Source organism: Grus americana, chromosome 2 (genome assembly GCF_028858705.1).
Source record: "Grus americana isolate bGruAme1 chromosome 2, bGruAme1.mat, whole genome shotgun sequence".
NCBI classification, from domain to species: Eukaryota; Metazoa; Chordata; class Aves; order Gruiformes; family Gruidae; genus Grus; species Grus americana.
The window spans coordinates 50,260,058-50,400,767 of NC_072853.1; the positions used below are offsets into that span (position 1 = coordinate 50,260,058).

The 140,710-nt window shown below is 44.2% G+C and overlaps 1 protein-coding gene across 8 annotated transcripts; it reads left to right on the plus strand.

The window, feature by feature from the left end:
• Window positions 1–14,527: 14,527 nt before the first annotated feature.
• KCTD1 (potassium channel tetramerization domain containing 1) lies at window positions 14,528–118,115 on the plus strand. Of its 8 annotated transcripts, none has more exons than XM_054817443.1 (5): window positions 14,528–14,550; window positions 82,539–82,717; window positions 109,944–110,088; window positions 112,423–112,728; window positions 116,172–118,115. In XM_054817443.1, the coding sequence occupies exons 2-5, from the start codon at window positions 82,554–82,556 to the stop codon at window positions 116,328–116,330; spliced, it is 774 nt and encodes a 257-aa protein (XP_054673418.1). In that variant the 5' UTR covers window positions 14,528–14,550; window positions 82,539–82,553; the 3' UTR covers window positions 116,331–118,115. The 8 variants fall into 8 exon arrangements, with proteins under 8 accessions (XP_054673418.1, XP_054673414.1, XP_054673416.1 ...); XM_054817439.1 differs by lacking the exon at window positions 14,528–14,550 and adding an exon at window positions 14,629–14,651; XM_054817441.1 differs by lacking the exon at window positions 14,528–14,550 and adding an exon at window positions 47,160–47,264.
• Window positions 118,116–140,710: the final 22,595 nt, after the last annotated feature.

Genomic DNA, 140,710 nt, shown 5'->3' on the forward strand with positions numbered 1-140,710 from the left:
AAATCAAGGAAGGTCCATTATTGTTTCTTTAAACCCAGCAGTATGACTTGTCAGGCTCTAGCCAGACACCGAAGCAACTGCAGTTTATTTAAGTGCAAGCAGTCCGCTCGGTGCTGAATGAGATGTGCAAGGAGTCGGGAACCTTGCCCCGAGGAGACTGCAACCCAAGGGCAGTCGTGCAAAGCACCGCTGGTGCCAAGGGTCCAGCACAGCTCCCCTTCGCAGCAACGCTGTGAGGTGCCAAGCAATACAGGATCAGGCCCATGAACTTCAAGCTCTCTGGGGAGAGGAGAGAACTGTCTTGTCTCTCTCTAGTTCATATCTTACACTTAAGGACTAAATAATGCATATTGAATCTTTTTTCATGGGGTTTGTTGTTGTTTGGTTTTTTTTTTTTAATCCCTCACAACTTTCAAGAATAATCAGATTTTAAAATGGGTGTCACGTCTATTATTTTAATGACACCTACAGTGTCCTTTCTGGCTTGCGCCCACCAGACCACCTCTGTCCTAGTGACATAGGTATCTGACAATTTGTCAGGGAGATAGCCATAAGTTAGGCAGAAAACTGGACTCCATTAAAAAAACATAAAAACTGGGAGGAGGCAACTTGATGTGGCATGGCTCCTGGCGATGAGGAAGCATGAGTGCATACTGAAGCTTAGAAATAGAAAGTGATGTCCTCATAAAAATATGGCTTTAGGCTGGTGTGCCACTAGAAATTCTTCTGTCAGTTTAGAATATTTAGCTCTAAGGGATCTCTACTTTCAAATGGATCTTTTGATGCAAAATAGGCTGCACAGACGGAGATAGTGTTGAAGAAGGGAGAGCTGCATTCGCTCCCAGTTATGCTTCGTAAACTTAAGATTTTTAGATAGGCTTTTTGATGCCAAAGTATTGAGTGGGCAGGTGGGTTACCTCACCGGTGCGTTAGCTCTCCGGGACCTTCTAACTGAAAACCATTGCTGCTGCCTGGGCAGCTAAATAATACTGAAAGCTTCAACACTGCTGGTTATCAGGGGAACCTCTTTAGCCTAATTTGAAATCTCAAAGCTCCAGGCAACTGAATTTTTTTGGTTACAGGCTCTTTTGTGTGATGTTCCAATGCAGTATAACCAATCAATGATGCGATATCACGCACGGTACCATCATGTGGATGTTTATTCCCCCTGTGTTTTGTATTTGACTTGTTAAACTGCAAGAAGAGTTCAGGGAACAAACGGGGGGGAAAAAATAAAAAGCAAACTCCTCAGCTCCCCTGCTGCAGAAATTTAAAACTAGCGAATACACAAGCCTCAGTGCTCCAAGAGAAATGAAAAAGAGCAGAAAGTGAAAATATATACATATGTATACACATGAACAAAACATGAGCCACAGTCATGGCAATCTGGGCTCCAATGTGCCAAACAAAAGGGGTTATTCCTCCAAGCAATCTTTGTGCCGTAAAATTTAGGACACAACAAGGCTGGTTTATGATCACACTGCAGATTCCACTATAAAACTATACAATTGTAGTACAGTAAATTCCACTGGACAATTAGGGCAGGCTGGTTTGGGGGATTTGTAATATTGCATCTGTTAAAAGACTTAATGTTAAGGATAGTCTGGAATGGGGGGCAGGGGTGACGGACACACACTAGTAATTATCAAGATATTCATTCTTCCTTTCTTCTATAATTCCTCTCACACATACCCTTCATAATTTAAGTTCATTTGGGGAAATTACAATTGTGAGAATTATTTCCACATTGATTTTTTTAACACAAATAATAATGGGCCAGATCTTCAGTTGAAATAAATCAGCCCAGACCATTTCATTTACAGAATGCCTGTGTAAATGATATTAAATTGATTTTATTTATTAGGATGCCAAAAATAAAAGTAAGAGCAAGCTCCCTGATGAATGATTCATTTACAGAGGATGCCCGATGCCTCCTGAGGTTTTGGCCCAGAAGAGCAGAAGCAGCTCACGGAAACTCCATCATTTTATAACACTTTTGATTTAATTTGTTGTGAGCTACTTCATCCAGTCCAGTGTTAAAAACAAAAAAGATAGTTCAGGACTAAGAATTCAAGCAGAACTAGATTTGAAGATATTAAACTTTGAGAATGGAGCTTTCAGCTCAGCTCAAACCAATGCTCACATTAACTGCATTTTTCTGTGTTTACAAGATTTTGCTTCCAGTCTGGTTTCTCTTGCTGCTCTGTTCTGAAGCGAGCCGTAAGCCTGCATTTCTGATGCTGTAGTCCCTAGTCAGTGAGATAACTGTGACACTGGGAGTTTCTCCTTGTCATTTCACACGGTCACAGTTCCCAAATGAGAACTCATATTTGAACCTTAATACCTGCAACACTGAGGCAAATGGGCAATCAAAAGTGGCAGGCATCTGACAGGGGCAAGCTTCCACAATGCACACTGAGCTGTTTCCTTACACTAGGAGAAGAATCTTTTTTTTTTTTTTTTTGGCTTGATCATGCCGGCGCTGAGTGGCAGCTGATGGTGCCGATAACCTTGTGCTGTCATTGACGTGAGCCAGCCGTGAGGCTAGTCCATCCTGCAGGACTGATCCGGTGCTCGCCATTGCCCTGGGGCATTTACCAGGTAGCTAGATCTTACTTTTATTTTTGGCATCTTGAAAAAATAGAATCATCTTACCACTGTTCACATATTTCCATGGAAGCAAAATGTCTGTGGATGCACGCTGGCCTCGAGTTCAGCTAACGCCGCTGTCCCTTTCAATGTGTTAGCTCTCTGCCGTGTGAATCTTCACAGCGAGCTCACGATGATTTTTTTTTGATTCCTGGAAGATGTCATCAGTGCAGTGCAGTCAGGGAGTGAGGAATGAAGCAACACTTACACATTCACACTGGGTGTATTAATCTCATTTATAAGGGAAACGTTATCCAAAAATAAAGGTATTGTTGACTTAGTAAACAAATCACTGCTGAAGTCAGCTGGACGTGATCAGATGAGACCTCTTCTCTCTCTTAAAGGCTTTGGTGTCAGAGGAACAAAGGCACATCAAAAGATGTTAATCAAATTCACCCAAGACAGGCAAGATTTTCCTTCTCACACCTACCTGTCTTACTCTCTGTATCCACATGGTTCAGATCTTTGTCCACCTTTTAGCTGGTTTCAGCTCATGTCATTTGTAAGCAGGGGGGAAGGTAAATAATATAAGATGGCAACAACTGCTGCTCAGGATACTCAGTTAAATAATGAAAAAACAGCACTCTCCAGATAGGAAGCACAGCAGAAGAGCAAAGAAATAACCCGATTAGGAAAGGAGGTGAGCCAGCTGACATCTCATCCCAGGGAGGTGGAAAGGATGGAAAGGCCTGCCCATATCCACAGGGGATCCGAGGACCCAGGCATCCTGGAAATTGTGCCAACACCTGCCAAAACGTGCCTGGGGCGGCACAGTGTCCCCTACCTTTTGGGTTCCTCTCAATTCTGAAATGAAGCTCAGCAGAACCAAAGCTAAATAAAGCCGGTGGGTTTAGGCAGTCACCCTGTGGATGGACAGGGTGTAACCAGGCACTATGTCACAGGGGAAAAAAACCTCAAGGAAACAGGTAGGGACTGTGTTTATTTAAACACTATAGCTAAGCAACTTATGAATCTAGGTGTGTTAAAAACCCCGTGCTCGAATGATGTAGCAAGTGACATTAGAAGGAATGCTTTCTATACAGTCAAAGGTAATCTGGTACAGAATTACCTACGAAATTCAATACGTCAGCGACAGCAACTCTTTTACCTCCTCCCAGCTTATTTTGCCCGTTCATACATGACTGGTTGGGAGAGACATTTTTCCAAAATCTTGTGATCGAGACATTCCAGAAACACCAGCATGCCCACAAGCAAGAGTTTTCCCTTTTGCTGCTGTTTATTTTCCCTTTGTGCTGGGGGAACGTAACGTGCATTTCTGTCAAGTCATATGGTAGCAAGTATGCTCAAATGAATGCTCATCCTAACAATAATGTCAGAAATAACTCATTTTTCCAAATGGCAAATTTTAATTGCCGGTTTAATCTAGTGTAATAACAATATGGAGGCTTTAGGCCTTAGTTCATCAAAGCATTTAAACATGTGTTTAAGTATCATTGCACTTAATGAGACTTAAGTCTCTGCCTAAGTGTTTAGCTAGTTCAGTGACTTGATACGGGAACTGAGGAGTAAATAAATGTTCGCTGATTAAGTCAGACCACTGATAATATGATTTCAGAGAATAGTGTCTGAATACAAACTTCCGAGTGTAAAGTTTAAGAGTGCAAGGGAATTAGCAGGCTGAAGGGCAAAATAAAACTCTTCAATCCAGTGAATGAACTTGTTGCTATTATGAGTAGTCTCTCAAAGGAGGAGCTGATTGGCACACTCCCATACAAAACAGAAACAGTAAAAAGTAATCAAGCACCATCATACAGCAGAACCCAGCAAGTCAAATTAAGAAAACACTCTTTGAGAAGATGAGATCGTCTCCAAATGTCAGCCAAGAGATAGGTCACCTCCCGTCACTGGAGATGCCATTGCGTACGGGGCTGGCTGCTGGCTGCAGTCCCCCAGAAACACCTGATGGGTGAGCAGGGGGATGGGCACCTGGACCTCGAGAGAGTCTCCAGGTAATCTGGGATCCAACCCAGCCATTTCAGAGTATGGGGCTTAGATATCTTCCTGCAATTCTCTCCACAGTCTGCCCAGCAGTCTTTCATGTTTTCCCATTTTTCTCTAGAAAAGGAATTATTTTAGGAAACTCAGTAGGAGAAAGCCATTCTGAATAGAGCAGTGATTGTATAGCTCATCATTTAAAAACTAGCAAATGCAAAAGTAAGAGGTTTGTGCATAGCTTTGACTCTCTTGCTCACAGATAGATAGAGATATGTATGTGTATATACACACATACAGATATATGCAGAAGAGTATTAAATACTACTACTCCTGTAAAAGAGTTCCTGTAAAACCAGGTAATGTTTAAAACCTAAAAATATGTAACACAACATATTTGTTACCAGTACTAAAAGTACTATTAAATTGCAGTATGCTCGTTTCCACAACCTTACACTTTGGATCTGTGATATGATCCCCACAGTAAAATGAATTTAAAGATCAAAACAGAAATGAGAAGTACAAACCTGAGGTATATAAATCTATAGGAACTTTGCTATTGACTTCAATTTGACAAGCAGTACAGTTGGCATGAAAATGAATTTTTCCTGGGACATACAACTCACTGAAGTGCACCAAGTAACCCTCTGAAAAATCCAGAAGGGCGGTGTGTGGTACACATCTATTTGCAAGTTCCTCATTCCTTGAAGTGCTACGTTTAATAAAGCCAAGCTTTCATTACAAGGAAGTTTGCAACTTAAATCTTCCAGTCAGTAAATTTTTGCAACTAAATTAGTTAAGAATAGAAGATTGAAAACACATATGTAAAAAAAATCCTGCAGCTGTGTAGCTACAGCCATAGAGGGAAGTTGTTGTAATCATTTTACTTGAGAGATTGTGCCTTTGTGATCTTACGACATCATTTCTCACTGAAAGCTGGCAAGCGTGCAAGTTCCTTTCACAAACGTAAGTCATCTACACCAATATAGGCTAGTTAAGATGATTTATTTGGATTTCCTTCAAGTTTTTGACAAGATTCCTTACCAAAAAAACTCCTGTAAAAGCTGTACAGTAGAAAAGTAGTGTTGTTCTCTGTTGTAAACAGCGGACTGGGAGACAGGAACTCCTGAGTTCTCATTGTATTTCCTTTGATCTGTATGCCCTGTTCATAATAAGCCTGACACTTATTCCTTCTGTGGCTTTGGGCAAGTCATATAATCTCTCTGCCTCGTTTTCCTGTCTTGGGGGGTATTGCATGGATTAGCTAGTCAATGTTTGTAAAGCAGCTGAAAGAGTATTGACCCGATTCTCCTGGGGAAGCAGGGACACTCGGCTTCTTGGGAAGTCATGACCAATAAATTATAAGGCACGCTACAGAAAATAAATACCAGAAGAAATATTAACCCAGTCTTGACACAGACTACACCTGGTTTAGTTCAGCTTGTTCCTGAAAAAGGCTGCACACACTAACTCCCCTCCCACAGCTGTCACAGGAGCCCAGGACCCCCCCAGGGGTGTTTGGCATCCTTCAGGTTTGGGGCTGCAGCTGCTGGTGAGAAAGGAGGGTGAATCGAGCGCTCCCGAAGGGCACTCTGAAACCTCTCAACAAGTGTTTGCACTAGTGAGCTGGCAGAGGAAAATAAACAGTGAGTGAGTGACACTTGCTGATGGTACTCATTGTCCCATGCAGTTGAAGAAGATTTTGAGAAGCCTGAGATGAAATAAAAAGCATTGGTGTATCCTGAATTTGAGGATGACTGATGATCAAATGAAATTTATCTTGGACGAGTATAAGATAATAAACGTTGGCAAGGTTCTCTCTGTGACCTCATTGATTTTACTTTGATTTAAGTTTGGCTTGAATTTGCTGCATAGTCACAACCAGTATGTTTCCATGTCTATCTGTATGATAGCACAGAGAAATAACTGAGAGAGGATCGCTCCTGTGCTAGGCATCAGTGTGGGTGGTTTAGCTGACCATTGAGTTAAAAAGGCAAATTCAGAACATCATTCTTTAAAATTAAGAGAAAAATCAAGAGAGACAATATCATGGCCAAGCCACTGATAAGTGGCAGCAAACCCCCAGGCAAAGGTGAAGCAATATTTTCTCACTATTTGTTGCCTTTCCCAATCATTTTGGAAACTGCTTTTCTCTGTTGGCTGATGTCGGGAGGGCAAAGGCAGCTGCTGCTGCATTAGCAAAACTCTTCATTTTCTGCTGGGGAAGAGAAGCGCAGGACACAGAGGGATAAGCCAGTGTTGCCAGTGTGAGTGCATCTGCAGTAGCCATTTTTCACTTTGGAGTAGCTATTTGTGTGCACAGGTAGTGTAGGTGCAGAGAGAGGAGGAGGCAGTCGATTGCCTCAACACAGAGCCCTATTCCTTTCTTTGCACCAGCAACTATGCCAGCTACATCAAGCCACTGACTCTTTGCCAGCACTGTTTGCTATTGTATCTGTCAGGGGAGTGTTCCTAGCATAGACGTGGCCTTGGCAGCAGCGCTCGCTCGACGATGCGTGCTTGTGAGATGTGTCTTTCATGCCACCTTCCTTGAACTGTCTTTGGATTTACATTTGGTGATCATCGTGTCCTTTCTTTTCTAGGGGCTCCGCTGTAGCATGTACGCTCCGTGGTTCAGTCGCTCACAAGAAGACTGAAGACTGGAAGAAATACAACAACAAAACCCAAAGCAGGCTGGCAGGAGGTTGGCTGACAGGACAGGACTTCTCTCAACATCTGTCTTATGCTGGTTGGGATGGAGAAAGGTTGCCTGGAGGTATATATGGAGGTATTGCCTTTGCATGAACTAGAACAGCAATTTTCAGTGACTGTGGCATGAGAAGGAGAGTTTTGCCAGATGGGCGTTTTTCCCTGGCAGACATTTTCAGCCTTTGCCTTAGGAGATGACTGTGTCTGTTTTCATAGGCAGTCAACTAAAATCCTCTTTAAACTTGTAAGTCTCTTCTTGTCCCCCTAGCAGCTGTGGCAGGACCAGCAGGGCACGGATTAAAATATCGATGAGTTTCTGTCAAGCCACTATTTTTGACCAGGAAATGAACAAATTTCATTGTAATTAAATGTGATGAAGGATTGTGATGAAACCGCAAGGTTCGTACCCCTGACTGCTATCACTACCCAAAAACCTTATCACTGCTTAGGCCCTACAAGTTTCTTGTATGAAACAAGGTACTGGGCCATTACTAAAACATGAAAATTACTCTTGTAAGGGCAGCTGTGATATATACGCTACATGTGGAACCAAGAATGAAGCACATAGTAGCTTAACATTTATGCACCTTTCCTCCTTTGCATAAACTCATCCATCAAGCACGGCCAGAGTAGCCCAGCTCCTACAGTTCCTTGCAAACCTGGGAAATGACAATGATATAAAATTGATAAGAGGTGAAAACCTGCTGCTTTTCAGGAAGTCGCTAGGAGAAAAACATAATTGATTTAAAAGTAGATTTCTCCAAATTATTCCAAACAGAAAAGTACAGCTGCTTTCTACAGATTCCTGTTTCTACAGAGAGCAAGGGGATGCTAGCAACATCAGTTTTTCAAAGCTCATACATAGTATTGATTGCATAGGGTAATTTCTGTCACACAGAAATATAACACAAGCTATAATACACTTTTGTTTTAGAAAGGGAATGTTCCAAACAGTTACCGCTTCTTTAGCAGAGGGGTAGTGAGCATCTCTTTCAAATATCCTTTTTAAAAGATACACTTGCTCTACAATGAGTCTAGAAAATTAGGCTGGTTCCAAAATCTGCGAATCACTCATTGCAATCATTATTTGTAGGGCTAAAATGTTGGAATGGACTGTTTCTGAAGGGTGGATGTAATAACAGCCCTGTTCAAATTCTACAATCTGCCCCTTTCTTTGTCCAGGTCAGCTGCTCCATGATCCCAGACCAAAATACGCACTCTCAGACTATGGGCTATTCAAAACACAGGTAAAAATACAGATTTCACAGCTTGAGTTTCTCTTGAAGCTATATTTTGTATCCCTCTGAAATATTTTCTCAGCTGAATAGAACGGTTTATTGGGTAGAAATTCATACTTCAAATAACTATCTCAATGTATTTCCATATCATGCTAGTATCTCACATTTTCTGGAAGAGTGTGTTTAGAAATATAGCTATATTGAAAGAGAGTACTGTACCATCAATGTCAATTTTCTCTCTGAAAACTCATGGTACAGTTGAGTAACGCTTCTGAGAACGGTTGTTTTAATGTTAAAAATCCAGGAGAGAAGGTTGTTGGTGTGTTTTGTTATTTAACGACACCAAATACCTCTGCTTATTGTCTCTATGTATATAGGTGTTCTCAGGGAATAATTTTTATATGTAGGAAAGCTGAGAGATTCTGACACCCAAAGGATGTGCAAAGAGATACACTAACATAAATTTCTATGGTGCCCTGAAGGTACTTCCATTGTATTATAGGGCTTCTTGTAAGCAGTTTTGGCTTAGGCAACAGGACCATGAAGCAAATCTCAGTGGTTCTGGACTAGATGAACTGAGAATGAGGCAGATTATACTACCTCTAGAAACCGTGGTTTTTGTTATAGAGTACTGGAATATAAAATGGCAAAAACAAGTTAATCAAATGCTTATTTTTCTCCTTACTAACCCTCCCCCCCAACATACAGGCTCATACACACACACGTACACTTTACCCTCTTTTCCTCAGTGTAGTCTTTAATTAGAATGAGTTGAGCAGTTAAATTGGAACGATCTTAGAGCAATTTGTACAATCTCATGAGATACATTATCAGTTATGCCCTGAATTCCACACGCTTTATCTGAAGGGTTAGACCAACTGAAGTTTCTTCCATGTTCAGCTCCGCTGGTATTTCACATGATCCAGCCCAGAAAAGCTTACAGTGACCATAAGGGTTCATTAATCTTTTTGCAAAGCATACTGACTAATCCGAATAAAACATCTGGCGTGCAATGACAGGAGAGGTTTCAAGTGTGTATAGAGGAAATCCAGTCAAAGTAGTACGTAGCAGGAGCAGAGGTGAACTCTGATTTGCTTTCTGCCTTCACGGGTTGTACAGAATTGGTCCTTTCCCACCTATTTGCCGTGGACAAGACAGACAGGCTTTTCTATGCAACAAATGTCTGAAGGCAGGAAAGAAAGACAGTGTGGTACTATCCTGTTGTGCCCCTCAGAAAGCCTCTGCAATCACTGAGCAAGCCGACAGGCTGCTTCTCAGGGGAAGGAATAACTGAAGAGGGAAGAGGGAAGCACAGAACATCAGAGAAATGCAGAGAATTTCCCAAAGTTCACTTATAAATAAATGCCTATACACATAGGAGGCGGTGACGTCGGCGTTCACATTTTCAATCCTGCACGCTCAAAGGCAATCTCCTAAACCCTTCTTTTTTTCACCTATCCACAAGTGTCATGATGTGCTGGTGGTCTTAGCATCTCTAGCTCCCATTGCTGGCAGAGGGATTTAGGGGCGCTGAAGGTTTCTGAAAGACACTCATGGAAGAGCCCCAAAAACCTGAACAGAGGCTTACTGTAAATCTACTCTGCTCTCTTGATTGTCCATACAGTCTATAAGCTTATCCATATCTTCACAAGGGACCTGGAAACTCCCAGGAGATTTTGGTACACTAAAAATTAATGTTTCTGGAGAAGAACTTAGTTCAATCTAATACCAATGATAAAATTACATAAATGAACTTCATGTCCCACTCCAGTGATGCTGTTTTTCCTTAAAACAGTTACCCACAGTCTCTGGTCTTACTCTCTGAAGCAGACAACTGAGTGAGCTCAGAATTCAAGAGAATTTGGTACTGTGATGCAGAGAGACATCACCTCCTCTTACAGTGACTGGCAGGCAGAACTACCATATGTGGGCAGAGCTAAGGGATCCACATGGAAATCCATCACTATTTCTGTTTCTGTATGCATTTGCATTGCCTAACACAGAGACAACCTCACAACCAGGAACTGTAGTGGGATATGGAAATACTTTTATTTAGCTACCGGTTTTTAACTAAGAGCGAAAGGGCGTAAGTGGCCTAAGTGCAAGTGGTACATATGGACTACATAGAAACAGTGTAGAGGTTACTTGTTGCTGCATTAGTTCAGCCACTTTCCTGTAGCAGACCTGTGGCTTCATGCCGTGTTATTCTCACAAATGCAGAAGGGATGCAACTGCTTAGGCTACTTCACTGTTTGGTATGGTTTGCACTGTTCAATGCATTTCACAGTTAAATAACAAAATCTATTTCTTCAAAAACTGCATCAAAATGTTACTGGTGTTAAAGAAAAAATATATTTTTTTTAACGCTCCTTGGGGAAAACAAATCTGGAGAAACCGTGTTCATAAATCTCCCCCTTCAAATGCAATGTAAAATCCTTTCTATTTTTCTAAAAAGAAAAAAGAGCCACTGACAAAATACCTAACGCAGGCAACTGTTGCTAGCTTTTATTTCCACACTTAGCTGCTCTTCTTAATATGTTTGAAACAAGATTGCAACACATACAAAACCTATGGAACCGCAGCAGGGGAACTTTCAAGAGAAGGTCAAGCTGGCCTTCCTCAGAAGAGTCCCTGTACTTGTTTCCAGACAGGATTACAGCTAAATCAGAAATAATGCCCTTTAGCGAGCAGACACATATGATCTGCAGTCATTGGAAAACCTGCCTTTTTCAAAAGCTGCAATTTTCCAAACTGTTAACATTGACAACGATACGGCAAAACTACTATAGTTTTCCAGAGGCTAATTATGAACAGGTGATGATTTGAGGAAAAATTCAGAAATCAAATACTGAGCTCAGTTTAGCTCATTAAGGTTGCTATTCAGCATCAGTAAAATATTCATAATGCACAAACACAATGTAGTTTTATGTAACCCTGTTTAAAAAAAGATAATTCCAAGTAAAACAGAACAGAATTTGGTTTAACGTGTTCTCCTTTGTATGCAAATTACCTCCAAGCAGTTAATAAAGGTAAACCTTGCTAACTTATTTAGATATATGTGACAGCCCTTTGGGTTATATTGATCTCTTGTGAACTGTCCCGGTGACAAAAATTCATCCCTAGATCAGAGTACGGCCACGCCAGTAGTAAATTCGGGCCTGAGTTAAGGCAAGGAAGGCTGAGGATACTGAAAGCTGTCAGAAGGAAGAATAAGCGAAGCCAGGGTCTTTCCTTTCCTCTCCTGGGAAAGTACTATGGAAATGTTTCATTTGCAAAAGAGGTGCAGCGAGTACTTCAGTGTAGCAGTTACCACCGACTTCTTTGAGAATGCCTCCTTTTCTTTAATGCATGTTTATATTTTTGACCACCATGTAGAGGGAAGAACCAAGCTGCAGTCCCATTACGATGCGACAGTGGACAAATGGAGGCAACAGTATCTGCCCAAAATGGTTTGCAGTTACCCCAGTGGGCGTTTGCCCTATCCCACGAATGTGATGTGAGACTTAAGCCCGTGATTGTCTGACTCAGAGTTGAAAGTTTTACCAAATGAGCCTTCTTGAGGTAATAAATACATTTTCTTACATCTTAAGAAAATACACCTTTTCTTATCTAGTGCTGACATCATTTGATAAACTCTTTGCTGCAGGTAAAATGACAGCAGAAGGATATTTTTCACATTTTTAAAGGATGCTACATTGCTATTTTTCTTCATCCTTCTCTCCATAATAGCCAATTGCAAGCTTGAAATTAAAATTTGTTCCTTTACTGGTTTTTGGGTTCGGTTTTGTGGGTTTTTTTTTTCTTCTCTCTATTATGCAGGTCGCTAATGAGTGCCAGGCTGCTGGCATTGTTTTATTTATTTACTAGAAAGAGAAGCGCAGTGAAGCATTTAAAGCAGTCACATACAAAGAGCCATAAAAATTTTTGCGGTGACACACTGTAAGACAGAAATAAAGTTAGGTCAAGACACAGGTCTACTGAACTTGTAACTGTTCATTTCATCTGGATGGAAAACTAAAAATGTTCTTTACTGCGTTTTAATTCACAAACCATGAGAATCTTTAAGTTATTAAACCAGCTTTAAGTACTTAAAAATGATTCTGTGTCTAAAGCTACATAACATTAGTAAGGGTTGCAACGACCCTGTTCCACATAAACCGGGCTGGAGAAGGCATAAATGGTTGAGGGGAGTTTTTCCTCTTGTGTGCTACTAGTTTTTGGAAGAAAATAAAATTTGAAGATGAAGCCATGTGGAGTGTTTCTTGAAGCATGTAAGTGTGTGGTTACCTAAAGTTTTTCCTTTTAATTTCTGTCAGCTATTCCTGGTTAATTAACCTAACGTATTTGTGCTGGTTATATCTCAGTGACAAAGCATTTGCAAATAGTGTGATTCCTACGTGAGAAGTCCTACCCGTTATATGCTTATCATTGACAGAGAAGAGGAAGGACAAAAAGAATGTGTTGGGTTGGATGTATTTTTAAGCAAGAGAATTAGTCATTCCTTAGGCTGTCTTAGGAGAGAAAGGCGATTGTTGTATTTTGCATTATTTTCTTTACAATACCAAAAACCTATAATAAAAAAAAGCTAATTGTAGGTATTCGCTGGACATGTCTGGTTCCATTCAGGGGCTTTATTGGGTAGTTTTGGCCTCACAGCCTGGTCTTTTCCACAAGAAATGTCAACAAAGTCTCTGAATTAATGGACTGTGAAGTGCTTAGAAACATACCGTTTCACAAAAGTATACTGCGAAGATGTGACACTAATGGGAGGTGACCCATGGGTTTACAACAAAATAGCTCACTAACAACAACAAAAAATTAATACAGCTTCTATACACAGTAGCTTTGCACAAAGCAATATAGAGTGGGAGGTGAAGAATGGTAGAATAAGGGAAAAGAGATCAAGAATAAGATTTGTAAATTATTTGGTTATCCTCGGGTTTGTTTTCTTCAGAAGGGAGCTGCAAACTCCCAGCTGAAGAAAAGGGAAAAGGCAAGGCTCCATTTCAATCGGATAACTGGAGAAGGAAAGTTAGTAACATTTGCAAGCAATGTCACATGAACCTAAGTAGTAAATTCCTGGATTTGCTTACATGAATTTGTTTTCTTTTAATTTTGCTGCTTTAAAAAAAAATTAAAAAATAAAAATAAAAAATGCAGTGCAACTCCTTCAATCTTTCTGCACTTCTGCATGGCTGAACATTCGAAATGAGTTTGTGTATCACCCCCAGGCATTGATTCAGACTTGATTGGGGCAAAGCAGACTCCATGTGCTTATTTTTATACACGTCATTTGGGAAGTTATATAGCCAAGGGAACAGAAAATGTGTTGCTCCACTGCCAAATTATCACATATCCCTCGATCAAAACGGGAGGTGATCCTAATCAACAAGTTGTGCGACCTTAGTGCAGTGGCAATGTCAGGTCAACTCGGGAAAGTGAAGAGACAGCTCTAAATACAAATAAAAAGAAAGAGAGAGACAGAAAGAAAGAAAGAAACAACCAACAATCCTTATAATTATCATCATCTGCTGCTTTTCCCTCTTCTGGCAAAGAAACACTCCATCCATTTGCAGAAATCGCCCGCGGAAACGTTACATCAAAACTAATCACAACGATTAAAATCAGCTTTTCTGTGCAAGAGGAGAGTAAAAAGCAAGTTGGAGGCTGGAATGAGACTGTTTTTTCCACCAAAAAAATCCGGAAAAAAAATACACGCGAGATATATATATATATCTCTATCTATATGCACGTTTCGAAGGAGATCAATTTTATGCCCGTGTGATCAGTTAATTTAATTTAACTTTTATTTCGGAGATTGATTCAGACTGGAGGTAGAGACATGAGCTAATTGTATCCTGATCCTTGCCTTGAGGGGTTTCAAAGCCCTGGAGCAACTATTCTCTGTATTTTGCTCTGTCTACCTTAGCCAAGCTATTGCATTTCTCTCTGGTGTAGCGAGGAGAGCAGACCGCTGCCGGGAGAGAGAAATATCGGAAGTGTGAGTTTGGGGGGGGGGAAAGGGGAGAAAGAAAAAAAAAAAAAAAAAGGAGGGGAAAAAAAAAAAAAAAGGGGGCCACTTTTGCGGCTCCGATGTTCCAGGTAAGGGCTGCTCGGGATTGTTGTTGTTTGCAGCGGAGGGTGCGGAGGGACTCGGGCGCCGCTCGCTTCCACGCATGTGCCGGGCGCTCGCACCCCGCGCGGGGACGCGGCGCGGCCGCCTCGCCCGCCGCGCTCCCCCGCGCAACCCGCGCCCCCGCGCAGCGCCGCGGGGAGGCGGGGAGGGAGGGAGGGAGAGTGGGGGAGAGGGAGAGGGAGGGGGGGGCCGCGCGGTGGAGGCGGGGGGGGCTCCTCCTCTCCCACCGCCTCTCCAAGGGGGGGACTTTGGAGGTGGTGTGTGCGGGGAGGGGGGGTGTTTAATTTAAATTAGTATACTTTCGCGCGGGGGGTGCGCGGCTGGTATTGTTCTCCGCCGGGCTGCAGGAGGGGGCCGCCATTGTGTGTGTGTGTGAGAGCGATCGAGCGCGGGAGGCACCTTCCCAGCCCACCCCACCCTCGCGCCGCCGTCCCTCCGCGGCGCACCCCCTCCGGAGCCCCCCGCGGCGCCCTTTGTTGCCGGGGCGGCGAAGGGAAAGGGCGGCCCCGCGGCCCTTCCCCCCACACACACGGCCCGCCGGGCGAGGCGGCGGGACCGCGGGGCAGCGGCCGCCCTTCCTCCGCGCCGCCTGTCTGCCCGCTGGCCCCCCGCAGCCGCGGGGGCTGAGGCGCCGCCACCGTTGCTGCCAGCCACGGGGGGGGGCTGAGGCGGCCGAGGCGCCGCCACCGTTGGCGGCGGGACGGCGGTTGCCCTCCGGGTCCGGCCGCCGCTGCCCCGTTCCCCGGTGTCCGACGCCGTCTGGGAAGAGAGGAGCCGCGTCCGCCGTCTCAGCACCCCCTACACCCCCCCCCAAAAAAAAAAAAAAGGGGAAAAGAAAAAAGCCGTTCGCCGCCTGTTTCCAATCAGAGATACAAGTTTATTTGAGCATGCCCTGCGGGCACCGAGCGTGCTCGGATCGTTCGGGCAAATTAAAAATGGGCGAAACGCTTCTACCTTCTCAGCGGCGGGGGCTGCCGAGAGACGGCCGGTTCTTCCCGCCGGCTGGCGAGGGAGGGAAGGGGCAGAGCCGCCCGGTGTGCGGGCGGGGAAGGGGACGGCACCAGGCGGATGCGGGCGCTTTAGGTCTGGTGGCCTGAGTGATTATTTTTGCTCTCTGTCACAAGCGCGGGGGAAAGGCTGCGCCTGAAACGCAACTTTCCATCTTCATCTTCCCCCGAGCGCCGAGGGCGCCTTGGCGGAGGCGGCTGGGGGCTGCGGGCGAGCGCAGCGAGGAAACTCCGGGCTGATCCGAGGAAGTTGGTGCCTTACGCGCACCGAGTCCGGAATAAAAAGCGGCGGTTTAATTGGTGCCGGTCGGGCTCAGCAGCGGCCGTGCGAGGATGCTCGCCCCGCAGGTCGGAGGCACTTGGCGAAACTTCGCCTATTCAAAATGACTGCGGTGATTTTGGTGTATTAATTACGCCCGAAGCACGACACAAAATGTTCTAGCACACACTAGAGGTCCCTCTCAGAGCTGTCAGACGTTAGGGTGTTTTCAGGTTGGGTTGCTCTCTATTATTTTTTTTTTTCCCCCCGGTTTCACTGTTTGAACAGCATTGACTATTGCTGCAAATATCAGCGCAGCGTAACTTATTCAAATCAGAGGGAAGAAGATTTGCGACGTTTCTGTGTGTGCCCTTGTTGTTTGGGCATCAGCGGGTCAGTTAATATCCACATTCCTCTGCGCTCTAAAAAAAAGGAATCTAAAGGGGATTAATTTCATGCTGTGATTTATGAGTTTTGTTTGAAATATCCTCGCAGTTTGTTGTTTTGGGGGCCAAGTGCCAAATTTCGTACTCACTTTTCTCGTGCGAATCCTGCCACGGAAATAAACAGCATAAAACTTGAACAAGGATTCCAGGTTATGGCTCATGGTTTTTAAAAGAGAAATATCCAAGCAAGAAAAAAGCCGAGTATTAAGATTATTAAGAGTCAATGAAGGTGATGGAGGTGACTAAAATGATTGAGTCCCCAAAATTTTCATATCCAGACCGTGTTACGGAACTAACTAGTCCTCCCATTCTTCATGTATTACAAGCGGTATTATCACCATTTTACGGATGGAGAAACTGAGAAATAAAAAGAAGGTCACTGACTTGCCTGAAGCCATATAGCAAATAAAAGATAGATCTGGAATCAGCTAGGACAGATTTAGATCTCTTGCTGATTTGCACTGCTGTAACCATTGATTTCAGTGGAATTCTTCTGGATTTAAGTCAGATTCGGACCTTAGGTGTTGCTCTGACACTTAGAAACACTGCCGCCTTCTACATTCCATTTTGAACATGACAGAATTAGATGCAAGATTTTGGGGGGAATATTTGGTGTATATCTAATTTTTAAAAGACAAATTACTGTGAAACTTTAGGACTATGTTGGCTTTTGATTCTTCCTCTTGTTTTTTTTTTTTTTTCATTGCAATTTCATCTGTCACATCAGCATAGTTTCCTAGTTGGTTTTTGGTATCGGGTTTTTTTAATGAACAATTTCCTCATGTCTACTGCAGCTTTTGTTACTGGTTTCTAAGAAGCGCTTCTTACTAGATGTCTCTGAATGAAGCCTTCAGTTTTAGATCAGAACAACCTGAGAACAAATGATTTTGCATGAGGAAGACTTCCATTCATTGTGGATCTCGTTCAGGCAGAAATGAAAAATTGCATGACCATCATATACAAAAAAAGCCAGCCTCTCCCCTGTATAGAGGAAAGGCTGCATGTAGAAGACTTTCTCACATAGGCTCTTTATTGGATTATGATAAGTTTATGTATGGAGAAAATGCGATGTGAAAGGAAATATTCACTGATCATAACAAATGTGAGTATGTTATTCAAAGTGGGGTCTCTCACAATTAACAAAATATCAAATCTGCCAGTCACAGTCAGACAGCATTTCAGTGAGCCCAGCTGGGAAGGAATGATAATTTCTGCTTTCTGTATTCCAACTACTTTAGAAACATTTTCAGGATACCATAAAACAGTCACAGATGCACAGATTGTGATCCTGGTGCTTTAGTGTTCATTTATTAATGTGTGCTGGTATATACAAACTGCCACTACTAAAGCATAATGCAAAAGTTCCTGCTTTCGTGTAGCTAGTCATCAGCTGGATTTAGGAAGATGCTGATAGACCCTTGGTGTTGCTAACACCCCTGCAAGGAGGGTCCGAACCCCATCATAACATGTGGGAAGCAGACCTAGAACATGGGTGTAATTTAGAATATACACACACACACACACACACATGATCTGGGCTTATATGCCTCTGAAATAGAAAGTGTTTAGGTGGGAATTAGCCCCACGGAGTGTACACGGTTTGTTTAAGACCATGTACTGACTCCCTGGCTAAGCTGAGTTTTAAATGCCAGAGCTTTAGCCCCCTTTCTCATGTTCTGTGCAGTAAACTACTGTGCCTCACTTGCAATATGTGCTCAACTCTTCTCTGGTACCAGAGGAAAAATTATGTCGATCAGAAGGAAATTTTAGCGGAGATGCCTGCTGTTACTTATTTTGGATCCTTTTACACTGCTACAGCAGAGCCAAGTTGGATCTCCTTCCAGGAAACAAATTTAGTTAGTTGTTTTTTTTCTGACAGAAACATAATTCTTACTTTAAATGGAATCTCTTCTGTTGGTCTGCATTGCACTTATGTTTTCTTTTTACAGCCTGGGTAAAATTCGTCTCTGGTATAGTGCCATTGACTTCTGTGTTGTTTCACAAAGAATTAATTTGCCTTCCTGTGTTAAAATACAGATTTCTGTTGTCCTACTTTCCACAGAATACAATGTCTTTTTTTTTTCAGTTAGAAAGAGAAAAATATAAAATGCACATCATAATTTTTACTTTGTCCAACTTTACTACTCGTGCAGGCAGAGGTACCTCTTCTTTCACTGCTTCTCTGTTAAATTAAGTTGAATATGTATATACATTTAGTGAATGTCTATAAGTGGGAGGAGGGAGTAACTACTGTCTTCCTAGCTGATAATACCTTAAAAAAAATTTTGATGTATCGGAAAGCCATTAGCGCATTCCATAGTGATGATGTATGTTGTAGCTTTAATAATCTTGGGTTCTCTAATGTGTACTTTAATCATGCTTTTGATCCAGAAATCAACAACATCCCGTATCCAACTAAACCAAAGCTGATGCTGTTGCACGTTCAGTTGTTGTAAGCCGGTGTTTACGAACTGAACGGCTCACCTGATAACCTTTTCCTGATAGCTGTTCATCTGGCTGGCTACCCCCACTGGCGATGGAAGTTACTGGTTTGATGTGGTTGGCAGGTTAGTGCAAATGCGGCTTTGCAGGTGGTTTGTACATAGCCAAAGCCTATGGGTGAGGGCTACAAACCTTAGAAGTGCTTGTTGGGGCAAAGGACAACTCATCCTGACAAATTGTTTAGTGGCTTTTACTCAACTGGTTTTCCTTGCCCAACGCACTCATGAATAAGGAACAGCCTTTAAAAAAAAAAAAAGTAACACTGCACAGCAGGGTTGCCCCAAGATGATAGGGAAACGTGTTCTGTCTCACCCAGGTTAATGGCTCTTTCTGCTTCTGATTCTCAAATGAGACCTTTACAATTGTGGTCGTTCCTTCTCAGCCAGCATTTATGACTCAGTTCTGCCTCAAACCTCAGGTTCCGTATAGGCATCTATGGGCTTTCATTTTCACTGGCGTAATTCAGGGTGATTTGCAGAATAGCTAACATGCGGGACTATAACTGATAGCATGTAGGCTCAGGCGTGTGCACCCCACTCCTGGCTCTGTGATCGTGGGTGCCTCAAACAGGCAGCTGGTGTGGGGACAAAACTGTCTCCTGCTGCTGTAGTAGGTTTTGCCAGACCTCGCCTGTCACAGTGTCACAGCTTTTAGTTCTCACGGAAGAACTGTGACGCCACATTGTGATTTGGTCAGGCAGAAATGATGGGAGGTTGTCTCAGGTGAGGTATTTCCAGCAGACTTGAGAAAATGTTAATACTTCTGTGTAAAGCACAGGTGAAATTTAATCTAGGGCACAGCGTGCAGCTCTGAGCATCCATCTTTGAGAAAGGTGAACTTAAGCTGGAGCCGTGGCTAGAAGGACGATCGGGGAATCAGCGGGGGGGGGGTGGAACTAGATGATCTTTAAGGTCCCTTCCAACCCAAACCATTCCGTGATTCTGTGATTCTATGATTTGGAATGGAGTGTCTGTCTTATGAAAGGAGATCAGAAGAGGCTTGAACATCCATGTTAACAAAGTGTGGTCTGGAAAGCAATATGACTGTTCCCTATAAATACGCACAGGTAGTGAATCCCAGAGAGACGAGAACTAACTGTTCAAGATAAGCGACAGTAAACCTGGATATAAACTGTCCCTCTTTAGGCAATAGTTTCCAAGAACACTTTCTGATACATTATCTAGAAGATTCAGCATTGAAAGTTAGACCTTGAATTTGGTCACACTCGGTTTTGGGCACGTCTTTAAAACCTGGGCTGCTTGGGGAGTTTTTACAAAAAAAGCACTGCCAAGCCTTTACCTCAGTGACCTTACCTGCACAGTGCCAATAGGCTATGAACGACTAAGATTTTTCATCAACATTTCTGTCAGTGAAGAAAAGGTTTAGGTTTTTTAAAGAAAAAACACATTCTAATATATATAGAAAAAATAATAAAAATAATAAAAACTAAATCCAGACCTTTCTCATACCTGAAAAACTATTTATTTTGAATTTTCATTAGATAGAATTTTGAAAAAGACCACCTGACAGAAAAATGAGAAAAATAACCTGAATTTTTCACAGAAAAAATCCTCAGTCAATGTGTGTTTTTGTGATCAGTGAAAATTTTATGTAAGTGTTTGTCAGTGGGAGGAATTTCTGATTTGCTCTTTAGATAGGATGCTTCATTTCTTCTCAGTTCCAGCTGCAAAACTATTTATCTTTCTATAGTTCTTCATTTTTTCCAAGTTAGACCTTTAACGCTTACAGTTTCCCTCTGATTTATTTAGTGGCATCCACTTTATTTTCATCATACTCCATGACAAAGAGAGGAGAAATTTAATAAAGAAACATGAGCAAAGAGCCCTTTTCTCTTTTCCTCACTTTCCTACAAACATTAACTTAAAAACATGCTCTTCATCATCCAATCACCTGGCAAACTTTCTGTGCGCAGGTATTCAACAAGTAATTAATTAAGCTCCTGCTATCAGTGTTGCCAGAGGAGCAGGGGGAAGAGAAGAGAGGAGTGGGAGACGTTGAGAACGTATGAATAACTGTTGGAAACCAAAGTATCCAGAGGCTGCTAAAGTAGCTCAAAGTTAAGGCAAAGTGCTTTTACGAAATAAAACCAGCTTTATTTCCCTGTGTGAACTGAACCTGGCAGTGGCATTGGATGTAAGAGGTGCTGGGCATATCGCGTCTTACAAAGGGAGTCCAGGCCCATCAGCATGACCCCACAGCCATCAGGGGAGGGAGGTAGGAGTGCCGTCCGTGGTCGCCCAGACCCAGAGGAAGGAATGAAATGGGTATCTCTGACTATAATACCAATATACCAGTCTCCCCAGGGTGTGCTACTTTCTACATAATCCAGGACTCACCTAGAGATTTGGTTAAGATGTCCTAAGAGAGATTGATGGTCCATCCATTCAGCATCAGGGACCAGTGCTGAATAATTCAGAGGATCGTTATCATTTCTGTAGTCATTATGTAGCCATTTACCAAACACTTTTCTACACACTGAAGAGAGATAATCCATGCACTAAGGACCACTCACACGAGGTAAACAGACCCTCTTAGCTTGCCAGTAACAGGCAAAGGTGACACCATTTATCTGTAGCAGGCTGTTTTGCTGTAAGTGGGGTGGCAAAAGGGGAAAGGGGTTAGGTGGGTTTACCGTCTGTGTCGGAGGGGCCCTTACGGGTGATGTCAAGGCAGCTGTTCCAGCTGGTGACTGTAGGTGAAGGCATGAAGATCGTTTGTAGGAGAAAATGAGAAAAGGGCAGACTAGATCAACAGACGATAGTTAACACCCTGATTATCAAAGAGAGCTCACAGTTGAGGGGAAGTTAGGGAGAGCCTTGAAGAGTGGTGAAAATCGGCAGATGCAGCGCCAATGGAGGGATTCAGAGTCAAAAGGGAGAGCTGGACAGTTAGGGCTCCATTCCGTGTAGATAACCAAAAAGCTGACCGATTTACCCTAGACATCCAAGAGATGGTCACTGATGAGATCCAGGTGGGATCTTACATGGATCTGCAGCTTGACTCTAGAGAAAGAGGGAAAGGGAGGGAAAGAAGCAGCGGAGTTTGGACATGGCTGGAGATGTGAGCTGAGGGGAAAAGCATGAGACAGTGCAGCCTTCCTTACCCTCCAGCTTTTCCTTACAGTGGCCTCTCTGGTGCAAAGACAGCTTGGGATTCCTGGAGGCAAATAAGGATGTGATTTTTGCTGTTAGCAGAAAACTGAATTTCTAAGGCTGTTGATGCTGTTCTGAGGAAGAGGCTTCCTGAAAAACGTGTAGGCAGGAGTTGTCCAGGTTTGGGGATGTATGAGAAAGCAGCTGCATTTTTTGCTGGGCCTTCTGCACTCGGGCACGTGAGACTCAATCAGGAATAAAAAGAGTTAGTTCTTTCTCAGGGAAAGAGGTCATTCTTTTAGGGGAAAACTGTAGCTTTGAAGAAGTATTTTCTTTAGCTCAAATATCTTTTGTATTTATTACTGGCTACATACAATCTTTCTTTTTCTCCTTAATCTTCTTGAACTATTTACATCAATGTCCTGCAACTGAGAGTTCCACGGGTTGCTTAGAGATAAGCTGGAGAGTGATATCCTTATCCATTTATAAGCTAATGCCTTTTTAAATTCCATTAGGTGCCCTCTTGTTTTTATGAAGGGCATCTGATTTCTCCTTCACACCATTCATTACTTTATATACCACAATTCTATCATCTTTTACTGTTTTCCTTTCTAAATGAAATAGTTCTGGTCTTAATCTTTTTGTTTAGAAATACCCCCACATGTCTCTAATAATTTTTGTTGCCTCTGGCTTTCTAGTGTAGCTATCTAGCACTCCCATCATTGCATCTCACTGGATCTTTTAAAGCCAGTTCCAAAGTCGTCAGCGTGAAGGAGACTGAAGGATGGTCTCGTGGTTAAAGTACCGCACTGAGAGTCCAAAGTTCTCCTTCCAGATCTCCTGCCCTATGACCTTGGGCTAATCACTCAGCTGCAGACGTCCGCAGTTTCCCTTTTAGTCCCAGGAAATGATATGGGGAAATTTCAAGCAAAATATGTTAAGTGTTTCTCCACGCCTGGATGGAAGTTATTATAGAAGCACAGCCATATTAAATGTAGTAGTTTCGATTGTTTTTCCACAAGGCAGCTGCATGTGTGTTGAAATTTGTAACTTCTCCCTAACTGTTTGATTGTATGGCACTTGGCTGTTTTCTATTTGTTACACTGCTCTGATATTGGGTTCCAAACAAATTCAATTAAGTCATTTCTCTTTGTTATTTTATGGTGAACTTCATATGGAAAGTATGAGTTACGAACAATTTGGGCCAAACAGACACATGGCTTTCACGCGTCCTTGGGGACTTGGAAAGCCAGCGCGGTCCTGCTGGAAGTGAAAACCAGAATCCAACTCCGACCTTTTACATGCAGGACATGGCCTGTTCCTGGGAGGCGCTGGGTACCCCTCACTCCCACTCAAACTTTGCACATGTGGGATCAAGACTGAGGTATTGCTGGCTTGTCTCCAGTCTAAATGAACTAATTATCCACAACCTGTCAAGACCCTCACGAGGAACGTAAGACTCGCCCATCTGGTTCCCTCCTCTGACGTTTTCAGCTAGGCCTGGCTGTTACATATTTCTATCACCTGCGTCACTCTCCAAAAGCCCACGTCAGGTCTGGGGCACCTCCCTGCCTTGGTGTGTCATTCGGTGCCTTGTTGTTTCTGGCACACGGGAGCCTGCAACACTGCAGCCGGGTGTGCGCTGCTGTCACGGCCCCACGCTCCAAGGGATCTCGCAAGCAAACGTGTTCCCAAATGTCATCGCTTGATGCAAAACAGTCATGTCTCAAGCACTGGGATAGGAGATCTTTGAGGTGTCTGAACTATAAAATCTACTTTTTGAAAAACCTCTTGTGCGACAAAAGGTGCTAAAAGAATACACTTCTTTGACAGGATGCTACTCCAGCAGAACAGCAAAAGCAAGCTGCTTCCATATTTGTAGCATAAACCTAAGGATAGCTGAATTCTGGTTTAAATTGCATTGTTTTGGCTGCTTTCTATCCTCCTAGCCCTGTACCTCCTTTTTTGCCTCTTTCCTTATGTAAGCAGATAGTCAGCTCCTGCTCCCGTGAACACCCCAGATGGCACTGCCTGCTCCTTTTGCTGGCTGGCTCAAGCCTCTGCGTACATTCCCGCACGAGCCCTGGGAAATTCAGTGCTCTTCTGGTCTCTTTGAAAAGGGGCCAGTCATATAAGACTCTCCTGATAACCCCAGTCATGTCAATAGGCCTGTTTGTGTGATTAAGGATAGCACATAAGGATGCTCAGGGGTTTAGTGCATCAAGAATCTTTGCAACTTTAAAAGAGGAAAAGGGTGGTTTGCCCTTTGGTGGGGCTTGGAGGGTTTTGTTTCCCTTATGCCTTATAGCTGGCATTTTGTCAGAGCCTTCTGCTCACTAGCATTCCCATGACACATAAACATGCTCAAAGAAAAATTTCCTGTGAGAAATCAGTGGGCTTCATTAAATTTTCAAAGTTTAGAGCTGTGATCCTCTTTGCCCCTCTCCACGGGCAGCTGGCCCTGCCAGATTCTGATTGCTTATGTGAACATTTGATAAATCTCACTGTGGACTACATTTGCTCTTTCACCCAAGCAGTTATCACACACATTTCCCTAACACTTTAAAATTATGCCTGCCAAACATTTTCTGATGTAAAGCTAAAAGTCATCTATTACTGAAGTGATTTTTCAGCCCTTGTGGGCATGTTTTTCTTTCTTTTTTTTTCTTTTTCTTGTGTAGTTCAGATAGTTTCAAGCTCTTTTAAACAGGCTGCCAAGGGTCAGTTTCAATATATATATATTTTTTTAATTTCGCGTGCCCTAAAAATATGTTGGTGCTATTCCTCTCTTTTATTCATCTCCTTTTAAAGCCGAAGTCAAGTGAACGTAATGTTGCCTCACTGCCAAGGCCACAGAGAACTTAATATAAAACTGGAAGTTGCTTCTTCCTCTCCCATGCGGGTCTCAGTCCTGCACTTACATCAGGAAGGACACTTTTCCCATTGACTTCAGTTAGCCACAGCCAAATAGGCCCCATACCACTGTGCTACGTCAATGACGCTCTTTCCGAAGTGACCTTTGCTGTGTGCAGTGGCACTCCTGCCTGCTGTGCTCCCGAGACACCCGAACCGGGGACGTGGCTTGAAGGGTGCACAGCTCCCACCGGGCTGCCCCGCCAGCTCACAGGCAAGGGAAGCGGGTTCTTGCCCAAAGCAGAGCTGGGATGGAACTGGATCAAGCATCCAGGTTTTAAAAACTCCCAGGTCCCCTGCTTTAAGTTGGACCTGTGTGGATTTGGTTGCAGCTTTGCAGTCCAGTGATTTGGTGTCGTTTATGGCCAGCCCCTGTATGCTAACCATTTGTTGGTACGTAGAGTCTTGCCTGACCCTTTCCCCATCTTTTCTCCTTCTCACCTCCTGTATGAGTCATACTCCTGCTTTCAGTGTGTGAGCAGAAGGTAAGACGTCACTTCTTTCCTCCCTGATCCTCTCGTTCCCCCTTCTCAGGGGGGAAAAATCCTCCTGGCATTTTTCTTTAAATGCCTCTTTTCTTCCTCTAGGTTCCAGAGCTGTGCATGGTTTTTGAAACTGATTAAAGCGGTTTGTCCTTCCGTGGCAGGGAGACGCTAAAACAAAGCACGTGCGTCTCTTGGTTTTAAACCAGGATTTTTCTTACTCTTTTCCCAGTTCCTTGTTTAGCAAACAGGGTTAAACACGATCATGGTGTGAAACAGCAAAGCGACTCCTCCCTTCCTGGAGAGCGCCAGCCTGATAACACATCCAGCTTTTTTCCAAAACCCTGCTAGTGCCCTTGAACTTACTGAAGCATGCTACAGCATCAAATGGTCCGACCAATCTGAATTTGTCATTTCCTTTCAAAGTGCCTTGGCATGACTTTATTTGAAATTGCATTGGCCGCTTGTTTGTGTCACAACTGCGTTTCATGCAGTATCTAGAAGTGTAGACACTTGGGTCTGGGCCAGCCTTAAATAAAGAAGCTAATGCAAATACCCCTCCCACCCCGGTAAAAGACAAGAAACCCAAAACATCATACAAAGCTCTCTAGGGTGGAGGAAGAAATCTAATAACTAGCTAAGACTTAAACTGCACTGCAATTAAAATATAATCCTTTACATTTCTTGGATTTGGAGGGAGGAGAGGGTTGGAAAGAGGTACAGAGAAGGAAACGAGTCAGAAGTGAAGACATTACAATCCTTAGCCTCAACATGGAACTACTTAAGCATACCGTAATTGCATCACAGAAGGTATGCATACCCCGAAACCAAAAAGGAAGCAGGAAGGCAAGAAAAAACAAACACAGTATGATGAACCGAACAGGTAACCTTCGGGAAAAGGAAATCTAGCCTTGGCTAACCCAAAAGAAAGGAACGTAAACTGCCAAGGAAAAATGAAAGATGGGAAGCAGGACTGAAAAGAAATTTCAAGTGCAGACAGACACATTTCTGCAAACAAATGAGAATATCTGAAAGAGAATTAGTGGATTTGCTGGATCAGAGGGGCAATTAGAAAATGACAAGGGTGTTGCAGAGACTACGTTATATCCTCCCGTCAGTCTTTACTGATTGGAAATACATTCACTCTCTACATATTTTATTTAATTACTAAAGATGGAAGGCTGTCAAACATTGAGGTATCAGAAGAGAAACTGCAGGATTGACATGCTAAAGTAACAAACCTCCCAGAGCAGATGGCATCAATCAAGGCTGATAGCTGTTAACAAAATCATGCAAGTTCCCCTTAAAAATAGACTATTCTGCTAGACGAAATCAGTGGAACATGGCATGTATTCTACTTTAAAGTCAAGATCATCTCAGCCGCATGAAAAAGAAAGAAGGGTTGAAATGCAAGTTAGTGAGTTATAAAACCGGCACACGAGCTTAATGCTAAGCATGACTGATCCAGTAACAGAAAAGCATGCCTTTTTTAACTTCCTAAAAAAAGCCTTGAAGTATCTCAATGAAGCCATGGATTATGCAGAACCATTTAATATAAATTTTAGGGGAAATTTCAGAAAGTCTTTGATAACTTTTCTCACAAGATGCTGTTGAGAAAATCTAGCAGTTGTGAGGTGAGATGCAAAATTCTGCCCTAGCATCTCTTTTACAAAAGAAAGCAAGTGTTGCAGGAACAAAGAGTGAAAGGTTGGCAAGGAAGGCAGTAGAATGCCCACAGATAGACCTTAGGGGTGATCTTTAAAACTTTCATGAATTAGCAAAACAATAAACTGGGACATTTGGAGGTAACAACATTGTCAACATTGCCTGGTCACCCAGGGTGAGACAAGACTCTGAAAAACTTGGGGACTCAGATACAGTTACGTGAAGAGGAAGACGACGTTCATTTTTTCACTTCGATACCACAGAAAGTGACAAATGTGAGAATAAATATTTTGAGTTCCCTGCGTACACAATCAGGGTATGAAAAACCTCTTAAAGCCTTATTTTACGCGTCACGTGAGAGCGGAGCGCCGGTGGAAGGGGCAGACTGTGGTGCCCGGTTGCTGAAGGCAGAGCCAGCTGCAGGGGCCCCAAGCGGCACCGGGACCCCGAGGGCAGCGAGAGGGGGGTCCCGTAAGGCAGCCTGGCTCCTCGCCCTGTGCTGGGGGGGCTGCCCAGGGCCTGGGGGGGCGGGGTACAAAGCCTGGCCTGCAACGAGAGGGCCTCCGACCCGAGGGACCAGGTGTGGTCACTCTGTTGTACAAAAGTTAAACACGGAAGGGACCTAAAATGGACAAAAGTAGAGAGGCATGGAAAGTCGCCACCTGGCTGTGCCAGAGCTGGTTTGTTTAGAGAATATGATAAAAGTAGACAGTACAACAAATACAGTCGAGAAAAGAAATTTTGTGTTTCCTTTTACTCTTTCATAATATTAAGAAAAGGTTTGTGTGACAGCGTTAGTTTGCAAAAAAGAAACTGGTGTTATTCCTGGAAGACTCTGCTTTTCTAAATTTCTGCCTGGAACTGGCTGCAGCATCACTCCTGCCTTTTTCCGTGTGTGTTTCCCTATCTTTGCAAACTGAACCAGCCAGGGCAACGTTCTCACAGAGATCAGAAATACAATAAAACTTAAAGCCAGCAAGTCTAAAGCTGATGAAAGGAATTATATTTTGATACCAAATGGAAACTCTCTGATGCAGTATATAACTGCCAGCAAATACAGTTCAGCTCAGCATGGGCTGGCACAGCAGCGTTCACCCAGGCTGGTCCCTGGGAGAGAGACAGGAGAGAAGGCTGCGCAACAACTGGACTTAGTGCCCTACAACAAAGCTGTGATCCATTTTTAAGGAGAACTATACTGGACCTTGCAGATTAAATTACTAAATTTTGTAATCCAAAAATTTCTTTCACCGTTCTTGTGTATTTTCCTTCCTTTACTCCTGCAGCGGTCATGTTCTGCTGCAAAATTGCTAGCAAAAAATGTTCAGTTCGGTATGGGTTATTTGAAATGTTGTCAGTCCTGGGGCGGGCAAGAAAGAAATGGAGAGATGCTTGAATGAGGAGAAATTCTAGTTTATGGAAATGAATAGGACATGATTAAAGCACAGAATAAGCTCCTTTCATCTCACAGCAAATACAATATTTGTGGGATGTCATGATTACGAGTTTCTTGAATGACTAGAGTTCAAAATACTCCTATTTGTAATTTTGCAGCTAGTGGCACTTCAGGGTCCAAGAGTCACCAGAGGAAATCACAGAGAGGGAAATAATTTAGAGAAGAAACTAAAAGTTTATTATGACAGAAATCACAGTGGAGAAACGCAAGATGAATTTTGTTCGTACATACAGTACATGCTTTAGTCTGCAAGCTAAGAAATAATAATACAAAGCCTCTTTGCCTAACCTGATCTACAAATAAAATCAATTTAATTCCTCCACCTTTCCCTGGTAGTAAAGAGTGACAGTATAAGTAAAATGTAGGTGACTTCAGGGTGATATTGCCAACACTGTTTTTTTTTTTTTTTTTAGCTAAAAAAAAAAAAAAAGGAAGGTCACATTTTGTCCTTTTTAATCAGTGTCCCCAGTGGATGCTTCTGTTCTTGCTTTTACGGAGTATTTTATAAGAAACTGCATTTGAAAGCCCAGTGTTTGACTTCTGGTTTTTGTCTAACAGGACTGATAATCTCAGATGCAAAATTGCTAACCTGTGAGAGCGCCGAGATGCCAGGCCTTACAGGGGCCACCAGAAAATAGGAAGCTTTCAATATCTGATGAACTTCCCACAAACCCTTTTAGAGAGATTCCTGGGGTAACGCCTATTGCTATGTGTACGTGAGAAGGGGAGGGGAGGAAAGAGAACAGCCAGATCACAGTTTTCTCTTCTCAAGGGCAGATCGTGTAATCTCCGTAGGTAGGTGTACATCTTTAAATATATTGTGAGTATTAATGAATTTGGCATTCATGTCTGCCAGCCACAAAATAGCAAGCTGCGAGCTGCTCTGAGCATCCCTTGCTGTGCCAGGGTTTCCATGGAGGTGGTCAGAACCTCACTAGATGAGACCCTCTGGACGAAACCTGCTATATTTAGCTGTGCATAGGGACTTCCCCCGTTTCCTCGGTTATCTATTACATTTGCAAATAAATGTTCAGCTGAAGTCATTAATAAGTGCTAACTCACATCATTTTACGGATTGAAGAAGTTATTGTTAGCACTTATTAATTCACAGAGCAGGGTAAAATGAATTGCTAGATACTAAGTGCAACTGTGTCCTGGTAGTAGAACAGAACACTGTCCCAAGGCAAAGGGCTGAATACCAGGGTCTGTCCAGAAGTTAAAACTGAGCAGGTGGAGCATTCCCTAGTCACACACGGAGGAGGAAAGGGTTGCTTGGTACACCATGCATTTATGAAAGGTTATGGGTAAGCAGTTGGAGAGAAGTGCTTTTGTGCTCTGTTCTGAGAGAAGTGAGAGAAACAGGTTCCCCAAAGACACAGATTTACCTGGAGAGGCAGCCATGGAAGTTGTGGACATGATTCCATTGTGCTCAGGACACCTCTCTTTTGTTTTGAGCAGATGACACCAAAGGTTAATTTAAAACAATTATTTGAATAGAATAACCACAAAACAAGATAATGATAGTAACGATAATGGCCACCTCTTCCATTGCATTTTTTATCAGCAGATTTCAAAGTTTATAATGAAAGATGTGTTTAACTTTGGATGCATTTTACAGAGAGGGAAACTGCTGCACAAAAGATGGAATGACCTACCCAAATTCAGCCAGGAGGCATTTGGCTGAGTCAGGAACAGAAACCAGAGTGCCAGCCCAATGGGGAAGGCTTCCTAAAACAACATGGAACCAAGGAGAAATGGGACCAAAGTCTTTGCATTTCAGTACTGAGAAGCACCAGCTGCCTCATTCACTATTTCTTTAGAATATTAGTACACACTTTTTTTTTTTTTTTAAGATGAGTATTTAATTAATTAGTGAGCTGGCTCTGCAGTTCCTCTACAGGATGAAAACAAACACTTAAACAAGCCTCTTCTGCCAACCCCACCCAACACCTACTCAGTTACAACAGATGGATGAGTGCCACAGACCAGATGTCAAAATGATACCAAATTTGACACTGCACAAGAAACTGTAACACACTGCAGAAAAGAACGGCTCCCACGGTAACATTATTTAAATGCCAGATTGCACTGATCCCTGTTAGAAGTGATGTGCACGGAACCCAGATAGCAAAGCCTGTAGTTGCTGCCACAGCCTCCTGAAATCTTTCCATCTCTTTCCATAGTCTTGTCTAAATTTTGTTGTCCTCCAAGGGTGGGAAGAATTGCTGGAAAAGGATATAGAAGTACCTGGCTGCAATCCAAAAGGGATGCAGTGACCATCTCCTCTCCTCAGAACAGCTTTGATTACACCTGCTCTTGTAGTGCCTAATAAATAGGGCCACTCAAGGTGCTCCTTGCCACTCTTGGACACTGGCCTTGAAGCACAGGTGAGCTCTTTTCTGAGAGACTGTCTGTTCCTGAAAGATGAAGAGATTCAGATGTAGCATGGACAGGGACATATGTATGTGAAGAAGGTATAAACCTTTGACATTTACATAGGTTGCGGCTTCCTTCAAATAGTTTATATAATGTTGTACCAATTGACTACTTGAAATCTGAAGCAGGGTACCCTTCTGAGCAAATCTGAAGGCCTTGCAGGTTGGATGGCCCAGGGTTACTGGGCTTTCCAAGGAGATTGGTCACCCTTGGTAGCCCAGGATGGTGACCTGAGCCAGGTGAGCTCCCCTGGAGCATCTGTAGTTGGTACCACAGAGTTCAGGTGAAGGAGGTGCCTTTGCAAGCCTAGTTTGACTTCAGCCAAAGCAACAACCTTTGGAAACAGAAGCTTGTACGGTGGGACTGGAACACTCTTCCCAGAGAGTCTCAGTAATCCAGATGGGAAATGTGTACAAAGCATTTGTCTGACCAGAAAAGTTCTGTCAAAAATGAAGGTTTTTTTACTGGAATGTATCTGTTTTGATGAAATCCTAACTAGGAAAGGTTTCTCAGTTAAACTGAGTGTGCAAATGACCTAGAGATGCCAAAAGTCTGCTGATTCAAGCAACTCCATGGGACAACCTGAACACCTGGAAGCTGTCTGACAGATGCCCCCCCCGCCCCCAGAACTGTGACTGGTTTTCTTTTTGTCCTAATGGGGATTTGAAACCTTAATGTCTTACAGAAAGGAAATACGTTCCCCAAAGACATAGTTGTAACTGTCACACTGTCTCCATGCTGGAGGAAGCATTTTGCACAAAGGAAAGAAAATCCAAGGAGATCATGGCTAAACCTGTCTACTAATTTTAAGTTTGAGCTGCTGAGTGTCTGTCTTTTTTCAGAATATTTAGTATTTTTGCAGCATTCTGCTCCAGTTGCGTGCAATGAGTGCTTAGCTCTTTCACAAATGAGATCTCAAGTGATTTGAGTCAGGCACCCGCAGCATGAAAACGAGGCTCTTGGTGCCCACTTTGGTTTGGTTTAAGTGACTAGTCCAGTATCTTAACACAGGAACTTTGTGGCAGAGCCAGGGATAGAATCAAAGGATGTATCTTCAGCTCCAGGCAAATCTGCAGACAAACTGTCAGACTACAGATGCCTATTCAATGAGTCCCATCCATCCTGGGCACTGAATGAGGCAAAGGCCCTGTAGAAAAAAGAGGATGTGATTAGATCCTTAAGTGTAAAAGAAAATGTGGCAGTAGGAGAAGAAGCACAGCCATGCTGGCTTTAATCTAACTAGCAGGGAAACGGTTTTATTGTAGATGTGGCTGTATGGAAGACTCCAGTGTTGGGTGCCTTGCATTAATGTCACACCCTTAGTTTGCTGAGCAAATTTACCATATTCTTTTTGGTGCCCACAAACTCTCAGCAACATAAGAGAATCAGGATCCATCCTCAGATCAAAGCTTAATCACGTTTCTGCTGCCTTATCACCTTCTCTTTATTTGCAGCGTGCACGTGGGATCAAGGCAGGCATGACCTGAAATACCAAGGCACTACATGTGAAATAATGGCTGGTCCTTGGCAGCAAAGTCAGGAACTATCCACATTTTTAACATTTTGTAAGGTGTTTAGTTTTTACCACTACACAGTCTTAAAGAATATACTCTATTTAAAAATCCTTACAGTATATCTGTGTATCCCTGCATTTTAGAGAAACCCTGATATTATGTCCCTAAGTCACTGGAGTTAATCCGTGTTAATCATTAACTGGCTCCAGAACAATGGCATGTGAATACAAATTCTTTGTGGATATTGGACCTCATTGCTGTGTTCCCATTGGAGCAGTGACCTCACCATTTTGGCTTGTATTGTGTTAGCGCTGTCTGACACTGTGAAAATGGAGGTACCAAAGGTTTTTAAACATGGTTACTGAATTCCGTGTGCTTTAGTAGAGGTTTTCTATGTCACACAATTTTGTAAGACAAAAGTTTGTAGCGTGTCATTCTAATTCCTAAGATGGAAGGCAGGCTCCATGATGTATCCAAGATCAAAGAAGTGATACCCATTTGTAGCTGCACAGCACTTGAGTGGTGGTGTTCTCATCAGAAAGGTGGCTTGCATAGGTCTTCTTCACAGCAATGCAGCTGTGATAATGGCAATGAGACTCTTGTCAGTACAACTGTTGGTCAAAGTAAAATGCAAACTCTTCCATTAATCAGTCACATCATTACTAAAACTGTCAAGGGTAGACAAGTCCTGAAATGGTACAGGAAGCCTAGTAACAGAATGGAAGGGACCTGGGAGGTCTTTTGGAGGTCTGTAGTTGGTCATTTTGTACTAGTTGATTAGCAGATCGCTGTAATTTCTTGTAGTAAATATTTGTTTCATGATAATTATGTTTAATGAAGTGTTGGAGAGAACAAGGGAAAGTAAAGAAATGCAGCAGGCAGTGCATATCAGTTCTCCGGGTCATGGTGATAAAAGTTGAAAGAAGGATCAGAGAAGAAGGGATGGTCTGACAATAAACAGGAGGAAGAAAAAATAGTGGAAGTATGAGGCAGAGGAGAACAAATCAAGGAGTTACTTGACGGCTGAGGTAGGTGAGAAGTGCAAAATATGTGTCTCTGGACTGCCCCGAGTTCCTGGTGGAGCCCTCAAATAAGGGTGCAAATCAAAGTTTCAAATGTTTTCCGTCAATGCACTTTCCATCCCATGGTCTGTCCCCAGAGCCAGTTATCTACCTCCAGTCATCCAACAGCCCTTCAGGAGCCCTGGTAGGTGGCAAGGGGAAGGAGCATCTGAGGCCACGGTTTCTGTGGCTGAGAAGACTAATTTCCCTTCATTTAAGGATTTATCTTTTTTGCAGTTCTAAGGATGACTGCTCAAATGTTCTTAATCGTGTGTGTGCTTGCCTGATGGGAAACGTGCAAGAGCATTTGGGGACTGTGGCTTTGGTACATGGCAAATGGCAATTAACAGAACAAAATCTGCCTCTGGCAAATTAACCTTGCATAGAATTCTAGAGGCTTTTTCTCATTGTTTTTGTTTTGAAGTGACTTTATTTGCTGAAATGCAGAAAATTGAGGTTATAATTTCAAAATGTTTGTGGGGATGGATTCCTTCTTCCCTGCCATATGCACTTATTTTTCAGTCCTTCTTTCCCACTTCTATTTGCCTGGGCATTGGCCTGCATCCTTTCGTGTGTATTGCCTCTGATGTCTGACTCATTATGGCAACAGAAGTGTTGATGCCAGGCCCAGAAGCAGTACTTAAAAACCTGCTATTCTCTCTCCTTCAAGCTCAAAGCTAACCCAGTTTGTGGCAAATGAAAGAAATGCAATCGTTTGGCACCTTGTCCATGCATCAGTTTTGAAACATAGGACCTTTCTCCTCTGCTTTTCTGAGTCTTTTTCTATTTGACTAGGCTGTCATAAAGACCACTAACTCTAGGGTGTGGAGTTTAATGCTTTGGAAGGAAATGACCGGTTTATTGCATTCTTTCTTGGGTTGCCAAGCCTCTTCCCTCACCTCACCTCCCAGTATATTTCCCAGTGCCTCATATCCAGAAATCAAGAGATTCTCAGATTTCAGAGGGAGAAACAATCATCCTTAGCCCTTACAATTGGGATGGAGAGCGAATGGATAGGGCCGCGGGAGAAGAGGAAGGCGGAATAGGATTTGAAAACAAGAGAAATGTAATCTGAAAACTTAAACCTAGAAGTTAAGTGAATACTCCCAAATACAGTTTAAAAAATAATCAAGGCTTTTTCTCTTTCTTCATGCTTTCTTTGGGAACATCTGGTGGTCACGAATACTTGAGATTAGCAACTGTTGTACCCAAACACTTGCAAGGACACGTGGCCGAAAGCACTCGGATTCCCCTGCGCATGGTGAGGGAGATCAGTACCGGCAGGCTGCTGCAGCGCTTGGTGCCACCTTGAGTAGAGCATCACAGTTGTTTTGCACCATGTGCCCAGGTGAAGAGTTGGAACCTCTTGAGGAGGCAGGCAGGGTTATACAAAAATGGAGGAACTTGAAGAAGGAGGGAGAGGATCATCCTGTCTTTCCCACAGATATTAGCGCTGTCTGTTCAGCTGTTTATATGCCTCCATAGGAACAACGGAGCAGACAGCGATTCTCCCAGAGAAGTGTGGGAAGTCATCCACCCTGAGATACAATCACAGCTCACAGAGGAAGGGGTTTTCGTCTTTTGCTTTGAAGCTGACAGGCATGCAGTTTTTTCATGCCAGTTTGCAGGGGATTGCAAAGGAGAAGAGATAAAGCAGAAGGAGGAGATAGTAGAAAAGGTGTTCAAGGTAGTTTTGCATATCAGCTCAGCGTATTTTCCACCCCACCTTACCCTGTCTTTCATCTTCCTGATCCCCACCAACGGAAATCTAGGAAACAGTTCAAGCAGCTGGGCACGTACCTCTGCTCATTCCTGAAGGAAGAGTAGGTGGTGAAGGAGAGGGTATGGGAGGAAGAACAAGGTGATTTGGAGAGAGTGGAGGACAGATGAGGAGAGGAAGTGTCGTCAGAGCTGGGACTGATGTGCGGCATTTCCGTTACCTGGGTGTGATGCACAAGGGAGAGGGGAAAAAAATAGGAGTTTATCATAGAATAATAGCAGCAGAAAGAAGAGCGCCAGGACCAGGACATTTGTCAGCCAATTGTACCAGCATGAGACTGGACTGCTGAGAGTGGCATCAAAGGAGGAAAAGCAGAGAAGGGGTCTAAGATAAGTTTCTCCACAGTTGCTTTTAAATGGAGTGAAAAGAGAGAAACTAGTAGGTTTTGTACCCCTTTGGAGGTTGAAAAAAGGCAAGCGCAAGAAGACTTTGTGTGCCTCAAAACCAGACTTCTCGTTTGCTTTCAGCCGCCTTCGGGGCAATGTGACGCTGTCTGCCAATGGCAACACTTGCATGACCTCTGCAAGATGTGTGCTGCTTGGTACCACTGTCTGGAGTCCTTATCAGTGTCCCAGGAAAAATCCTCCCTCGCCTCTGCAGGCACAGCAAATTTACTTAGGCTTTTCTTGCGACTCCAGCAATTTGACTTGAGAGAAGGTTGCTGGAGGTTTCAAGCAGAACTGACCTGAGACTCTAGCAATGCAGAAGCTGCTCAGGGCAGCAGATTACCTTGAGGAATAAATCAGCTCTGGTCCCAATTCTGTGTTGCCTGTGCCAGCACCCTAGAAAACGAGACTTGCTCCTGCTGCTGCCTTCACCAAGGGAGAGTCACTGCTGGGAGAGAAAAGAGTCAGAACCCACATCTTGTCGTCTGTGGGATGAAGGAAGTCTGGCTCTACAGCACCTTTTTTCTGGCTCTGTCAAATCTGTCCCCTCCCTTTTTCTGTGTCAAATGTGCTGTGGCCCTGAACCCTGTCCACCGCTGCTCCTTCACGGTGACAGCAGAGTTCGAATTTAGTTGCTCTACTGAGAAGCGTTCACCTGTTCTGGGTTTGGAGCTCATGAATATGCCTGTACGTGCCCAAGGATCGCAGATGGATCAGGGCTATAGGAATGCTCCTGCGGTGACTCTATCCACTGGGACAGCCGATGGGAAGAAACTGCCGGCAGCCAGACCACATCTTTCTCTATTAAATGCTCCTCTCAGCAAAGTATAGGATGAATTGCACACAGTTTGACAACAGGATGGCTTTAGGGCTGTAAAGGTTCGGATAATTGCCAATAGACTTAGGGGGGACGCAAGGGTTGTTGGAGGAAAGTGCAACCTGAGTGGGAGTAATTTCAGAACCACTATTCTTTTGTAGTCCAACTCCAGCTCCCCCCCCCACACCTTTTCCTGTCATTCACCGTTGTTCCAGCTTATTTTTCTTGGTTAACCCAGCCCAGCCCTGACATCCTGGTATCAGATCGTCTCTGATACAGCTGTGGCAGTGGTTCAAAAGGAGCAAGACAGGATGCTAATGGAGGAAATAGCCATCTGTTTGGTCTGGATTTCTGGTGGGGTTTTTTTGAGGAGGGTTATTCAAGAGGAATGTTCATGGTGAAATTTTACTTCTATCTGTTATGACTTTGCCAGTCATCATATGTCAGACTGGTTGTCATGAGCCCAAGATGAGCTCTCCCTGATATTGCTGGTTTTGCAAAAATGGTGGGAGATTTTCTGGAGTTCCTGCGCTCTCCTAGAAAATCTCCATGACTGAGCTCTGTATTAACAGGGGAGCATTAAGGTCTCGTGTATATCATTAGGGCACAGCAGCAGGCTTGGCATCCTTGCTGTTAACTGAGAATGTCCTTTAAAAATAAAATAGTAAGTTGAATGATGGTTGACTACACAGAGCAAGGGGGCTTCCTGTTTCTTCCATGAGGAAACTAAGCCAAATATGTGATGCAGATTATTCTACCGGAAAGTCTTTAGCTCTTGTGCCCAGATTACTAACATTTTCCCCCAAGGTGTATACATTTTGCAGCAAGCACAAACAGTGGGGCATGGATCACCACGAGCTCTCAGATGACTGCAAACAGCTGAGACTCAATTCTCCTTTCCCCAGTCTATTTGCTAAGCCATACTCTGTTGGCAGATTCAACAGAGTCAACCCAGACTGTGTCAGCTGAGGACACAAGGATACTCTTCATGGTAGAATGCAAAAGAAGAGGTGCAACCAGAGGCCTTAGATTTGGGGTTTTCCCTTTTCTTGCTTTTGGGGTGCTTCTTGAAGTACTTTGCTTTGCAGTAATAGGTACTTTATAGTAATGCATAATTTCCACATGACAAAAGTGTCTTCTTCATTATTCAACTGATTCAAACTGATCATGCCAATACAATTACTGCCTATTTCTGCATACTGTTCTTTTGACTCAGTGACATTTTAGATACAGTTGAAGAAAAAGATCCTCTTTTAGTTTGTGTAAAACTTTCATGTCATCCAAGCCAGAAGTTTTATTACCTGGTTGGTTTTTTGTTTGTTTGTTTCCTTATTTACATTAGTCTATTTTCAGTTTAGGTGTTTCTTTGTTTTGGTTTGGGTTTTTATTCTATTTTAAAACATATCCAAAGTTGTAGATCATTCACAACATTTTTTTTTGGTTGTTTCATGTCCTTGTTGCAAAGCAGAAGAAGTTGAGAGGAATGATTCTCTCTGTGAGGTTAAAATGAAGGGTAAACCTTTCATACAAGCAAGTGCTAGCTTGCCTACTGCCTATTAAAGTAACCGTTTATGCATAGGACTTTGAGAAACTACTGTAGGGCCAGTATTTACCACCTTTCATTAAAAAATGTGTTATTACTGATGTGCTATGTGGAGGAGCCTTGCCTAATGCAAATATCACAGAGCTTATGTTCAAATTACAATGAAAAATGTTGTTTGACTTTTCTGAAGCTTTCAGAGGGTGAAAATTCTTCTTGCTTATTTATTTCAAAATTCTCCTATTGACCAGCAGATGAAAAAGTAAAAATACTGTAAGCTTGCAGAAACAGGCATTACTCCACTAAAATGTCCGAAAGTACTGGAAAAGTATCAGGTTTGCTATATTTGCTATTTTAACAATGGTGCCCCAGCAATAACTAAAGTCTAAGAGATTGGACAGCCCCTCAGAGAACGTCCACAAAACCAGAATTCAGCAGTCTGTCCATCGGGTGGGCTTCTGAGCAGGACGGTGAAGGGGGGGTAGCGGTGTTTGTCCATGGCATTAGGGAGACCCCGCAGGAAAGTTTGTGGTCAGAGAGCATGAAGAAATTAAGACCCGACAACCTTCCCCAATGTAGAGGTTGTTGTGTAGCTTCTGCACGTTATTGGTGCTACTGTTGGGAGCTGAAGCTCTCACCATGACTTGCTGAAACACTACTAGGCTTCTTGGACCTCACAGAGCTCAAGAGGCAGGCAGAGAGTTATCCCTGCAAGGGGCAAACTTCTTGTTCCGTCAGGTGGCCACAAAGCCTCTGGGCTTGTACCATCCATACAACAATATTTCAGCAACCCCCACTAGGTCAGAATGATTATAAAAATCTTTGGTGGACAGGTTAGCCCATGAGCGACCTGCCTTATGTTTCTGCCATGATATAGCATCAGAATAATTTTCCCATAAGATTTTGGATGTGGCCAAAGCCAGGAAGCACAGCAGGCAGGTTCAAGCAGATTTCCTGTCTGTGAGTACTAATTAGTGCTGCTGACCTCAGTGGGACATCAGGGTTTTTCTAATTTATTCAGCAGCATGTGGGGTTCTCTCTACCTGGCCCTAATTAGCCCTTGCACTAGTGGCCAAACTGGAATTCAGAAGACAAAATCCTCTTCCTCCCTGTTTGGGATCTGAGAAGTTCATTTGAAGTGATGGGTTAACAAATTGAATCTAGCACTTCATTTCAAATAAAATGCCCATCCCCAAAACATTACAAATTAATCCAGATACTTTGATCCCTTTAATGTCACAGACAAAGCTCCTGTAATTCTGCCTCTCCACTCTATGTATGACTGAGATTCCTAAGTACTCCAGTGTTTTCTGATGGAATAAAACTAGCTCTTAGAAAATATTACTAAACATTTTCCTGTAAGCAAAGCCCAATATATCTTTCTGAACAAAAGAAAAGCTTTAAAACTTGGGAACTCCAGCGCAAATAGAAGAACTTCATTGATTAAATGCTGCATCTAGAATTGGGCAGAACAATCCAGCTGTAACTGCTAAAAATGCAGTTGAATAGCAGGAGAATTTGGTAGATGTATCCTGAAAGTCACATCCAGCTTGTTTTAGAGGGGAAAAAAGAAACAACCTGGTACAGAATATGTAAAGCACAGAAAGGATGTGTTTCTCTTCACTCTTCTACCAATGTGCCAGAAAGAACGAAGGTCAGGTTTTCAGAACACTGTGTTCACTAACTCTAATTATCTAAATGAGCAGCCATGTTTGCAAATGGCTGAGCACCAAGCAGCTCCCATGGAAACCATATCAGGTGCAAGCCTGTTTTAAAGTACAGCTGGCTTAAATACCTATGCAACAGTTTTTGAATGCAGAGACCTTCTAATAATCAGAACAAAGTTATTGGTTCTGAGATCTCGAAGAAATCTGGATATGAATGTCTTGAAGAAGTTCCTTGTGATTTTATGACTCTTCTAAACGTATTGCCAAAGAGGTGTCACAAATGGATTGCGTAGGATTTGGATGGTGATTTTTTGATAAAGAAATCTTGAGAGAAAAAGAAGTCACTAATTTAGAGACTTGTCCAGAAAACTAAGTCAAGTTACCTGCTCGGTTCTCATAGGCAAGCTTATCTGGGAAATCCCAGCAGTGCCAGCCACCAGTCTTCAGAATAAGAAGTCTATCTTAAAAATCACAGGGATTTCTTCTTCCTAAAATTACAAACCTGTGGTTTTCCACCTGATTTCCAAGTTTTTACAAAGCAGTCATTCAAGGTTTCAAGCTTGTCTTCCAAACACTAATTTTCAACCCCTCCATTCCAGCATATGGAGGAGGAAACTCCAAAACTACTAAGTATCATGAGGCTGTGAGATCTGGCAACCCTGTTATCAAGATGTTCCTGTCAAGGCCAAATCCGTAGGAATGACCTTGAAATAAAGGCCCTATTATCTCTCACCAGCTCTTCAAACTATCCATCCCCCAAGAAACTTTGAATTGGAATAGGATGCCAGGCTGTTTGGAAAGAGATTAAATTGTTCACAGCTGCCTGGGAATTAACAAACTTCCTCCTCTTTACGGTGGAATGCAGCATATTTCTGAGCCAGGTGGAGGATACCATGTGAGGTTCTTGTAGGACCTGGAGTTGGCACAAAGAACAACATTTTCAAGTCTGCACATATATCTGAGTTACCAGGGCTCAATAATAATTTTCTGGCAGATTAGTCTTGCCCTACAGCAGGTTTCTATGATCACTAAAGCCAGAATGAAAGCAATGGGTCTGGATTTCACACTTTATATCCTTCCACACCAAAGCTTTGATTTTAAAAACTGCTTTTTTTCCCTTTGACACCAATCAGCAAGAACGAGTCTGACAATACGCAAGTAAACAGCAGAGTAAACTGCAGGGACAGGTCTGTAACAGGCCAAGTGACACACTCATAACTCGGAGGAAATTATTCAGAATAACTTGATAAAGCTTTGCCAACATTGCTAATGGAGAGATCATGCACTGCGAATTGCAAATGTGACCTTGTTTTGTCCAAGGCAAAAGAAGAGCTTACAATTTTTTTCTTGCTTATTTTAACAATGCTCATTGATCCTAAAAACCAGGGTCTTTACTAGCAAATAACTATCTGCTTGTAACTACATAATTCAGTCCATGAATGTGCAAAGTGTTGGCTCTGAGGGTTTTTTAAAATTATTTTTATTTATTTGATGACACCTTTAGTTGTGTGAAAAGAAACTGAATTTTAGCCTTGATCTTCAAATGAGGAAACTTTGAATCAAGCCCAGCTTAATCTTTCATGGATAGAAAAAGGCAGGGCTATTCAAAGCAAGGTACAAGTCAGGGATGGACAAAAAGTTTGCACTTAAACATTCTCAACAGTTGCAGAAGTGTTTGTTTGGTTTTGTTTTTGTTTTTTTTTTTTTTTAAATGCCAAACTCTTACAAAACACTGATGCTTGCCAGCTGTTAGAAGGTATTTTTAATCTGTTTTAGTATTATCTGATACTGAAAAAACTAGAGGTACATCCAATGCATCCAGTCTTTTCACTAAACTTTGCAAGCTTTCTTTATATTATCTCTGAATCATTTCAGTTTTTCTACTTTTCCAGGCTTTACCGTCTATAACTGAAAATACAGCAAAATACAGGTGCAAACTGCAAAGAGACCTTTCAGGTCTCTTTTACTTCATGGCCTCTGGCTTTAAACCTCAGATGAAAGTCCTGACAATACCCCGAAGATTTGCTCTCCAGTTTTTACCTGAAATCACATACAGTAGTAACATTTAGTTTGTGAAAGTGCTTTTGCATAAAGGACCAGTCAAATTAAAATCAGCGTGCAAATTTTTCTTATCTATTAATATTCTGCCATATGTCCTACCACTTTTTTCTTGATCTGGCTCAAATCATGCTCTGATAAAGGACGTGACAGGGGCTGGTGGTAAACATGCTATACTTTTTTATCCCTGTACTCTTCTTCCATATGACCTATGAATTTATTCCCTTCTACTCAAATGCTGCTTTACAAGTTAGCGTAATCTGTGATGCAAATCTTATTTAGACATTTTCTCTGTGTTTATATGTCACAGGATAACTAGGGATGCTTTAGCATCTCACACATTGAGAAGGGAACGTGGCATTCTATTATTAGGGCCAGAAAACATCATGAGCAGATATCGGTTTAAAAGAAAATAGGTGCGAAATTTGCACAGGTCAGATTTGCAAATTTCATATCAAATGAAATGGGGGAGAATGAAGGGGGGGGCGTACAAAAATGAGAGAGTTGTGTTTAATTGTACGTTACTGTTTCAGCCACAGAAAGGTGGGTCTGGGTGACAGCCTGAGCGGGGCTCTGACACTGTTTAACAGTATGGTTACGCTCTCTGTGGGCTTCGTTTGAACTCACCCAGTTTTAAAGTTGCTTAAACTGGGTTTGTGTCAACCCAGCTGAGATAACTCAATTGAGAAAAGAAAATCCAAGTAGACAGGCCATTGGTGCTGGGGTTTTTGCTACATAAATACCTGAAAAGGAATTTCCAAATTCACTATGACACAGACATAATACTGGTGGAAAAGGGGAATAATCAGTTTATTTCAGTCAGTAAGTCAAAACAAAAGTATATTGACAGTGAATTCATGGTATAAAGAGGCGTTAAAGCCACTAGCCGAGGGTCAGAGGAAGATTCCCTTTTCCAGGCTGTGCTGGAGGCCAGCTGTTGCCCTGTCCCTTGAGGACCCCCAGCTCTGAGAAAAGCCTGGCGTTAGTAAGTTTTTTGGGGTGTAAAGCCCTACTTCTGGCCCTGTGCTGGAATCGGAGCGCTCAGAACACCTTGTGGCAACACAGAAACTTCGGGTCATGCAATGGGGATGGAAAACAAGATAGAATCCATATGGTACAGAAACGATGTGGAAAGCACGTTTCTTCAGAGTCTCATTACATTGCATTTTTGTTTGTTATATTGTAAGGGCTCAGGGTTTTTTCTTCCTTTTTTTCTTAAAGGAATGTTTAAGAAGCCTTCTCAGCCAGACCCTGTTGTCATATAACCAGTCATCCCTCCCTGCATTTCTAGACTTCATCCAGCCCAGTGTGACTTCCAGCCTGAACTTTTAGCTCAAAATACTTTTTTATTGAAAGATAAAAATAGGATTTCAAGAACTCCATTTCCAATACAGCATTATTTTTTGTTCTATTACATAGTACTAAAAGCAGTGTATAGAGTAAAAACTTGTACTTACACAGACCTACATGACCTATAAACAAGGCTTTGTGGTTTCACAGGGATCTCTCTTTTGAGGTTCCTTTCTTGAGTTACTGGCTTGGTCCTTCTAAATTTCCCACGCCTCTACGTAGAATTCGTGGACTCAGTTGAGAAGGACTTAAAACAAACTTAAATTATCAGCCTGGATGGAAAGAGCTCTTCCTCTCCACAGAGGTTACATGTTATGCCACTAACATGCCAGGTTGCTCGGTGTCAGTAGTTCACAGAAACAACCAGAGAACGGCCAGAGCAACTATAACCAGCTACTGCTGTGCCTCACAGACCAGCCAATTTGTTTCAAGTGCCCACAGAAGCAAAGACACACATAGCTAAATAAAACATTCATATATCTCCTGGCAACTTACCTCCAGCACATTTTAAAAGACCCTGAAAACCTTCATGCGGTGCAATGCAATTTATTACCTGCCCCTCTCCAAGCTGTCTGACAACATAGCTCTTCTATATTTTTGGAAGCAAAAATGCTCCAGCTGCTTGACACTGAAAATAACGATGATTCACGAAGTCTTGACTTTCAGTTTGCCAAGCACGGAACACATGCTTTCTTACAAAGATGATGACTCAGGTTTTCTCCAGTTTGTTTGGAAAAAGGAGCAATCGGGAAACAAATCATGGCCTCAGCAACAAAAATACAAAAATATTGCTTTTGTAACAGAAAAAAGGAAGTCAAGTGAATAATGGCAAATACGCTTTTGATTGGCACTATGGAACTTCGTGAGGGGGCTGGTTTGATGCTGCCTTCACGTTTCACAACGTGTCGGTAGTAGCTGGCACTTTGTTATGCGCAACTACCACTAACATTTCATAATATGACAATCTAAGAGGTGAAATAGCTTTTGTATTTTAAAATTCATTAAGAACAGCTGCAACTTAGTGCTCATGGATACATCATTAGTTTCCTAAATCAATGTCGTTTTTGTTGAATTATATAAAGCCGTTACAATGCCATGCAGACAGGGGACACTAATCTAAAAAAGAAAAAATTAAAATAAAAGAGATTTAAAGTCTTCTATAGCACATTATATGTCAGCATCAGCTGTCCCTGGTATCAAGAAGTAGTGAAACAATGAAAAAATATCATATATACAAGTAAAAGAGTAAAATAAAAGTGGAATTTGCATTTTGAAATGACAGTTCTGAAATGTTAAAAAAGCTTATCTCAAAACTGCGTGTTTCTGGGTGGGCGAAGGATTTCTAGGACATGCTTTTTCCCTAAGTGAATTTTCCAAGAGTCCCAAGTGTTATTTGCCTTCTAGTTCTGTAGTGTCAATATGGATTTCTCATACCGATTTCCACGTAGCCTGCCTCTACAGCGAAAATATCTTGTGTTTAGAAAACATATTAGCACATTTTAAGAACATGTTTATTGCATTTAAGCTAACAGTAAAAGTGTACATGGAGAAAAAGCTATTTTCTAAAAAGATACCATGTGGTCAGCCTTAGGGTTAACCAACAAGCTTGTTTTAAGCACTGGGGTTTTTAAACCTTTTCTAGATGCCTAGACTGATCCCAGGGAGCAAATGGGTCCAATGGATTTTCTTTGCTTCTTGGCTTTTGGGGAATATTCTGGTTTAGTTCCTAGTGAAGTTTCATGATGAAACACCTACCAAGAAACACCGAACCAGGAAGGCTTAGGTAGCTGTAAATGAAATAACCACCTGCAGAGACTACAGAAGTAGCCTGTGCTTGTCTGAAGGAGAATAAGGCTGTGGAGAGCTTTACACAATAGTTGGATTGTCAGAGAGCGTGGCTCTAGCAAGCTCTGTGCTTGCCAGGAGCGAGACCAGGGGCCAGAGGAAAGAGTAGCTTCAAACAGAAGCGAGGAAAGGCCTGAAACTATTTGGTAACGTGGTTACAAGCATTACCTTTATTGTTAACAAACTGACTCATGGAGAAGGTTTTTTGGTTTTGGTTTTTTCCTGGCATGCTAATTCTGTGGCATATGAACTGATCTCCAAGTATATGAAAGGAAGGAAAATCCAGTCTAGGGTTGCAGCCTTAGTGGGACAGGTGCATTATTAGTGTTCTGTGGGTATTACATCTTCTTTACTGACACCAGTAATAAAACGTATTCTCCAAGTGTGGACAGGACCTGCATTAGAATCAGCCTCAAACCTTGAGTCCCGGGGGAGAATGCTGTCTATGCCTGCGTGGAGCGCTCAGCAGGATAATTCTCTGATTAGTGACGTGGAGGGTGGAGTGGATGTAAGTTTAATGTTATTATGCCAACTTACATTAGACAACCTTGTGCAACTCAGACAGCTTCGGAATGCAGTTCGATCACCTCATCTAACTTGCGAGCTTGAACAATAGGATTTAAATTTCTGGAATATAACTGACTAGGCTAAATCTTATCTTTAGGAATGTAGACAGATAGGTAAGTTAACATATATATGTAATTAACTTACATATGTATATATACACATACACACACACACATATACATATAGGTTATACAGGTATATACCTATGCAGGTGTCTTCCCAATTATGGGTGCCTGCAGCACCTAAACACCTCACTTGCTACTCTCTGAATTCCCCCTGGCTTCTGAGGTGCTTCCAATTGATGTGTGTAATATGGATGCTCCATATATATTTTTCCCCTCCAACCTTACTGCAAGTTCTTCATGTCCTTTATACTTACTATTAGTATACTGGGCTCCATATTCATCTCCGAGTCTGTCAACATAGTTCACCTCCTGTAATCAGGAAATGGTGATTAAATGAACATCCAAGTACAGTAGCTGTCAACCTGGTGTTCATCTTTTTTAAAGTTAAAAAAACCCAAATGTTCAATTACCTTTTGCACTCATGTGGCTCTAAAAAGCTCTTCTTAAAAAAAAAAAAAAAGGTGGCTTCATCTCTTCTATGATCTTAAGACAGAATCAAGTTCAAAGGTCAATGCCAATCATGTCATTTTTAGCATTTATGGGAACAACGAAGGAAAAAAAAAGATTTCTGTAGAAAAGGTGTATGCTGCAAGCCCTGCAGTTCTCTGTCTTCTAGAGTGGGTTGTTATGGCTCCTAAAAGGAGCTTGTCTGGGGCATTTAGATTTTAACCGCAACAAGGTCTTGCTGCTTTTAGCTATCTGTTTCAGCATCTGGTCCATCTCATTGCAAGGTCTTTGAGACTTTGGTTCAGGATTGGGTTTCAGATAGCATATGACAGAGTGAAAAAAAAGTTATTTATATATCCTCTTTATGTGCATAGGAAAAAAATTATCCAGAATATATATATACACACATATATGCCATTGACCTGAGAGGGAACATAATACGCTCTCAAACTACAGAGTGAACGCAACTTCTTTAGTGCGTGCAACACCTTTGGCCTCCGTGTAATTACTCCAGGCTTACATCAATATAACAGTGCTGGGTTTCTTTTCAATTATTTTCTGGGAGTGGTAGGCTTTCTTCCTGGAGTGCTTATTTGTTTCGAATTGGCCTAATTTGCTCAACGATTTGCGCATCTCTTCTTTGGTGATCCCACGTTTGCCCGGACGGCGAGGGCTGGGGCTGCCCCGGGCTCCCCGTCCGTGGCCGCCGGCCTCCGCCCCTGGGCTCGGTGCTGCCCGCCTCCAGCACCGGCACCGGCACCGAGTCCGTCTCCCCCCTCCCAGGTAACCACCACGGCTAGAGCCCAGCGCTGAGCAATTGCCTACGGATGAGTAAGCACCAAATGTGGTAACTCAGGCCAGCAGCTCTGCAATTAAGGCTATGATTTCAGGTGTAGCCAGTAGTCGTAATGAATATTTATTTCAACGTACCAAACAAAAGAAATCGCCCGGCTAGGTGGTACGGGGAGGTTTGCGGTGGGCAGTTTGATTTGTGAAGTGCGGGGGTTACTGGCGTGGAGCTGGTGAGGCACAGCCGCCTCGTCCCCTCCTGCCCTGTTTCTGGTGGGACTGGTTCCCTCGGCCGCAGGGCTTGTGTCCTCCTGCCCGAGCCCGGCCCGGCAAAGGACCCTTCCCGGAGAAGGAAGGGTAAGATAGTGTGTAGCGAGGCGGCTGGCTGCGGCGCCGCTGGGTCCGGCTTTCCCGGGGAAGAGCCAGGCGGCGGGCAGGAGCTCCCCGCCGGCGCGCACGGGGAGGGGGGCGCGGAGCTGGTGAAGGGACGGGCCAAGGCTCTGCTCCCCGCCTGCGCTGGGCTGCCCGGGGGCTCCCCTCTGCTAAAGCCCCCGCAGAGCAGCCTCGCTGGGTCCGGCGGCTCCGAACCCCTGTGCTTTGTGGCGGCGGTTGCGGGAGTCCCCTCTGGTTTTGCCCGTCGCTGAAGGGGGCAGCTGAGGAAGGAGCCGGGCTCCCTCGGAGGCACGGGGAGGGGGGGCCGAGAGCCATAAAGTCTGCAGCCCCAGAGAACTAGAAGGCTGCCCGGGGCGCCCGTCAGTCCCTGAGTCCTTATTTCTCCCTCTCCGCAACCAACCTCGCCGGGGCTCCCGCAAGCCAAGCGAGCGCCGCGGCTACCAACCGGCTTTTCCCGGGCGCACTCCGAGCCGCACGGATGCAAAACCCTGAACGTCCATCTCCTCCCAAGCCCCTCGACCGAAATCCAGGCGCCCGGCTAAAGGTGCGATGCCGCGGCGGCTCCGCAGGCGGGGTCCGGGTCCGCCCGCACCCCGGCAGCATCCCGTCGAGGGCAGAGCCGTTCTGCCGAGCAAGCACAGTCTGAGTTTTTTGGGTGGTCGTTTTGGGGAGGGTTGGTGGTTTTTTTTAGGCTTTGGGTTCTTTGGTTGCTTTTTTTTTTTTTTTTTTTCCTATGTTCGTTTTTAAGTTACTGTGAAATGAGGACGTGCGATGGTTGAGGAGGTGCGAGGCGCGCCGACCTCCGTCCCAGCTGCTTGGCGGCGGTCCGTCGCTACCGAAATAGCTGTTCCACATACGGAGCGGGGGTTTTTTTCGGGGATGGGGAGGCGGGACGGGCGCCGGGAGTGGGGGGGAGCCGCCGGGACGGGGCGAATGCCCCGTCCCGGCGGCTCCCCCCCACCCCCGGCGCCCATCTCCGTTGCTCGACGGGACGGACCCGAGGTGAGCGGCAAGCGCGGTAAGTACCGCTCCGTTCCCCGCGGTACCCCCTTAGCGCGTCTCAGCCTCCTCCCCATCCATTCCCAACCCCTCCCGCCCCTTCCCCGCCGCCGCCACTGGGAGCGCGGTCCCTTTAAGAGCCCGGCTTTGCCTCCCGGTAGCTGAAGGTCATTAAAACACAAAAGCGCTCCAGCGCTGCGGTCCAATATAGCGCATGCGCCCTGCCCGAGGACTGGCAGGGAGACGGCAATATGGCGAGAATGCCTGGCAGCGGCGGCGGCGGCGGAGAGTGGAGCGGCGGCGGGGGAGGCGGAGGCGGCGGCGGCGGCGGGAACAATGCGGCGGACCGGCCGCCCGCCCGCGGCCGCGGCGTCGCCCCCCGCCCGCACCGCTACTGCAGCGCCGGCGAGGAGGAGGAGGGCGAGGAGGAGGATGAGATCCAGGAGGTGCAGATAACGGGGGACGAGGAGGAGGAGGAGGACGGAGCCGATGGGGGGCTGCTGCTGGACGAGGAGGAGGAAGAGGAGATGGGTCTGGAGTGGGACGGCGAGGAGGAGACGGAGCCGATGCCGCCCGCCCCGGGCCGTACGCCGGGCGGCAGCGGCAGCAGCGGCGGCGTCGGGGCTGCCCCGGGGGGCGCCGCGGCGGCTGCCCCGGGGAGCGGCGGCGGCGGTGGCCCCGGGGGGTCGGCGGAGGACGCGGAGCTGGAGGCGGCCCTGCTGCTGCAGCGGCCGGAGCGGGCGCGGCTGAGCGAGAACACGCGGCTGGCCACCCGCTATGCCGTGCGCATCTTCCGCGAGTACCTGAGCGAGAAGGCGCAGAGCCCCGACTTCGAGACGATGGACAAGGGAGCGCTCTGCCGGGTCCTGCGCTCCTTCTATGCCGAGGCGCGCTCCAAGAGCGGGCAGCTCTATTCCAAGTCCTCCCTCATCAGCATCCGCAGCTCCCTCAACCGCTACCTCAACGAGCCGCCCTACTGCCGCACCCTCGACCTCACCAAGGACCCCGAGCTCCGCGCCGCCAACCTCACCCTGGCCGCCGTCATCCGCAAGTTGGAGGAGCAAGGTGCCGGGCCGGTGGTGCAGAAGCAGGCCATCACCCGTGCCGACCTCCGCAAGCTCTACACCTGCAGTGTCTTCAGCACCCAGAGCCCCTTCGGGCTCCTCAACAAGGTCTGGTTCGAGACCTGCATGTACTTCTGCACCCGGGGTCGGGAGAACCAGCGGGAGCTGGAGGAGGACTCCTTTGGGCTAGCTGTGGATGAGGACGGACGCAAGTTCGTCTACTTCAAGGCGTTGGGGCCCTACCACAAGTCACGCTCGTCTTCCTGGAGCAAGAAGCGGGCGGAGAGCAGCGACGAGGAGAACCTGCCCCGCATGTATGAGACTGGCACTGAGTTCTGCCCCTACGCCAGCTTCGTCAAGTACCTCTCCAAGCGCAACCCCCTCTGCAAGGCCTTCTTCCAGCGCCCACGGGACCACTGCAGTGAGGGTGACATCACCTGGTACGAGAACAAGGCCATTGGCAAGAACCTGCTGGGCACCCGAATGCAGATGCTCTCCAAGGCGGCCAAGCTCTCCAAGACCTACACCAACCACTGCATTGGCGCCGTCTCCATCGCCACCCTCAACAGCATCGCTGGCATTGGTACCAAGCTGGGGGGACCACAGCCACCGCACCACCACCCCCCTCCCCACCACCACCTCCTCCACCACCCCACTGGCGGGAGCTGCTACAGCCCTGCTGCCCTCAACGGTGGGCCGCGGCCCCGGCCACCCACCGCCAACCCCTACGTGCTGCCCAAAGACGGTGATGCCGTGCCGGTGAAGGCAGAAGCAGCCGCAGTAGCCCCGGCCAAGCGGGCCCTCTACGAGGCAGTGTTCCCGGCGGGGGCTGCGGCCGGTGGTGATGCTTGCGGGCCCTCTGCCTCTCCCAAAAGACTCTGCCGCCGCCCCGCTGAGCCCCTGGACACTGCCGCGCCTGCCGTGGTGGTGGTCTCAGTGAAACACGACCCCCTGCCTCACCTCCTCCCCGAAGCCAATGGGCACAGAAGCACCACCTCACCCACAGTAGTTTCACCTGCTATTGTTTCCCCCACACAGGTAACCGGAAAAAGAAAAAAGAGGAGAGAAAAAAAAAAAAAGGTGGCGACCCCATACCCCGTCCCATATAGCCCCCACTGCACCCCTCCTTTCTTCCCCATCTCCCCCAAGGCTGGGCACCAACGCACACTGCCAGCCCCGGGGCGGCTTCTGGGGTGACTCTCACGGTTCAGGCACCCCATGAGCCCAGATGCGAGTTATCCAACTTTTTTGCCCCCCAGTTTTCTTACCCTCCCACCACTGGTCTGGTGGCCGTTTGCTGCGTGCCTGCGGGTTGGATGCGAGAGGCGCCTGGATGCTGCCGCGTTCCCCCTCAGTGGCAGCACTGACAGCTCAGCCCTGCGGGCTGCCCCTTTTCCCTCCTTTTTCTTTCTTTTCCCCCTTTTTTCTTTATCTTTTTGCGGGAGATGCGAGTTATGAAAGTCAGGCCAAAATAGTAGATAAGGGCGTCAGGTATCATTAGTGTGTGTGGTGTTCTTGATGTGCTAATGAACTATTTGAATAACCTCAAATGCAGGAAACAGCCAGGAGAATACTCAATTACACACTAGTAATGAGGGTGTAATTTTAAACTTCAGAAGTTAACAAGAGGGTTAATATGGCAATTGCATTCATCTTGTATTTGTTTATTTAAAATAGCTCTGTTTCCTGGCAGTCATCCTCTTTTTTTTTTTTTTTTTATAAGGCAAATTGGCTTTACTTGTGTTAGTTGCCATAGTGGCGAAATATACAGTAAGAGCACAATTAAACTGGTTTAGGTGCAGCTTAACTGTGGAATGAGCCCAAGTTCATTAGGTATGTTTCGTTGAGGTAAAGCGATCTTGTCAAAAGCGCTGTTGAGCTGTGCCTTAATGCGTGCCTTGCGACCCCCCTCTGCCGTGCGCCCGCACGTGCTGGTGCCTGCTCCCCGTCCCCTCCAAAAGTACTTTCCTTTCGGGTGTTGAGCTAAATTACTTCAATTAAAGCCTCGCTGCGCCTCTGCGATTGGCTTGAAGTTTGGAAGTCATTCTAACTAAATCTAGAAAGCATATGCGGTTACCTTGTGCCCCATAAAATACCGTGTTTCAGGCAAGAACTTTACTGCTGGCTGCCCTACACGATTACAAAACCCCTCTGACATTCTTGTGTCAAGTAATAACAGGGATCGCAGCTGTCGGCCGGAGAGCGCGGCGCTGGGCGAGCGCAGGTATATGACATGCCTGAGCTGTTTCCCAAGTGGAAATACCAGTTCTGGACAGACTGACCCTTTCAAAGAGTTTTGCCAGCTAATCAACCAGCCTGAAGGCTAATTGGGGGGAGGAGAGGGGGGCTTCCAGTGAATGCCTGCATAAGCATCTATGTTCTTTAAAATACCTGTGACCTCTTCTTTCTAGCAGGGTTTTTGTTTTTGGTTTTTTTTTTTTGACCACTTCAGTGGAGTACTGTAGTTTGATCTCCTGCTGTGTGTATCTGGTGTCTCTGAATGGCTTAGAGGCTTGATTATGTGCAGATAATGTTTTTGTTCTAGCTCGTTATTTCAGGTACAAGCTAAAGCTCTTTGCTGTATTTAACCCTAGCCTCCCCTTTCCCTGGCTTTTAATGACCTTGAAAGTAATTTTGAAACTTCAGGCATAGTTTAGCTTTTTAGAGCAGCAGCGCACGTGAGTACGGGAAGGGGAAGAGGGAACCAGGCAGAGCAGTTGTGATCCAGTTAGCGGTAACGAAGTTATGCGTATCTTTTTAACCTGTTAAATGAGGTGTCTTGGTACCTTCGGTCATCAGGCTGGAGAGCTGGATCTCAACCCCGGCCCACAAATCTCTTCACACTTGCATAAAGCTTAGGTGAGGAGAAATCCAGCTGCTGTACTGTTTGTTGCAGGGCTGCGCTTCCTATGTGAAGCATTCAGAACTGTAATTCTCATTAGTGGCAGGCTGTGGGGAGAAAGGGAGAAATATCTACAATAGATGATAGAGTACACAGGCATGTGCTGTTTTAAGTCTATCAAGAAAGAAAACGAGCAATCAGCAAGGATACTAGACAGTGTGGGGGTTTTTCAGTAATTATATGGAAATGTTCATTTCCATTCACAATTTAATGAGCTAAACAAGCTGCCCAGCCACTTTTGTAGCTGAATCTTGCCTTCACTACAAAACTCGTTAATTTAAGTCTTTAGGAGAAGGAAAAGTGTCTTTTTTTTTTTTTCTTTTTAATCGCCAATTCTTCTCGTGTCAGTTTTAACTTATGCACTTCTTCTGGGATGTGACAAAATGAAAAAATATTGGCTGTGGAATAGATTTCCTCAGGAGAATGTTAATGCTAAACTTTTTCTCCCTAGCTACCTTTTATAATAGTTACGTTAATCGAGGTCCAGGGCATTTCCTGGGGAAATTAATGACTGGCTGGGGTTAATGGCCCAAGGCATTGCCTCAAGCCATCGACTCTCCCAGCCAGTCATTAATCCCCAGGAAATGCCCTGACCCTCAATCATTATTGCTTAATTATAAACAAAGACTTTCCAGGCCTTTTTACTGAATACATCTCATCAAGTAATGTGACACTAAGTTCTGCTGTTGACAAATATTACTGGTTCCTTAAAAACATGAAGGTCATAAGCTTGTGGTTTATTGCTCGTCTTTGTTATTCTTCTTCCAGGGGACAGATTCTGCTGCCCTCGTGGGCTTGTGCAATACTCTGGTGAATAAATGGCAGCATGATGAGTGGGTTTCTTAGCATCTTTATACTGAGTGTACACATACTCTTTTTTTTTTTTTTTTTTTAGCATTGACAGCATTAAGCAAGGTGTGGTTAAATGAAAGCACTAAGTGGGATATCTTCAATTTGCACTGACTATGAATTTTAAATGTAAGAATCTGAGCAAGGGTATTAATTTCATGCTTTTTTATCATGGTTGATCCCATATTTTGTTTTAGCCCCAAGATGTCTTACCAACGCTGGGTTTGTAGGAGCCTCCTCCAGAGCTAGGGAAGGGTACATTAAATGTTCACCTTGATCCAACTATTGCTTTAGGTTGCAGTCTTGAGAGCAGCGTTTATAGAGTGTATTTTAAGCATACAGCACTGTGCCACCATGGCACAACTTTCTTTTCAGTCCTTATTTGCTCTGAAGTGTAGCAATTTTCCTGCCACTGACAGCAGTACTTCAGTTCAAGTTGATGACAGAGGGATGTAATTTGGCTGTTCATCTCTTGTGTTACTGAAAGATGAACAATAGCTCAAGTTTAAGCTTTTGATGCTACAGTGTGGTGGTAGCTGTTGAGATTTATAGATCTGGTACATGCTGAACTTACTACAGTAGTAATACCCAAAAATAGGTCTAGAAAATAGGTTGGCTTCTGCCATGGGTTAGGAGAGTTGCTTGTCACTTAGAAAACCAATGTAACAGAAGCATTTTTAACTCAGTTGGGTTTCTCTGGGCTGCTTGTGAAGAGTTTCATCAGCTATTAAGATATCTACCAAACAGTCATTTAAGCATGGTCCACGTGCATTTGTCTTGGCTGTGCTGGGGGAATCCTTAAACATTTTTTCCTCCTGCTTTAAATCCAGAGCTGCCCTCTTTGTTTTCTTGTGATCTGGCACATGTCTTTTCATTGCCTTACGCTCTCTTTGAAGGGCTTGCTTTGACCAGAACCAGAAATCTAGTTCTGGCTGCAGATTTCACAAAAGGCAAGACAGTAGCATGTGATGAATATAAGTAGGCAGCAGGCAGAACTGGGAACAAATCAAAGTAACTAATAAGTTAGTCTAGCTCTTTTTAGTCTTTGTTTTTGGAGGTGAATAAGAATCTTTCTGCTTGATCTTTGGTCTGGGAACATACTGTATTTCCATAAAATGCCCACAAAAAAAGGCTTCTGTTCTGTACAAATATTTGTAGTACTCTGACCAGAATCATCGCTATGTGCTTTCTGAGTGTACAGGGTAGGAGAACTCAGCAGACAGCTTCAGGGAAGGATGCTTAGGATAGCGGTGTTAGGATGCTAGGCGTCATTTCTATACAGATAATAGATGGGGCAATATCCCTATCTTAAAGGCTTTAAGGATAGCAGATATTAAGACTGATGACTGCTAAATACCTTGTTAGTTCTTGTGGCAGTACTTCTGTTGATCTGGTTTCAGAGGTTAGTACTGGCTGCCCTACTGCCTAGTTAGTGCCATCCTCTTTGATTAATGGATTATCCCAGGTTGCAAGAAAATCTAGGATTTGCTTGGTGTCTTTTTAAAAAGAAACACTGAGGTTAAAATCTTAAAGGTTTGAGGATTAAAGGAACTGTAAAAAACTGTCTACCTCAGAGGCTACTGTTTCTTGGTTGTTGCTTGTGGTTTTTTTTAATGGGGAAGATTTTCATCTGCTACTAAGTTACAGATGTGGAAAGTGATTAACCGTAGAAGGGACTTATTATACTTGATAGTCATCAAAATTGCTCTGAAATCCTCGGGAGGCGGGGGATAGGGTAGCAGGGGTGTCAAATATATAATATTATAACTGACGTGAGGTTTTGTAGGCATGTGAATGTTTCCCAAGATGAGTGCCAGAAAAGCAGAATAGAGATTAGGCTTAGTGTTCTCATATACAGCACTGAGGGCAGTATATGCACTGAAAAGAATGAAGGGAACTGGTTTTTTCTTTCCTAGACTGATGTTGGTCCATTTTGGATCAGCTGTTAGGGAGGGGGTTGATTTTTAAGGATTCAGGAGAGTATTTCACAGAAGATCTGAGAATGGTGTTTCAATGCATGCGTTTAGAATTGTGGTTGTGGAGTTTAAAGTCCAATACTGTCTTTGAGGTCCTCTTAGTTGCATTGGCGTGATATATTGGAGGTATTAAATTTTGTAACTATTTCAGATGGTGATTTCTTCCACTGTCACTTTAATTTTCAAAATACTTTTACTTTTTAGAAATTAAACTCTTTATTTAGTCATGTCATGTGAGCTAGTCAGAGAACTTGCTTGGTCCAGCCTTCAGTGATGGTAAGAACGCAAGAGGTGATCTGTTTTGTATAACTCAAATGAAGATGACCTTTTTAGTACAATTAGGAGGAAAAACAGCATCATTGAAGCGCTGCTGTATTTTGACACTTTTTAATTCTATAGAATATGAAATGACTATGTAGGCACTCTTCTTCTGTGTACATCAAAGACAAAATGCACAAACTTAAAGGCAACAGAGAGCTTTTTTTTTAACAAAAAAAGTCTTCTGTGATTATCCTGTAAAAGGTTTCCCATTTCCCACTGCTCTCCTCCTAGAGAGCAAGAGATCAGAAACCGTTCAGTCTAATTGGTGAGTCTGTATGACAGTGAGCTGCCTTATTTCATGTATGGTGTAGAAATAAATGAGTGCTTAAACCCTTTGAAACACACCACTACTGCAAAAGCCATAGGCTGTAATTAAATTGAATGTGGGGTTGTATTGTCTTGTGCCCTTGGCTATAAACTTGATAACAGACCATGGTACACCCACTATTGTGTTAGAAGCTGGAACCTAATTAGCGATGTTGTAGATTTTTAGTCACTTTCGAAGCCCTTCTGTTCATCTTTTTCCCCGTGTCCTTTCTTTCTTATTATTTTCCTTTTCTGTTTCTGAAGCAATAAATGCACCCTTCTTTGCAGAAGGAAATTGTTAAGGGCATGTAGCCAAACATGTACATGCGAGATAATTTTTTATCATATTTTGGATTCAAGGGACAAGTGTTGGTAACTGCATTTTATCTGATGTAGAAGAGATTTATTAGTGTTGTGATAGTAAAAATATATAATCGTGTTTCCGGGGAATGCTTTCTAAGTCTCTTCCAGGCATTTGAGGGGGGAGTAAGGAAGGGATTGGAACTTCTCACAATACTTTGATCTAAAAGTAACGTTGAAAGACGTATGATTGGATTCTGTTCTGGTTGTTTTTTGGGGATTATCCACAAGGAAAAATGGCCCTTCTGGGCTTTTAGAAATTCACATGCTTTTGCGCTCAGCCAGTTTTAGTTAGTTGATCTGAACACCTTCAAACTTGCTAAGGACTTAGTCCCTAATGAGGACAGGTGCCTTTGAGTTCTTAATGCCATTTTCAGTTTGGGAAATAATCAAAGTTGCAGTGCACAGGTGCAGTATATACATTTCCAGTAAATTCTTAGTTAATTGATACGCTTACCTATTGTATGCATATCTGTACACTGCTGTAGCTAGGACAGGTCATTTCGATTAAATTGAAATTGAGTGAAATTTTTAAGCCCTATTCACTTTACCAATGTATGAAAACACTTTTTTTTCCTCACTGTATGGTTAAGGCATATCTGCTGCATATAACACAGTGCTGTGCCCAGATACTTGAGCTAGCACCTCCACTGTGCTGAAGTGGTTTGCAGAGTTTCTGGTACTTAAACCAGGTCGCATAGCCCAGATAACGCGTTATCGTGTAGGTTTTGGCAAGAGGTAATCACTTCTCTTTGAACAGCGGCATCAGCAGTGTGAAACTGATGCTTCTCCTGTAACGTTCTCATGGTTTTCCATTGTGGAACAACAGGAGTCCAGGAAGACAAAGCTAATGTGATCTGCGGGGAGGAATGGACTATAAATCCCTTGGTGAAGCTTCCCCAGGGTGGGGGTACGAGAGGAGGTTTGAGTGCAGCTTTTTAAGTAGTGGGGGTAGGTAGGTTGTTTGGTAGGTGCTGTTCAGGTAACACAGGCTGGAGCACTTGTCCTTGCAAAAGGAGGAGGGCAGAAGTTGCTTTATGGGAGGCGAGGTGTGAGGATGAATTTTGGCTTTCCTTCTGTTTTCTTTATCCCAAAGATCTTGCGGAGGTGCTGGAGTGATTTCTGAGCTTATCTCTAGCACAGTGCTTCATTTCACACTCTCCTCCTTAAAGTGCCCAGGAACTGGGTCTGATGATGCTCTCATTTGTTTTAGTTTGGTGTTTTGATACGGGGAGTGGGAGGAAGAGGAGGCTGTGTAGTTGGGACTCTTGTGCTCGGTAACACTAATTAAGAAGCCACAGCTCTTGGGCTTCCAGCAAATTCATGCCTTGGTACGCTCTTACTACTTTTGCATCTGTCTGTTGGAAATGTAGTGCATAAATGAATGACTTCCTTAAAACACCACCGTATTTTAAGCTCCTCTGGTTTGGTTTTTTTTTTTTTTAATGTGTGTCCCTCTATGTATGTTTAATGATTGCTGGAGAAATTTCAAGAGTGATTTCTCAACACCCTTCAGCTGAATCTTGAGCTTTTACTCACCACAGCAATATATATAGCTGCTTCATTCACTGCTCTTGATTTTGCTCCCTCCGTCTGTTTCTAGCTGGCTTCAGAAGTGGCAGGGAGAGGTTGGTCTGGAGTAAGGAGAGCAGACTGTGTCTGGTGCTTTGACTCTGAGTTATTAAGGACCAGTGTAGTCACCCTGAGCTCTTTGATCCAGGGTTACTGACTGCGAACCCTGTGCTCGCCTTGCCGGTGTGAGCTCTTGTTCCACAGGTGAGGTGTCTGCAGTTGCGCCCAAAGGAAGAGCACCGAAACTCTCAGGCGCAATAGGAAATCATCAGTGGTTAATTACCGAGTGTCCTCTGGCTTAAAGGTCCCCCGGAGAAGAAGCAGCGGAAGTGTGTGGTGTGGCTGGCTGATGCAGGGGTGGGAACACGGGGTATGTGGGTTTAGCACGAAAGAGAAGGGGAAATCCGCTTGTGTTGCCCTCCTTCCCCCAGTTCTGCTTGGGGGGCGTTGAGACTGTTTTCTCCTTGTGACTGAAATGTGGGGAAGAGGAGGAACGAGGAAGGTGAAGTGGGCTTAAATAGCTTCCTTCCTCCCTTCTTACAAGGGCTGGCTGTTACCTGTGACATACTTGATAAATTCCTTCCCTCATATTGAAATCGCCGTGCTCACAAGTACGCGAGTCACCTGAAGAGCTGTAATTAACCTGTACAGTTTTGATGCCAAATGGGGGCACGGATGCCGTGACAGACAAACCTACAGCTGTAGCAGGAACGGTGTGTGCATGTCAGGTAAAGAGGGAACCCGCTTGAATTGGTTGCCTTTTGGAGGGTTTCCCACTGTTTCTAATAATTTTTATGACTAGCAGTGCTCACGTAAAGGATGCTTGTGTGCTCTTCCTCCTCATCTCGGATATGACAGTGATACCGGCTGCAGTTGTTTATCACAAGAGTTAGCTAGAAAATTATTACAGACCACGTTTGTGGTGATTGAGAGATGATGCTTTGTGTACGCTTTTATCAAGTTTATCAGTACTAGTTTCCATCTTGGGTTTAGAAAACATGTTGTCTTTTTCCTGTTATTGTAATGCTACTTTCTGGAAGATCTCCCTAGACCGTTGCGAGACCAGGTTCACATTTCTGCTCAATTCTTTTAAAATGCTTTTTAGAGGGGGGGAAATCATAAAATGCTCTAAGCATGTGGATTTTGGCAAATAACCAGTTCAGAAAGAACTGTGTAGCCTTTTGTTTTACACTTTCTCTTGTTTTTTAATTTGGTAATGCTGAAGTATGTATCTTGCTGATTATCTCTCTTTGAAAATACAGTTTCTCTGGGGAAAAAACCCCACTCTCTCTGAAAATGCACACTAACTAGTGACTGACAAACTTGGGAGTGGAAAAGTAACTGTTCTTGGAGGCAAAGGGATAATGCAAAGCTCTCTGGTCCATGGAACCGCGTCAGGAGAACTAAATTTTGTAGAACTGAGTGATGTTGATAGGAATATGATTTCTTTCCAGCACAAACACTTGAAAAATTGATATTGCTTAGCAGGGGTGGCAATGCAAATCCCCTAGCCTTTGACTCTGGTTCTTTTGCCCAAACACTGTTTGAAAATAAATCAGGCAGAGTGGGATGCTGGTTTCAGTGTCAGACTTAAACTGCTTCAAAATCGGCTTTCTGAAGCTGCTGCCAATCCAAAGCAGTATGTGTAACACAGTTATGGTTTGATTTTTAAAAAGGAGAAACAACTTTAATGTCCTGTCAGAACTTTGTAGTTTTGCCTTCCTTTTGGGGTATTTAACACACTTCCAAAGCAGCTTTATTTCTGGTTTTATCTCTTTAGAAGTATTTGCAAGTTACCTTTTTTTTATTTTTTTAATGCATTATTTTTGAAATCCACCTGCATTTGCCAGCTGGTTTCAAATAAAACATTTTGAGGCTTTTTGATATCTCTTGGGTAGGGCCTGGATACAAATGTTTCCACTGAAAAGTACTTTTAGATATAAGCTGTTCACTTTTAGGCATTGAAAAATATCAAAAGCAAGGAATGCCAAAAAAAAAAAAAAGCTTAGGAAAAGCCAGGTTCAGGTTCATTGTAACTAGCAAGTACAAACATGTCAAAATGAGTGTCAAGTTTAAAATGTACAGTGACTCAAATAATATTTAACATAGTATTAACTGCAATGCTAATGCATTGGTGTATGGAAGTAGCACTACACTATTATGAAAATGGGAAAAGTATCCCCATGGTACAGAGGATGATAGTTCAACACTTTTTTTTAAAAAGTCTACTATGGTAATTCATTAGGAAAGGATTCCTCATGCCTGTGTTAAAAGTGGAATTTTAAGCAGTTCTCCTCAGTATGGTATATTAATTTCCAAACTGCTAATAGATATATTCAGGATCATGAATATAATAGTAGGCTAGATTTGCAATACAGGATAATGATATGGTAGTAATTGTTGCAGTCATGTCAAATGTACAGCAGATGCTTTTGGAAGCTTATGTGTGTTGTTTTAATTGTCAGGAGGTACCAAAGCATCTTTTCCTGGAAAGATACGGATTTGACCTGATATAACAGCTGATATATAATTTTTTTTTAAGATTTCACGAGGCACACGTCCAAATTTTTTGTGAAAAAGGCAAAACAACCCCCCCTACTTTTGTGCTTGTTAACTTGGCTGATGAATATTCTAACTTGTTACAGCATTTCTTTTTCTGTAAAGTGCCAGACTGATTCCACTGGACACTTTTTTTTTTTTTTTTTTGCTACAAGATTGTAATCTTACCCATGTTAGTTGCTGTAAAATGCGCAGGGTGTGGTGATTTTCTGGCGTTCTCCCGTGAAGATTTCCAGTCCAGAGCCGCAAGGACTACCCAGCTACCCTCGCCTTCGCAGCAGCGGCCCCTTGCTGGGCGCCTGGGGGGGGACGGGGCGGGACGGCACGGCGAGTCCTGCGTGGCCGCATCCTTCCTGGGGGGGCCGGTTCGGGCTTGAGCAGCGACCGTGCAGCCCCGCCGCAGGGATGCTGGGCACCGCTGCTGACAGCCCGCGGCTCTGGGCTCCTTGGGTCTTCTCAGGCTTTCCTCCCAAAAAGTAAACTAAAACCGTAAGGAAAACCTAAAATGTCTTCCCCTCCCCACCCCCCCCCCCCCCAAGTCTTTATAAAACCAAAAAGCTCCAAACCAAACTGCAATCTGAAAAGCTTTTATTCTCTTTAACGTTAATGGTCTGAAATAGGTGTTAGCTCCTTTGTCTGAAGGGACTAGCTTTTTAGGAGGGGAGGAGAGCAGAGGTGAGCTTACCGACATGTCTGGAGGTCAGAAAGCAGGGGTTAAAGAACTGTGCTAGCAGGATTTTGAAGGCAAAACATAAGAATTTTGTGAGGAGAAAAAGAAGTTGAAATGGAAAGTAAGGAGAAGGAAAGCAGGGTGAGAAAACGTTACCGATTATCTTGTTGCAGCACATCAGTTTGGAAACTAGATTAATTTCTGTATGCCAGTGTGCTCCTGCTGGATTCATTTCATGGATTGAAGGAGTGGAAAGTAATGCTTCTGTTTGGAGAGGGGCTAAAATTGGAGGAAGAAGAGGCTAAAGTTGGAGGGAGAAATTAGGATTGAGCTAAATCCTTCTCTCCTATTGCTAAATAACAAATGTAGTAGGTGCACTGAAGCAAGATTTGATCAAGGGAAAGATAGACCTAGAGGGATGGCAAAGAAGAATCGTGCATTTTTTTCTTTGAAGTAGAAATGCTAGAGGAAAATGTAAAAGAACAGTGAAAGGTAGGGGGCAAGTCTTGGTTTTCTTCAACTTTAAAGTTAGTTAAAAAAATGAGTGTGACTTAAAGGCAATAATATAATGTACTTAAATTATGGAAACTAAAATCTAAATATTTTTTTCATTAACCTTAAAAAATGTGAAATTTAAACCAGTGGTTTCCTGTAGAGTTTTGTGTCAGAGTTAAGTGTTGGTTCTTGGGTATATATCACAATAGAAATCCACTGTTAGTGTTGTGCTAAAATGACCTATAAGTATTGTGTTTGTTTTTATGCCTAATGGACAATAAACTAGTTTCCTCAAGCTACTTGAAATACTCCTTGTAAACTAAAGTGTCTGGATCAATTTCTCATTCACATCTTATTAAAAACTCAGTAAGGAAGTTGGGAAAACATGTTTTTGATCAAAGCGCTGTATAAACTAGTAATCTACTCCATTAATCTTTAAGCTACTTCATAAAATTTCTGAGAAGAACCACGGTGGGTTCCTGCTTACAAAGACAGCTTCATCCCACCTGGATACCAAACAGAGAGCAGTTCCACTGCGTGATGGGAGGGCACGCAAGAGATTTATGGGGTCTAGAGGAGAGGAGGCAGTTGGAGACTCTTGTTTTTCCCATGTTTATCTGACTCAGTTTCCTAGCGGAATATTAGGATTATTGAATTATTTCTATGAGTAGCTGTCTGCATGCAAAATGACTTGTATATACTAGTTTATTCTGTATGTTACTACCTGTTTTTTTTGTTGTGTCATCAGTTCATGTTATATGACAACCTTAAATACCTCAGTGGTGTGCTTGATCACAACATGTTTTTTTTTCCTTAAGGAAACAAATGTAGCATCATGGCTCTGAGAAGTCAGGAGTTTCTTGTTGGTTCCGGTGGTAGGTGGCTACCATGGATGCTAGCTTTCAGCAACCCATTCTTGAGAAGTTAAGCTGCTATCATACTGTACTCCACTTTTCTATAAATACGTTTTAAACTTCTATGCAGGCTCTTTTCATATCTCTCTTTTATCAAGTTTCTGCCTATGCATCTTAATGAGTAGGAGACCTCGAATGAGTATTTACAGCATCTGCTTCTGTGCTTTGTATATGCAGCTATATCAAGATACATGGTTATGTACTTAATAAGAAACTTATTCAAGGAGAAGCAGAATCTGCTGGTTGGCAGTGGCAGGGGGATGCTTTGAGCAGTGTTGTAAAAGCAGTAATATTGTGTTTTGGAGACACTGTTAAATATGCTGGTTTTGTTGTGAAGTGAAAATTAAAGCTTCATGATCTACTGTGGAAAAAAGTATATGAGAAGTGGCCACCACAACGTAAAGCCTCCCTGGAGCGAGAAGGGTGCTGCCTGCGTGCCAGCAGGACAATACTGTGAGAGTAAGAAGTTGTGCCTCAAGTGACAGGAGATGGTAGTGTTGGAGATGGTGTACCAGCTGATTAAAGGCTATAAGGAGGAGACAGGTTACATGGCTGACAAAGCTGGTAAGAGATATTAATCTGGTTGCACCCAGCGATCTAGCTCAGAAGAAGGTGGAGGAAGAAAGTCCTCATCTGTAGTAACGGAAAGTCATTAGCTGTTCTTAAAGCAGGTTTTTTTGTGACATGTGAAAACTAATGGTCTTGGTCAGATTCTAGTGGACAAGTACGCTCACAGTGGCAGAGGCCACCAGAGCTGGCACTGATTGTCACTCCTGTTGGCAGCCTGAGTGGTGGTGGTATGGGAAGAGCTGCCCTCGCCCCAGAGGTGAGCTCCTGACGGTCAGGACGGGCTGACGGCCGCGTGAGACAGCTTGCTCTGCTGGTGCTGCACTTGCTGTCTGGATGGTCTGCTGGGCTGTGAATGCAATGTTATAGAAAAGTAGCAGACTCCTGTAACAATTTAAGTGGAAAACCAAGACTGATGGCCAAATTTGTACTCTCCATGTTTTTTGCTAATCGTGAAAAATAGCAGTTTGCTTCTCCATTCTCCTGGCTTTACTATCTTCTTCATATAATTGCGCTGACTTTTACTGATGGCTTCTTGTGTCTAATAATTTCTTAATGAAGCAGACAAGTGTATTTTATTTTATCCTGCACGAGCTTCTTTTTGTCACTCATCCTTGTTTCCCTCCATTCCATTTCCACTCCAGGCAAAAATTATTTCCAGCTGAGAAGGGCTGGATGCGTGTCATTCCAGAGCGATTGTAAATGACCCTACGGATTTGCTTGCAAAAAGCAGAACATATTTCCCCTCTGTGCACGCCCCCTTTTCTCAACTAGAATGCAGGAAGAAAGGTCATATGGGGCCAGACCTGAGGGGTGTCTGTCCCTGTACCCCAGCCCTAGAGCAGTGGCCAAGAGCGAGTATCTGTAGAATAGAATACGAATGGGTGAGTGGGTGACGCTTCTCATGAAGGTCTTACAAAGATGTTTGCCAGGTCCCCCTCTGAGGGTGTAGGTGATGTGACAGAAGGACATTGATCATTAAAAAGCAGATATTAACACAATCACGTTGGGTCTGTGGGATGAGCAGACCCCTTTGCATTTTCCTCTCAAACTGTTTTGATGGGAGTGTTGATTACAGACAAGGTAAACTTGTTTGTACTTTATTCATTAATAACAAACTATAAACTGCCCTGCCTCCCCTCCCCACGGGCAAGGCACTTGAGGAGATGCCAGGCAATTAAAGTACTTAAGACAGTAATTACAGTCAAATATACAACAAAAATAAAATCACTGCACATGATTTTTTTTATGCTTGGTTTTGTTCTCTGCGTTTATTAAACCACAATTCTTGCCTCACCATTGAACAGGAATCTCTCAATTGGCGATACCAAAGTGTGCAACAAGTTTGCTTTAGTTCAGCTGGGTATTCAGTAACCTCTCGGAAGGTCTCACTAGTGAATTCTTCACAGCTCTGAAACCCCCGCTTTTTAGGTGCGTCTTAGCAGCTAGAGCTGGCACACCTCTCTGTCTTAGCACTGATCAATAGAGAGGTGGTACCAATGATCTCCTGAAACTTTTCCTTTTTTGCTTTTCTAATTTTTCTAATTTTCTTATTGTACAGGGAGTAGCATCTCTCTGGTTACTGTGATGCTTAGGAGGGGAAGATTAAAACAGACTGAGTCATCAGTTAATAATCCATGCTCGTTTTCAAATATTTAAATATTTAAATTTAGCCGATGCATTTTTAAACTTCAGAAATAAGTGTCCGCAAACTTGACTTGTTGTGAACCTATTTAATGAGTTAGCGTCCTGCAGCATAAACTTGTGTGTATGCCAGCTCAACGTATTTAAGTGAAATTCTTAGTGACTTCCATATTCCAGATAAAGTACACTTTAAAAAGACAGAAACTTAGCTGTAATGAGATCCAGCTGGTGTGCATAAACCTTTCACATTACATTACATAATTAAGTTGGTAAGTAATGTATGGAGAAAAGTTCTTGTTGCTTTTTCTTTTGTACTGGAGTTTTACAAGGCTATATAAATACTGTAAGTATTTAATGGGGGAAATGCAGGATTAAAAGCAAACAGCAGATGATGTATGGTACAAAAATGTCATAAACCAAACGTGTAATATTACCCTTTCGCTATTTAATATTAAATGACTGAACCTTGACAGTGTTTTGAATGTCACCTACGTTAAAGTAGCTCTCATAAGAACAATTTCCAGTTGCTTGGTTTGATTAACGTGACTAGTTTAAAGGTAGATCGTTATATGCGGGACAATATCGGAGCGTGGATTCCTTCCGAGTGATGTTTTGACCGATCCTTTTATTCGGTAAAATCTACGTTGCTGTGGTATTCAAAGCAGGGTACAGGCTCACAGACTCTTTGCCATAACTTAACAACCTGTTCTCCTTTTAACAAAATGTAATTACAGAAACAAACTACACCTTCATTTATTTCGACGGTAGAGCATGGGAGAGGAATGTGGGAAGGCATTCCTTGTGCCGCCGTCAGTTTAGTTGCCTACTTTGCAGTTGTTTCATAAACATCCTAGAAAGCTCCTGAAAATACCGAATGTGGAATGTGCCAAAAATGGTTAAAATGCAAGACTCTGTCCTCTGAAAGACGTGCCCTGGCAAATCTTAGCTTGATGTTACTGCCCTCGGCTGCCCTCCTCCTTTGCGGAAGGCTTTTGCTCCCTTGCAGAGTCAGCAAAAGGTGCCGTGTGCCTGCGCTCAGCGGCCACAGCAAACCTTGGTCAAGGGATCATTATTTTTTGGGTGCTGTCATCGTCACTAGCAGTTGGAGTTGCCATGTTTAGTTTGTGAACTGGAACAGAGGCATGGGCATATGGTCTGTTTTGCCAGCTCTGCTATGGGGGTGGTAGCCCTGGGGAGAGGAGTGGTTAAAAAAAGAGCAGTCCTAAATTGCACAGCTGTTTGCTGCGTGATGGTGAGTCGGAGCCCTCAGCTATCCTCATTTAAAAAGAATGGTCAGGCAGGTATCATAACGTATTTAAAGCTTAGGCTGTTCTTCTTGTGAAGAGTGCAATTTATAGTAATTGCTGCTTTTACTAATGAGCTGATCTATTTGAGATGTCTCAATGCCCGCTAAACAGTTAAAATGACACCTTAATTTCAGGATGCTGTTGCCAATGTAGGTATATTGACCTCAAGCTGTTGGGGGGAGGGGGGGGGGGCTTTGTGGGGTGATTTCCATAGCAAAGGTATATTATGCTTAGGCTCCCTTCTGCAGAAGGGAAACCGAATTTTGAACTAGAAATAAACTTTCACTTGCCTGAGAATTATTCAATGAGACGTGAAAGGAACATTCAGAATGTAAGTGAATAACAAATATTTTTTGGTTTTGTGGGTTTGTAAGTTCCCATAAATCAGTCAGCAAGTTCCCAGTCGTGATAACCACATGTCCCGTGCTCTGACATTGCAGCCACCGCAAAACTGAAGTGAAGGGTGCAATCAACTCATAATAAGAGTGGCAAGTCAAATGAGTGGCATTAAAAAAACCAGGATACTGTCTTGCAGATTTCTGACTTAGTTTTTTGCAGACTGTCAGTACACCAACAGACTCTTTAAATCGCCCTCCCTTGCCTCTGCGGGGCCTCACCTTGCCCCTTGCTACCTGGTAAAGCAGCAAGCAAAAATCCATTCTGGAACTTTGGGGGGGAAGAATGGGCTGAAGACCTTTAATGGCTCATTCATAAGGATTTGACATGGCTCAGTAGTTTGTGATCCTTGTTTTTAAGGAAACGTTCGTGTTAATGAGCATTTATTGTAAAATATGGAAAAGAAATAGGTTAAAAGTCAAAGTAGTGATGATGAGTGATTCTGTTTTTCTCTCTCTGCTTTGGGGGCTGAGGTCCCCACTGGTCCTGGTGAAGCCAGCACGAGGAGCGGGGTCGCACTGCTGGGTGACTGGCCTGTCTTGGGGTTTCCAGCACAGGTGAGCTCTGGACACGCAGCCTGGTGCCACCCAAATGTCCCAGATGAGAAAAATGAGGATAAGGAAATATTGCCTCAGGTTGCTTGGCAGGGCTGCACATCTCGACAGCTTCTTGCTGCATACAGGACTTGTGAATAGCCGGCGGACCTGCCAAAGCGGTGGGAGCAGTGGTCAAAGGTGCTGATAGAGATGTCTGCGAGTGCCCAACACCTTGTGTGCTCCTACTGTGTGAAGCAGCCTCGCTGGGAGCGAGGTGCAAGCTCGCTTTAGCCTTGGAGCGGCCAATTCCAGCTCTCTGCCGGACTCTATCCAAATGCTGGCCTGAACCGACCCTGCTTGGCCTGTGATCCGGTGGGATCATGGTGCAGCGGGAATAAAAGGCACTTTGTTCTCCATCGTAGATACACTGCGATTAAACTCGATAGTCATGAGGCTAGATTTACTGCTGTGCTCTCGCTGTTTTGCATTGCACAACAGCACAAACACCCAGAGAGCAAGCGAATTTGATCCGTGTTTCCTAAGGATTGTGAAATTCTCCTTCTGTATAAATTTGCTGGCTGAATTTTAAGCATGGTTTATACAAGGGGCCTTTTTTCTTATAGTAAACATGATTTCCCTTTCTGTAGGGCTGCAAGACAAATGTTCTTAGTCTGCAAGGTAACTTATTCAGTGTGCTATCCTTAACGTGGTTTTGGCTCATCTTTCCTGCCGCACACTTACTGAAGCTATTTAACTGAGATGCAAAAGAAAAATACTGTTTCTTCAGTATTTGGACATAATATTGGCTTGCAAGAAACATAGAGGAAGAAAGGCATTTGTTTTGCACTGCTCAGAAGCTTTCTGAAATCCTCTGAAGTGTGCAGTGGTTCTTATTTTTGGTGCGTTTCCTCAGCCTGCCGTTGCAAGTAGACTTTCTTTTGCTAATCTGCTGCCTGAAATACTCTTTGTTCAGGAAAGCAAGTCTCTTTCTGTTGTAATCAGGGCTAGGAATTCAGCTGCAGGGTCACTCTTGGTGCTGTAGAGTTCACTGACCACGTTTTGCTTCTGGCAGTCCTAGCTTTGGCCCCTTTACACAGATCAATGCCAGGCTAACCCCATTTATTGCTACTACTGAATCAAAACTCTGCTTCTCCTATTTAATTTAGCTCAAAATAGATGTAATGCAAACAAGCATCAGCATGGCAAAAGAGCCAGAAGAAGAAAAAAGGCACTCGGGGTTTTTCTGAATTAAAGATAGCAAATGGTGCCAGGCTTCGGATGGGAGGAATTAGTTTGCACTGTATCATTAGAATCTTTATAAAAATCAATTGTCATAATTGATTCTAATTTGCACGTGAGTATTAGAGTTTATTTGGTTGTCTCCAGTGCCATTTTTGTGTTTAAAACCAGTTCTAATGCAAATGTTACTGCGTAAGCTCAGCCATGCGTTCAGTTTTCTTCTGGTTTTGGTAGTCCTGGGAATGAATCTCCTGGTTTGCTTCATTGTGCCCCCACTAGGTGAACCTCCATCCTTACTGCTAGATGCCTTCCACCAGTTTCCACAGCTTCAGCCTCCTAGAAACTTCCAGACTTGCTTGTGGTCAAGTGAAGTTGCTGTTGGCAGGAGTGTATTATTCTGAGTGAAGCTACTTGGTGCTGAGCGCTTTGTAAGGCTCGTCACTGTGTGAGATGGGTTAAGAGGTTTTATTAAAGCAAGTGCGTGGCAGGTAAGACTCCTGTGGCTATCAAACCCCGCAACTGCAATATAATATTTTTTTCTGTATCTGTGGCACACCTTAATATTAGAAAATGTTGGGATCCTCAGGACCTTGCTTGAAGTTTAGATGACGGGACCTTTATGGTGTGGTTGGCATCCAGCCACCGTTCCCGGCCAGGGCTGGAGTTACGAATTCCACTCGCCACACCTCATTCCACACTGCTTGTCAAATATGTGGAATCAGGCGTACGCATACCCTCACCTGTTGTTGTCTTCTGAATTGAAGCTCTGTTTGCTGTGCAAGGCAACACGGGTGGAAATTATGAGATTCAGTGTTTCTACTGAAAAACAAAACAATCTCACCATGCATTCTTCCAGTCCACCCCTGCTTCCCCTCACAAAACTCTCTCCCCAAACTAATCCCCTTCAGTTCTTCAGCTCCATGATGGTGTTCAGCAGAAATCAAACACTCAGTCGAGTCCGTCTGTAATCAGACGGAAGGTGGCTGCCATGAGACAAATCCGTCGTTTAGGAACTGTTGCTGAAGGTAATTTCTGCTACCCTCTACTAGATGATCACCACAAGACTCCTGAAACCTTTCCTGTTTGTTTAAAATGCTCTTTTATTTCTGACATTACAATTCATCTGTTCCTGAAGGCAAGCTTTTTGAGTATTTGTTCCAGAGGGGAGACTAAAGCCTCTCAAATGTGTTTTTTTTTTTTTTTTTCTTTCACCACCATTCTCCACACTCTTACCAGCTAAATTCCTCCTCCTTCTTCTGCCTGTCATTTTCTTTTGCTTGCAGGGCTTTGTTGTTCCAATGGGGGATGCTTTGGTTTCCCACTCCCAGTGCACGCTTTGTTGCCTCCTTTCCTTGCCTCTTGCAGGAACACCTGTGCTTCAGCCTCTCTGCTTTCCTCCTCTTCCGTGCCGGGGAGGGAGCTGATGGTTTCCTGCGCTGCTCCTCTGGGCAGGAGACAAGCATTAATTAAGACACAAGCTGTAAGGCCTTTTCCCGATGACGTTTCCCTCATACTTAACTGGTTCCAGATAAAATCCTTTGTAGACGTTATCTCCCAGATTTTATCTGGAATTGGTCTTTTAAAGACTCCGGATGTGTCTGTGTAGCTGTGTGCGACTGTCCCTTTATCTGCTCCTTTAGGTGTCAAGTCCTCCTCTTGTGATGGTTTCTTCCACTTTTCAGGTCTCTGTTGGAATGTAGTGGATTTTTTGCATGTGATTTTTAAAATTATTTCATCGTAGTTGGTGGTTGTGTCTACCTGACACCTCCTCCTACTTTTGATACTCAGACTGCTCTTTTAAAGCTTGGGGGTTTTTAGATACTTCCAGATCTTACAGTCTTAATTCTTCTTTACAGTTGTTTTTTTCTCTATTGCAGAAGCCAGGTGTAGATCAGAGTTGTCAATTTGAATTTATAGAGGGTGTTGCCCTTATTGGCATGGTCTTACTGATTATTGCCACTCAAGATATTCAGTGGGTTTGTTTTCTCTAGCTTTAGTTAGAGGAAGTCTTCCCTCCTATCCCAATGAAAGATTTCTTCGAGTATTATTTTGAATGAGAATAATTTCACATAAAGGTTACTGCCTCATCAGCAGTTAAATTAGCCGAGCTGAGTCTCTTGGCAAGGGCCAGCTTCTCCAAGAGCCCTGTTACAGAACAGCCTACTAAAAGAGAAACTTCCTCCCTAAATGCTTAGGCCATGGTGCTTGGTGCAGCTGTGGCAAGTGATGGTGTGTGTCCTGGGTTGTCTGACTTAACTTCTATATGTTCTAACAGCGTGTTTTGTTTAGTTGTAATTTTCTTGGTGAAGCTGCCAGTTGCCTTTTTAATTTTGAGCTGTCCCTCAGAACCATCTTATGATGTGATTCTTTGCTAGTGTTGGCCTGTGTTATAATGCAGCTGTATGCACTATCAGTTTATGTTAATGCGTCTTTATTTCTTGTTTTTCAATTTTATTGAAATGTGGTGTACGTTGGAGGCAATAAAAGCCAATAGCTAGAGAAAGCGAGATAGGCATTTCTTGATGATTGACAGGCATAGTCTTTGCTGCTTCTTTAAACATTTTTCAGGTCCTTTTGTTGTCCAAGCACTGGTGCTTTTGCATGTTAGTAATGACCAGAGAAGCACAAACACAGACTTAGAAGCAGGCCATGCCATACAAAGAAATGTATATTGTGTAAGACTTCATCCACTATTCTAAGGTTATGGGCACGGTCTCTTGTAGTGTCGGGTCAAGTAAAAGCCTTTTAATATAAAACTAAGAGTCTGCTGGGCTAGTTAGCACAGGTCATTCTATCCACAACCAGATAGTGGACTGCTGCTTCATGAGGTTGGAGGCAGCAATGGTGGCTTCTATTAGCGTGTAGCACATGGTTATATAGATTTGGGGTTAATCTACCCTTGTGGGCTAAAATTAGCTGCCAAATGGATGTTTTTATCATATAAGCTACAATGACTACTTGGAGAAATCCCTACAGGTCTAAAACCAATAATAATCAAAATTGTATTTCTTAGCCTTGGATCCTAAAGTATCTTTTACACATAATGGAATCAAATGAACCAAGTCTAAAATATGCTTTGTTCATATGCCATATGGTCGTTGTCTTGCCAAGCACTCTCTTCTTGCCTTCCAGAGCAGACTCCTGTGTTCTCCTTTCCTCAAATCCTGCCCTTCACACTAACAATACTGCCACTTGACCCCCGTAGTCATATGCCTACCGTTCCTTTTCTCCCTTCGTCCCTAAATGTTTTCCCAGCATCTAAGAAAGTCTCAAAACCCAGAAAAGAGGCAAAATGAACTAAAGCTCTTCATGCATTACTGCATTGAAGGAGCCTTTTGAATTTAATCACAACTGCATTTAGCTTAATTCAGGACTTCAGCCCTTTCCTTCCAGCTGCCAAAAAGCATACCTACTCCTCCGAGGGATTTAAAATCCAAAGATGGACAGATTTTAGTATGGGGCAGGGGTAGGAAAGTATCTGGGTCACTGATAGTTTTCGGTCCAGGTCCTGTGCGCCATGTGGATAACCCATTTCCAGAGCTCTGGGGAGGCCCCTGTCATTGTGTGCTGCCTCGTACGTGTGCTTTTAGCGCAAGGCTGTTTCCTGTCCCCGCACCGGGAGCACCTGTAAGGTGTTATGCTGCCTGTCCCGAGGTGTTAAGTAACCCACGTGCATTTTGAAATAGCTAACGATAATATGATTTCTCTCATGATAGCGTTCGGACTTTTTCGTTCTCCTGCTTGTTACGAAATCTGTAGGCTGATAATTTTAATGGGAGTTACAAGAGGAGAGGAAAAAGTCCCAGCCAGCCCTGGAAATGCCTGGGATCATGGTAGAGCCGGGTAAATGCTCCATCTTGCAGTCTGTCTTAACAAGGACTTCCAAAAAGCCTGTCATTTCAGTAAGTTCAGCTTTTACCCTTTCCTCGCACTGTCCTCCCACTTGGCAGTCTCTGTCCCTCTGGTGGGGCTTCAGGAGATGATTGTTTTTGAGAGACAGGGTTGTTGCTTTGCTAAGTTCAGGTTTGGAGACCTGCTGGGAGGGGAGGTGGGCAGGAGAGAGGAGGAAAACCCAGCAATGATGCAGAACTCCTCAAAGTCAACCTTTTTGCTCATAGTGTTGTATGGCATCGATACTGGAGCGAGGGATGTATAATTTAAGATTAGAGTTTCACACCATATTTCTGTTTCTCTACCAACCTGAACTGTAACTGTCAAAATTGCAGTTCTGTTTACATCTTCATCATAAATTAGATAATTATGAATGTATGGCTTTAAAGCCCTTTTGTGCCTTTTTTCCTGCAGTTAGGTTATAGATGAAGCTATCTATCTGTTTTATTGTCTAGTCTCGTAATTACTAAGTGGACGCAATGTCTTCAAAATTACGATTCAGTCTGAGAATATTTTATTATTGGTTGCTGCAAGAAACATCTGGAGAGTGCTTAGAGCTCTTGTGCGTTACAGCATTTCAAAGACACGGTTTTATTGGATCCTTGTAATTTGTCCCTTTCCTTTTTCCTCTTCATATGGCAGGAAGAACTAATAGAGGCTTTCTTCTGTTTAAGTCCAGGGAGGTGATTCTAGATATAAAATTCTTCTGATAGTCTGAAGGTGTATTTTTTCTGTTAGTTGCATGTTCAATCTGAAGTACCTAATGTTCCGTTGATATGTCCCAAAACACAGCTTCTCTAGATAGGTCAGTATTATCTCTTTCTGCTCCTAGGCAAATTAATAAACCAAATTTAAAAAGTGCAAAGGAAAGCAGGCGGCTGGCTGATTCAAAGGGAGAGGCTATGTTTTTCATCACCACCCTTTCAAAGCCTCTCTGAATCAAAAGAACCATTGGATTGCGAAGGCAAGACCTATGCCACACCAGAAGCTCCCAGTTCAGCAATTTTCCCAGGGTAAAATTATAACTCATGTTTCCTCAGCACAGGCTGTAACTGGCAGCGTTCCTTCTACTTCTAAGGGTGAAATTGCTGGGGGGGGAACAGACATCTAATGTGCCTCTGGAAGTTTTACAATGGGTGTTAGCCTCCCTTTGTGGAAAGGTAGATGTTCTTCTGGAACATACCCAAGGGCAGGTGCTATTCAAACTGGGGTGTAAATTAACTTCAAATAAAGCAGTACGGACTTATTTTGGTTCGGTTTGAGAGTCAAATTTAAAGAAGAAAACCCCATTTCTCAAACTCTGACAGTTAATGACGATCTTCCAGTTATCCCACTGAAGTCTGCATTTTTATGGGTCTTTAAAATCTTCAGATATGACTGCAATTCAAGATGTTAATCTTTATTCATGTATTACTGATAGGATCTTAACTCACAAAAAAACCAGACAGATTTTAGCAATGCTTGTTTTTTGGTGTTGCTTCTCACCAGAAGATTACTGGACAAATTGCAAGCTTGGTCCAGGAAGAATGTAACCAGTTGGGGTTTTTTCCCCTCAAATTTTGACACCATCTATAAGAATTTGTTTAACTTTGCATTCAAATGTATCATCGTGGTTCTGGCAAACAGAAGTCCTCTCCTTTTAAACCCAGGAGGGAGTGGTGGTTTTCTTCTTGTCCTTTTCTTATGTAAAGACTCTTAGAAAATATGCGCAGAGTGCCTGCTAGAAGTGGATAAAAGGCAACAGCGCTTGAGTGAGAAGTCTGACCAAAAATTACATTATTAATATGTTTCAACCTATGAGGTGTCCACCTGGGAACAGTTGGAAGATGGATTCCAGTGTTCAGAGCTCCCCTGTCCCTTCCCGTGTCTGTTCCTCCTCCAAACCCCGCATAGAAGTGTGAGGTGGGGGTGGCTGTTGAATGCCAGTCCTCACAGGAGGAGAGCAGGAGAAGAGCTGGGAGATCCTCCATCCCTCATGGAGGCAGCAGGAGCTGTTGGCTGCTCTGTGCCGGGCTGTTCCCAGCAACTGGGGAGAGCTGCCCGAGCAGCAGCCCCTTTCAGGGGGAGGTATAGACTCTGGATGGAGCCCCGGAGTACGTAGGTATGTTGTCTGTTTGGATTGATGCTGCTGCTCGCTGGAATGAATGAAGCCTTGTATGGAGGAGAACTGGTCTGTCATCTCAGTCCTTTGCCAAAAGGTGAAACTCCCTTTGCATGCTTGCTTTCCTATGAAGTACAGAGTACAGGTAAATTCACGTTGTCTCTGCTACCTGAGGTTTGATAGAGGTAAGAGAAGAAAAGCGACCTATTTTCCAGGTTTAAAGGAAAGTAAATGAAACTGTCCTCGGGGCAGCAGAAGTGAAGGCTTTTGTATCACCTGTAGTGGTGTGGGCAGGGCTGCCAGGCTGCTCAAGGTTCTGCAGACTGGGCAGCTGCTTTCCCAGGAACTGCTCAAGTTTTTAATAGTGTTTCTTTTTTTTAAAGGTGTCTGCAATGACTGCAGCCTTTCTCTGCTGAGACTGAGGGATCTCTTGGCACTTACTAGCTTGTAATAATTTCTGCAGTATCTGATGGGATATCCCTTTTGCCTGTGAGAATAAAGAAGGCTGGGTGAAGGTCACTGAGGTGGTTTGCTATACACATCGTGAAGTATTTTAAGCTGGGCATGTCCAGTTAGAGAAGGCTCAGGCTGGGGAGTTACGTTTCCTTTTGGTCACTCCTAAATCAATTTTATTGCTAGTTTGAATAGAAGGTCGTGCAGAACAGACAAGCTCCTAGTGGAGCGAGTGGCCTGAAATGCCATGTATCCAGTCCGTCCCTATCATAGGACTCCATTAGAAGCAGCACAGCAGGTCTGTTGACCTTTGGTCCGATGTCCTCCTGTGTCTAAACACTGCGTCCTCCAGCATGGTTAGGGGATGTTTTTGCCTGCTGCATCCTGGGGTAAACACCCTGTGATTATACAGTGTCGGGTGGGCAGTGGTGTACTGTGCAGTAATTGAGAGCAACTTTCAAATCCGGTTTTGCTTGTAAATTAAATGGCTGCTTTTACTGACCAAGAATCGAATCAGCAGCATGTCTGAAGACCGTAGAAGTTGTCTACTTCCATTATGAAAGCCAAAGTAGCTAGAGAAGTGTGTGTGTTTTGGGGGGCAGTGAATCTGGGCTGGATCCCCAAGTTATTTGTGGGTTGTTTGGGTTTTTTTTTAATAGTGCAATGGGTTGGATATATGCCAAAGTTCCTACTTGCATTATGGGCTTAAGTCAAGTCCTGGCAGCTGCCACATTTACCACTTGCTTGACCAAAGCATAGAGGGTGTGCACAGCAAGAAATGGGTGGGCAGTGCAGAAGAACAGAGCTTTACTTGCAGGGCCTGCATGTAATAAATGAAAACATTTAGGCTGGCCTCAGCACTGCATACCCAAGCAAGCATGGGGCTGAGTTAGTCCTGCATAGAGAGTACAAATTTATAGAATATCTTGAGGAAGGTATTAAACTTTTGTCTGCAGTTTCAAGGCTTAAGGGAATCATCTTCAGAGAAGTTTATAAGTGCTTGAGAAGATACATCCTGTATCTATAAACCTGACCTTTTCCAGGTTTTGGACTTGCCTTTACTGCAGTACTGGTATAAGCGCAGGTCCTCATTTGACTCCTGTCCTTATCCCTAAGTACTTTTTCTCCAGTTAATTAGAGATTTTTCTTAAGCTCTCAGTGGCTATTGTCTGATGAAGGTGTGGTTAGAGCTGTTCTGCTGAAGTTAGTTGTGTGCTGCAGACTCGGCTGCTGGGTGCGGGGATTCTCAAAGTGGCTTCAAGCTCTTGTCTGAGGGCATCCTTAGCTGTCCTGAGTCTCCGGAGAGCACTGCCTACCTATCCAGCACAAATACCTCGCTTCCCTCAGCCCCTTGCCTTGCATTTGGTTCTCTGCACCTGTGGCATTTATTCTAGGTCCTGAATCAGCTCTGAAATCCCAGCAAGGATCATTTTACCAAGGAAATCCAACCGCAATCTCTCCAGCGCTCGCAGCACTGAGCGGGTGTACGTGCTCAGCAGCGCCAGCATCTCGAGGAGGAGGCGGCGGCTGTGAGCATCCAGCGTGCAGGATGTGGAGCAAGGGACCCCCATCTCGAGGGGTGGGATCAGTGCTCCACCCCAGGGCCAGTGCCTCTGGGACAAGGAGGATGTAGCAGTTAAAGCTGTCCTGTCAGGTAAGTGCTCCAGTCGCCGCTGCTATAGCCACTCTGGTGTGACAAGAGGTCCATCATTGCCTCTGTAGGCTTGATCTGTGTTTGGGCTAATTGCAGGACACAGAAGACAGCCTAACGTAGTTTGAAAACCTGTCCTGGCACCTCCAGAAAAGGGTTTCAGCCAAGGCTTTGTTTCATGATGGCCTGTACCTTGCACCCTGGCTATGATGGACCCCTCCACATCCACCTTTCTAAAATGCAGTGCTGCATGTACTTCTGCAAATAATACTGAGTGCTGCAAACATGGCGCTGGTGGTGGGAGGAGTGAGCTACTTGGTAGAGTAGCAGGTCTTCTGCTGCGCTCGAGTGCTTCAGCATCTCGAGAAAACTTCCCTAACTTCTCAAGCTCTCCATTGTATTTGACTGTCATGCATAGGATAATTTGGCCCTCTGTCACACTTTGACAGACATTCAGGGTTTAAAATGAGACTTTTCCTCCAGAGGTCTAAACTAATAATTCTGTTACTACCACTGAGTCGCAGGGGACCCGGTATCTCTGCTTTCCGTGGCACTAAATTGCAGCTGGTAGTGTTTTAGGCCTGTTTCTCATGCAGCACTCAAACACAATTGTTTAGGAGTTTTGCTTTATAAACATAATTTGTAATGTTCGGAGTCAGCAATCCCAAAGCTTGCAGCTGTGAGGGAAACAGCAGTTGGATTATATTGATGAAAAGCAAAACATGACGGTGCAATCGGCATATTTTTGCTGGGGGAAATGATGCACTATTTCTTTATTTTGCAGACCCAGTGGCACAGCCCAACCATCTTCTCAGAAAGCTACCGGCCATCAGTGTAAGGGTGAAGAAGCAGAAGAAGGGTATGGATATGCTCAAGTGTAAAGACTTTTTGCCAAAGATCTGGGCAGCTCCTTTGTGCTTCTGCACCCTTCAGAGCGCAGGTGAAGAGAAGGCACTGCAATGACACGCGTACCTTAAAAGACCGAAATGCCATTCGCATGCTCCACACTGTGGACATGGTTGTCTTTGACCACCTTGCAGGGCTCTGTTTGAGGGACCAGCACAACCTGATGTCATCTGTAGATAAAGTGGACCGTGGCTACAGCCAGAGAACTCAGTATGAGGACGTCGCCAGCCCAGAGAGGTGCCTAGGGTGGGGCTTTCCCCTTCCAGCAAGACGAGCACCTGGGCTTCCTGGACACGTAGCTCCATCTCTTGCTGCACCTTCCAGAAGTGCTGTTTGTACTGTACTGATATTGTTTATGTTGAATAAATGCTTTCTCAAGCCTCTTTGTTGTGGCGACTCTTTTTGCTGAATTGAAAGAAAGTGGGGGGTACATATTTAAGCATTGTGGTGAGATGATCATGTTTGGGGTTTTTTTTTTAATCTTTAAAGAAATGTTTGTTTTGAAAAAGTGCATCCTCAAATGGGGACACTTGTGCGGGAGCAGAATCTGGGAGTAGTCCTAATGTTCCTGGTTTGGATGAGGGACCTGAGCTGGTCTTTCCTGCATCCCACAAGCACCCCTGAGCATCAGCCTGCTGTTTATTTCAGAGTCGGGCCCGTAGCTGTCCATGGCACCTGAGTGATTTCTGCTTGGTACTGAAGGAGAAGGAATTTGTCTCCAATTTCTGAAATTTGTTCACTGTTTGGATTCATTCCCCATGCAGTGGGATGTATATGTTCAGAGAGGACTTTTCTGCTGGAGGTGGCTGGTGTGGGTGTGCTGACGGCTGTGGTCAGCTGTTCCTGGGCACCAGGCTTTTTTGAGGAGAAACATCTCTCTCATGGCTTTCTGTTGTGAAAAAAAAGACAATACAGACAGATTTGATGCTTTAGAATAAACTACTGCATGATTATCATTTTTAATGTCCAGACTAGATGAGGCAAGCTTGTCCTCGCCTCCCCAAAAAAATCCAAGAGAGTTAGAAATATGTAATTTTGAGTTTCTCAGCAGTGATAATTGCTTGGGCTGCGACAGGGAGCATCCAATAATTTTAAAATTTGATACAAAGGCTAAAGCTACAGTATATTGAGTAACTGGGCTGGCTTACAGGGAAGGTGTTAGCTATAATAACCCTAGCCAGCAATGCCTTGACCTGCAACCTAAAATGATCCCCGCAGTCCAGTGAGTCAAGTAGATGTTTTGTACTTGAATGTCAGTCCTCCTGTGAGTGAGCTTGGGTTGTCTTGTAGTGGCATTGTTTTTGTCAAGGTTTTTGGTTTAAGAAGGGAATTGGACTGACTTTACTCAAGACCGCAGAGTGTAAATGACACTTCTGAAACCACTGCTAATCATAGCAGTCTGACGTGAGTGAATATTTTGAGGGGAGGAGGAAGCCTCCTGTCTCTTTGATTTTTGTACACTTAGCAGCATATTGTAATAACTCACGTTCTTCAGGTATCTCTTATTTCTTCTACTTGCTACCAGAAAATTGACACGGCCCCTATGTTGTTCTTTCGTAGACCAGTTGGCATGGGTGCACATCTCAGCCCTACAGCTACTGTGGTTTTTTTAACCCAGATGTAAAGGCTTATTCTTTAACTGTATTCTTGAATGGAGTTGGGGAGAAGGTGATATAGAAGAAAAAGGCAGGGAAGACATCTGAAAGCTCTTCTCCATGATCCTGAATCTTCTTTTGTAGAAAGACTTGTAAATCCTAAGGATTTTTGTAAATCCCAGGGAGGAGGAGTTCAGGCAGGGCTGCCTTTGCTTCTGTTGAGCCTATGGGAAGGCTTGCCTCAGGCAGAAAATGAGAAGCAGGTTTAGATATACTCAAAAGACCTGGGACTACCCAACTGCTTGTTGTTGAAAGACTCCTTCAAATACCAGCAAGTAAGTGAAGGAGCCCCAAAGCACTCTGATTGAGCGGTTGTTTTGTGTGCTGAACCAAAACTGAAAAGTTTTATACAACCAACCTAGGTGCTTTTAACCTGCCTAGCACATAGATTTTGTAACTTTTTGAATGCATAGTTTCAGTTATAAATTAATTCTGACTGGAAATCAGAATTCATTATTTTTAAAAGTTGGAAAAAAATCTTTGAGTACTAATAATGATAAATGTTTTACAGGATATTTCAAGTATTTTGGTCCACAGGGAGTGTTGTAAAACCTGGCATTTCCTGTTCTTGTTTATTTTTTTGTAGGATGAATATTAAAATGTTTGAGAAGAAAAGGTACCAAGCGAAAACGAGAGTGTTGTCAGATCAGGAGGGTTGCTGCCCATCCAGCCTGCGCCAGCTCTAGCTGTGATTGGTGTCCCACTCGTGAATAAAGTTGGTGCGGTTCCTGAGGCAGACGACAACCTCTGTGATCTCCCATGTGGGAACAGCCATGGCTGAGCTATAAACCCTTCCTGGGTGCAGGTCTCACCTGCCTGACACCAAGCATACCATGAAAGGCTTCTGAAGAGCTTTCTAAGCCTTTTTGTCGTCATCTGTTCCAGATAGCTTGCTGGATCCCATTGAGTTTAGTTTCTACAACTCCCTTCTCTCTTCCTGTAATTGTTTCTGAGGAATTATATTTGTAATCACTTTAGTAGAAGTTTAATCTACCAGCAGCGCCTTGTTCTAACCACTTTTTACCTAAGCTTGTTCACTTCCATGTTTTCAATAATCCAACGCAAGCAGTGTCTTTCTTCAGAGACTGTTTGCCCCTGTATTGTCTTTTCTATATCTGAACAAATACAGTGATTTAACTAATGCAATGATCCAAGTCCGATCTGTTAAATGTCAGAGTGGTCTTAATGCCATACCCATCGGATGGTGATCTTCTGAGTGCTAGTGGGTTATGTGTTTCTTTTAATTTTTTTTATTTTTTTTTTTTAAACACTGGAGTCTCTGAATCCCATTTCTGCTTTAATTTCTCTGGGGCAACTGCAGGAGAAATACCATTGCCTAATTTCAAAGTGGTCTCCAAAACAGTAGTGAACTGGTTTTATCCAGGCTGTACGTGTTTCGTGAGCTAAGGCTGGAGCAAGGCTAGCATTATTGTGTTTAATATCTAAACACTGAGCAGATGGACGTTGTTTCTTGAGGCACAATAAATGCAGGTAACTTGAAGGGGGAATGTTGAAAACGAGGAGGGTGAAATAAGACAGTGAAAGGTTTTGTTGTAAAGCATTTTTATTTCTTGGGAGTTTTAGTAGGTAAACTGTGTAAATGGCAGCTTGGTTACATTTTGGGTTTGGAACCTGGTTTCCTTTTCTTACATTTGGGTTTGGGGCAGTTTTTTGCCTTGTAAAATGTCCACAATCCTTCCACCTTTCTCCCATCCTGCCAGTGATGTTTATACTACACATTCTTCTACCGTTTCATGCAGTCGGCGCTATCGCAGCTATGCTGAATGAGATCCCAGCCTAACTACAATATTAACCCTGCAAATCTGTTCATTTTCTCCCGAGCAGCCTCAGGCAGGGTATACAGGAGAATGTGTCCAATTGAAAAACTATTACAGACTCGGTGGTGCTGCAGTGTACTAAATTGCAACAGGGCTGTGCTTTCCTGCCAGAGAGGATCCTGCTAAGGGACGTGGTGGTGTCTGTCTCATACAAGTTACAGAATTTGTGGTTTTTTTTATTTTAGTCTCGGCCTTTGTTGGTGATTTTTAATTTTTTTTAAACTGTTTGTCTGATTTTCAGCACTGAAATGTGTTCCCTTCCTTGCACCCGCTGTTTTCCTCCTGCTAATCATCCAACGCGTGCCTCCCCCACCTCAGTTTGTATCACTCCTTGCCTTCTTACTTTCGCCTTTCCAGTTGTTGGTTTCAATTTTTTCTTCATTATTTTACTAAATATCATACTGCAGATCAGTAGCATCTTGGGTGGTGGTTGTACCACATAGCATTTATAGCAGACATTAGTTTTGCATAGCGTGTGTACCTTATTTTGTCTGAACTTGTCTTCATTGCGCTGCAGGCACCTCCTCAAGCAATTGTAGTGATTAAGCGTGGTATTTCTGCAGGTTTATATTAACTTCTGCTTATAAAGAAACAGAAGAAAACCCAACCCTCCCCCCAACGTCTAAACTAGATAGTTTTTCTTCATCCCCTTCGTTTTTATCAGTATTTGACCTAAGCTTGCTTTTGCGTATGAAAGAAAATTAGTTAAGTACCTTGTGGTTTATAGATGCCTTTTGTTACATATTACTTGGATTTATTGTGCAATGTTGGCCTGTAAATCATTTCAGTTAGACATTTACCTGGCTCGTGTTGCCTTTATGGTTTGAATCTTTTAACAGCCATGAAAAATGGAGAAATGATGTTTTCGGTGGCGAAGGACTTTGCTAGTCCAACTACCCCGTAACTCTGTCTCGCGGCCGTGCTCCGCTTCTGCGAGGTTTGCTGCCCGGCTCTGCGGAGATGTTTACAAGGAATCCATTACCTTTCACGGCTGAAAGACGTGTCGAAAGAACAAAGAGAGTTTTGTGATGAAGTGTATCTGACTTCTCGCTGCTTTGCTTACCTTTTAAATGTAAAACTTAGTAATTTGCAAGGGCTTTTAGTTCTCAAGGCATCCCTGTAAGATTCCACCCCGTATGGAGCTTTCCTTCAGTCGCAAGCGGGGTTGTCTCAAAACCGCTCTCGAATGCATTTCTATTTTAATCCCCGACTTTGAATGCAGCCTGCCTTACTGGCTCCAGCAGATCGCCCTGCCCTGCCCCACCCGCCGTGCGCGCAGGCTGTGTCTGCTGTTTGCTGGCGTTACATCTCTTCCTTTGTGACTAAAAGTTGGTTTCATCAGCAGAGCATCGGCTCCCGCTCCGCTCTCGGAGCTCGCCCGCCTCGGGAAATCGCTCAGACCTGCAGCCTATGCGGGGCACGCGGGGGCACCTGTCGCCATACGTATAACTTTTAAATGGAAAATGTCTTTCTCAAAGGCTGTCGATGTCCAGTGGTCTGCAGTCCATGAGCAGTTGACTAGTCCAGGTGTTTCTGCTTCTGTTTCCGTGCTATGTGAATTGGGAATTCGAGAGAAGAGTGTGCAGGATGGAGGAGTTGAGGGTTTGTATTTCTGTTCTGACTGTACGGCAGTGATGGAGGGCTTGGGAAGGAACAGAAGGTCTACCTGGGGTCATCTTAATTAAGGCAAATAGTCGTTCTTCTTGGTCTTTCTGTCTGCAGCTCTTTCTTTCTGAGCCTTTATCAGCTCTTAAATACGAGAATGAGCTTTTTCTTTTTTTTTGGTATGGGTTGTCTGCCACGAGCAGTTTTCAGGAAGGACTTGTTTTATTGAACGTGATTTCTACTTTGTGGGTTTTATCACTGCATTTTGCCCCACATTACTGATTTAAAACATAGGCAGTTAAGACCCTTAGAGCTGGATTGATTTTTAAAAACTGCCAAATATTTGTCTGTGCTTTAATAAGATGAAAATCGTAAGACTATGAGACAGTGCTATTGACTCGAGACTGGGGGTTTCTGAGAGGTTTTTAAGGAGATGATTAACCCAGGTCTATCTCTTCACAGGACAGTCGGCCCAATATGTCAAGACCTCTGATCACTAGATCCCCTGCATCTCCATTGAACAATCAAGGCATCCCCACTCCAGCACAGCTCACAAAATCCAACGCACCAGTTCACATTGATGTGGGTGGGCACATGTATACCAGCAGCTTGGCCACGCTTACAAAATATCCCGATTCCAGGTAACTTTAAAAAGCTTGTTCTGCATGTCTTTGGCAACTCCTTTTCTTCCATTTCATGCTTGGATGTCCTGGGGCTGTCTTAGAATGATAAATTTAGTTTCTTTTGTTTCAGAATTAAATTAGGTTTCTTTGTTCATAGGAGGTTAGAGATTGACTTTTCTTTCCCTGCTCCACTATGTTTCAGACAAGTGGCACTGCTGCGAATCCCTATGTGTATGTACGAAAGCGAAGTCGATGGTAAAGCACACTTACTTTCTACCTCCTGGAGTTCTGGTTTTATGCCAGGGAACCCATTCTGTGGTTTATTACATTCAAAAACTGCAGCGATATTGCATTTAAGCCCAAAGGTGGGGGTGTTGGGGTATTTGTTTTGTTTCTTTTGGAGCAGAAACTGCTCTCCTGTAGTATCGATGTGTGATCTCGGATGTGTCACTTGAGGTAAAGGCAAGGTTGTATGTAGCAAAATATAGGACAGCATTAACCGGATACTTTTTATAGAATCTTAGGACTCTTCAAATAATTAGACTCTTAACTCTCAGGTACCTTCTAAATGAAACATTTGTGACTCTGGTAGCTTACTGGTATTAAGCAGCTAGAAAACTTCTGCATGCATGCATGAGCAAGTGGTATTATATGTAGAGTAGATGAACGAAGTGGAGCTTTAAGAAAACAACAGTGCATTGAACACAGTGTGTATAGATACTACATGGTGGTGATGGCAGATAAACGTTTCAGTGATATTGTAATTCTAAGAGTTTGTTACCAGGTGTTGTGTCCACAGTATTAGTCTATACCTTGCCCTTTGCTGCCTGATCCTGCTGTAGAGGGAAGATGGTGTTACCTTCATGGTCTCTCCAGCATTGGAGGGGGGAGTTTTTTAATTTCTTGATCCCACAACTCTGACTCACCTTTCCAAAGGGTACAAGGCACACTTCATGGGATGTGATTTTGTTCTAAGCAAGGGTTTCACTCATAGTACTGCTTCTGCAGCATTGCCTACATAGTTCTAGGTGGGACTGGAGTAGTGTTTCTGACACTAGGAGCTGAGAGTGCTAGAGGAGAACAGTAAATAAAGGCGTATGAAAGAGAAACAGCTGGGCACATGGCCTTTCTTGTGACAACCTCCTCAAGGAAAGCCAGGCAGAGGGAAGCAGGAGAAGCCATGCCAAAGCACAAGCCTGCCAGGAGAGATTGAAGCAATGTCTGGAAAAACTTGAACTGTTCTTCGAAAACCAAATCTATCGTTTTGGGGAACTTTTCTTAGGACCTGCTTATGTTCAGCTACTAGGAGTTGTGATTACTTGGCCTTTTTTGGCAGTTGGAGTAGCGATAGTGTCTGAAACTGTTCTGTGTGCAGTATGAGAGGCTTTTGCTATTAATACATGCAGCTTCTGTTTCCACGTCAAATTCACTGGGACAGCATATTACTTTAAGTGAAGAAACACTAAAATGTCTTTCATAAGTGTGTATGGTGGCAGTGAAATTTAAGCTTAATGTATTCTGCATTCAATTGAGCCATTGTAGCACTTGAAAGTGGAAGCTATGCCTCTAGTATCAAAGTCGGTTTAATAAATTAAACATTTTAAAGCTCTTCAAACATAATTTAAAGAAGACCCAAACTCTGAGTATAGTCATTCTGTTTCAAGTCATTCTGACATGCGTTTGTGTTTGAGTTCTGACAGTAAGAGTCTTTTGAACCCCTTGATGAATGAATATTTCCAGCGTAGCTATTAGAACCTGGAATTCCCAGCCACTTCCAGAACTTGAGATTTTTTTTTAACATTAGCAGCTTCAAAAGAGCAATTACTAAACTTGTTTGGATGTCAAGACAATAGCATGAAGCAATAAGCTGGCAATCATGATACAGTAGTTTGGGTTTTGTCTGTGAGATTTTACCTTAACTTTTTTCCAGTGGGGATGCGTGCACATGTGTGTGTGTGTGTGTGTATATATATATATAAAAAATGTGGTGAGTGCTGGGTACAAATTTTCCAGTAATATTTGGACCTTAATACAAATTGTTCTTTAGAGCCTGACCCAGTCAGTCTGTATCTACAGTCTAATTTTGTTAGTGTTAGTTAATCTAAGGTTTTGGTCAACGTGGCTTGTAAGTTTTCTTCTACCAGTATCATGTGTGTGAATGAGATCAAAACTAAGGCAGGGTCTCATAGATATCTTTGGGTTAGTTGAAGCCTCCTGAGGCTTACTGTCATATGAAGTATTGTCTGTGAAAAATAAGGTCTTGATTATCTTGCCTGAAAGAGCACTGCTGCAGGGATGAGTCAAGGCATAGGTTGCAGGCTCCAGCATCTAACAGGTTGAGACATGAAAGTCATTAGGTTTCTGACTCGTATTACATGTAGTCTAAGGGCCAGAAGCCTAAAATGAACCTTTCATCTGTGGGCCAGGTACCAGAGTCATCTTTCTTTGCAAGATTGTAAAGGGTGATATCCAAACCAGCAGCTTTGGAGCCATGGTGACCTGCTGGCGTGAAGGAGATCTATCCTGATAGAGCAGTCTCTGCTGTGGAGCAAGTGTACTCTTCCTTCTCCTTTTGGCTTCAGTAGCATCTCATCGTGTGCCTCTCTACTCCTCCTTGCACAGTAGAGTAGGAATTGGAAAGAGTACTTGAAAAAAAGGTTTCTTAAATGATATCAGGTCAAGACTTGTAGCTTGCAGGGATCATTTTCCGTAATTCTTTTGTTAGATTCCCCAAACTGTTTTGTGACTTGATATGTAAAATGCCTACTGACAAATATCCATTCATTCCTCCAAAGAAACCCAGGTGAGACTATAAAAGCATATTATTACTGATGGTGAGTCCCTGCCCTTTGCTATGGCAAGAGTGTTGAAGGCTTCTCTCAAATGCTTTTGTGACTGAAGAACCAAAGGAATCGGAGCCTATCTGTATTTTGGCCAAAGGCTGACACAGTGAAGCAATCCAACAGACAAGCAGCTTATCTAATAGATGGTTTGAATTGAGTAATCCTAGAATTTTATATTTTGAAGCTGAAATAATGCTAAAAAAAACCAACCCTAACCCAAAATTCATTAAAAAATTCAGCAGCATAGAATTCAGAGGAGCCTAGTTATATTCCAGACCAGGGAGAACCTGCTGTTTTCACAAGGAAAATCCCATATGATTATTTTCTCATCAACAGGCTTCAGGTTTTCCCAAGCCACCAGTGAGACCATGCCTCAGATGTATTATTCAGCTGCATGAGGTTATAATTTGCAAGTCTTTAGGCTTCAAGAAAAGTCAATTTGAATCAGTATATCTACCAAGAAGACCTAATGTAAGGTCAGTCTGGCTCTCTCCGCCAAGATCGTAGACCACCCACACGCAGATTGTTCCTCCTGTTTCTCAGTTGTCACCCGATAGTTATTCATATGTCCATGTGAATCGACCAAACAAATTGTTTCTATTTTGCGAGGACTTTTGTGGGTTTGGAATTTGTTCTGTTTTGAACTAGATCATGCCCTCCTCTTTTCAACAACCTTTGGTTTGCTTTAAGTTACTAGATCTGCAGGATGATACCTGGCAACACAAAGTTATCTATTAAAGATTTGGGTGCACTAAATTGTTTCATTATTTTGGTTTTGCAAACGAAGATTTTTAAAATAGATATGCTTTTTACTGCCCAGAAAAAGCCTCATTTTTTTTTCCCAGGGAAGATGGATACAATATAAGGGCTTGCTAAAGGAGCCTTTCTTGCCTGACAGCTGAGGCACATACGTGCTGTCCCATTGTTCCAAATGGTCACCCCAGAGTTTGTGGAAAATGGGTTGAGGCTTTAGGATTTATAAGTAGAAGCAGCATAGACCTGATAGCATAGGTCTGATATTTGAACCTGAGCAACCTACTCTCCTTCTTTCAGTGCATTTTCATCTTGCAGTAGGAGTTGGCATTCCTATATCTCAGCCTTAATGCTGTCTGTATAGTATCTACCAAAAGGTATTGTGCACCAAGCTGAGACAACCTCAACTGACTATCAGAACTAAATGGGAAGATGTTAAACTTTGATTGTATGAGCATCAGTTGACTGATATCTCTGATATCAACATCAGCAGTGTTGTCTATCTCATAGGTTCAAAGCACCTGGACTTTTAATTAGTTCTGTCCAAGTCATCTGGTGCAAATACTTGCATAACACCATGACATTGGATTGCCACATCCTGTATTCCCACCATAGAATGGGAAGATTTCATTAAAACCGTTGTATATATTTCTTTGTAGAACCTTTTGGGGTATCTGTTTGTGTTGCTACACCTCCCATCTTGAGTTACTCCTTGCATATGAAGATGGAGTCGTCTTATACAGTATTTCACAATACTTCCAAATTTCTGCCCAGGGCTGTTTCAGGTTTTCATATGAACCAATCCATTCATGTCCCAGTTTTCTTACCCAATCTTCACTCTCAACCCTCAGGGAAATTAAATTTCACACACTTGGATCCAGTTAGGACACTGGCAATTTTTTGGTTGCTAAGGGTTTCTTTTGCATCAAGAACACAGAATTACTTAGGAGAATGCCCAGACTGTCCTTGGCCTTTTTTGAGTTTGTGAGCAAGCCTTGGTGGGCCTTCAACAACTATGACAATGCTATGAATTAGGCAGGTTAGCACTGTTTACCCATTTCAGAGCTTTGACAACTTCTATTGTCTGTAGAGTGTGTTCAGTTCCAAAATAAGACACCAACATGGCCCTTAGTTCAAACTTCTGCAGGTTGCAACACCATGCTGGAGACTTCTGGTTCGGCAGGAGGTCTGTTGTGGTGGGGGTGTTCTGCACTTTGCATAGGACTCCCTCTGTAATGTCTCCACAAGAGCAGCCCCGTCACGCATCTCCTACTTGCCTTGGACAGTACCTCTCAAACTGCTGCCGTGTGATGTTAATTGTTTAAAGAAATAAATCCAAAGTTTTCTTACTAATGAGCATTTGGGGATTTTTTTTTTAAGCAAATACTAAAAGAATGGGTGTTATTACATATTTATTTCCATTCTCCTTATTTGAATTCATCTTCCTGAAAGGCACATCTCTATCTGTGGAGGTATTTGGTGATCCTTCTAGAGTAGCAACATCAAAGTCCCATGAGGTGGTTGTTCTTAAATAACCATGATGCTACGGTAGCTAAAGACTACAGCAGACTTGCACTTTTTGTGAACAAACATGGTATTGCAAGTTGTAAAGAGCAAGCTTCCCTGAGAGTTTCCAATATTGCCGTACACTAGCTCAGTCAGCTGTATTAGCATGAGTGATCCAGGTCGCAGGTTTTTTAATATTTTGTAACATTGCTGGCAGGGGGAAATAGGCAGAAGTTGGCAGAGGCTCAGTTTAATCTTTGTTACCTATCCTGGCTTGCTCATCTAGTTATTCACCTTTTATATTTCATCATTTGATTGCTGCATGGTCTTGTGGCAAGGGCAAGGGAGGGCTTGGGGTAGGAAAATGCATTGACTCTCTCACTGACCCGTTCTGGGACCCAAGATAACTGATTGAGCTTTGGTTGCTTCCTACTAAGGTTAACAAAAAAGCAATTTGTAAAATGCTTTGAGGTGATGACTGAAAGTGTAAAAGATTACAATCTCTAGGTGTAAATATTTATAGATGCCAGCAACTGAGATAGAAACAGTTGATGACATTGGTATCTTCAGTAGCATGTATTGGTAAAAAATGAAATGTTGATTCATGAGGACCAGACTCTCAGTACGGTCAGGCAGTACAGTTGTTCTGGTTGGTGTAACCACATATACAAACTTGGGGGGGGGGGAGGGGGAATAGAAACGGAACTGTGAATGATAGTGTACTGTATGTCTGTTTCAAGAAATTCAGAGAATTTACACAACTGATATTGTAAAGAGAAATCTTTTGTAACACACATGTGTCAATAAAGAGCTCAGAGGGGTATTTTTTGGTCCTAGCTGAACCAAGATTAATTCTATCTCTAGGTGTGTTTATTGAACTCAGGGTATATATATTGACCTCATTTTGCCTCAATTAACGATCACCACAGGTCAGTCATCACTGTCGCCTCAGTAGAGGTGAATATTTTCTGAATCTTAGTGCTGTAATATGTCTAGCTTGCAAGGTTAGCAAGTCATTGCTGTTGCTTGTGGCTGGTGACTAGGTGAAAGAAATAGCACAATCAGATCAGCAAGTTCTCGCATCATGTGGTCAGTAGTAACTGGTGGTGAGTCATCACTGAAAGGGGCCGTGGAGTTGATGTCTTCCTGTTCTGAGTGTCAGTAAAAGTGGGTTTGTGTGTTATTTATTTGGAGGATAAAAAGCAGTGTTTTGTACTTGTTCAATGCTTTTGCAGTCAAATGTGTAAAATGGCAGCAAAATTAAGACAGTGAATTGTTAGAGTACTCTTTGCACATATACGGACCCAGAGAAAGTAGGTGTGTGGACTTGATATCGCAGGGGTTCATGTCATGTCATGGCTGCATGGCTATGACCGCGTGGATGGAAAAGTTCAGGGGAATAAATTCCTACATTCAGGAGTGTTACAAAGCTAAAGGCTCTAGCTCCTTATTTCTGAGGCTAGTAGTCCTCTGAAGTAACAAACATTTTTCTTGAGGGGAAAGAAGAAAATCTATATCCTTATCATCAGTATGGCTCATAGATCCCTTTCCCAGTAGGCTCGTGTGAGGTTGTATGGGTTGGATCAACCTGTAAGTCAGGGAGGGGGGAGGTTGTCGATAACTAGTTGAAGGGTCTGTGTTCTGAGAAATCCTTTCATTGCGAAGGCTGCTTGATATCAGCTCCGCGGATGGAAATTTGTCAGTGAGAAACAGTTTGTTGTTGTAGTCTGCACTTTTCTACCCAGTAGTGTGGCTTCATAAACCAGGCTGAAGGCACCCAAGCAGTATTTCGCATTCTGACCGACCAATGGTTTGTTTTGCCTTTTGCTGTGCTCAGTCCTTGCACGCAAGAACCTCTGTATGTTAGCACCAGGTTCTCATCTTGCTCACCCGTGAACTATTTGTACTTCATTGTGCTTTCATGAATTGAAATGTAGTTGCTAAGCAAATTGGCATCTAGTACGTACATAACTGCAGAAGTAAGCATTTGGCTTCCAGTTTTACCATCAACACCCAGCCACCTCTTGGGTGTATTTGGAGCTTTAGGATATAGATTCCAATTTCTGGCTTCTTTCTGCTAATGATCAGCCTTCTGACTGGCTTTCGCATGTACAGGTCTGTCTGTCATTTGGGGAGGTATTTGCAAAGGTTGCATAGGAAATGGTGAAAACTGCTCAGGACCCAATGGTTATCTGTCCTCACTGTGTTGGCCCAGGGAACATCACCAGTTCCTGTAACGTGAACGCGTCTTTTAACTTAACTGGCTTGCAGTTTATTCAAATGTGGTCATGTCTTAACCAGACAACTGTCGTCTTGGCAAGCTTTGTTTCTTCTTTGTTGTTTGCTCTCAGTCTTTCTTTCCCTGCATGTTGCTGTCTCTTTGACTCCTGCCCTTCAGTATCTTTCACCTGTCCCCATTCTGCTCTGAGCATCGACCCTGCTTCTATCATCTGGATTCCCTCATTGCTTTGTCTTCATTTCTCTTTCATCTACACTTTTCTGTCTCTGTTGGAAGGAGTCAGAGCTCACAGTGATCACAAGTGATCTTTCCTTGACCAGATCAAGGCACATTGCTTGCTTGCTTGTCCCTTTCTCCCCGCACATCCTTCGTTTTCTGGCTCCTGTTAATTGTGAGCTTCCTTTGAGTAGTTAAGCAGCCAGCATATTTTATAGATGTCTCAGATGATGCTTTCACTCTGTGACATCCGTTGAAAGGATGCTCTGAGACTCATTGATCTCCTTCATTGAGTCTTTGAATCAGTAATCAAGTAAACTATTTCTAGCTGTGATGTGTACCTTAGCTTGGATCTGCAGGACTCTTCCAGCATAGTTGTTTCTCCACCTCATTTGGACAATTTTCTAGGCGCTTACAAGGCCCTTTTTCCCTACTCCAGAGAACTGAGGGGCTCCTGCAACAGTTTGAAAGCCTTTAAACGGAGCTTGTAGCTACTTTTTGTGGCATGATTTGTCGGGGCAAACGTTTAGGAAAGCAGTGGTCTCCCGGTCATCTTCCCACCCAGTCCTTCCTCTGTGCAGTGCCACATACGCAGACACTTGGGCTCGCTCAGATGCTCGAAGCAATATAGCGCAACGCTCCACCTGGACTCGTTTATCCTGCTTCCAGCTAACTCAGCTGTGCTGTGTCTGGTACCCAAGCTAATTACTGAATACCTATCTTTTATATTTCTACACACCACTGCATTTTGCAGAACAGGCACTCGGTGAAGGAGAGCAACACTGGCGATTCAGTTTCCCTGAATTAACTTTCTGTTTGTGAGGGATTAAAAAGGTGAAAGTAATAGAAAGATTACAGGGGTTTTGCTCATAAGATGAGGTGGTTGAGCATAGCGGTATTAAATGCAATAGGGTATACTTCAGTAGTTCATCAATTTATAAAGATAAAGATTAATTCTACCTCTTAAACCCCAGTGGGGTTTTCATGTTAAAGTGTGACATGCCTGTCAGTCAAATGGTAGACATAATTGTTCTTTAAACGACCTATTAAAATACCATTCCTTTTAATTAAAAATTGTATTTGTGTTCTCGCGCAGGCCATATTTGAACGGTAAAAAGCTCTTTTCATGTAAGGTAGAGAGCCGTCACAAGCTGTGTGACGCGCGCGTGAAACGGGAAGAGTGATGGAAGTCCCAGCGCAGCAGCGTGCGGCTTGCCTTCGGCTCCCGCTGCCACAGAGGGAGATGGAGGGATAAGCGGCATCTCCCAGGACCACACCCAAACCCTTTGCATTCCTTGCCTAAGAAATTGCTTGTAGTTACTTACTGTGGCATAGAAAGTTACAGTACGCAGCATTTGCCGTAAGTGTGTCACTTCAGAGCAAGTGATGGATTACATCCTTCCACACCCCAAAAGTCGTTTTTGTGCTGTAATTAAAAAATAAATGTTGCAATGTTGAATTGGAAATATTTTCTGCTATACAATGAATTTGTTTTGTTAGGTTGCCTGGATGTAATTGCAACAATGTCAGTGTATTAAACCCTTGTCAGGGGGTAATGGTTTCCTGCCGCTACACCAGTGCCAAGGACTCCTTTGCTTAGCAGCTCTATTGCTGTTTATCTCCATCAGCAGTAGTGATTATTTTGCTTCTGTGGAACCTTTTTTTTTTTTCTTATTTCGTTCCCTGTATGCATGCTATAAATTATAGTTCTGTGCGAATGCTAACCACAAATCCTAAACAGTAGGAAGTGCTGCCATGCCAGAGAGCGGCTCCGCTGGGAGCTGGTTTTAGGTTCGCCCAAACTTGTCGGCGATCCGAGGGGAAGAAGGCATTCCAAACCGTGAAGGTCTGCCGGGCCCCTTCTACCCATCTGAAAATTGATCCCTCTTAAACTGTTTAGAGGGCCCTGGGGGTCTTGCAGCTTACATAAAAAATGAAAGCCCTTCCTGTCTCAGAGCAGCACAAGCAGTCAATACAAAAGAGAAAAATGATCTTTTAAGTGTATCCCATTGAATCCATTATCTTGAGGGCCCGTGTGTGATGCTTCATCAAAATATCATCGTCTCGGTGATACATGGGGGAGAGGGTGAGGTGGCATTCGGGGAATTTCAGATGAAATGCTGCAGTACTCTCAGTGCCACAGGACAGGCTGAATATGATACAAGCCAGAAAATGAGAGCTGCAGAAAAACTGATATGTTCCTCCTTATAACAAATTGATTTCATATTTTACATGTTTGAAACAAGCAAATAATTCAGAAAAAGTTTCTTTTGTAGGTAGGAAAGCCCTGTTGGGCATCTCGTACAAAATTGTTTTGCTTTTGATCAGAATACAAACTTTCAGATTTTTTTTTTTGCATTACAATGATAAAGAAAATAAAAGAGGAAAGAAAAATCAGTGTTTGTACGTACCATCAATGCATTCTAGCCTTGTTTTTGGAGGTAGTGAAAGGGTTGGACTGCTCTATCATGAGCTGAATTGGTGTTGAATTTCTGGTTCTTGTGAGCAAGTGTCAGAACTGTTATTTTTTAAACACTGAAGTTTTTAAAATCTTTTGCATGCCCGTACTAATGATTCGTATCTTTTTCTTAGACTGGCATGAAAGGAAGATCTTTGATTTCTGTTGTTCTGAGTTTGCAGTATGTACATAATGGCATAGTGGCGTGGGTTTTACCAGGTTATGTGGTTAGGAGCTGATGTTTTGTTTTCGGTGTTTCCTTACTGCAAATATTAAGGATGTTGCTCTTTGGAGGATTATATGTAATAAAACAGAAATCAGATTTGTTTCCAATAACCAGTAATATCAGTAATTCAGAAGTGCTATAGAAAACCATATTTTTGGAGGGCAAAGGGAAGAATGAAGAAGCAGTATTTCAGAATGCAACTGAGTTGTCAAAGGCACATCCTTTGGGGTGTCCTCCATTTCCTCTGGTGAAAGGTTTGCTTAAATAAACTGAGCAGTAGGCAGTGGGTGTGTGCTTTTGCACAACAACATACACCCAGGTGCTTTGTTGGCCAGGGTGATCCTAAAGGCAGAACTCTGTCAACATTCCTAATTGGTTATTACCCAATAACGCACACCCTCCAGTGTCTTGGGACTACAAAAACACTTTTTACCTAGCCTTCCTACATGAATAATGAAGCACTTCAAATATTCATCCAATTATAGTCAGCCTCTCTCTTGACTAAGGGTTGCCAAATGCAATTGGACATACTTCTGACATAGAATTTCAGGCTATATCTATGTTGGAAGGGTTTAGTCATAATTCTTGACTTCTGGGGAGAGATTAGATAACACCATGATGGTAATTTCTCCAGCCTCAAAAGCTATTGTTTATTCACTTTTGCTATTAAATTCTAGTTTTCTAGCAGTTTTCAGAGATTTAGAAAAATGTATTATTTTTAATTTTATACTTGGAGTTTGTCACATGAAACTGCTCATGTTCTGCTTGAAACAATAAGATGATTTGCTTGTTCTCCAAGTGCTGTGAATACGGCTGCATGTGACTGAAGTCACCATCAAGCATATGAAAAGCAGACAGTTAGCACATATACTTTGCAAACATGTCAACTGTATTTATTTTCCTCTTCTAGTCTTTCCAAACATTTGCTGCCCATCATGATTGGCTCCTGATACACCAGTGTCTGACTTTTACATAGATTTTTCTCATGTCTTGCTAACGTTCCCAAAACAACATCCTCACCTTGTGCCGAATATTAAGGTTTAATTTTACTTTACTAGCTTCTCGTGTGAATAAGCTCCCCTGAACGTTAATCTTCCCTCTGGCTTTCCAAAACCTGACGAAAGTGTTGTGCCACATCCTTGCCCATGGCAGTTTCCAGCCCCGCTGCAGTAACGCCATAGGGAGTGACGTTGGCTCCGGCGTGCTGCCGCAGAGGAAAGCCCCGTGACTGTGTCCGCCTTTACGGTGCACAGGAGATGCACGAGTAGGGAAGTGGTGGTAAATGTTATTCTAGAAAGATGTAAGCTGGGGGAATGGTGGCAGGAAAGATGCCTCCTTGCTTATATTTCACCCATGGAAGATCTAGCCCACGAGAAAGGGAAAGGAGAAAAGCTGCTGCTGTCCTGTAGCTAAAGCATATTTGGAGGCTCCACTTTTTATCAGGCATTCTCATTTTCCCAGCTTCTCATATTGTTGTCTCATAAAGCTGGGCCTTGGGCCATGCCTTTCATACCAGCCTTTTCTTGCTTTGTAGCTAACCCTGATAAACTCATCAGCAGAAGTACAATTGCGCTTTCCCGCTTCTGCTTTGGATTAATGGTGTAGCTCTCCAAAACTGAATGGATGCTGCTCTCTGGACCGCAGAGGTCTGGTTCCAGGTGAGCGTTTAATTCCCTGCTTGGGAAGTAGAAATAAAAGCCCTAATCAGGTATGTTTCATACTTCTCTTTACACTAAGCTCAACAAAAGGAAAGGTGAAAAGGATGCTATTGGAAGTTGCTGCTTCTCTGGTATCATTACAAGGCACAAAGCATTGGTTGGAAAATAGAAGGAGCTGGTATGGCTGTGACTTTCAATTGTGTTTAGCTTCCACGTGGGTCACTTTATTTCCTATTAAAATGCTAAGCAGCCAAATCAGAGGTGTGAGTCTTTCTTCCTTCTCCTTATTAATGAAGTCCTGAAAACATGACAAACATGAAGAGCCCTAGGAGTGATGAAGAACATTATAATAGGCTTCTGTATCATGCAAAAAGCATCAAGCTGGTAGTGCAGTTCTCATTCAAAGAAGAAAAATTAGTCACGTTGTTCTCCAAACCTGTCCCCGAGCCTGCAGAAGCTCTGCTGGGGCGTGCCAGGCTATTCCTGATTGGGAGAGCTTGGCTGCAGCTCCTCCGGGAGTGTTTCTTCCAAGGGCCCTTCCTATTGCTATAGAAGGACCTCAGGAAGGAGTCTGCCCCTTGGCCTTGCATGCCTGAATATTTTTCTTTGCAGCGTGCTTCTGCTTGGAAAGGTGAGCATTGATGAAAGCTTTATCAGCTGGAAATTGCAGAGGCTGCAGACAGAACAAAGTAAATGGGGTGAGGTCCCAAAAAAAACAGGGTCAGTGAAATCTAGTCCCAGTAAAGGCTGAGTTTGTTGTAGCACATTGCTGACTAAATGTACATATGAAACGAGGGCACATCTATCATAGCACAGAGAATTTATTTTCCTCATTGATGTCCTAATATTATTCTGCTGTAGTAACAAAGCACTTGCAGCAGCATGGCGGGGCAGTGAGGGAGTGAGCTGGGAGGGTGGGTAGCACAGAGGGGAGCCGATCCCCCTGGTAAGAAGTGACTCTGCACAGTTCAGCCGGCATTCCTGTCAGCGTTCCCTGCTTCAGAGACTGAGGTGAAACCCCTTCTTTGTCTTGTCCAAGTGTCTGGTGATAATAAAAAATAAGCAAGTGATGTGCTTCCAAAATTAGATGTGGAATTTAAGTTTGCCTGTGTTCACAGACTCTAAGGAGCAAACATGTCTTGTCTGACTTTGATCCTGCGAAGAAGCCTGAGCTGCTGTCTGCAATCATACAGTGGCTGTTTCTGTACCCCTCAGTATTGTTTAGCAGAGGATTTTCTGACAAGATCAACCAGCCCTTGAAGCGTAGTGGAGAAATACCCCTTCCTTTCGACAGTCTGTTATGAGGCTTAAGTCTTAGTCAACACTTCTCAGTGATCCCTGTAAAGCCATCGCTAAGTACCTTTGTGTTAACGGCATAGATGTGGCAGAGTCCCTTCCCTTCTTCCCTTCTTCCCTTCTTCCCTTCTTCCCTTCTTCCCTTCTTCCCTTCTTCCCTTCTTCCCTTCTTCCCTTCTTCCCTTCTTCCCTTCTTCCCTTCTTCCCTTCTTCCCTTCTTCCCTTCTTCCCTTCTTCCCTTCTTCCCTTCTTCCCTTCTTCCCTTCTTCCCTTCTTCCCTTCTTCCCTTCTTCCCTTCTTCCCTTCTTCCCTTCTTCCCTTCTTCCCTTCTTCCCTTCTTCCCTTCTTCCCTTCTTCCCTTCTTCCCTTCTTCCCTTCTTCCCTTCTTCCCTTCTTCCCTTCTTCCCTTCTTCCCTTCTTCCCTTCTTCCCTTCTTCCCTTCTTCCCTTCTTCCCTTCTTCCCTTCTTCCCTTCTTCCCTTCTTCCCTTCTTCCCTTCTTCCCTTCTTCCCTTCTTCCCTTCTTCCCTTCTTCCCTTCTTCCCTTCTTCCCTTCTTCCCTTCCCCGGGGCATATCCCTGCCCGAGGTCTCTTAACATCAAAGCAGGTAGGTGTGGGCTGGTGGCAAAGATCAGTTGTGTGCTTACCCGCTGGTGCCCACTGCGGCTGGGGCTCTGCATGGGTGCTGGGTGCAGGGATGGAGTGAGGCTTATGGGCACAGTAGGGCTTGGGGCAAGGGTCTGACGGGGGAAGCTGCAAGCAAATCTCAGTCCTCTTGCTCCTTTTCTATTGACTGTAGCGCTGCAATATCAGTGGTAATATGACAGAGCCTGATTTGACCGCAGGTGCCTTATCCCTCCTGTTAAAACCCATCACAAAGCTGGTGCTCAGCAGCAGGTTCTGCCTTCTGCTTCACAACTGGGCACCCAGGTCCATTTTGCCTCCTGTGGGTTTTTTTGGTAGGCATCTTGCAGTCTTCCCTTCTGAGGGAAGAGAAGCTGTGCAAAAGGGAACAGCTGAGGAGTGCGCCGTAGGTTTCCCCTACAGAGGGCTGCTTGGTTAACACAAATAAATACAGACTTGCGTGCATGCGGTGGTTAGCAAGAGAATACAGTGTGATGGTCTGGCTTCATAGTCAGAGTTGGTTGTTCGAAGACATTATCTTTCTCCAGACTCCTTCCTTTCACTGGGGTCTCATGCTAATTGGCTTCTGCCTGCCTCTAAACTCTCAAAAAGTAAGTTTTTTAGGAAGGCAATGGAAAATAATCGGAATAATCCCATAGCCCCAAACTGTTTGTTATAGCACTGGCAGCTTCTGGAGAAGTGAGGGTGGAGAGCTTTGATGAAACAGTGCAGGTCTTGATTACTCCAAACTATTTTCAGGCTTCTGCACCTTTCGATAATGTGGTTCTGTAGATCTCCTGTAAAGATAGTAGAAAACAATTATATCTATGCCTTGTGGTGATGCAAGAGAAAAAAATCAGAAATCTACCAAAACAGCTGGATTTCTGCTAAATTAAAATTTTATTCCATTCAGATACAGAGCAAAAAGTATCAGTATTAAGTAGCTACACAAGTGGAGGGGTAATGCAAGGTTATTGTAAGATGTTTTATTTTCTGCAAGCACAGAGAGGAAGAGAACTTTTTGAAAGTTTTCTGTCCCCAAAAATGCCTGTATTGGAACTTGCATTATTCTAAAAAACGTGTAGTTTTGAAATTCAGGATTTTTCTCAGTAAATTGTTAGGGTTTTTTTTCTTCTTGTTGGTAAGGGAGTTATAGCCTTTTGGCATATGTACTTGTGTTGGTGATCAATCAGTTCTTTTGCAGTTGCAGTCATTAGTTAGTGCAAGCTGCAACTTAATCTGTTGATAGGAGAGTTGTGCAGTGGTACCAATATCTGGGGACAAGGGCAGATGCAATACAGAAAGCCTCTTAGGCAATGGCTTTCTATTATTTTTCCTTTTTTTTTTCAATCCAAGTGTAGTTAAATTTGGTTCTGTTTTTTTAGAGAAAGGTTTCAAAGTTAAATGAATGAAATAATGAAAACATAGAAACGTGAGCAGTAGGCTACTCCGTGATCAACATCTTTCTGCTAGTTTAAAAGCATTCCTCAGCTTGGTGGGCTGGGCTGCCCTCCATACGTGTCTGCATCTTGTCTGTTGCCTGTAGCTTGATCCTAGAGTCAGCATGCTTCAACACCGTGCTAAAATACTTGGGGCTGACTGTCTATATTTAGGAAATCATAGAATCATAGACTGGTTTGGGTTGGAAGGCACCTCAGAGATCATCTCGTTCCAAGCCCCCTGCCATGGGCAGGGACACCCTCCACTAGACCAGGCTGCCCAAAGCCCCATCCAGCCTGGCCTTGAACACTTCTGTGGGGAAGTGGGGATCCTGACACACTTGCAGAATCATACCGCTTCCAGTGGCACTCTTCTGTGTTACCTCTGGTAAAGCTGCATCTCAGGGAGAGCTAAGAACAGTCAGCTCTTCTGCGTGAGGGCAACCTGAATTACAGGGTAAAATAACGCTTCATTAAAAACGTTACAAATTCCTACGTGTTTTAGCACTGCAAACTACTGCTCACAACTTCATATCATATCAATTTGTTATTTTTTATTTAGTAAAGCCTGGTTTTCTATTGAAATGAGTATCTAAGAAGAATAGTGTTAGACTGTGTTTAACTGTACCAAAATCCGTACATTAGTTTCTGGTCATTTTGCAAGTGGGATGTGCTTGCCTTAACATGGGCAGCTAACACCCGTGCACGGTTCCTGCCTGGACTCCTGTGGCTGCTGCAGAAGGTCCCAAGTCTGCAGCAGCGTCCCTTTCCCATCCCCCAGCCCTTCCGGAGTCCCCGAGATGCCCTAGAGCATCTCAAGTGGCACCAGACACCTGTGTTTAGGCAGCTGAATCACATCCTGGCTGTCGTGTGAAGGCTTCATGATGTAACGTTTACTTTTGTCATGTGGTATTTTTGAGGATTTCACTGGCTGCAATTATAGTGTCTGTTTTCACATACGTGGATTAATTATTCCTTACGCCACTATTTATGGGGCTATCTTGCTTCTGTACTGTATCTCAGTTCTCTTCCTCTCTTCTCTCTTTACCTCCTTCACAGAAATACATCTGACATAGTGTTGGGTTTGGTATTGCTGCAGGGATGATTACACCATGACAGCATCTAATTTAATAAACAATAAAGCCGCTGTTTTGTATATGTAAAGTTTGTCAATGGAAATAATGTTATCTGTGTGCTTTTTATCACCCCCACCACCAGCAGAATGTGCAGGCGTGGCTTTGGCATTTCTAACCTATGCATTAAGCATTATTTATTGCTCAGAGCCACTGTCTAAGCTGTTTTAGGTGGACTTTCCTGTCCTCTTAACTGATTAGTGCACAGGTTTTGTATTACCTGATTTGGTTAATGGTGTGATTTTCCTAGTTACTGAAACACTTAAATCATTTCAACTTCTAGCATGGAAGCAATTAAACATGTAAATGTATGGGAATGAGTTATACGGGTATAAACACGTCTTTCTATGTAGAGATGTGCGTGTGTCCACACTAGGAATCACAGCAATGTAATTGTAATCTGTATAAAACTTACAGTTAATCAAAACAAGAGCAGCGTATGGTCCTGTGTTTCTCATACTAAATTCTGTGCTCATAACACCCACATCTTCGTTGCCTCTGTTGTGCATGCTCTCACGCTATCTGGATTGCCTTTCTCAAAGAATTTATCATCTAGGATGTTAGCTTTGAAGTACCATTTTTGGTCTAGGTGGTGGAATCTGTGAGCAGGTGAGCTAAGTAGTAAAGAGAAACACAAATGTTCGAGAGAAGTATAATAAATGTGTTATTGTGTAGCTGGCCTTGCAGCTTTCTCATTGCAATTAAAGTCAGCTTTATAGGAAAACGTTATTAGGGCAGGCAGGATGACCTTAGTTTGTCGTCTTCATGGTGTATGTGTAGTAATACCATCTCCGATACTTGATTACGTGCTGCTGTGCACAGAGAAATGTGGTGCTTAATTAATAAACAGGTCATCAGCAGCTCCCGTTCCTCCTCACAGTTCAGCATGTGTCCTTGGGCTGTATTTTCTGCATATTATTCGAGTCCTGTTCTGAAGAGTCATTCTTGCATGCTTTCTTTGCAGCATTCTTTAGTCTAGTACCATCTTGCTTCACTCAAAGGAGCTCAAAAAAATAAGGCGGGCATGCTTAGTGGTAGCATCACGCAGGAAATCTGACACACGCTTGGACAGAGTTCATTTCTCCAGGGCAGCCCCTGTCGCCTTACCTGCGTTCCCTTCCTGAAACCCTTTTCTTATCCGTTAAACCTTCTCCTACTCCTCCAACAGACGAAGCAGAAGTCCCATGGGCAACAGTCTGCTACGCTCCGCAGCCCTGCCTTCTCCCTAGATTGCGTGCTGTCTGGACTGTGGGTGCTCTGGGAAAACAGTAGGTCTTTGAAGACCAACTCCAAAGTGCAGAGGGAAGTTTGCAAATGAAAGTTGCAGGAGCATCTCTAATATCTGACATATCTTGTGAAGCTTGTTTTGACTACCTTGATAACATTCTTTATATGTGTATTTTTTTCCTTTTTGTATTCTTGTAGGGCTTTAAAAAAGCAGGCTGAACATCCTTTCCACCTTCCCTGGCAAATTTGTCTTGCGACAGTCCGAGCCCAAGTTCAGCAGCAGGGCTGACACCTGTTAATCTGTCTTACAGCCTTCTGCTGCAGAAGCTAGCAGTAGCAAATTGTTGTCCTCTGCGTGAACTGCACTTGAGAATGATGTTATGAACTTTGCAAGTGACTTTCATGGGTATCTATTGAGAGCAGAGGAGTGAAGACGTTTGGGAATACTTTATCCTGATCTGGGCTCTGGAGGACAGTGTTTTCTGGGGACACAGCCTCACCATAGTTAAGAGCTGAAGGTTATAGAAGCACTTTCTCTCTCTGAACTTTGTTCATTAATGAGAAGCTTTTACTTAAGCTTTAATGTAGAAGCGGCCTCTTTCTCTCTTGAGAAGCAGTCCTCGCAGGATCCCCCGTACAGCACGCAGAGGTTGGTTGTACAATCTCTTGCCTTTATGGGCTGCAATGCAGAAGGAGTTTGTGCAACTCTTGCAAAGGGAAGGGCAAGTGTGTTCTTGTCCTGTCTATGGAAATGAGTTGTCCTTTCCTCTTAGAGGAGGCAGCAGGTAACAAAACAACATAGACGGGATTTCTGGCTAAGTAGCCAAAGTTGTGAAGATCTTGGAAAGCTTAATTCATTATGGTTGCATTGCAGGGATTGTTGTTTACAGGGGCACAGGCTCCAGGCATATGAAGTGCGACGCCTGGTTCCCAAAGTAACATTCTGGAAAAGGGCAGAGTTAGCGATATCATAGCGCTTCTTACATAGCATATACGTGCTTAACTGGGATATCAGTCCTGTTGGGTTTGGATCCAGAACTCATTTTGCTTATAGTTTTCTAAGGTATTTCATGGAGAATCTCAGAGCGTTTCCTAATTTCCAGCGATATGTATGTGGAATTTTGATGCCGAGTCTTCTCGAGGATACAGAGGAAATACTACGAGCTAACAGTGGTTTGGATGAAATTCATGAAAGCTGAGGAGCAAACTTGGTGTATGAAAGAATAGATCAAAGAATTTCTGCCCTTCTGAGAAGGTTTTGTTGTTGGGTCGTTTTTGGTGGTTTTGGGTTTTTTCAATGCCCAGATTTTTTGAAAGGGAAATGGCTCTGGTAGCTTTTTTTTTTTAAGTTGCTTTTTAACAGTGTTCTATCTTTGTGGAATCTGCATTTACAGACTTATCAATAGGACTTTGAAGATGGGTTGCTAACATGTCTTTCTTTTTAAGAAAGCTTAAAGGAGAGTAGGTTGGAGCTAATATACTTTTGCTTTTTACTTAAACATGATCCCAAGACACGAGTTCTACTTTATTATATTGCTGCCTGCGAAAGGGTTCAGTGTTCTGAATATATAGATTATTATGGCCTTTGGGATGTTGTGCATTCACCAGTTTAGCTACTTTCTGGCTTTTGGTATTGAATGATAAACACTCCGGTTCTGCTCCTATCCTCCATTATCTGTACTCACAGCAAACCTGACCATCTTAAACATGATTAAAACATAATTCAAAAGTTATTAGCTAATTACGACGCAAAGTACTTAATTTGCCATTGCACCCTAATAACTTAAAGGTACTCCTGATAACTTGGTAATAATCGTATCATAAGCAAAAGGACACGGTTGCTACTAACTTAATAGGCAGCTTCCCTCAAGATAAAACATAAATAACGTACCTCAATGAAATCGGATTCGAGCTTAGTAAAATTATCTTGGCAAGCAAAGAGAATATTTGTTAATTTTTCTGTGAAATGTTATCATTGCCAAGAAAAACTTGGTTACAAAAAACAGAGATGGAAAAGGTATTTGCATGAATAATTGATTTAACATTTCATTGGTTTAAATGATTTTAGGAAAAGTGGTTTTGATATGCACTGGAAAACTGAAAAGTTTTTAAGGACTTATTTGCAAGATACCAAACACTGGAGGAGATGTGGGGCTTAAAGGCTTGCAGTCTGCTCTTCAGTAGATCCCGTCCGTGAGTGAGCCTGAAAAAAAAGAGCAAGGAGAGATGTAAAGCACAAAATACTGGTGGTCACGCTGCGGCTACGGAGCAGCGGGCGTGCAGGTGAGCTGCTGTGTGCAGCTGCTCGTTGCCTGATGTCCTCACAAATGGCTGAAGCAAAGCACCTCTCGCGATGAGAGGGACGGCGGCAGGTATCTGCAACCTTCTCCTCTGCTCCAGTCTCCTTGACTTGGCATGCGGGGTGGGTCGATCAGAGAGCCGGCTGGTCGGAGAGATGTCTCAGGGTCCTAGAGGAGGAGAGGGGCTGTGGTACCGCTGTGCAGATAGCGGTTTGGCTGAAGGAACAGCCTATTTTGGGGTTGCAAGGCTTAAGTTTTCTGGAGGTGGCTCGGTATGGTAACAAAAGGTCTTGAGGGAGCGTTGGGTATCTGGAGACAAGCAAAACTGTGAGGGTCAGGGATAGATGGGATGTCTTGGGAAGTGCCGGCAACTTCAGTGTCTGTCGGATTGAGGAACCTCACTTCAGCAAAAGTGATGGGGATTGTGGGGATGAGGATCCTGGTATGGGGTGAGGAAGCAGCTGGAGAGCAGAGGACAGAGCCCTCTGAGCCACATCTAAAGCCTGTAATGCAACCTAGAGCTTCAGGAGCTTTGGCTGCCACGGTATCGAAATTGCTTTTAAAACCCTTACCTGCCCAGCCTTGTGTGAAAAGATGCAGATTTGGGTTGAAGCCTCTTCCACTTATCTGTCTGTATCTCTCTGGTATACCAGAGCAGAGAGAGAAGGTATATGGTAAACAGAAACTCCCTGGCCCATCATCCGCAGTCTGGGGATAGTGCTTTCCTGGCCTCACCCTGGCTGCCGTCGTGCGATGTGGGAGATGGTTTCCATCTGCCCACATATATAGTTTTCTGGCCATGAGTCACCAGCTCTTGACATTCCCATCCCAACTATTTATTCCTTTCTTTTGTAAAATGTCAGCGTTTTTACAAGTGCCATTTGGGTCTGAGTGGATGATGGTCCTGAGTTTGGGAATGGGGGGTTGAACGTCGCAGCAGAGCCTGCAGCTTTTGGCCTACTTCTGTTGGACATTTGGGCACCCTGCACCCACCGTAAGGCTCTCAACCAGTATGTTATGTACGTTGGGGGAGTTCCTGTATTAGCTGTATTTGTTAGTGTAACCATTACTTCTGGTGTGAATCTCCTAGGTAGCTAGATCACCTATTCAGCAGGGAAATTACAGGGTTTAATTTTTCTTGGAAAAACTTCCTTTTCAGGCAAACAGAGATTAGGGTGTTGCTATTGACTTCTGGAGCCTTAGCCATCCATTTTTTTGTTCACCCCAATGTTTCCTGTGACCCACATATCCTCTCTCATTTGCCTGTCATTTAGTTACACGTCTCATCATCTGTAGCTCATCTGCGGCATAGAAAGCCATAGTTCGCTCTGGTATAAGTAGCATTCCTGCAACATGACTACACGGTGTTGTGCAATTTATCCTTTTCCAGTTAATGTGTCAGTTTGTCCATGTGGGTTAGATCCAATGACTATTAGTTCATTTTGTAATATGTCTGATTTGCTTTCATCTGTGCTCTTGATGCTGCCTCTGATCAGGCAGGTCATAGCAAATCCCATGTTTCTTCTTTTTTTTTTTTTGTCTCTGATGTGTTCCCTGGTGCTACCACCTCACTCATCATGTCACATCCTTCCCATCTGCTCCTCACATGCTTTACTCTGCATTTAAGACTATTCACCACTTCTTGTCTATCTCGATTTCTTCTAAATGTTTTATTAGTCCTCTGAGCTTGCCCTTACCTTTTCTTTTGCTTCCATGCTCGAATAACACTCTTAAGATGTTTGAAATGATCATGTAAATTATTCAGTTCTTCAATCTTTAGCAAATATTTCCACAAAGGTTTGACCTTCTTCTACTCAGTATCTGGGATTTATCTGTTCTTTAAAATGCCATGTAACATTTTCTTTTAAATCTCATAAGAACTGGTGTTTTAATACCTCCTGCCATACATCCTTCTTGCTCTGTCATTTTGGGTCCTATATAAATACTTTTTCTATAGAAGATTTAATGAGATTTTAGGTTTTAATACATTTTTCCCTGTTACCTTTACTTTATAATCATTCTGTTCATGCCTCTTCTGATAATATAGTTACTGTCTGTACCCAGGAATTTCTGAGACTCATGGACACAAAACCTTAAATTAAATGTAAGGAGGAAGAGATAAGAACAAATTATAATAGCACTGAGAGCAAGAGATTACAACGGGGTATTTGGTTAAAATGCGGTTTTCATAATATACATTCCTGAAAATTGCAAATGTATTCTGTTACATCATGTTTGAGCCAACTTTTGTTATGCAGAATTACAAAGATTGCTAGCTATTCAGTCACTGTGGATCTGAATGATGTGAGATACTCAAAAAAGAAGAGCAGGTTGTTACTGGTAAAGTGGTCCTCCTCATTCTCCACTTGGGTAGGATAGCATTTCTCCCTGGCGTGGATACCTCTTCAAACGTACTAGCTTCTAGGGGACAGTGCAAAATTATATAATTTAGACAATCGAGGAAGTAAAATTAAATAGCCATGAGATGAGCATACCATTAAACAGATCTAATTTATAATGGGCTCTTATGCAAATTGCCTTTGAGCACTTAGTAAAACAAAATGAACAGAAATTAATAAGGACAACGTGATCTAAAAAGTCACAGAGAAAAAAAAAAAGAGCCTATTCCAGCTCGCTCTCCGCACACCCCAGAGTGTTAAATAAGCATTCCCATTAGCCACATAAATATAATGATGTGATAGTAAAACTTGCATTTGCTTGTCCTTTTAAGAGCCAAACTCCCACTCACTTTGCCACAGTGGCTCCAGCCAGGTAAGATTTCAATTAAAAAGCTTTTTCTTTGCCGTGTAACTCATTATTGGAGGGAGAGAGAGGTGTTTTCATGAGTGCTTTGCTCCTTGCCAGCCACCGAATATCTGACCTCGGTGGAGTCCCGGGCAGTTACTTGCCCTGCCATTAGCACGGGTGCCACGACATCGCCGATGCTCCTCCTGCTGTGCACGGTTCCCTCTGCCAGGTTATTAAACACCAGGAGTTTTCCTCCCTTTTTGCTGTTCTGCGAAAGGCACAGAGAGCAGGGAAAGCTGACAGCTTAGAACTCTTGAAAATAGTTTATTGAAAAAAAATTTTCGGTCTCGAGTTTTTGTCCTCTGATAATTATAATAATATGAGAAATAATACACTGAATATATTCAATAACAAGGAAACTGTTTTCTCAGAAAAAAATAACAAACTAGGCTTATTTCTACCTTAGACTGAAAGTAATGCAATATTCTGCATGCTTGCAGACATCAAGGCTTACTGCTTTTCCATGTTCCTTGTATCCCTTTGATTACAAAAGGGAAAAATTTTAGCTCTGTCCACTGAAGCTGCTAAAACAACCTGCAGAACCGTGTCATTTTTCTTAGTGTTAAGTTGTGCAATAGTTGACATTAATATTGGCCATTGTTCCTAATTATTGCTGCTTTCCCAATTTCTCAACTGCAGCAGAATAGACTAAAGGAAAGTCTTTCTCTTTGTGTGTATAATAACGTATGTAAATATTTAAACACTGTGAGAGCAAGGTCATAAACACGCTATGTATACAGTTTTGCTGCAGACTGAGTATATTTTTACACTTGGCAAACAGGACTTGTTTCTGAAGAATTTGAAAAATCCTGCAAGCAATGTCATCTTCCCGTGCTAGATTTTTGGACCAGAAACACTGCTATGGGAGTTCTGGTCCGTGGGGAGAAGGATCCCTACAGTGTTTTATGGAAGTAAAAAATTGATCTCTTCCATATCCAGTTCTTTTCTCCCCACTAAAACCGGGCTTGCGGCTGTACCTGGTTTGTGTCCTTAAAATAAAACCAAATTCTCTGATGGAACCTGAGTTTTCCACTGGTTATATTTTCAACCCTTGAAGCATTCAATTTCTGACAGTGGAATATGATACTTAAAGCCATAGACATTAATTATTACCCATTGGAGGTCGCACTTTCAACCCATGGGACATTAATTTTCCTCATATACAGAAAATTCCAGCCTGTTAGTTTTAATTAAATATTTCACAAGTACATTTTCTTGTAAATGGACCACAATTTCTTATCCTTTACTCTTGATATTTGGCTAATTCTGCATATAATTATCAGCTTATTTTGCAAGCCTCCTTCAAAGCACGTTCCTGTTTGGAAATCCATTCAACTGTTATGTATTTGTCTTTTTTAAAAAAAAAAAAGTTATCTTTGCCAATCATCGGCCAACGTTGTCAAGAAGGAGATGAGGAAAAACATCTTTCAGGTTTTCTTGGGAAGTGAAATTATAATAAACATGGCTTAACAGTCCCCTCTCATGCCAGCGGATCGATGTCTCTTAAGCATTTATAATTGCAGTGTGAGACCAAGCAGGAGTAACAGCGGAGGTGTGGGTGACAGGGAGGATGGTTACTCAAATATTATTGTAGAGAAAAGATAAGAGAGCTTGCTGCTGTGCTTCCAGGAACCCACGAGTGGAGGGGGAGGCTGGAGGGTGAAGGTGTGGGTCGCTCCCCAGGTCCTGGCGTAGCCCAGTCTTCTCTCCTGACAGGTGTAGCAAATGCAGCTGAGGAAAAGGAACGTGCCACCAGATTGGGGTCCCATATCGTCTCAAGTCTTTCCCTGGAGATCATGTGAAGGAAGCTGGAATCTATATTTTTCCATCTGAAAAGGAAAAAGGCTTTAATTTTGTTTACAGAAGTCTCTCTGCTGGGGGGTCTACCCTTCCAAAGCTGTTTTAACACGTGAAAGTGCAGCTGTGTATTGCAAAGTGATGGGGGGGTGGAAGCCAGGGGAAAATGGGATTTTGCAATTCCTTGGGGTTTTGTGCTGCTGAAAAGCAGCAGTGCGCTAAGGCAGCGCTTTCTGTTAACTCTCCCAGCCCAGACCCAAGGGTAGCACAGCCTGATGGTTGTGCGCTCTTCTCAGCGTTATGGTTTTGTCAGAAGGCTCCATCCTCTGACGCTATCTTGTTCTTTTCCTAAACAACTAATAAAATGAAGACAAAAAGCCTAGAGGTTTAAAATATGTAATTATAGTAGTAATTTAGAACTGGGAAAATGTCGCAGAAACCAATTACAATTATACATTTCAGTAATGACTGATTTGGACAAATATATATGTTTTGTGTGTGAATTCCATGATAGATTCCAAGGCGACATGCTTGAGTGTAGGGGAAAATTAATTCTAAATGCTGAGTGCATCCAAATTAGACACAAATGTTGCTCACCCTCCTAGTGAACAGGAACCTGTATTACATGGCCTGTTGTAGCTTAAATTTTGAGCAGCGGGGCAGGCAGTAACAAGTATCCAAGCAGGAAGGCTTGAATTGTTGTAAGAGATGGCTTTGAGAAAAAGATATTTTGTACCTGATCATTCTGCAAGATATATTTAATTCCTTATACGTTACAGATTTCACATGACTTGAATTGATTCAGGCATTTCTTACAGAATTGTAAACAGCCAGCTGAGGTTAATGTGGTTTTATTTCTTTCCTGGGCTTCATCTCTCCCAGGTGGTGAGAAAGAATAGATGAGACTTGTATTCTGTTCACAGCTCATTACCGGGTGTACTACCGCGGTCCCTGCTGCAGGCACACGCATCCCTTCCAACTCCGTCTGGGTCGGCTGTGCCATTTTCAAAGGGAGGGTGTGTGGCTGTGGGTGTGAGGTGGTGCGTAGTCACCTGGAGCCCCCTCCGTCGGCAGTTCCCCGAGACCCCGCTGCAAGCCCTGCCGTCTCCCCCTCTTTGGGAACCGCTCCTGACTTCTGCCTCTTGAACCTTTCCTGGAGATCCCCTTCTGCTGGCTGGTGGACATCTCTCAGCCTGGGATGCTTCATGCAGCCAAGAAGACTGTTCACTTCTGAGTTTTTGGTGGTGGATTTTTTTTTCTCTACTGGTGGTGGGGAATGGTTGTTTCTTCACTTCTTTTAGAACAAAAATAGTGTTCCATGACTGCTCGTTGCGCTCACTTTGTCGTTTTCATGAGAAGACAGACTCGTACCTTACCTATATCACAAACTGAGTGCGATCAGGGAACAAAAGTGCCTATCGGTCCCCTAGCTCCATGCCAACATACAGTGATACTACTGTATGCCTCTCAGTAACCCACAGTTTTTACTGTGCTGGTTCCCAAAACAGATTGGTTATATTGGGACAAAAACTATATACGAATGAGCCTTTTCATTAAAATAATGAAAATGCAGTATTTGCAGAATATTGCAGAAAGTAACGGGTTGTGACAAAGCTCTGAAACCATCGGTAGTTTCTCACACGGAGTGTCTGTGCGACGTATTGCAAGTGGCTATTTTGAGACTTTTGTTTACAGTTCTGGTGTTGGAGAGAATCAAAAAGTGCTTCTACATTGCACACGTAGATGTATAAACAGATGCACAAAATCAAACCCACCAGTCGCTCCTGGTGGTTTCACTGGGAAGCTGCCAGTGGTTTTGCAAATGCCCCAGTGCAGAAACACGTCATGGATTTCGTGTTACTCTGGCTGGGGTTTTGTTCAGAGTTTTCAGCCCTTCCTGCTGCTCTAACAAAAGCAGTTTGTGGGGCACACATCTACAAAACCTGTGTGCATCCAGCAGCTGATGTTGCAAGAGCTGTTGGCAAGCAGAGTGTCTCTAGGTGCCTGCATGGTTCTGGTGGTCAGTGGGTGGTCTCTAAAAACTGAGGCCTTTTTCCTGATTATTTTAGTGTGCTAATTGATACCTGCCACAAAGAGTTATTTTTTTACTGTGAAATTGTTACCTTGCATTGAAGAGTTATAAACTTTGTATCCCGGCTTCTTATTTCCACAGTGTGCTGCCCCCTCAGCTGTGCCTGTCCCAGTGTTGGTTGCAGTAAACAGCATCCAAAAAATGGATGTTTAAAAACAAACAAAACCCAAGCAAACAACCAAAAAACCACCCATTTCCCAAATGCAATTTCCAGACTAAATCAGGTTCACTGTGCTGTCCCCTGGAAAGCAGAATGAAGTTGATCAAGGGGGTTGGTGCATCTGGGGGAACGGAGTCTGCTGATGGGAGGCTGTTGAGAGAGATATCCAAAATCATGGAAGGGATGTCATCTCACGAGACACGGATTTGGGCAGCGAGGCTGGTGCGAGAGGCTCCTGACCTGACTGCTTCCCCTTCCACCTCCCCAGTGGTGCTGTGCTACTCAGAAGTTTCTGAGGCCGTGCTGGAAAACACCCAGCTTAACTCGTGGTTTGAAACCAGCCCTTTTCTTACGAAGTAGAGCTGCTTCGGTGCGGTTGTCGTGAGGGGGTTTTGCAGCATCAGGCCGTTTGAGCAGCTGCTGAGCCGAACTTGGTCTGACCCTGCTGCTCGCCTCTTCTTTCCTCTCCAGAATCGGCCGGCTTTTCGATGGCACGGAGCCCATTGTCCTCGACAGTCTCAAGCAGCATTATTTCATCGACAGAGATGGGCAGATGTTCAGATATATCTTGAATTTTTTAAGGACATCGAAACTCCTCATTCCTGATGATTTCAAGGTGAGATTTCAAGGAACTTGGGTGTTTTGCATGTGCCTTGGTAAAGCAAGTATCTGGCGTGTAGTCGAAACAGAGCCCTAGACGGGGTGGGGACGTACAGGATATTTAGGTGTTTGATTTCAGGTATGTGGCCAAAGTAAGCGTGGGGTTGCTAAAGTGGCATCTGTCAGCCTTTCCTAGAGTGGCATCAATATTAAATTTCCCCCTCCTGGCTATAACGTAACAGAGCAACCTTGCCATGTTTGACCTAGGGAAATTAAATATTGTAGGATGCTGATGGAGACAGAAATGATGTTACAATCTGGAACCAACTGCTCATGAGCTTTGCTGATTACTTGTCCTCTCATCCACTTTTATGCTTCCCCTCTGATTGCAGCAGCTCCAGCTTCCATTCCCAGGCTGAAATTCAGAGAATGGTGTGGGAATCACAGTATTGACAAAATAAACTGCACACATGGTAATAGTTGAGCATTAAGTCATAGAATATTTTCTCCCTCGGACTTTTGAATGCATACTGCAAGTTTAATTTTAGAGTTTTAGAGGAGTCAGGGATTAATAGTTCCACATTTATTATTCCAACTTTATTAAAGAGCTTGCTTTTCTTCTTTTTAATAACAGATTAAATTTGTGGTAGCTCACCACGCTAGCCATTAGCCTACAGATGTAGAGCTTCAGACTCCATGTGATGTTCTGTGTTTATCCGCTTGTAGGTATGTGGGTGTATATGTGGTGTCAGCGAAGAGAGAGCTGGAGACCGCGGTTGCAATCAGAACAGATCTTTATCGTTACTTAATGAACGCGTATCAACGTAGCTGGCTGTGCCAGTAGTTCACCGTAGGAAATACAGCAATTCAGACTGAACAGGAGAGGTGCTGGGGAAGCGTTAGAGCAGTTCACAAGGGTGTGCAGTCTTTTACCCCTCACATCTGAGACAGATTTTCAGGTGTTTGGGGCGCGATAGTTGTGAGGTTGAGTTCAAGAGCCGTATTGCAGCCACCTTTGAATCATCTGCTCTGGACGCGTACTTACCTGGCCCGTGCGTGACAAGGATAGACCTACCTGAATAATGTGGGAGTTTGGAACTAGCCGATAAGCATCATATCCCTCTCTTGAAGCCTTAGCATGGCTTTGTGCTGCGCTCTGCATTTGTCCTGAAGGTAATCAGAAATAGAGAAAAAGGGAAAGCCACCTTCCATGCAATATTAAGAAGTTACATATGCAGAGCCTTTTAAACACACAAATATACTGTAGCTGTGCTGAAATTAAAAATGTAACTCCTGGCAAGTTCACCCAACCAACACGATGTTCAAAGGGGTGTCCTTTCCAGTTATGCTTTAAGGCATCCAAAAGATCAGTGCTTAAAATGAAGAGTGGTCCGTGTTTCTTAGAAATGTATAGATTAGGTGACTTTTTTTATTACACATTAAATGTGAGCAATATTTTGAGCATAATTTAGGTGTCCCATTCTCATAAAGCATTCTGTCTATAGCTCAAATTCAGGGCCGTATTGACTGTCAGCAGTCTTCCTTTGTTGTCATTCTGTTTCTCTGTCTTCCCTAATTCTCATGTATTGCTTTTCTCTGTATAAATATTTTCCAAATGGTCTTGCGCTCTTAAACCTAGAAAAACAAGAATTTATTTATTTATTTATTTTAATTTAAAAAATGGCAGTAGACAGACTCCAGATCATCAGTTCTAAATTACTTCTGTACTGGCTATGCTTAGAAACGCGTTCTCTCTGCTCTGGTGTTTGAGATGATGTAGTAAACAATACTGTTGGCAAAATGGGGAGGTATTAAAAAATGCTTAATTTTTAAAATGCAGTAATATGTGCGATTCATTATGCAAATATCTGAATCATTTTACACTTGGAACCATCGCAAGCTCCCTCATTTACATTCTTATACCTGTTACAATGCCTGCTAGTATTGCTGTAAGACGCGATGGATCCTAGTGATGAATTTTCTGAATCCTGATTGAATTCTGTTCCATCTGTTCAATGAGGTCATTATTCTATGACATCACTATGGGCATAAAATATGGGGGAAAGTGGGATTTTTTTGCCTGGATCATTCCATAGCAAGAGGGAGTTAAGCAAGCATAGCCTCCCCCTCCCCTCCCAAACGCTGCCATACTCAGTCTGTCTCAAGTGGCTGATGGTTATTTTTTTCGCTTGCACTGTTATTTTATTACACCTTCCTACACAGTAATTATGAACTATGTCTGAAGGGTTCCAGATCTAGAGCGGCGTTAGCCTGAATAACCATATACATTAAGCGGTACATTAGCAATGCCTCTTTCTTAATTGTGCACAGTAATATATGTGTCTTTCAGGACTACAGTTTGTTATATGAAGAAGCAAAGTATTTCCAGCTTCAGCCCATGCTAGGAGAGATGGAAAGGTGGAAACAGGACCGGGAGAGTGGCCGCTTCTCAAAGTCTTGTGAGTGCCTGGTGGTGCGAGTTGCCCCAGATCTTGGAGAGAGGATTACACTGAGTGGCGATAAGTCATTGATAGAAGAAGTGTTTCCAGAAATCGGTGACGTGATGTGTAATTCTGTCAATGCTGGCTGGAATCACGACTCGACGCACGTTATCCGATTTCCACTGAACGGATACTGTCACCTCAACTCAGTTCAGGTAGGAAGTCACGTATGTATTTTTTTGGAAGGGAGCTTGCTGACCAGGTACCAGTGGGCTGACTCTCTTCCCTGCCACTGGAGCATTTTGATGGACAAAATCAGCTGGAGGCTTTGAGCTAGTTAGTTACTTCTGTAGGTCAGGGCTGATTTCTCAACGTAATTCACACACGTCTTCACCGAATCTCTTTGCAAGCAAACTACAGTAGGGTTTAAAAAACTGCTTTAGGAGGTAAATATTTGCTTCAATATAAAGACATCGTATATTTGGAGAAACATTTTCTGGCACTTGAATATAGGGCGACCATTCAAGCCTGCTTCCAGTCTCGCGCCTTGCTTTTTTTAAATTGTTTTCTGGATTGACGAGAGGGCACAGGGACACCTCAAGCCGGGGAGGGAAGATGCCACATCTCCAGAGAGCTGCTGAGACCACTGGGCTCTGTCTCTTCACCTGGGAAAGGTAGTGAAGATGCTCTGATTTGCCAGAGTCCAGGGGAGCTCTGAAACTAAATAGGAAGAATGAAGGAGCAAAAAGGTGAAGCCCTGGTCTCTTATTCTGGGTGTAACACGTGAGAAGTGAGGGGAAAGGGAAATTAATGTGAGACGCACACAACTGGACTGTAGCATTGGCCAGCTACTGAAAGGAGGGCCACGCTTCCACAGAGGGAGAACGCAGCCAGACTTTACCTCTGCTACCCCTCGAACTGGGGCATCCTAGGAGAGCTTTGACCCTTCAACAAGACTATCAGGCAAGGCGCGTAACGTGGAGGGTACAGTAGGGGGGCAGTCATCACAGGTGTGGTTAAACACTAGTGTGTCGTTTTTCCAGTGTTACCCAGGTCTTTCGCATTTGATAAAGACCTCCCTAATATTTCTTGAATACATCACCTTTTACTTTGGATGAAGACAACGTGTTCAGTCTTCCTCCTTGCTGAGGTAACAAAAACAAAGGCACGTCTGCTTATTGCAAATAGGGACCCGTCTGTTTCTGTGGTCTCGGGGTCCTCTTTCACTTTCAGCAGTTTTTCCTAAATTATTATGGCACGTAGCAATATATAAAATCAATAGCTGTTATGAAACGGATAAGAAAAAATCTGGGAGACAAATGCAGGTAGTTTCTGGAAGAATTATAATAAACTTACCAGTTGTAGTGTCATCTGTTTTATCCTTTGTTGGTTAAAAACAGCCAACCTCACGCACCCGTCTCCACCTAGCTAGCACATCCTGCACAGCCAGCACTTTGGAGTGAGAGCACTTCACATCTGGAATTATCATGAGCACTCTCACCTCCTAAATGCTCCAGGCTTATGAGCGAGTCCTTACAGAGACTTGCAAGCTGAGCTTGGCATCTTTCCATCTGCCAGGTCCTGCTGTCCAGGTGGAGAAGCTCTGCTCCGCTCCCTCCCCAGGAGAAGCGAGCTGAGCACCGCAGCACGCACCGAGGGCTCACCAGGCACTGCAGATGTGCTAGCACTGAACGCAGGATAGACCTATCGAGAGATGGCTAACCCATGTCACGTTTGGACAGTTCTGTCTCTTCCTGGTCTTCACTGTCATGCTGAAACATCTAAGTTGTTTTGTCATAGTGACTAATGCAAATGTAGAACGGCCCTACATGTGAGATTACAACTCAAAAGGGACAGGACGTTCAAGGAGGGATATTTAGCCTCACGTCATATGATAGTTGTCAAAGCAGTTGTATCCTTTAGAAGTTTATCTCTTATCCTGATGTTTACATTTTTGTCACAGAAATAAGAATTGCCAAGCATGTTTACTGATGTGAAAAACATGAGTCAGAGTGGCAAAACATGCACAGGCTTCAAGAGAGGTGATGATCCCATGTTGATAATGCTGCATCTTTCATTTCTGGGGGACATAAGCATCTCCCAGCCCTAATAACAATGTGAGGAGGGACAGGGACTACCAGTAGACTTGGAGAGTGAGGTGCAGACTCAGTGACTTACACAGGGCTGGGCTCGTTTCCTAATGATTGCTACCATCACTATTTTTTTTTCCATGACCTAAGTTGTCCTGCTGTATTTTTCAGTAACTTGCACTGAGACGTATTGGGGGGATTTTGGCTTATGTTGTTAAAAGTTAAAAATCAGAATAAACAAAAATTGCACAGATGTTTTGATGGCTGCTTTCAAGTCTCTGTTCCCACCCCCTCCTTTTTTACATTTGCCTGCTGTGCAATTAGCCATGCCCAGGTATTTTGGAAAGACTTTTGCCAACCTGAAGCAATACGTGTAAAGATGTGGCATGTCTTATTTTAGGTGTTTTTTAAACCACAGCTCGCTTCTCCCCCCACCCCAATCCTCTGCAGCCCTCTGCCGCTCTGCTCGCCCTTGCTGTCCCAGCACGCGTGCAGGCCAGTTTACTAATTGGTGAAATAGCTGGGAAAGACTTGGTAGGCACTTGTTTCCAGTACAACCCTGGTGAGGTCTGGTCGTGCTGGAGAGAGGGTCCCGTGTCTGGTGGGGTGCGGCGATGTCTGCCTCCCCTTGGTGCTGGTGCCCATCGCAGCTGGCCCTGCTGAAGCCCTGGAAGGGTCTTCTTCACAGGTGAGGTGAAGGAAGCCCAGGCAGCAGCACAGATAAAGAAGATGATAAAAGGAGCAAAGAATATAAACAAGGGAAAGAACGCCTCAGCCCTGCAGCTACAGTAAAACAGCATGAACATGGGTAATTAAAAATAAATAGTAGGATAGCGGTGTGGAAGGAGAGCATGCTTGTAGCAGCTTGGAGCTGGTGCTGGGACCTGAGGTCTTTGCAGCATCGCTTGTTGGGTGAGCTGCCTAGCTGCATCCCCCTGCTGCTCCAGGAGCCCTGCCTGACTCTTCGTTTTTCCTTTTTTTTTTTTTTTTTTTTTTCTTCCCTGTTGTGTTTCCTAGTGGAAGCAACACTCAAATTGTGAAAAGGGAGGAAAGAAGGTGAATAGGCAGAACTCATTAGTCTCATAATTAAAGTTAAAACATCTCAGGTTTTACCACAGGTAACTGTAGCCACAGATCTTTGTGATCACGGTTGGTTTTTAAGTCTCTAGAAAATATGATGGCAACTTTTCTGAAATTATGACCACAGTATCTGCATTGTCACCATTTTGTTGAGGTGTCTGCTATGGAATCCTGTGTTTGCCCTGTTGTATTGTAAATTTTGTGAGGCAGAGAATGTGTTATTCCAGGCATGTTCCTGTGGATAGAAGAATACTGTATTTGACAGAACTTAAAAAAAAAAAAAAAAAAAATTTCTCTCATATTGCTCAGTGGCCAAAGTCAGCAGAGATCAGTCCAATACAATGAAGCCAAGGGAACCAATTAGGGGGTCTGCGTAACCACTTTTATTTCCTAGCTGGATCCATTTGAAAACAGCAGTTATTGTCCTCGGACAGCAAGTAGTGTGTTTATTTATTTATACATGGGTGTTTGTTTTCTCTTCTTTGCAGGTACTTGAGAGGTTACAGCAAAGAGGGTTTGAGATTGTTGGCTCATGTGGAGGTGGGGTGGACTCTTCCCAATTCAGTGAATACGTACTGAGACGAGAACTCAGAAGGACATCTCGTGCACCCTCCGTCATTCGAATAAAGCAAGAGCCTCTGGACTAAAATGGACATGTTTCTTTATGAAAAAAAAAAAAAAAAAAAAAGGCAAAGAGAGGAAAAAAAAAAAAGGGGGACGTTTCATGTGCAGTTTGGACTCCAAACAAGTCCTGGAACTAAAATTGAATAAAAGACACATTTATATCAAATATAGAGACCACACCTGAATTCATATGGGAACATTTGGAATAGTAGTAATAATAATAACCTCAAGGTGTAAAAGAAAACACACACACACACATATATAAAATATGTATGTATATGTATGTATGTACATATATATATGTATGTATACGTCAAAGGGTAGGAAATGCAACAACAACAAAGTGGTAGATGAGGTTGGTGCTGTGACGGCCATTAAGTGTCCTAGGCCTTACTGGGGCCCACTTAACGGTGTACAAGCCATTACCATTGGGGGATACATAGACTGCTCCTCACCCATTTTTCATTGCCAAACAACCATCCACTTTCTAATGTGTACACACCTTGACTCAACTTTATTTGCATATGGAGGTTCATGTCTGTCTTTTTTAGAGGTGGATGGGCAGGTGGTTCAGGAGACGACCATCCATTGCATTGGAAAGCTAGTCGACTGAAATTTTAAATGTAGTTTGTACAGAAGTCGCACACTTTTTGTCTGCCCTCACAGATGTGAAAGGTTAACTTTTCTTTTGAATGAGTTTTTTTTGTTGTTTTTGTTTTTGTTTTGTGTTTTTTCAGAGGGGGCCAGAATAATTAATATTTGGTAGAGATGCTCTGGTTTGAATCTGCTGCTTTCCTACAGTTTTTTCAAATTTTATAATGTATTAAATACAATAAACTCTGTTTAAAATACTGAGGGTCTGTTTTAAGAAGCAGAGAGGTGGGAGTTAGCTCACTGCACTCCAGCGCACGGAGCGGCAGCCGCTCCGGCAGGCAGCAGGCAGGCAGCGCTGCCCGCGCACGGCGGAGTGAATTAAAGGCAGCAGACGCTGTTGCGGGGCTGCCCGTCTTCCTTCAGCATTGTCTTTTTGAGCTTTGTCCCAGTTTGAAGAGAGGTTGTTGGTCAGACTTAAAATATAACACCAGCTCAGCCCGGGGAAACCTGTCAAAAATGACGCCAGGTTCTGTAACCTTCAACGTGACAGTGAACAGTTGCATCCTTCCCTCGTGACCAAGGAGTTGGCAGCTTCCGCTCTCCAAGCCCTTGCCCTGCTGAGTGTCAGTCAGCCTGTTTGTTTTTAATGTTGTTCGTTTCCCTCGTTTAAAGCTAGTGGTGTTCTGCCTAGAGAGTGAGACGGTCAGCCCCTCGTGTTACGCCATCGGCTGCGTTGCTCTTGATAGCAGGCGGTAAGTCGATGTCCTGCGTTAGATGTCCTGCGAGTTGCTCTCTTGCAGAGTCTCACCGAGGAGGCCACCTCTGCAGCTGCCTGCCTCGGGCTGGTGAGATTTTTTGCAAAGGTGCCGCGTCACGACACCGCTGCACGGACCGTTCATGGGTTGATGCTTTCACCGCCTAAGATGCACCAGCAACCACCACCTTTCCTCCAAAGTATCTTTTTATGCAATATTCCAGAATATGACTGTGTATTCATCCTAGTACGGAAGTTTCTATCGACGCAATGGTGCCGACGTTCTATTCATTTTGGTGACACTTTGATATTTATTTAAGAAAAGAGCAAAACAGAAATTGTTAAAGACATGTAACAAAGTTTTTAATATAGTCTGGTAACTCAAAAAAAAGCTACCACTTTTCTGGTTTTTATTAAAATATGTCAGAGGGTGCACTTAAATAACTCTCTGGCAGTACATATCAATGGCTCTGAAATTATTAAAACGTGGAAGTGGGGGGAGAAGGGGGGGCTCCAAAAATTAAGGTTCATTAACGGGTTATTAGATCTTCAATGTGATGCTGATTTGTCTATTCACAGTACTGAAACAGCTGCCTCATTGAAAATGCTTGTTTTCAATTAGCAGCAAGTAGTCCTGTTACAAAATAAACAAATGCTTGCTCTTACTGCCCACAATTTGGTTGTTAGTTTGCATAGAAGTCGGAAAGCTAAAACCCTGGGAAATAAATATTCTTAACAGATCTTCAAAAACCTTTGGAAGTGGTATGAGCTGTGTGACATCGAAGAAGATGGCAGTCCCCATGGGTTGAGAGGACATGGGTACCAGCGCAAGGCGACGTGATGTTTCAGAGACTGTTTGCTGCAGAAACCCTCCCCGCGTTTCCAGGTGGAGACTCACTTTCTGGGACCTCCACGGCGTACCTGGGGATATGTTCACGCTGCCTGTTAAGCCCAAAGGTACTCTCACATCCAGACCTGCCCTGCTAGCCGCCGTATTTACGTACGGGCACGTGCTCCGGTGCAGGCTGGAGCCGGGGAGGCTGCAGCTCCTTTCCCTGCTGCTTGGCCAGCAGGTACCCCAAGCCTGCCTGGCCAGGAGCATCAGCGGCCCTGAAATTGGCCACACAGCGTCTGCCCCAGCGGTGGCGGCACCCACGCCGCCCGCAGCCTTTGCACAGGCTGGGTGTGGAGGGTGAGGAGCTTTGCCACTAATGCTTTTCGTTGTGTTGCTCCCCAAGCCGGCAGGTTGTGCTCAGCCGGTGGTTTTGCTTCCTCAGCACGTACCTGTCCGACTTGATGACACTGAGGGTACCTTTGTGCTCCTCCCAAATCCCCAGCTAGCTGGTCACACTCCCGCCGAGCCCCTGTTCGTTGTTGATGGAGTCAAAAATCACTCCGAGACCCTGAATGTAAATGTCACTGCAGTTATGGTATGGTCATGGAGTAAGAGGTCATGAATAAAGAAAGCGATAGCTGATGAAAAACGTATGCAGGAATATAAGCTAGATGTACACTTTTAGAGACCAAATGAGATTAGTCCTGTTTGTAGTTGAGGCTTGTAACCATGTGTTTTAAAAAGGTTCTTTAGAAAAACTATCAACAGACAAATTTTTTATTTAAAAAAAATGTGACTGCATTTTACGCTATCAGTGGTGCTGTATTTAATAACAAGAGCTGCAGTGAACAGTAGCTGCCAGCATTCCACTTCAGCTTGGTTAAGCAGCTGCCAGGAGAACTGCTGTGGACATGCAGAGATTGCAGATGCCACCTAAAGCCCCTTCCCACAATGAGACACAGGCAGAGGAACTGGGTCCTCACCTTTTCTTTTGGTAATTTTGGATTTCTGTAACAGCCATCAACCCAGGGTTTAGTTTGTCCCCTGTTGCCTCCTTAATGTAGCAAACGGCTACGTAATGTGAGCATGGATCCTGGCACGCTTGGATGAACCTTTAAACTGTGAGTGTCCCATTGAAGACCGAGTTAATTTACCCTGCGCCAGAGAAAGTGAAGTCCCTCTTAGTCACTGAGTTAATCTCTCCTTCCAGAAGCACTATTTGTAAATAGGTGCTGCTAATTTCTTCTGTCTCCAGGCACTTACTGGCCAGGTAGTCTGGCCCGGTGAATGTTTCTTCTCTCCATCGCCACGTGTCTAGAAGAAAACCGATCATTTTGGTGCTTGACGGGCACAAGCAGGTATAGTTGAGGCATTGTTTTTTGATGCCCAGTAGAATCCATAATGAAATCCAGTGGGGACAACCTAGTACCTTCTGAAAACATGAAAGTTGAGCCACCTATTCAATTATTTTTCTTGCTGCTAAACAGGCACTGATTTGAATTCGAAGAGAAACATTTTGTTCAAGAGCATAATTTTTTGCAGCAACCTTTAAAAATTGATTGCTATACTAATTACAGGGGGTTTACTGTCACCCAAATGATTTGTCAAGTGCATTTTTCTTTAATGTTCACATTTTTGGGAATGTGGAGGAGGAAGGGTTTGATTTTGAGGAGTGAGAAAAGAATTTTTATTGACCAATGGTCAGTTTTTCAGAGAAATAAAAACATTTATTTCCATCTGTCATTTCTTGACTGCAGAGTTCTATATTATGAATTATTTCTAGGGACAACTGTTATTTGTATGTCGGCATTCATGCTGCCTGAGGTTTATTTACAGTGGAAATGAAACCAAGACATCCTTAGGGCCTGTAGACCAGTTGCTTTTGCTCAGACTTCAGTTTGAGTGGTTTATTATTTCTTGAGGGTCTGGAGGGATCGTCACCACCAAAAATCAATATGTTGCATCAGGTGCCTGTGTTGGCTTTGGCTGCTACCTCATTGATCTGGTTACTGAAGACCCCAAAATTGACTTAGCATTTGGGATCCTCTATTTGAGATTGAAACAACTAAAATTGTATCCCTACTCCTCTTCCAAAAAAAGATGTAGGCACATAGTACAAAAATTTGTCCGCTTGTAAGCTGAGCTAGCTCTGCTAGCTGGTAACCAGGATGCCAACGTCGATGCTGGGGGAAACTCTAGTACCAACCTGCTGAAGCATCTTCTCTTTGTGCAAGGATGAGCTCCAGAAATGGAGATGTCCTCTGACAGATGGGGAAAAGTCCACTTTTCCTTGAATCTGTGATTTCTTTTCACATTTGTTGACTAGGGGCTTAATATGTTATTGGGTCCTGTTCCCCTAAAATGAAGAGTGTGTTATTTTTCAACTGATGTCTGATATTATTGGCTAGATCCCATCTTCCACCCTCCGTATTCATGGTGAACTTGCCCCATATCCAATTTATGAACTGAATTACAGATAAGTGTAATTTAGGGATTATGAAAAGAGGCATGGAGTGGTGATTTGTTTTCAGTATCGTTGCATCAATGGCAATAGTATGTCATCTCTGTTGCATGTTGCTTCTAAAAAATACAGTATTTTGCACTGCAGGTCAGAGGAAGTATGGTTCGATCAGACTCTTCTCTGTCAACCCCATTGAAACTGTCAGTCCACGAGCTCTTCTCTCTGGAGAGGCTGTCGCTGGTGTGAACAGGCTGTGTTTGTGCCCCTCGGTGAGCATGGGGGGGTTGGTGCCCTTGCCCAGCCCAGCGATCCCCGTCCCTTGGTCCTCAGAGCACAGCTCTGGCTTGCTGGTCTGGGGAGGGATGGAGGGAGGGAAATTTGTCTTTGTACTGTGGAGTTTGGACTGATAAATGATCTCATCTACAACCCCAAATGGTCTTCTAGCTTCTGTTCTATTATGTAGCTTGTCAGTGTTGTTATTAATTTTCCTGAGGAAAGTGTGCAGCGTGGGATGGCTGGCCTTTCCCGCTCGCCATTAGGATGCGGTCCAAAGGGCAGGGCGGTGACCAATCAAGTGGGCATTGACTTAGAACAAAAACTGTGTGTGCTGAAGTCCCCTAAACTCGTGTACTGCCCTCATTCTGGCCTCAGTTCAAACCAGAGGGCTTAGCAAGGATCACCAGTGAATGTTTGATACTTCATTTGATCAAACTCCAAGAAACTGCAAAAACAAAAGACAAAACAAGCAGAGCGCGGACACTAGTTCTGATGATCTGGAGCTGTGATTTCACTAATCCCTGCCGCTTTGAATAAATACTTCAGCTCTGGGTGGCTCACATTAAAAACACTTACTACCAGAAAATAATAAAAGTAGCTGCGCATTTCTTTCCCTTGCTTTATCCAGTTCAGGAGGCTTGTTTTTCTTCTGCTTGGGGCTGTGCCTGGGCAGCTCAAGAGTAATAATTTTGGCCCTAACGTGGTGCTTGGTCTCTTCAAAGCATTGTACAAACCTTCAATTAAGCATCTCTCTACCTGTAAGGGAAGAAACTCATCTTGCAGCTGGGGAGGCTGAAGAGGCTCGACTTCCACCCACCCAGGTGGCAAGCTGTGCCTCAAGCTGCTGCCCTCTTCCACAACCCCTCTTGCAGTAGAGAAAGAGGTTGGAATCAGTGAGGTGCTATGACACATGGTTTTTTAAAGCTGCGAGTTGCAAGCTATGCAAGCAAATGCAAGCCATCCCTGAGATGTCTGAATAAGCTTAAAAAGTAACACTACGACCATGTTAGGCTTGATGTACCTTTGGGATTTTTTTTTTTCTAATTCCTTCCCAAGTGAGAGAAAAATAAATAAATTCCCTTCATCTTTCATGTTTTAAGTAGGGTCTACTGATGTCTGTATCTCCTTCCTCTGGCTCAGCTCTTCAGTAGCGACTATAATTTTCTGTTTATGATGTTTCAATTCCTTACCACAGAACTCGGGCATTACAGGGGGGAGGAAATAGCAACAGAAAGCCCCAGTGCGATTTGTGCAAGAGCTTTGGTCGTTCTTACAGTGGTCGCAACAAAATCCTGATGCACGCCAGGGATGGTCAATGACAGGAACGTTTTTCAGGTGTGGTTGCTGAGATGGGGCAAGGCACGACTTCAAACGCTCCAAAATAAAAATTGCAACAGCAGAAAACTAGGGCTCAAACCCTCACGGATTATCTTCCTCCTTAAGCATCTGCTCCTCTTTCTCACAGTTGTAGCCTTTGGATGAGTAGTTTAAAAGCTGTGCTATCATCTCCGCCGTAACCAGTGCAGCTATTCCAAGAGAAAGCTGCTTGGCTCAGGGACAGCTGTTCTGCAGAAAAATTCTCTTCTGATGCATTATTGATAGATGTAAGTTAAAGCCATAAAGCTCGCAGCTTTATCAGGCAATATCTACTAAATCCTGGAAGCATGTAAGATAACCTAAATGTAATCTACTGCATACCAGCTCCTTCAGTGATGGATAACACAACAAAAGCAGGACTAATGAAAAATTAATGAAAACAGTTACTTCCATAAGAAAAATGATCTGTTTTCTCCCACCTTTGTATTGATTTTAACTGGCCCTGTAATTGGAAGAGTATAATTTTTTCCTAAGGTAAAGAGGATTGAGGGCGAGGGAGAGCGAGCGTATAATTCTATTCATGTTTGTGACATACTTTCAGGCTACAAAAACAAAGCATTTTCCTTAGGATGTTGAAGCTGCCTGTGAATGCAGACTTCAAGCATATTTTCTCAGCTCAGGCAAACTGCCACCCTGGTTGCCTGAAACCAGATACTGCATGAGCAGAGTACTTGGAGTACTTTGAAGGCTAGTGAGGAAGTACAAAGAAACGATGTTTAAGAAAAATCAAATACAGTGCATGTAACTTGGTGGTTTTAACACGTTTCATGCATTCAAGTTCATTCCTGACTGAGCTGCCACTTTCTGAAAGGAAAAAAATCCTCCGGTCGCTCTTTGGAGGGTGAATAAACATCAGGCTCTGAGGAAGGACCTTCTCTGTGAGACCAAACCAATTGCATCACGTTGTTCATGCACTGCCTTGACCGTGAGCTCATTGCCACGTACAGTCCCACTGCCTTTTCACTGACACCTTTAAACAACTATCTTTTCTCCTAAATTCAATGGAGCATTTCTGGTTTTTCACCGTACGACAGCAGAAATCAGTCTAATCTGTGTCTCTGCGGTAAGCTTTATTTTAAATTATTCTTAGGTCTTTACCTGCTTAATGCTAATATATCCACTGAGCCCAAAGGACACTGCTGAGATAATAAATCAATCAGAGTAGCATATCGTTTGTTTTGGTAGGGAAAAAAAAACAAAACCAAAACATTTCTGAAAGTGTTTAGGAAATGCCTCTTTCCTGTTCCCTGTTGTGCATGGTATGGGTCTTTCTCTAATCTCTTCCATGGGAGCTATCAAAGACGTGATACGGGGCCGTATTGTGATGAGGAGCTGAAAAGCAAGATGCTTCTGCATGTATTGGTAGTAAATGTTACTCTTTATCTTAGTCTTTTTCTAGCATCTTTTAGCTAGTATGCCTTCATTCAAAACATGCATCTATTTTTTAACTTTAGAGGTTTAGCCACATCCTTGGTTGTTGCTTTGTATTGTCTTTCTCATTGGCCTGATAACAGCTGCAGTACAAGATGAACCGCCTCTTTGAATGCATGTCATTAAAAATTAGGGCATTTACTCGTCCTCAATATTTGGCTTGGCTTTATTTTTGTTGCAGCAGTCTCAGCTGGTCCAGTCTCATCTGGTGCTCCACACAGCAGATGTGGTGACTGATTGACATGGGTGACCAAGGGCCCCCTTGTAACCATGCCCTCCCCAGCTTGCTGGGCCTTGCGGCATGAGCACCAGTGGGGAGAAGCCACCCAAAAGTTGCTGTGGCTGTCGCCATCCAGCAGCGATGGAGGGCCGAGGGCCAGGGCAGCTGCTGTACCTGCTGCGGAGGAATGTCCAGGCTGCAGGGGTGGGAAGGGTGCTGCTGGCAGCGGGGTATCCTCGGTGCCCAGCTCTCTGCTTCACTCTCAGGCAAATCCTCCAGGCACAGGTCCTCCAGGTCCCCTGGAGATACTTGAAAGCTGGCAGGACATGGTCCTGGGCAACCAGCTCTAGGTAGCCCTGCTTGAGCAGGGGGGATGGACAAGATGACCTCCAGAAGTCCCTTCCAACCTCTTAACACTCTGTGACTCCATCATTGCCGGGAGGATTGGACTGACCGAGATTCAACAGGTTTGTCAGGGAGAGAAATGCGGCCTTACCCCTCCTACTTGGTGCCATCAAGGTCCTCTTCTTTCTGCAGAGCAATGCACCAGTAGTGCAAAGCATATCCAGAGGGATGGTAGTGCAGAAGTGTGCAGCCAGGCCAGGAAAGGCACTACCTGCGTGAAACGGCATTACGGTAAACCTGGTGCCTGTGGCACCTTGAATAAAACAGCAAGAAATTTTTGTTTAAAAAAATTATGCTGGGGAAGCAGACAGAGAAGGGCATCAAAGCCTGTCATGGAAAAGCACTGGGGCCTCCTGGGGACCAAGGGTCCTAGCAAGGCACGTAGGGGTGTGAGCAGGCCTTTACTGGGGTGGGGCAGCTGTGTCCCAAGAGACAATTAGTGCTTGAGTCATTAGCTGGATGGAGGGCACAGTGCCCTGGGTCCCAGTTCTGCCACTCGACAGTGCAAGCTCAGCTCTGCAGGGGTGCGAGTAGCGTATGGAAGGAAGAACACCGTGTAAACAAGAAAGGGTCTTAATGTGGGAAAAAGAAGCTATAAGTCATCAAAAATGGTTAATGGCAATGTCACAGGTGAAGCATTTAGGATCACTGGCAACTGGTATTAGGTCTGTGTTTTGTGTCACTTGTTAATTCAGGTTAGTGATGGCAAAATGTGGGAATGATAAACTAAGAGGGCAAGTAAAACATGCATGTGAAGAAGTGATTAGCAAATACTTTTTCCTTAGCATGCCAGAGCGAGAGAAGGACAGTAATTTGAGTTAAAGTGCGTGGAGGAGAAAATTACCCCGATGGCTTTTATTCTTTAAAGAAAAACTTAACTGTTACACCTGTTACTGCAGCAAAAAATACAGGCGAACCACTTTATGCTGGGTGAAAAAGAAGAGACATCTTGAAAAAGCCTGTTTTGTTACAGATGTTCTTATTACTTTCTCTTGCCACCATCTGTACGTTAATTACAAAGTCAATCTTCTGCCTGGCCATCATTCTGTCTTGCTCAACTTTTGCTATGGACTGTAAGAAAGTCCATAAAAAGAAATAAAAACAATACAGAGGTTTTTTTCCCCAAAACAATCATTATTTACACTAACACAAGACTGTTTTTCTTAAAAATTAATATACTCTCTGTGTCTGTCTGTTCCCCCACCTTGGCGTTTAATTGTGTTTTGAGAGAATCTGGGCAGGGCAGAGCCTGAGTAAAGGTTTGCTTTGGGAAGCGCAGGAAAGGAGAACTTCTCTGCTCCACACAGTGGGATGAAGCTGATGCTTGCTTGCAGGAAGAGCTCTTCTCCCAAGTGACAACTGGGAATTCTCATGAAACAAGCATAAATAAAAACAGAGCCTTTCGAGCAGCGTTGGAAACAGAATAGTCTGCATGCGTTGCCTCAAAAATAAAAAACAGCAGGGAAAGGGCTTTCATGCTTCCTTGCACTTCTCAGAGATCCAGAGGCCACAAATGCATTTCTTCCTCCAAGTGTCACTCTTAAATTATGCTGTTTATTTCTGGAGCATCACAGTTGCCTTGCATCTTCTTAAAGTGAGACATCACTTTGTTCTTCTTTCCTCCCCTTGCCATATTATCTGGGGTTTTAATTCTGTCCTCTCATTTTTTTCAATTGAGAGATCTTTTGCAACTTTTTTTTCAGTAGGGAACGGAATGGGGATTCAGTCCTAATGGGGGTTGAAAGCCATCGGGTGCCAGTGCTCAGCTTGATGTAATAAACTATATTTAAAGTATTACTCATAGAAAGTCTGTGAACAGTGAAGCTGCAGCTCATAATTACGTGACATTGTTGCTGAAGAACGAACAAATGAAGAGCAGAGCTTCGAGAAAGGTAGACCCAGTGCTCCTCACAAATCCCTTGTGGGGCCCCGAGTTGGGAAGGCATTTCAGGGTGTCCTTGGCCATCGGTAGAGTAGAAGTTTAGTCTTGATTTCAATGGGACACTCACAGTACTGAAATTGTGCATGTATTTCCATACCTCACTAAGCTAAGACACGGATGCCTAAAGGAAAGAGGGGCGAGAAGACACTGGAGAAAGCTTCCGCAAAGTTCATTCTTGCTGAATATTTTGTTTGTTTTACTGATTGTAGGGCTAAATATTGATTTTTCAGTTCTGAAAAACTGAAGACTTAGCATCTTCTTCTGCCATGTTCTCAATATGCTTAAAAAGAAAAATCACTCCATGACCACATTTTCCCCCTCTAAAAATATGAGCAATTAACACAGAAGGTTCTCAGTTCAATATGTATAATTTATTGAAAAATGTATATAATTGGTTTGGCAGACAGCAAATGCACCAACACAAGCATAAACCTTTTTATGAATCCATATGTAATACTGGATGTTGATGGATTATTGCTACAGCAAGATGTCATGTTAAATAACTGATGCAGATGTACAGTGGCAAATTACTGGGTTTGCCATTTTCATTAAAAAAGGAAGCAAACGAAAAAAACCCCCTCTATTCACATCTCTATTATTTATTGAAGAAATTTTTTTAATACACTCACTGCTGGAGCATCTGGGTGTATTAAACAGCTGAATTCAGTCTCACATTAAGCTAAATTGCCCACAATGGGCAGCTGCCTGGTTTCACTGTTCTTAAAAGTCCAAAATGTGTTTTCTGAACCTGAGGCATTTGTCTCCTTGCTGAAGTGGTGTGCTGGCAAGTATTTCACCAAAGGGAATGGGGAATATGTTGCTTTGCTGCTGAGACCCTGGCCAAGCTGTGGCCAAAAAATTCCAAGCACAGGAGAGAGGACAGGAACAGAAGGAGAGGTCAAAACTGCTCTCCCAGCTTCATGTGCACGGACCTGGTATTAAACCCGGTGGCCAAGGAGCATCGTGTGCCGTCACAGGGCTGGGTCTGTGGGGAAAGCTGCTCTCCCGGGTCAGCTCGGTAACATCTCAAGCCCCCTGGCTCCCAAATATCTATGTGCTGTGTAGGGGTGTAGAGGCAGCTCAGTGCTGCAGCCCCTTGGCTGCCTGCGCGGGCCATGGGTACCCCCCGATGCTGGTTCGCAGGCTGGGAGCAGCGAGTGGTGCGGAGAGGGTGTGCATGAGTGTGCCGGGGCAGCGGGGACGTGGTGGAGGAGCCACCTGGGTCTGCCCTGCTCGCCGTGCCGCACACCCCTGCCCTGTGCTCCTCGGTCCTGCAGAAAGCCCTGAAGACCCTCAGGAAAAAGCAGCAGCTCCTGCAGCACCTGCCCAGGCTTGGTCCCTGGGGCACATCCAGCAAGGTGGGCAAGAAAAGGGGACCCCCCCTCCATCCCTTCCCTGCCCCATTACCCCTATGTCTTTTTCCATAGAGACCACAATCAGCTCCAATATTTTCTAGCCTCTCTAGAGGTGTCAGTACTCCTCAGAGAAGTCTCTTCCTCTCATCAATGGGGCTCACACCCTGATGTCAAAGCCCCTGTGTCCATCCCCACACCCAGCACCTCCTGTGTTTCACACCGGAGTTCCTCCACTTATGTCCTCCTTTCACATTTTCTTTGGCCTCTCTCTCATCCCAGAGTGGATTTTCCCATTCATTTTCCCACCTTTTATATCTTCCTCCTCCCTTAGCCCATTTTTCATCATCTCTTTCCAGTCGTCTGTTTTCTTTCTTCTCCTATAATCCTGTACATTTGGGTACTTTTCATTTGGACTGTTTAACATAACCACTAGATTTGTGTTTTAGCCTTGTTCGGCAGGTTAAAGGCTCCCTTTTCTATCTTATGTTGTGCATTTTCTTCTCCCTCTTAATATGTCAGGGTTTACAGACTTGGGATCCAGCTTGACTTCAGTGGGAAGCTTCACCAGTGATTTCCATAGGAGCAGGGGAAAAAAGATTTAAAATGTTACAATGTGAGAAGTTAAAACTAAGTGTCTGGGTCTGTCTATGGCCAGATTTCCCAAGCTACTCCATGCTTGCAGCACCTCCCAGCTCCAAGGGGATCTGTAAGTAGAAAGAACAATGTTTCTGAAAAACAGGCCACATTTCCTTAGGTTACAGATGATGGAGGCAGCATCCTACCTGGTTTGATCCAACGTGTCAGAGCAGGGACCTTATCTCCAGCAAATCTCTGCTAGGCATCATGCCCCATCCTTCTGCTAAATTTATATTTGGAAGGAAGGAGAAAATCTTTTTTGCCTTCCAACTTCTTTTCAGGGGCAGCTCATAGAGGTTGACGTGTTTCAGGCAAGCCAGAAATGTCTGTCCCATCACCCAGCTTACACACTCACGCGTTATCTGACTGTGGTGCTGCCCCATGGAAGTATGTGTATCCTGAGCTGTGGCCATCCCAAACCAACAGCTGTGATGGGTGAAGCCACTCATCCACATAGCTGATCTAACAAAAAAACCCCCCCATGATGTACATTCAGTGATATGCTAGAAAATACGCTTTTGCTGGCAGGATTTATTCCGTGATGCTGCTCTCCTCAGCCAGCGAAGCAGGGACTGATGCGAGGGATGCCCGCAGGAAGCCCACTCAACATCTGCATAACCTGGGATGGCTGCGCTGGCAAAGCACTGCTAATGCAGCCCTGGAAATAGGCAGCCCTGGTTGTTTCCAGCCTTGGTGTGTAGAAAGAAAGACTACCACATTGTGCTTCCGTCACATTCAGATGTTTTTTATTCTTCAGTTGCAAAACAGCGCAGAAAAATAATCCAAACCGATCTCAGGAGTGAAAGAAAAATGGAGCGGCAGCTGGTTTTGAGCGAGGCTCCGTTATCAAATGGTGTCTGTTCAAACCCCTTCTGTTCAGTAGGAAATGTCCCATTAGAAAAAGTCCCCCATTTCCAGCTTATCATTTTTGCAGCTGTCATTGTGCTGCTCATTGTTTGTGAAGTTACCGGCACCTGTGTCTCCCCGAGATGCGATCTAGAGGCTCCCACTGTTTATTTCAATGTAAATATTTTTTTTGTTGAGAAACAAAAGGGCTGGAAAAAGGGAGGTTATGGGAATATTCAGGATGAGATAAGGAATCTGAGGCAGAAAAGAACACACCAATTACCTCAGCTCACATGCTCATCTGCCAGACTAAACCAGTTTTACCGGCTGTTGCCCAAAGGCAAAGCACCATAGGGCTTCTGATGTCATGTTGGCCTTTGGTTATGAGCCCGGGTAAATGGGTACCTGGCAGAGAGAGAAAAAGGGCTGTGCTGCTTAATGCCAGCTTCATCTATTTATGTTTGTCTAGCATCAATTAAAAATACCTCTGTCTCATTCTGCCTGCCTGCTAGTGTGGTATTCGTTCTCTTTCCCTAACGCTGTAGATTGCTTTGCCTTACAGTTTACAACAGCGAGAGCTGGCATTTGCCTCTGGCAGGGCAGAGGACGAGAAACCATTTCGCTTTCATACTACTTTTCCTCCGCTCTGTCTCTGCGCAGAGGAGCGAAGGTGTCTGATGTGCCGGTTGCTGTGGAGGGGTGATGCACAAGGCCAGGGCTGTTGTTCATTTGCAGTGCTTCAATAGCATTAGCTTTTTCCTTAGGATTTAAATTGAATTGGTGGCATTGCTGGGACAATATAGTGCTGTCGATCTGAACTGTGTTCCGTGTACTCACCTGTCTTTTTTTCTTTATTATATTAACCTTCTTTTTCTTCTTCTTTTTTTTTTTTCCTTTTTATATCAGCAAGATCCAATGAAGCAGCCTTTATGTTGCAATAATTCTGCACGTTTTGGTTATAAATATCCCAAAGCAAAGTTAAAGGGGTTTTTTCATATAACTATCAAAGCAAGCGTCTGCTTGAGCACAGAGTGAAAGGGACGTTTTACACATAAAAGCTCATCAGTGGGTGGTAAACAGCTTTTGTCCTAATACATATTGCAAATATTCTGCTGCGGCACAGACTGACAGCTTTGGTGAAATCAGTAGCATCTGACTGAGACGCAACTGTTCCCCATGCTAGTTGCTGTTGTGGGAGCCTAATCAGGGTCTGAGCGCTCAAGAAATCCCAGGAGAATCAAGTCCTTTGCCTGTTGTGCTACCAAAGGCATCTCTCACGCTTTAAATTTCCAATTGTCTCCTTCAGAGCAAATAATGCAGCAAAGTAATTTAAAACCAGAGGAGGTAAAAATCGGTAACTTCAGCAACAGCAGCATAGACGGTTTCCTCCATCGCACTCTCCCATCTAGTTTTTCCAAGCAGACTCGTGATTTCAGCGGCTGCCTTGGCAGGTGCCCAGAGTGATGCACCTGAAAGCAGCCAGGCTGTCTGAGAGCGGATGCGCAATGGTTTCGGAAAATCAGAGGTCTTCAAGAGTTCTCAAGTCGAACATCAAAAACTACTAAATATTTCACGTTTTTCTTCTTCCTCAGTGTTGCACGCCCTCAGAATGGCAAACGTTTCATGATCTGAAGTCAACACAACAGCACTGGTCTATTACCAGCTTGCAACAGCATCTATTTGAAGGGCTGTTTTAAAGCAGTCTGCAGTGCTGGAAGGCAGCTTTTTCTGTACTGCTTCTAGCAAGGATGTGCTGATCTGAGCACTCGGCGGTATGATTTATTTATTAGAACTTCAGTACCATTTTTTTTTCTCCCCATTGACATAGAATTAAAATTAAACATCCTTAACTGTGCAAGATGAAAGTATAGCTTAGCTCATTCAGGTACAGCTGTATTAGATACGTGTGTAAGTGATTGCTCTCCACTAGCTTGATCTTACATTCGTGTACAGGCAAAACTCCCCCGATATGATTCGCCCGAGTCGGATGTTCAGATGAACTGTGACTATGCCCGGAGGTGCCAGCGATTGGACTAGGCCAGGGCAAACCTTGGCAGCCTTTGATTCTCCAAAGACCCCATCAATAGCCATCATCATTGATGCTAAGGGGGGCTGTCATTAAGGATGAAGTCTTTGGGAATGCATTGGATTTGTGGCCGGGGACACCAGTGCTGGAGGAGTCTGGCCAGGAGAGAGGCACCTCCATGAGTGACTGCGACACGGTGGGGGTTTTAAGTTGTAGGAGCACTGACACAAAACTCGATGCGTTGGCCGCGAGTGGGGTTTGGGTTCAAAGACCCGTTAGAAGCGTGCTGAGCAAGGGACAGCAGATTTTGCCTGGCAGCATGGGGAAGCAAGGGAGTGCCAGGGAAGGCTGTGTTGGAGGCGCAAGGCAGCCGCCCGCAGCACGGCCGGTGGTCATTTGGGCTGACTCTACCTCATATTAAGATTTTGCTCATAGCAGTTACCAAGTCTCAGGCTAAGGGCAATGGGCACCTTACAGTGGTCCCATCCCGTAGTGCCGCTGCTCCCGGAGACTGCCCAGGCAGATGGAAAATGTCCAGCTGGGCGTTCTGCTGTCGGTGCATGGTGACATCTCATGGGGTGGCATCATGGGCAGCCAAAATGCTGAGAGCATCCCTGGAGGCATGCAGGACCCAGGAGAGGGAAGGGAAAGCACCCTGCACCAAAGGTCCACTCTCAGGGAGGTGCTGCTGGCTGCTTTGGGTGCTGGGGGAAGGAGCAGGTGCATGCAGAAACCTGGCTGGCAGGGAAGGTGGCAGATGGAGAGCAAAGGGGCTCCCCATGTCCAGACGCTGCCACGGGGACCTGGGTGACCCAGCCCTGAAAAAACACCGCGGGGCCAGACCACGCTGATGCAAACAGGTTGCATTCTGCCACTCCATTGCTAAAGTTTCTCCTGCCCCATCAAGCACGTTTACCCCAGTGTCCAGGCTGACAGGCAGGAGTTTGAGTTTGGGGTTTCGACAGGACAAATGGAGCAAAAGAACTCCAGAAGATACTACCACCTTTCCAGGGATGTGGTTTGCTTGCACCTCTGCTTACCTCAGGGTGTCTGCTACCCTCGCAGCTGGAGAGGAGAGCAGTGGGAGGTGGTGACCATCCTGGCTGCGGGTCAAGGGCCCTGATGGTCTTTTGCTGGACATGGTATGGAGAAGTCAGAGCCAGGCAAGCCAGTGTGGTGGATTGTGGCATAGTCAGAGTATGCATGGTGCAGATTTGTTTGGACTGCATAGAGTCTGAAACGATCTTGTCAGGGATGCAAAGGGTTGTGGGGTTTTTTTGGGAACAATATTGCCTACGGGGGCCCCTAAGCTTTGCAAAGCATGGAGGTGAGCACGGTGCTCTGAAAGGATGCCTGAAGGTGGGCTCTGCTTGCTCTGCCAGGGGGCCTACACAGCATCCAGCAGACCAGATGTGGGCTTCAGGGGAAAGCAACCCCTGTAGCATTATCTAGAAGCTGAATGCTTCCCCAGCAAGGATCATGAAAGAGAGATGAAATACGTTTTTTGCTGGAAATATCATTGAATACACAACTTGTTGCCTTTTACACCCTCTACTTTGAAACAAACCTCATCCTGCATGCAACCAGCTACAAAAGCATGGTCTGCTTTATCCTTCAGACTGCCCAGTTTACCTCCTTTTGTGACAACAAGTACATTACTCTGTCCATTGCTCTCTGTGCATATGTTGCGTGGTGATGTATGACATGGTGACAACACTGAAACCAGCTACCCTGTGCTCAGGATTCTTCAAGGTTTGGAAAGGTGACCTGGGATGACAGCTATTGTTGCAAAGACCTTCACACATGGGTGGGTTGGTTGGTTGGTGATTACAGAGTATGAAGGGATGAGCTAATAGAGCTTGGGCAGTTTTATTGCAAACACTGTGGCCAAGATTATGCTGTAGTTGTTGAGGTGTTCTCATTCATGAAGTTTAAATCACATGACATGAGAAGCAGCCATGTTACCAATGCTTGCAGAAGCGTAATGTATATGAAAGTACTTCCAGTGCTTCCATCTCCCCAGAAGTAAACAGAAATTAAAGTATGCTCTAAGTTTGCACACACAGAATCATTAACTTTGTATAGTTAGGGACTAGAGGGAGGGAGGGAAGGGGGATTTTTGGTAGGGTTTTTTTCTTTTTTTTTGCCCTGGGCAAAATTTTCAACATTAACTAATTAATGTTTATAAAGCACTTTGCATATATAGTGCCTTTCATCAGGGGATCTCCGAGTATTAGATTATATTATCTTGAAGGCCCCAGGCCTGTGCATACTAGCCCTATAAAGTATTAGCCTTATAAACTTTAGTAATTCACTTTGGGTTTTTTTCTGGGTTTTTCTTTGGTTGGGTTTTTAATCTTCTCTCTTCTGAAAATGTGCCGAGCATTTTGGCTGTGTATGTAAAAAGGCAGTAAAAAGGGTGGTGTCAGCCAGAATGACCATATGAAAAATCAGGGCCCCATAATGCACTTCTCAAATCCTCTAATTGCTGGAGTTGGGGAGTATCAACCGTGCCAAACTTAAATTGAACTGTAAATCCCACACGTCAAGTAAGGATCAGGAGGAGGCATCATCACCGGTTGGGGAAGTGGCTCTGATATAGTTGATCTGCATTAAATGGTAATGACAACAGGGATAGGGAGAGAAACGGAGACCTCTGATCGCTAGCAACATCAAGAGGGAAATGCAAGCTCCTGCATGGGGGCAAGCTGATGGGTCTTCTGTATTGCATCAAGTTTCTGTTACTGCTGGCTGGGAGCTGGGAACCCAAGGATGGGCATGAAAATGGCCACATTTAGCCCATCTGGAGTGTGTCCGTTGCTGTCACCCTCCCAGATGGAGGCGGGAGGCAGAGTACCCCAAAGCCACACCAACAGTAGTGAATCTCCCATGTGTCAAATCTGAAAAGCCTGCTTGGGTGTGGACTCATGGGATGACTCAAACAATTACTTAACAATAGCTGGTTGCGTGAGCTGGCAGGGATGTAGCCAGGTTCACAATGGAAAAAATGTGTGGGCATCTTGGCTTTAGCGAAACACATGGCAAGCAGACTTGCTGCTGCATGCAGGAACTACCAACAGAGAAAGCAAGGCCTTGGGGAGCAGAAACTTGACAGGGACAAGGCAGAGGATGTCTTTGCCCTTACTTGCATGTCTTACAGGTGGAATTCCCCCAGCCGAATTTAGCTGGGTAAGGGCGTCTGCTTCGAGGGAAAAGACCCAGCAGCAAACCCCATCTTTCAAAGAGTCAGCGGTATTCAGAAATCAAGAACAGAGCTATCCCCTCCGAGGCCATCTTGCCCAGACCAAAGTACCTTTGCAAGCAGTGAAAGTGCACAGAGAAGGGTGGGAAATCCCTCCCCTTCAAAGAAGAAGGAGAGTTCAGCGAGCCGGTGGCACACATAGCTAAAAGCAGACAGGTATTGCTTCATAGAAACAGCCCGAGAGCTCTTCCAGAGCCTGCTCACATTGAAGAACTTGACGGTGAGCTTAGGATGAGTAAAATTGCTCACTCGCCGCTCATGGGCTGATGTTCTGAGTCCCAAAATAACTGCTGCATGCATTGCAGGGGAGAGGCAGCTGGGAGAAGTGTGCAAGGAGGCTGCAGGGAACAGCTCACCAGCCGGGGTGCAGGCATGGAAAGTCATATCAGGAAACTGAGCAAGCAGGATACACTCACCAGGCTTGCAATTTGGACAAGAGGCTTGGGAGGCTAAGCCTTGCACCCTGCTCTGTGAACTCCTGGTCCCTGAGGAAGAGTGGGAGCTGCATTCAGATCTGGAGGGTGCTCACTGTTGACTTAGAACAGCATTTGGATGGAGATGTAGGTCCAGCACAGCTCTTGCTGGCAGGGAGCAGCCAGAGATGGCTTTGCCATGGAGCTCCATGTTCTCTATCTCCCGAGTCAGCACTGTGTACAGAGCCCAGGAGGCCACGTGTTGTGTCAGCAGATCTCCTAGGAAGCATGGTCTACGCTGCAAAGACTCAGCCTGGGAGCAGCCAAAGGTCTCACTACCTTGCTCCAACCTACAGTGTAGGCATTAAGAAGGATTTCTCCTGGTCGTCTTTCTCCCTCTCAGGTAGCTGCAGTTGAATAGAGACTGAGAGAAGAGGAATCGAAGCAAGAAGTACGCTGGGGTATGGCTGGGTCTGTCCCCTGGGCTCTGGTGGCACTTGTTTCCTGGGATCTCTCCTTGTGCTGGGCTCGCTTTGCCCTTTCAGCTTCTCCTGCACTACACGTGCCGTGTTTGTCTCCCCCTAGCAAATTTGTATTTATATTGGCAAATGAGACCATCTACCAGATAAAGAGCCTCTAACAAGGCAAGCAGGCATGTTTACAACGTGCTGCTGCCGCTGGCAGTGCGTGTACGCGTTATTCTCACCTCTTCTTTGATGTAGACACTCCACACATGGGTCAGGCTAATACGCCTGGTCCTTCAGGCCAGGATACTCCCACACTTGCTTGTTATGCAGCAAGAGGGAGTGCTTGGTGCTATTGATGTTACCTCCAACCTAGGGCAAGAGTGGATTAATTCATGTTCATCAATAGGGAGCGAGGCACCTTTTCCCCTTCACCAAACTCAGGAAGCAGACGTTGCTGCACCAGGCCCCAGGGAGCCCGGCTTACCAGTAACAATAAACTGGTTGTGAGTCATTCCTGCCCTGGAAGCTGACCAGCTCCTGCTCGCGAACTACCGTTGCAAGAGCTACTGCTCCTCTTAGACACGAGTGGTTTCACTGCCCATTGGTTGCTGTCCCTGCCCACCAGGTTGGAAGTCACCTGGAGTCCTCTTCCACGGGTGAGTGGTACGAGTGCTTTGGAGCAAAATACAAAGCTCAGCTTTGAAGATGACAGCCTTCCTCCCCTTGCACGGGTGCAGCTCCACCCCTCACCGAAGCAGGTGCACTGCCAACTGCAGACTTCAGCCTCCGCAGGTCTGGGAGAACTGGGGCTCTTTGGTTGCTCTTCCCATTTGCATACAATTCTTTCTAACTCCTGAATCCTCTCCCTGCGACAGGTAATTTGCCTACCTGACGGGAGCTTAGGAAGAGCCATGCAGCCTGGGATTTCCCCACATTTCACACCAATGAGTCCTGATGGGTAACTGTAACTGTGAGCTGGGATGTAAGAGCGACAAGGGGGCAACACGCAAGGATGAGAGTGGCTTCTGCTGAAGCAGAAGAGATGCTGGTCCAGTGCATGGGTGCAACACTAATGTGTGTGGGTTTGGGAAGACCACCTCGTAGTGCTGTGTAGTCAATCCACCTTGGGAGTCCTCTCCCATAGAGGTCACCCTGCTGCTCCTCCAGTGTGGACAGCCGTAACTGAGCAACTAGAGCACGACCCGAGAGCTTGCAAGGACCGACATCACGACGCTAGCAGTGGCTGAGGGACTCCAGAGGGATAGACAGGAAAGGACTTGCAGCAAAGCTGACTCTGCAAGACTGAGTTGGGCAACAGCAGTTTAGATCAGCTATAGATCTAGAGGCCCTCAAGTGAGGCAGGAGACAGAGGAAGCTTCCCTCTCCTGCCAGCACATCCATATTTGGAGGTGTGGGTGAAGGCTGCTCTCTGCCTAGGGGCTCAGGCACCAACAAATTGGGCGACTTAGTCTAGAACCAGTGAAGTTTGCCACAGTGATCTTCTTCTTGGCTTTTAGGGGGGGTGGGTGACTTTGAGGGAGGAGGTATTAATTTGTACCCCCAGTTAAAGTATCTTCAGCTCTCTCTTATAATGAGTTCTTGCATAGTGTGGAAAGCAATTCATGTCCTTCCAAAAGAGGCATCGCAGGCAAGTCTCCCTACCTCAGGCAGTGCTGCTTTGGTTTTATGGCCCAGGCTACGTACATCTTTGAACTATTCAAAGCAGTGGCTCTCTCTTATTACAGTTTGTGGGACAAAATAGAGATGCTGCTTCCTCACCACTTATCCATGGGGAGAAGACTGCCCCTGGTGCAAGTGGCTGTTGTTCTCCACCTTGGCAAGACGGGCACTGGGGCTCTGTTGTTCTGCCAGGCAGCTCAGCAGGGATGTGAGGGAGCAGCAGCAATGCCCCGCGGTGGGGGAGAGCACTGCTGCAAGGCAGGCTTAGGGGATTGGGAGGGTGGGATGACCATCTCGGGCTCGAACATAGGCAGGATGGGTTCCTACAAGCACATGTAAGCCTTGACTTCAGCCTGTCAGCACTCTCTCCCCAACGGAGGGCATGCAGCTTCCCCTGGAGCATTGAAAACATGGAGGGAAATACCCTTCAGAAACTGCCCAGATTTTGTATTTGAAATTCAGACCACCAGTCTTGTGATTCCTGGAGATCTGATTCATGTTTTTTGAATGTGTGGGTTTGGCAATCCTGTGCTTGCACTTACAGCCATTTCCCAACCCCTTATTTTCCCCAGAGGTGTTCTTACTTTTCCCTTTTTTACTTTTGTATACATGAAATAAAGTGCTTGGGGGTTAGGGGAGTTGTTACCGATAGCAAAACTCATCTATTAAATTCACAGTGAGCTACTCACTAAACAACAACAACAAAAAATCCCCCACAACTTTATAGTCTAAAATAACCACAGCGCGTTGGAGCAACTCCTCCCCGCTCCTGCTTTGCCTTGGGGCGGGATAGACTTGGCGAGGGCTCCTCTCCCCAGGGAGCAGCGGGAAAATGCTGTGTTCCCCCACCGCATCCATGCAGGGGGTGGCGGACAAGATCTGGACCACTGTGGTGGACGTGACCATGTGTTTCTGTGGGAAAGCTGAGCTTCTGCCCCCATCAGCTGCCCTGGGGAGGGAGGTCCGGGGTGCATACAGGCACGTAAGCCCCTAGGAGAGCATCTAAGGGTCTCTCCTGGGGTCACAAAAAGAGGATGGTTTTGTTTTGGGAGATTAAGTGTGAGAGTTTTGGACCCATATGTATTCAGGTAGTAAAAAATCCTGGGTTTTCCTCTCAAATATTTTTTTTGTCCAATCATTGCAGGGACTGTATCTTTATAGCCATAGATATTAATCAGGGGCATAAATGTTACCTTAGCTCAAAGAAACAGTATTAATTATCAAAAGCCTTTGCTGAGCACCATTTGTATTCCCATAGAGAGCCTGCTGCTGGCACGATAGAAGGCAAAACCCCACACCCATGGGAGTGGAGGCTGTTTTCCATTCCCTGCAAGGGATCCCTGCCCACTTGAGCACAGAACAGCAGTCAGGGAGCAAAAGGGAGCCCCACTGCGATGGAGAGGGTTTGCGGGGTGCTGGCCCTGAACTGGGTGGCAGCACAGTCTGAGCATGCAGGGCCAGGCATGGGAGGTGCTACAAGATGTGGCCTTGGTGGTGGGTTTGGGACCCTGCTACCCTGGAACTCCACTGCCTCAAGTGACGTGCTGAGGAGATCCCCAGAGGATGGCACATCGGGAAGGGGAACTACCAAAACTAGATGGAGGGAAATCCCCGACGCAGGGCTTCAGCTGCTGAGAAGCGAGTGCTTCCTTCTCATGGCATTCGCTGTGCAGAGTCTTAACAACAGCAAGTGTTTATTGGCATCTCAGCAAAGCCCGACTTGAAGGAGACATCTGAAAGGCAACAGGTTAATAGCCTAAAAACACTCTGCAGCTGGCTGGGACAGCCCATCTCCTTTCTGTGGTAGATGCACACAGGGTCTAGGAAATGAAAACTGCTCCACCCTGGCTGTCCTCCCCTGGGGAAAAGGGAACCTGCGTCTCCAACACCTTGGGAAGCCAGCGATGATGTGGAGACCTTTGCAGCCAACACTCTTCATGGTTCTCCAGAAGTCACATTCAAGATTTGGAAGCTCTTGAGAGGGCAAGTGCAACAAGAGCAACATTGCCTAGTCATTAAGATCACGAGAAAAGAAGGTAACTGAGCCCTATTTTAGCCCTGTTGAATTTGATTTAATGTCTCAGCATGCCCAGAAGGTCTCCAAGTGCTTACAATTTCTGCCTGTGCAGAGGACAACAGGTTTGCAGTCAAGATCCTGTGAGCCATTAGCCCAGACAAGCGGCAGCTAAGGAGCTGTTTGTGCAGGAGTTGTCTCCTATGGAAGGCAATCAAAGCAGTGAGCCTGAAGGAGACTGGGAAGGGACGGTAGTCATCCAAGGAAAACAGATTTTTTGAGGGATGGGGAGGAGAACTGGAGCAGCCATGGAAGCTGAAGAAGAAGGCAAGCTTTTGGGAAGAGCAGAAGTGCCCAAGAAGCTGTGCAAAATGAGGGTGGGAGGACCCGATTTAGATGTTGTTTGGTCGTGAGCATTTCACTTTGGTTTCACGTGAGCACAGAAGTTAAAGCCAGGCTGGGGGGGTGCCTGGACATAGCAGACAGTTCATTCCATGTTCACAAATCATTCCCAGGGCTTAAAACACTGAGAAGGGGCAGTGGCCAGGGAGACGAGCAAGGGAAGGCAGGCAGTGCTACAGTGTGTTTGTGCTGCAAGACACGAGCATGGGGGCAAAATGCAAAACTAAGGCAGCTGCAGGGGGACAGGGGAGGTGGGAAGGAGATCCAACACCACAGAAACCACGTGGCAGGGGGGAAGAAGGCAAGAGTGGGAAAGCTGAGCTGGGCCACTGTACCCACATCTCAGCCAGACACGTCTGGGGACCTTTATTCAAAGAGCCAAGGAGCATTTGTGCTGCATCCCGATGTTGGGAGCTCGAGTCACTTACGTATGGCTTACTGCCCATGATGGAGACTCATGGAGTCTCCTCGTGTTGAGCCCTCCTCAACGTGAGGTGCATCCAAGGTGGCTGACCATATGGTGCTGTGATGCATGAAGGAGCTCCCAGGGGGATCGCCTGGCCCAACGTTGTCTCAAAGCCCCCACGGCCAGGTCTCCCACCTCCAACGAGCTCATCCCCTGGCTGAAAGCCACCGGACCCCAGCCCGGCGCAGCCGAGGGGCAAGGCAGTCCCGCGGCAGCTCCGCGGGTCCCCGGCAGGCTGGGCCGGGCCGGGCATGCCCGGCGGCCCCGGGGCGGCGGGGCGGTGCTGTGCTGTGCGGTGCGGTGCTGTGCTGGCTCCTCCGGGCCCTCCGCCAAGCGGGCGGCTTTCCCAAGGGCGCCTCTGCCAGCGCAGCCCCGCCGCCCCTCCCGGCACCGGGCCCGGGACCCCGCGCAGGAGCCACCCATCGCCCCCATGCCAGCCACCCTGCCCGCACCCGGCGCTGCTTCGACTTCTGGGTGCCAAAGTGCCGCCCAAGGCAGGTGACAGCTATGCAGGGTTTTAAATCCTTCTTGAGCAGAAACC

Excerpts from the sequence above, each read along its gene's own strand:
- KCTD1 (XM_054817435.1), top strand. The coding sequence starts at position 48,551 with ATGGCGAGAATGCCTGGCAGCGGCGGCGGCGGCGGAGAGTGGAGCGGC. Across the intron at positions 50,402-82,538 it reads CTATTGTTTCCCCCACACAG|GACAGTCGGCCCAATATGTC; the intron begins GTAACCGGAAAA and ends ATCTCTTCACAG. Across the intron at positions 82,718-109,943 it reads ACAAAATATCCCGATTCCAG|AATCGGCCGGCTTTTCGATG; the intron begins GTAACTTTAAAA and ends TTTCCTCTCCAG.